Here is a 125,911-nt window from a genome sequence, read left to right as displayed (position 1 = left end):
TCTTAAACTTTTCAAACGTGGCGTTTGAATCTTTAAAAATTTGTTAACCCATCATAAACCCAGACCCTGTAATCCCCAAGATACATACTCCGTCAGTGCGTTTCGTCAAGAATTATGGATTTTGAACTTTGCATCATCGTGTCTTTTTATTTTTTTAATGTCATCAAGGGTCAGTTTTAAATCCTATAACTATTGAAAAAAAAAAACAGATATTTGCTTTAAAAATTCGAAACATTGTTCAAATATAACGAGAACCTGTCAACAAATTGAAACATAACTCCATCCTGGGGCCTTTGAAATTTTGAAGCCCTTTGGATCAGTAAAAATTATCAGAATCGCTGGTTTTTACTTTTATGTTAGGTCAAGTTTTTTTAAAACATCAAGCAGATGCGTTGAAAATTAACATTTGTTTCCCTATATAAGCTAGTACAAAGAAACTCCCTCTACTATTAGTGCTTTTTTTGCAAATAATTATTGCCCTTTTTTGGACTTATTTGAAAATCATTTTCTTGTTGAGCATTTTTTGTTTTACAGTAATTATCATCATAAATTCGTCAAAATTCGTGTTTAAAACTTGCAATTTTGTTTACGATATAAGTGGACACTGTAACATCAAGAAACATAACTCTAATCTCTGCTGTTTTGCAAAATGATGCCCTTTTTAGACTTAGAAAATCCATTTGGGGAAAATATTTCTATTATACAAAAAAAATCAGATGAGCGTCACACCCGCAAGCGGGCTTTGTTATTTTCTGCTGTGAAATTTATGTAAGCAGGGAAAAAAAACTTTTTCTATCAGGGTCGACAATAAGGGAGGGAAAAAACTGGGTTCCCGACTTAGGTTAAACACAGCATGAATTTTGCATCCCGTCATTTTTAGTCATCTGATTTTTGAAAAAAATATGATTATTTTCACACTTGAGCGGTTTCGGCGTCGGCGTTGCCCCGGTTTAAATTTTTTGTTTAGGTCAGTTTTCTCCTAAATTCAAAGCTATTGCTTTAAACTAATATTCCACCTCAAACACCCTGAAACAAGAAACATAAACCCATCTTGCCCCTTTTTTTTGCAAATTTTATCCCCTTTTGTAAAATAAAAAATTTTTTTTTTTTTCAATTTTTTAATTTTTATTTTTTTTCAACTTTTTTCCTAAACTATCAAACTATTGCTTTTTAAAATTTTGGGAAAACTTGTTCCCCCATCAAACGACCCCCGTACTCAAGAAAGTAATCCCTCTTCCAAGATTTTTTTTGCCCCTTTTTTGGATTAGAAATCTTTTCTTGGTTTAATTTTATGTTTGGGCACTTTTATCCTAAACTTCAAAGCTATTGCTTTTAAAATTTCAACACTTGTTCACCATCATAAATTTACCCTGTATAGCAAGAAAAATAACCCTCCTGCTTTTGCAAGTTAAAAGGCCCCTTTTGGACTTAGAAAAAAATTTAATTTCTTTGGGTTAAATTTTATTTTAGGGGCAACTTTTTTTTTAAAAATTCAAAACTATTTCTTGAAACTTGGGAACACGTTCACCTCAAAGCTGACCCGTACAGCAGCAAAAAACTCCATCCTGCTTTTTTTCAATAATTATTTCCCCTTTTGGACTTAGAAAATCATTTTCTTGGTTTTGGGTTTTTGTTTAAGTCATTTTTCATAAATATCAAAACTTTTGCTTTAAAATTCAACATTTTTCCCATCATAAGTGGGCACTGTACATCAAGAAACTAACTCCCTGCTTTTTTTTAAGAAAAAAGGCCCTTTTTAGACTTTAAAAAACTTGGGGAGGGCAATTTTCTATTTCCAAAAAAAAAATTGGTCGCACCCCAAGGCGGGTTTTTTGTTAAGCATTTTATATATATTGAAAAGTTAATGCTGGTGCGTTTTGATGTTAGAAGTTTTCTAGAGTCCGTGGGGACTACTTTAAAGGTTGCGATTTTTTAAAAAACCCTTGGCCATCACATCGTAGGTTTGGGGCCTGCTCCCCGGGAAAACGATGGTTCTCCAAGGTGCGGGCCCGTTCGAATAATAAAGACCATTTGAAAACAAACATTTTTTAAACATATCACAGTTTAAAAAATATGGTCATTTTGTATGTCAGTTTGCAAAAAGTATGATCCAACAGCATAGGTTATTTCGTTTACACGTATTTCATCATATAGTTTCTTTTTATCCGTGTCATAATTAATTGGTAAATTTATTGTTTTCAGAGTTTTTTTTAAAATAATATTGAAAGACAACAAATACAGTGGACTTTTAAAGGCTTGGAAAATTTCTACAAAACGTGGGATTTGAATCCGTAAAAACTTTTTTTTTTCTAACTCACATTCATCAACACCCCCAGCTCAGTCGGTAGCTAACTCCACAAATGATACATCATCGTCAGTGCAAGTTACGTCATCATGAGATTGGTGATGGAATTTTAATCTTTTGCATCATCGTCGTATTTTTTTTCTTATTTTTAAACCATAGGGCCCCTTTATGGTGGGACGAAAATTAATCCTATAGATCTCAATTGATTAAAAGATTGAGGAAGATAACAATATGTGGTGTTTTAAAAGATACAAAGACATTTTCAAAGGTATCGAGAATTCGTCAAAAAATTCACACAGTTTCCCAAATTCTTGGGAACTTTTTGAAACTTTTTAAAAAAGTTGAAGATCAGTGAGTAATTTTTACAGAATAGACTGGGTATTTGATTTATTTTTTAATTGTTGAAATTGTTTGAAAAAGAACAATGCAAGGGGATTATTAACTTTTTTTTCCAGAGGGAAACTAGTACAAGGAGAATTACCTCCCTTCGTTGACTAGTTAGTGACTTGTGTTGATATTGACAAATGCACATGTTCAGTGTAATATGTTTGTTAACATCAGGTGAAATTTGAAACAGCTCAGGTATCATTTATGAAGCCATTTTCTTCTACTGTAAAATCATTTAATTTCGTGGGCATGAAATTTCGTTGTTTTGGTCAAAACAGCAATTTTGTGGAGATATAAATTTGTGGATTTCAACTTTTAAACATAAAAAAATGGGAATTTTGCTTGTTCATTGGGATTAAATTTTGTGGATTGACTCAACCATGAAATCCACAAAAATTAGTCCCCCATAAATATTAATGATTTCACGGTATTTGTCATAGTGAAAAGAAACACCAGCTCATAAAACTTTTTATTTTAGATAGTCATGAAATATGATTTGTCACTTCAGCGCTAAAATTGTTTTAAGCGCATTGACATAATGAAACACTTGTCCCCTTTTTGCTCTGAAGTGATGCTATTTCTTTAATAGTTCCATAAAAAATCTGTTTTTGGTTTTGATCAATGAAACTTGGATGCTACGCAAATATATGTAAACAAGAAAATTCAAAGTTTAGTATAACAGTTAATAGCCTAGGTTTGTTTTTATATGTGATTGAAGGAACGCCTTGTTACACTGCATTTTGTTGAGAACTGTTTTATCAAGAAAATACATGAAAAAGTAATAAATGTCAGATACTTGAAGACAATGTGATATGCATGTTTGTGATAGACAAGTGCAGATATAGAAATCGTGCATTAAAGAAAAGCTTTTCACTTTTTCTGGTGCATTTCTGTGAATGATCTAACTGATTGTGGAAGGAAATAGTGAAGCAAATTTTAAAACCAAGGTTTTGTGCAATTTATGATTTCTGTGTCTGCACTTTATTCTTTTATCAAGATTTGCCAGGAATGGACTTTGTTCATTTTAATAACCACTTCATCAATTTCAAAACAGCAGGTGTGTCTTTGAAATAACAAAGCTTTTCACAGCTTCTTTTAAAAGAACCAATTGATGTGTTTATATCATTTCCCATTTTTACAATGTTCATGCACAAAAGTTTAATCTTAACTGGACGTCTTTTGAAAATGACTAGCCTAAGTTCACATTTTTATGCCCCCTTTCGAAGAAGCGTGAATATATTGTTACGCTAATTGCCTATCTGTCTGATTGGTAGGATGGTAGACCATTTTGTTTCTGATCAATAATTAGAGAATGCTTGGTCTTGCACTGGTCAAACTTTATAGGATGATTGTTGTGGTCAGTAGATGACCCGGTATTGTGTAGGGAGTCAGTTGCTAAAAAGGTCAAGATCATGGTAATTCCAGGGCTGGAAATGGGACAGGCCAACGTATGTGACATACATGTTTTACAAACAGCTCTTGTTAATTGGAACATCGGACACAAACTTTTGAAGACACACTTGCCTAAATTCGTATTAATTCTGTTGTTGTACTTAGAATTTCCTTTTTTATCACTTTGCCAAATGCACTTAATATCTTTTTTTATGTTTTTAATGTTTTGCTGCCAAAATCTCCGATTTCTTTTTATCAAGTAGTGAAATGTTGATTTACAAATATTTAATAATATACTGCCCCTGGATAGGCAGTGTTAAACAAGATATGTGTGGTGATATTGTTAACGGATTTCTCTTTTTGATAATTGATATCATATTATTAGTTTATTGTATTTTAATAATTTTATTTCTTTAACATGTCTACATTGTCTCCGTTTGAAATTTGATTTTAACAGGTTTGATTTCTGATAATTTTGAAAATTTCTATAGATCTTTGCTTATATAAATGTGTGTATAAAAATGTGAATTAACTCGTTCACAATTAAAGTTGTAAAATTTTATTTGGAAAAGGTGTTATTTGTATAAGTGGCATAAATTAGAATTTTTCTCGAATTTTTTAATTGAGTTGAAGTGTCTGAAACATCAGATGATGAAGAAAATGAATGTTTTTTTTTTAAAAAATCAAAGCCAGGTTTTACTTATGTCATTGTTTGTCATCGCCAAATATACATTTTATATCAAAATCCTTGAAAATCCCACCAAATTAAACTACTTGCAATAACAAAAAAAAAAATTAAAAATAAAAAAAAGAAATTGAAGATAAAAAAAATAATATCAGTAGTGTTTGTTAAATAATGCCAAGTTCAAAAACTGTACATATCACAAATGGATTTTTCGCCTCTTTCATTCCAGTATGTTTTCTTGTGTTTTAGTGTATGTTGAATTTACATCATTGTAAACAACCTGTGTCAGATGCCAAAAGGGACGTCATCCTGGTCATATGAAATAAACATTTGATGATATTTTGTGCCTTTGTGTATACAGAATCTGTTTCATATACACACTAAGATAATAGAAGAGCCACACTCTATTCACTGTGCAGAACATGTTCCAAGACCGTTGTTTTACAGCTGTCATTTGATTGTTGTTAGACAGGCACCTAAAAAAATCCAAGATCTCATTCCAAAACAATCCTATTACATAAAGCATATCAGACAATAGCAATGAAATAATTGAAAGATAAAAATATTCTTGCCACTCCTACGGCTATCTGGTATCCTTCAAAGACAAATCTTCCCTTCCTTCTTTGGGAAAAAATGCAAGTTCTGCCGACAAACAAAAAGCATGACATCCTAGTTGCTCTCCAGCTGATGTCAGCTATTCTGCGTACACTTTCAGCGTTTTTCAAAATGATCCTAATTATTGTAGAAGTATTAAATCTAACATTTTATTGACACGCATAATTAGAAGATAGATTATCCATAAAGTGTCTGTGACGTTGGATTACTAGGACCATAATCATCAATGTTAAGTCTGAATTTAGACTTTGAATGCTAATATTACTTTTTTTTTCCCTACATATATAAATCTTGTATAGATTTTAATGAAACTTTATACAAACATGGCAAATAATACTACAACAAAAAACTGAGCAAAGTTTCCGATATAGAGGTTTATTACAAAGAATTATGGTAATTTGAATTTTAGAGGTTTAAAGTCATGAGTAAAATCTTCGTACTTAACACTTTGATGAATACGGGCCTGTTTTGTCTTTTACACATGTCCTGCGCAGTAAATTGAGTTTGGCAAAGATGTGTAGTGATTTTATATCATGTCGGATGGTGTTTAAAATGCCTTATTTCAGGGACAGCATTTTAACAAATATTTTGTAAAAAGATATTCTTTTTATGTTTGACAAAGTTAACTTAAAAAAAATGAAGGGATTAACTTACATTTTAATAAAATCCTTTGGGATAAAGTTGTTCCCATTTGCTTTTTTTATTGTTTTTTTGTTGTAACAATGAACTGCCTTTGTAATGTGGAAAAAAAAACAATTTATTTGATATATTGCGTGACATGTAAGGTCAAGAGTTGAAAGTAACTTTTCTGTTCTATATAGATAGTATATTTTTACTTGAATCTCTTGATAAGTGTTTTTCCAGAAGGAAAAAAAACCTGCTCATTTTGAATGCCATCCTGAAGTGCAATAGAGTTAATTTTAGCTATAAATGAATAAAATAGAATAAAATTTGTCTGTTTGTATCTTTTAAATCACAATATTTTTATCCTAATATTTTTCCTTGATGATGTTTCAACATGGATGATTGTCTCTTTGTGTTTTAAACAGACTTTAGTACAATATCAGATTTTGAAGATGTTGCTGTTACCAGCAGTACAGTCCTTTCAATATTTTACAGGGAAAGAACCATCTGGGACCAGTTTTCAGTACTTATCTGTGCATTTAAACTGCTTTGAAGAGTCTTTATGAAGGCCAGGCCATAAATTTCTTTGATTTTCTTGTTGAATATGCAGTAAATCTGACTTGGTCTTTGTCTTGTTAAAACAATTGTTCGATGTTTAGAGAATGGGTGGTATGAAAAACAGGTTTTTGTATGTTTGATAAGGAAGTAGCAGACATTTGAACTCCTATGTGTATTTTTCCTCGAGCAAAAACCATGACTTTGGATATTCAACAGAATTTAATTGCTTTTGCCTTATATGTGAAATTTCATTGTAGAAAGTATACTTGATAGAGAGATTAAATGTCAGCTTACATTTTCGCATTGGTATTGTACTAAAGTCTTAAAAATTTGTGCTATTTTCTAAATGTGGATAGTAAATCATGAATTTTGATAATGTATCTAGGCATGGCGTAGATGTAGAGGGTTGGTCACGAATTATGTTTCTTTCTTCATAAAACTTTTGTTTCAGAATTTTCAAGTTTTTCATGAATTTCGTATGGAAATTTAGTTTTAAGAATCAAAACATAGTGGTAGTATTGTACTCTGCTTGAGCAAAAGCAAAAAAAGTTTACTGGTTAAATACTTGATAGAGCCATTTTATGCCTTAATTTTAACAATAGAACCATAAGTTTAGGAATTTTAGGCTTGAAAAGCATGATATAAGATTTTTTAAAATTATTATAGACATGAAGAAGAAACATAACTAAACAGTTCTATAGGATCTTGTTTTTTGGTAACTGATTGAAATGCAGCTTTTCTGTGAAAACACAACAGAACTTGCAAATGCCCAGCATGTTACATTTTTTTTTTTTACTTTAGGCCGTTGGACTGAATCCTGTTTTTAAACCTCAACTGTGTGAATACTGTTGACTTTTTTCAAACTTGTGTACCAGTCAGTTGGGTTATTTGTGTATTAAGTAATAATTTATTATTTAGGTATTGTAAGAAAGTAAGAGCACCCCTAAAATACGTCAAAATGATAAAATACATTTTTATTATCTGCTATTCTAAAAGACAGACTTATATGGCAGCATCTCACAGTTGAATGATTATATCAAAACTGTTTGGGATATATTATTTCGATTCTAAAACGACATCCACCAAAAAATTACATTCACAATCATTTACAGATGACTTGATTTAAAGGATTCTAATACAAGGTTTTATCGGACCTCACGTGGTTTTTCATTCTTAAAGTGCCTGCAACGATGTAGGGTCAGTTCATGGAAGAGCCGAAACACTGATGTACAGGCAATGATTTTACAGCATAATAATCTCCCTCTTTGAACCCTGGAATGAAGATTATGAAACTCTTATGATAGTTGCTATTTTTGTTACCAGAAAAAGGATTCTTTATTACTGCAGGTGACTATGTAGTGGAGCCACTGATCTCACAATGTATAAGTAATTGTGGCCATTTTATATTTTTTGTTCATCAGCATTCATTTCGTAAAAAAATCACAAGCTTTGGTATTTGGAATCATACGCTTTTGGTACTTGGGTTTATTTTAACCAGTCCATTTTCTACAGTGATGACTTAATACCAACTTTTCAGGTACAAATCTGAATGTGTATGACTTCCCTATCAAGTGAATTGTTCTATATTTGAAAAAAAAAAATTAAGTGTAAGCCCATTCTGCAGTTACCAGAAATTGAATAACAAGGAACCATCTATAATATTTAGAGGGTCAGCATTCACACAAGCTTGTATTTATTCATCTAGAAAAGTTGACAATTTGAAGCTGAGTTTTATTTTATTTCATAATTTTTACCTGTATTAAGTGTATTTTGCATAGATAAAACTTCACTCAGTGCAAACGTTATATGAGCCACGCCATGGAAAAACCAACATAGTGGCTTTGCGACCAGCATGGATCCAGACCAGCCTGCGCATTCGCGCAGTCTGGTCAGGTTCCATGCTGTTCGCTTTTATAGCCTACTGCAATTAATGAAACCTTTAGTGAACAGCATGGATCCTGACCAGACTGCGCGGATGCACAGGCTGGTCTGGAGCCATGCTGGTCACAAAGCCACTATGTTGGTTTTCTCATGGCACGGCTCATATTACGTCTGAATGCACATAAAACAAGGGAAGCAGAATTCTGTGCTTTAAAGGATAAATTCTGTATTCATTTTCTTTTTTAACATAATGTCATTTTTTTTTTCATTTTTTGAACTTAAATGTGATCTGCTGCAATATTTCGTTTCATTTTAAATTATCCTTTTATCATTTGTAACCAATGTGATTTTTTTTTCACCTTTCTAGACCAGAGAGTTACCTTCGCACCGAAGAGTTTTTGCTATTTTTAGATTTGGTGTAGATGTAGATTATATAATATTTGTGCAACCTCTTTTGTACCTTCTTAGTGAAGAGTCGTCAAGACATGTAAGTGCTATATTGATTTTATAACATGTCGGAGAATATTGAATACTTGTATGAGTTATTTTCTTTTCTTTTAATCATATTTTATGACATTTTGTAACTTACTGTTCTGCATTGAAAACTTTGTGTAAAATGCTGTTCAGCTGCTCTGTACTTGTTAAATTTCTCAGAGGAAAAGAATGTTAACTTTAAAAAAAATGATCCGATTGCTTTATATATTCTGTTTTCAGTGGCCTGTGGTCACTAGATGCTAACATTATGTCTTATAATTTGTGACACCCTGTATTACTGTGTCACTCTACTGAGCTAAGTGTATGTTTTACTTTTTGTGACGCCCTGTACATGTGTGTCACTTCATAGCTAACAGTATGTTTTAATTTTGTGATACCTTGTACATGGGGATCACAAATTTTACTGTAGTCTTGTAAATAAATGGAAACTTACTAACTCATAACAGATTCTACTGCATACGTTATGTGTTTGTTGTCATTTTGAAACCAGCCCCAGTGATACATAATCTAAAGTAGGAGCCTTATTTGATCGGAAAAAAAGGTGAAGAGTTTCATGGCTGATGTCACCAGTTGGAATCCTACCTTTCATGAGAATTGACAGAAATACTCAATTTAAATCAAGGCAAGTGAACGGGTTAAAAAAAAAATGCAGCATCTGATTGGATATTTCCTAAAAAAAATTGCAATCCTAGGCCTAGCAGTATCTTTGAAAACACGTTACACTTTCAGTAACGCGTTTGAAACGGCGCATATGATGAAGCTGGCTCACGGGAAGTCGTTTGTATCCAAGTAATTACCAGTGCTTAATTTCCAGAAGGCTTATTAACCCTTCGCCAAGAGTGGTGGGGGTTATAGAAATGTCTCCGTCTGTCCGTAACATTTTGTGTCCGCTCCGTATCTCCTAAACCCCTTGAAGGATTTTCTTGAAACTTGAAATATACTTAACAAAGTCGATGCTTCCACCCAATACCATCAACCCTTTCTCTATCCATAACGGCGGCGGGGGATATAGCTGTATTTCAGACTGCATTGTTTTATGTTAAAAACAGATAAAGCTGTCATCCCAAATAGATATTACGTATAATTACATAGAAAATCTCTACTTCCAATATTACATACAATTTTGTACAGTGACAACAAGAAAGGGAGATAATTATAATACACGTAGTATGTTAATCGGTAGCAAAATGCGATTTAACAAGAAATGAGCATATCTTCTGTTTATGTCGAAAAATGTGGCCGGAGGCATATTGAGCCCTCTAAAGTGATGTCCCGATGCAGGCATAAAAGCCTGAAATTTAAAGCACTATAAAAACTTGAATAATGCACTACACAAGATAGTGGTAACATGTACATGTATACACGGGAAAACCCCAAATGTATATTTACAACTTTTATCAAACTCTTGAGTAACCAAGCGTTACATATCAACAGGATATATACCTAGGGAAATGCCCCACGCTGTCCAAATACAAAAACGTACGATCTGTCAAAGTTTATATTTACACGTTTAACATAACAAATCCTTAAAATGGGTGGAATAAACTCCAAGAGAAAATTGCCATTTAAAAGGAGCAAAAAGGTTAGTGTTTATTTTAATCTAAGATATATTCGTATATTCTTAACCATCTCTATGTTAAATGTGGGAAAAGAAACTGGCAGATGAAGAAGCGACCATACTACTGCATTAACTTTGGAAATATCTAAACGTTATCAAAAATCAAAATTATGTATACACCTTTCAGAAAAAAGGATGCAAAGTCCGACAGGAGCAGACGATATATATGAACGAAGAACCTGTCTACGAGGAAATCGGTGGAGGACCAGGAGCCGATGTGAGTACTAAAATGTTTAATTTTGTTTGTATAAGCTAAATGCAGGAATGGAGGAAATGCTAAAATTCGGAGCAAAAGGGAAAATGAAAGTTTATATATATTCAATTCACGCTAATGAATTCATGAAATATGCAAAATTAAAGCACATAAAGAGATAAAGTATCTACATGTCAGTTATCGGCTGCTTAATGCGTGAATCATCAAAATAAATTGTTTGGTATTAATAACCAACCAATCACAGTATCGATGTATTTTAATAAACACTCAGTATTTTCCCTACCTTATTATTCATGAAAATATCCAGATCAACGAAGTGTATATTGTTTGATTTTATCTGACGAGGAGCAAAACATAATAATAACAACAACAACTTTATTTATAGAAGGTAGCACATGAAGATACAGATCAGTACAAAGTACAAATAATACATCTTAATTCTCAACAACCAAATACAATTTACACTATCATATTACATTAATATCACGTTCATTCTTGGACAAATACCCCTTAAGAAGATATTGCTTTTAAATATACATTTAGTGTACACATTCCACAATCAATTAGTGACATAATATATACATGCATAATTATATTATAATGGCATAGTCTTAATTCAGCTGATATAAACAAAGAGATTCTTAAAGCAGCATGCCTCCAGATTTGGCTAAAAAATAATCTTTCTTTCAAATTGAAGTTTTGGTCATTATGAACATTAGAATATGAACTTTTGTTTCTAAAATATTTTAAAAGTTCCAAATCAAGAAAAAACAATGACCGCGTCGGGAATCGAACCCCGGACCGCCGACATTTTCCTGTCGTCGTAACCAATAGCGCTATAGCTGAAGTAGTGAATAATGACTTCAAAATATAGATATTTATAATCGAGACAGTTTACCTGGAGTAAAAGCGTGACAAACTCTTTTCGATTTTCATCGTAAAAAGTAGTAAAAACAGCAAATTATCATGTGTTTCCGTAACATAAAGTTTGTCAGTAATTAAGTTTTAAAGCCTTCTTAAGAAATATAGCATTTATTTCAAGATACCTGAAAATATATTTTTTGTTGTTGTCGAACGATCTGGAGGCATGTCGCTTTAATTTAAGCAGTCAACTGTAAGATATACTTTTTATACTTATTTTTAAAAAATGTTAGAGAACATGTGGAGCGAATTTCAGCAGTAGATCTAACCACCCAAGTTCTTTTAGCATATCTTTAGTTCTTGTTTGGAACGTTTTATTCAAAATTATTCTTGCCGCTCTACCATGAATTTTCATTACTTTCTTTAAAGAACACATATTTCCTTCGCACGGTACAGTACAACAATAATCAAATATTGACATTATACATGCATTATAGAATAATAACAACTTTTTCATTTAATCTGTCAAATAGTACGATATACGTCTTAACAATGCTATTTTTGAGTTAAGTTTAGTACAAACTTTCAATTTGAACATTCCACGACAATAATTATGTTGTCTATATAAACACCTAATAATGTTTGCCTCACGGGGGTTCAGGCCAGTAGTTTTGACTTTTGACCGGCAAGCTATTCAATAAGTTTCTTATCACACGACTTTAGAAATAAACTTTCACATTTTTTTATCCAGTTTTGACTTACATTTTTGAACTACAGAGTTGTAAATAGCACAAGATAAGGGCTGGTGTTTTATGAGTTACACATAAAAACTCCGGGCGAGACGTATGTTCTCCGTGGTGATTTGATAAGAGACATTGTGACTATAATCATTCGTCTTCCACCTCTGATTCTTGCGGGGAAGTTGGCAGTTACTTGTGGGGAACAGGTTTATATTGGTACAAAATCTGGGAACACTGACGAGGTTAACTGCCCGCCATTACATAACTGAAATACCGTTGAAAAACGGCGTTAAACCCAAAACAAACAAACAAATACAGAACCAGTTTGGCCTGGAAATCGCATACATGGTCAGCTTTCAACGAGAATTTGCAAGAATTATCTCCCTTAATTATTGTCTGTGTTAAAGCAATTCCCTTCAAATTGGATTGCCTCCCTTACATTAGCTAAGTCAATAATTCTTTGAAATGGGTTTTGCATCGATCTAAAATTTTGCTTTAAGTAGTACACGGAAATTGAGCTCGCATGTTACTCCATAGAAAGCAACAAAACATGTAGCCAGTTTTTGATATAAATCATGTTGTTTTATAGATTCATATAGAAATATTATTCTTGTAAAGATATAAAACATTTCTGTAAGAACCATTATGTTAGCTTATGATATTGCGAAATTCGTGTTGTCATGTAACAGAAAATGAAAACATTTAAATAAATTTCTTTTCTTTTGAAACTTTGAAACCCGCTAAACATTGATATCCGAAAATTATTTCATAAACGAGCTTTCACACAAACACATGTATAATAGTTTTCCTCGAGAAAAACGAAACTTGTACGAAGATACATGTATTCCCATTTTGTCTGATTGTTCTTGTCCATATAACGGTACTTTCGTTCAACCTCCTTGCCTAGAACTTTACTTTTTAAAACATGATGCAATAAAGTAATAAACTAAGCAATACTGTATTTGACAGGCAATGGCAAAGAAAAAACCCTAGTAATTTAACAAACTTAAAAAAACATACATGTTACTAAAACACGCACACTCGTGTTTTATTAACTGCCCTTGATCCATGGTATTCCATAGAAATCAAAAAAGAAAGAATCTATTTAATTATGAATCAAGTTTCTGATTTTTCAGCATTGGTGTATGTGTATCATAGAGATCCGAACTCATTTTTTTTAAACAATTAGCTCTGATTCACCCTGTCTACTTATTTATAGTGTCTAAGTTACTTGTATAATCAATGATATACATAAATCAAATATGCCATTCAGATATGCGTTTGTACATACTACACAATTCAATCATGAAATCAAATTTATCGTGAAAACTCAAGTCTTTAGCTGTAAAGGTGGCTATTTTGCATGCTTTCGACGAACAAAACCATGACAAAAAATGTAGGTCGTACTAAAGAGACAATTCTACCGTGCAAACACATGGAAAGCATGCCGATTTTTTTTTCTCAAGCTTGGATTTCATTTCTAAAATAGACATAATATTGCGCGTCTGTTAATTTCACCCTTTCTTTGCACATCGTGGAAACCATGCTGCCGTGTCTTTTGTTTCAATAAATGTACACATTCTCCCCCCACCCCCCTCTCACCGCCTAACTTGCAAATTACACTATTTCATAAGAAAATTATTCTTTGAAGTAGTTTTTTTCCTGTTGTCGAATGTTTCCATATTCAAAAGATATTTAGAAATAATGTTATTTATGTCGATTCGTATTGTTCTCATAAACAGTTTGGTGAAAAATGAAAGCTCTGTTCTATTCTATTATTTTCATTTTTTTTTCTATTTCATTTTTTTTTTTTTTTTTTTTTTTTTTGAATTTTATTATTATACCAGATTTATATAGCGCCCTTTTCATGATCAATTTCACGTTCAAAGGCGCTTTACATAGTTCATGAACGTTATTATTTCAAAAGACTATATTGAGTCGTACGTCAGTTGATGGCATATGCAGTTTCGTAAATTAACACGGTTCAAGTTTCATCACAACTTTAAGAATTCCACAAGTTTTTTTATTTCTTGATACACTTTGAAGTTAAATGGAAGCAAGTAGCCTTTACCCTATTACACTTATAATTATATTACTGTATTGTTTATAAAGTCAAGAATACCTACATATGTGATAATAAATTGTCATGCTTTGGAAAATATGATTTATTTGCCTCTAAAGTAAAAGAAATTGAAAAGTTTAGTGTGTTTCACTATATGTTCAATGTAAGCGATGGTGATACTTTTAAAACAAAATTGGAAGCAAGAAGATGTTCAGTTAGAATAAATATTTTCACATTTAATTGAAGAGAAGAAATTGAAGTTTACTTTCATATCTGGTAAAATATTCACAAACCAAAAGACATATTTGAAATTAATCATTGAAAATAAATTCCCTATATAATCTATTGCTCAAAGTAATATCAACAGGAAAACCAATATTGATTATTGGATAATGTTCAAGGGGGACAACCTACTATGATAAGCCAGTCAAATATAATAAAAGCTGGGGATGCATTTAGGTAACTGATATCGCAGAGTCTTATTTTTCAGGACAGAGAGGTGTCAAACGAAAGTTATAACAACACAGTTTCATCATTAGATTCTGCTTTCTGCGAAAGAAAGTCCTCTCTCAGCAGAAGCAGCAGCACTGGTACAGTCGTGTACGACGAGCCGGGGTCATCCGAATGTAGTGGAACACACCCTAAATTTGTTAATAACACTTACTTAATGAACAATGATGCTGATTGTTATTATGACGATGATGTTGATGATGATGCACACACTTACATATCAGAAGTTTCTCTCAGGGAGACAAGTAGTGATGGCTCCTCAGTGAAGAAAGGTCTCGCATATAATCGATGTCCGTTGAAGAAACGTAACACGCCCATCTCGCTAGCGGAAGTCCCCTTTATGGTAGAGGCTTTCCAACCGCTGTTAGAAAACACGATCAATGTACTAGAGGTCATTCCGCATATGCCTTACATAGGTAATTATCATAAGAGCCGCACCATGAGAAAACCAACATAGTGCGTTTGCGACCAGCATGGATCCAGACCAGCCTACGCATCCGCGCAGTCTGGTCAGGATCCATGCTGTTTGCTTTCAAAGCCTATTGCAATTAGAGAAACAGTTGCGGATGCACAGTCTGGTCTGGATCCATGCTGGTTGCAAACGCACTATGTTGGTTTTCTCATGGTGCGGCTCAATTAAGGTCATATTAATTGTTGCTTTCTGAAGTTCAGTAATGTCTTAGCTACAGTGGCAAACATTTTTAAAGTAACTTTTTACGGCTTAATCTGTCTTCTTACTTTATCATTTTCGAAGTTAAGGCAATAAGTTTAAAGTATATTATACTCGTATGTACTGTTATTATAAACTGTTATTACACTTTGAACAGAAAACTACTTTTCTGAGACACTCTTTTCTTGTATTTCGGTAACTGATACTTCTGTATTCAGTATATAAATTTTCTTTCCAAAATAGTTTATGCTATTGATAACAGTGTTACGTTGAGTTCTAAAAATTATAATATGTTTTTGCTAAGTAGTATTAATTTTGTTTTCAAAAATGCTTTAAATGTCTGGTATTTTATTTTACAGATGCGCATGAATTTGTCAGTGTGGATGATCCGAAAAAGGCGGTTGAAATGTTAATAGCAAGAGTCAAGTCCTTGAATGAACCTGGCAAATGGCAGGCTTTTTTACACGCTCTAAATTTGGCAGGTATTCATTATTTTATAGTTTTGGGTTTTCGTTGTTTTGTTGTTTTTTTTTTGTAATTATTCAAAGAAGTTTATTATGTTATGAAATTCAACAGTTTCTTTGAGCCAATTTTAAAATTCGCCAATGGCAAGATTGATTTCCAAATGTTTAGCCGGGTCATGTTTCTTAATTTTTCACTTTGCATGTCTGTTTCATACATTTATGTGTCTGAACTGTTTCTGTCCTGTCTCTAAACCTGTTTGAATCTGTTGAACAGACTGTATTAAAGGTGGATCTTGAACAAAGGTTGTGACAGGAATAAACAAATTTGTTCGAAAGGACATACATGTATTTTAGCGTTTTATCTACAAAAAAACTATTATGGCTGTTGCATATATCATTCATATTAAATCGTAAGTGGCTAAAAAGTCTGTAAACTTAAGTTAATCGATTATTGCTGCTCATAATGGCAAGTAAACCAAAGCATTTGAGCCGCACCATAAAAAATCCAACATACTGCATTTGCGACAAGCATGGATCCAGACCAGCCTGCGCATCCATACTATACTGTTCGCTTTCAAACCCTATTGAAATAAGAGAAACAGTTAGCGAACAGTATGGATCCTGACCAGACTGCGCGGATGCGCAGGCTGGTCTGAATCCATGCTGGTCGCAAATGCACTATGTCGGTTTTCTCATGGTGCAGCTCATTTCGGAAATCAAAAGAGAGAATCCTTCCAATTATGGGTTGGATGATACATCTCCAATGAAATTCACACACAGTCAAAAAAAGATAGCCATATGGTTTCTTCTTATTTTAGAGTATGAATATATCGCCAGCTTACTCAGAGGAGAAACCGAGGAGGACCATACAGTCAATAGGAATCTGCTGAAGTTATTCACCCCACAAATAATGAATCGAATCGACCCAGACGAGTTCATTGATCATTTATTTGAAAAGGGTGTAATTAATGAATGGGACATGGAGGAAGTTAGATGTGAAAAGGACAGACGAGGAGCCACTGCAGCGTCATTCATGTTATTGCATAAAGTCCCAAGACGCGTGTCTAACTGGTTTGTGGTGTTTTTGGACGTGCTGGAAAAGTGTGGACTGGAGGATTTGACCCCGCAGTTCAATATACCAGAGGTCTCTCTTTGTACAACGGAGGTGAAGAAACCTTTATGTGGAGACGAAGATCTGCACTATCTCACTCCAATTCATGACAACAGTAGGTATATTATTGTTCAAACTATTGTATTACATGCATCTAGCGTGTTGAAACGTGTTCAACTGATTTATCAAGATCAATACATGGACATTTTCTGAATCTGTTTGAAAATTTCATTGACTGCCCGCAATGACAAAATGTGTGACGTGGGTGGTGTTCCGTATTACTCTCAGGCAAAAAAACAACATTTTTTAATGATCAATTTTTTACAGTAAAATAATACAAATATGGATTACTCTCTTTTTTGTTCGTCCAATATCCTTTGCAAAAAGGTACATATGTACGTTGAAAGTGTCAGGTTTTCGTCCGCAAAATGGATTTTCCATCTAAAAAGCGATATTCTTACTTTATTTTACGAATGCATCCAAAAGATATTGTCTCTTAAACCGAGTCATTATTTCAAATCGTACGCTGTTTTGAACTAAAGAGAAACAAATGACCAACGCCCGAAAAATACAACCGAATTATTTTTTTCAGTCGTACATAATATGCTTTATTTGCAGGAAGAAATTTCCCAAAATTACCGTCTCAAAGACCGCCACCGCCGCCACTCCCTATCCGCATTCCCCCTACATTTGTACGGGACCAGAGACCAGAGGCTCGTGCTAAGACTGAATTAGAACTGCTCAAAGAAAGAAAAGATTCGCTGCAGAGAAGAATAGAAGAAAAGAAGTTGATACGACAATACAAACTGGAAGTGGAAGCATTGCAGAGAGAGTTGGAAATGTTAAATTCTGGTACGTCATTAACTGATAAAGACTGTTGTTTATATCAAGTAAGGAATGTAGGCCACTGATGTTAAAAGAAATTTAGATTATTTACTGTGTATTCCCTATTTTACCCCCTTACCCTAATAAACGCCCCCACCATTAGCCCTGCTATATATATTTTTTTTTAATTAATCTTGGTCATAAGTGAGTACCAGCTCTATGAAAGTGCTACATTGTTAAAATCCTTTCACTGGAAGTTTGATTTATAGTCTATATTTACTAAAAAGATGTATAAAGACACAAAAAGAACATTTTGGGACCTCAGTAAACGCGTTTACACCCCTGCGAACAAAGTTCGGGGTGATATGTTGAAGTCATATTACTGTTGGCCCATTGTAAAATGTTTGTTGAGCGAACTACTTCCAAAGTTTTAAAGGGATTTCAATAACACGTGATCGTCATTAAGTGTAAATTTACGTGACATTTTTTTATTTCTGGGGAGGACAGAGGTAGCGGCACCCGTACCCGCTTTTTCGAATGTTTTCTTGATAACTCATCTGGTAGTTCCATAAAGATTAAAGTCGTTTCGGTTTTCAAGGGTAATAACCACACTTATTGATAGCTTTATTGTAATGAAAACACAACTTACTGGGAAAAGCTTGTCAAATAAATTAAATCTTCTCATAGTTATTCCTATTGCGTTTTTTTTTAACAGACCAAGAAGACAGTGATGTAGAAATCTCTGAAGACACATCATTAAAACAACTTGCAGTGGATATGTCCAACGGAAATTGTGTTTCGAATACTGGAACGCCACCAGAAGATAATGAAAGCCCAGAAGAGGGTAATGATAAAACAGACGTTCTGGAACAGCCTACTGACATTGACAGTGTGAATGTTGATACTCAGGAAGTACCAGATAATATGAATGAAAATAATGGACAAGAAGATCTTGAACAAAAAGATGCAGTGCAGCATATTTCCATGCTATTTACGGACATGAAACACGAACTGAAGCAGGATATTTTAGCAATGAGGGATCACGTAACGGATGCGGTATTAAAATCTGTGATAAACGTAATTTCTGGATCAGCTAAGATCGAAGATAATGCATATGTGACCATCGAAGTTGGAGAAACGATTCTTCCAAGTCCTGTACAGTTATACAATACCTCGCACAGACAGACACGCGGCGTACTTAGTCCGACCTCCCACAAAACTCAAAGACAATACTCTGTCGATTCAGCTTTCTTCAGTGATACATATATGTACTTTAAAAATCCAAAACAGTGTTACATCCCCTTATCGATGCAGTACGTATAAATTGCGACAGCCGAGTTACACATCATCAATTTAATTTTGTTGACAAAGTTATATCTCAACAGCTAAATATGATATATTTTGCTTGTAATATGTGTAAAAAAATAAAAACAATACAGTGTTACATTGGCATTATGGCGCGCATCTGTTAAAAATGTAAACAATGAAATTATTTGAAAGTATTTTGTGTACAATCAAAGAAGTAGACGAGTCGCTCACATCACAACATAAACATATTGAAAACTTTGATTGTATTCTTATATGTTGTGACATAAAATGTCAATTTGCCTGTAATCATGGCAAGCGTTTGATCCAGAACATGTCACCATTTTACGAGCGCATGTTTTTTACTATCGTCATGTGATTTACTTTTGACTATATTCCTGCATGGAGGTTGACATATATCTATAAATGTACATGTGTCGCGTCATTCTAGCTATTTTAAGGTTTAGGAGTATATCACCAAAACACAGAAATATTTTATAAACGAGCAACATCGTTACCAATATTTTACATGACCATTACATGTTCTGCCGTACTGTCCCATACTGAAAATATTCTGAAAAAGTTGTCCCCCTTTGAAAATGAATGCCATTTGTAAACATCCCCAGCTTTTATTATATTTGACTGGCTTATCGTAGTAGGTTGTCCCCCTTGAAAATTATCCGATAATCAATATTGGTTTCTCCGCTGATATAACTTTGTGCAATAGATTATATAGGAAATTTATTTTCAATGATTAATTTCAAATATGTGTTTTGGTTTGTGAATATTTTACCAGATATGACAGTATACATCAATTTCTGCTCTTCAATTTGATGTGAAAATATTTATTCTAACTTAACATCTTCTTGCTTCCAACTGCGTTTAAAAAGTATCACCATCACTAATAATGAACATATAGTGAAAATCACTATTTTTTCAATTTCTTTTACTTTAGAGGCAAATAAATTACATTTTCCAAAACATGACAATTTATTATCACATATGTAGGTATTAGTGACTTTATAAACAATACAATAGTATAATTAAAAGTGTAATAGGGTAAAGGCTTCTTGCTTCCATTTAACTTCAAAGTGTATCAGGAAATAAAAAACGTGTGGATTTCTTAAAGTTCTGATGTAGCTTAAACGATGTAACGATTTACGGAACTGCATATACCAACAACTGACGTACGATTCAATATAGTCTTTTGAAATAATAACGTTCATGATTGTCTCATAGTCAAATAATAGAAAAACATTAACAGAACAGAATAGAACTGACGTTTGATTTTTCACCAAACTGTTTACGAAAACAATACGAATCAACATAAATTACTGTTTTTCTGACTGAAAGCTAAAATCTTTGGAATATTGAATCATTCCACGACAGGAAAAAAAACTACGTCAAAGAATAGTTTTCTTATGAAATTATGTAATTTGCAAGTTAGGCGCTCCTTGAAAGCCGGTGAGTGGGGGAGAGACTGTGTACATTTATTTAACAAAGGACACAGCATGGTTTCCACGCTTTGCAAAGAAAGGGTGAAATTAACAGACGCGCAATATCATTTCTATTTTAGAAATGAAATCCAAGCTTGAAAACAAAACAACAACAACAAAATTATTTATAATAGCATGCTTTCTGTGAATTTGCACGGTAGGGTTATCTCTTTAGTAAGACCTGCATGTTTTGTCACGGTTTGTTCGTTGAAAGCATGCAAAATAGCCACCTTTACTGTTACAGCCGAAAACTTTAGTTTACACGGAAAAATTTGATTTCATGTTTGCATTGTATGGTATAGTATGTACACAAAACATAATTTATCTGAATTGCATATCCGATTTATGTATATCATTGATTATACAAAACTAAGTAACTTAGACACTTTAGATAAGTAGACAGGATGAATGAGAGCTAATTTAAAACAAAAAGTGAGTTCGGATCTCAATGATACACATACACCAATGCTGATAAGAAAAATCAGGTGTTTTCTAAGTTTGTTAAATTGCTCTTTTTCTTTTTTTTTTTTTTTTTGCCATTGCCTGTCAAATACAGTATTGTTTATGTATTACTTTATTTTATCATGTTTTAAAGAGACAACTTCTAGGCATGAAAGTTAAACAAAAGTACTGTTATATGGACATGAACATTCAAACAAAATCGGAATACATGTATCTTCACACAAGTTTCGTTTTTCTCGAGGAAAAACTATTATACATGTTTTTATGTGGGAAAGCTCGTTTATGAAATAATTCTCGGATTTCAATGTTTAGCGACATTCAAAGTTTCAAAAGAAAAGAAAACAAATTATTTAATGTTTTCATTTTTTGTTACATGACAACACAAATTTCGCAATATCATAAGCTAAGATAATGTTGTTGTTTTTTTTTTTGGCAGAAATGTTTTATAACTTTACAAGAATAATATTTCTATATAATATGAATCTATGAACAACATGATTTATAAAAACTGGCTACATGTTTTGTAGCTTTCTACGGAGTGACATGCGAACTTAATTTCCATGTATAACCCAAAGCAAAATTTTAGATCAATGCAAAATCCATGACAAAGAATTATTGACTGGGCTCATGAATAACACGACCTAAGCTAATGTAAGGGAGACAATCCAAAATGAAGGGAATTGCTTTAACACTGTCAATAACTAAGGGAGAGTGGAAATAAAAATAAACAGTCGTTGAAAACTGTGTTCCGCCTAGTTATGTGAAATTTCAACACTCGCACGCTATTACAAATGCATCAAAACAAACATGTGTAACAGTTCCTTGAAAATGGTAAGATTTTAAAAGCGCTTGACTGTCTGGAAGTGGGGCCTGTTTAAACAGTTCTTTTTTCGGAATTCAACGCTTATATCAGTATACTGACACTTGTTTTGTAGAGTAATATAAGTAATATACACGCTATCATTACAAAAACAACAAAACAAGTGTCAGTATACTAATATAAACATTGAATTCCGAAAAAAAGACTGCCTAAATGGGACCCACTTTCGGACAGTCAAACGCCTTCAAAAAGTCACCATTTTCAAAGAACTGTTACACATGTTAGTTTTGATTCATTTGCAATCGCATGCGAGTGTTGAAATTTCACATAATTAAGTGGAACACAGTTTTCAGCAATTGTTTATTTTTATTTATTTACAAATGGCATTCATTTTCAAAGGGGGACAACTTTTTCAGAATATTTTCAGTACGGGACAGTACGGCAGAACATGTAATGGTTAAGTAAAATATTGGTACTGGTGTTATTCGTTTATAAGATATTTCTGTGTTTTGGTGATATACTCCTAAACCTTAAGTAACAAAACCTCCAAAAACTCTACTCCACGAAAATGCTGTGACGTGTGGGTTCCTCAGGGGAGCATTCTTTCTCCTCTTTTATTTTTATGCTATGTAATTCATTTGTTTATTACCATATATCCTGAATATTATGCTGATGACAGCGCAATACATTTAGCTCATAAATATCCCAGTGTTATAGTCTTCTTTATCCTGGCTAGCCGGCAACAAGTCGTCCTTGCATCTTGGAAAAACCGAATAGTGTTCGAAAAGTATTGTGTATTGTGGTGACACGCCATTTCCACGAGGAATTTCACGTCGATGTTTATACAGCTGATTACCTCTATTCAATATCTACACAATGGTATATACATGTATCCATTCAGTAATCGTTTTACCGAGTTGTCGCTATTTGAGTTTGGACAGTCGTTGACCACTGTAGCAAAAATGGTTGGAAAACGAATAAAAAATACTGAAGAAATTCGGTCATATATAAAAGTTCGCAGTAAACTCGGTTGTTCTTTGAAAGTGCTTTTTGCCAAAATAACCCGTGTTTATTGGTCTAGTAAGGTGTCTTATGAGACGGTTCGCAGTTGGAAAAAGAAATCTGACTGTGGTGTAGAGTCTGTTGAAAATGCCCCAAAATCAGGTCGGCCAAAGACAGCAACGTGTGACCAAAATGTTTTAAAAATCACAGAAATTCTTCAAAATGATGCTCGATTTACTGTACGCGATATTGCACGCATTGTTGGCATTTCACTATCAACAGTTCATTTTATTTTAAAGAAAATCTTGAAAGAAAGATTTCTGCTAGGTGGGTACCCCATCTTTTGACTAACGATAAAAAAAGCTGCCAAAAAGATTACTAACAAGAGCTGTCTCCATAGGATGACACATGCCCCCGATGGCACTTTGAATGAATAGTTATGGCCGATGTTAGAGTTTAGGACCTTTGACCTACGGAGCTGGGTCTTGCGCGCGACACATCGTCTTACTGTGTCACACATTCATGCATAGTTAATTTAAAATCCATGCATGAATGACAAAGATATGGACCGGACATGCCCATCAATGCACTGTCATGAAAAATGATCTTTAACATCTAAGTGTGACCTTGACCTTTGAGCTACGGACCTGGGTCTTGCGTGTGACACGTCGTCTTACTGTGGTACACATTCATGCCAAGTTATTTGAAAATCCATCCATCGATGACAAAGATATGGACCGGACACGCCCATCAATGCACTATCCTTTAACATTTAAGTGTGACCTTGACCTTTGAGCCACGAACCTGGGTCTTGCGCAGGACACGTCGCCTTACTGTGGTACACATTCATGCCAAGTTATTTGAAAATCCATCCATCGATGACAAAGATATGGACCGGACACGCCCATCAATGCACTATCCTTTAACGTCTAAGTGTGACCTTGACCTTTGAGCTATGGACCTGGGTCTTGCGCACTGCACGTCGTCTTACTGTGGTACACATTCATGCCAAGTTATTTGAAAATCCATCCATCGATGACAAAGATATGGACCGGACACGCCCATCAATGCACTATCCTTTAACGTCTAAGTGTGACCTTGACCTTTGAGCTACGGACCTGGGTCTTGCGCACTGCACGTCGTCTTACTGTGGTACACATTCATGCCAAGTTATTTGAAAATCCATCCATCGATGACAAAGATATGGACCGGACACGAAAATTGCGGACAGACCGACAGACAGACAGACGGTTCAAAAACTATATGCCTCCCTTCGGGGGCATAAAAATGTTTCCCAGAATACGACAAAAAGGTTTTTGCAAATGTTGTTACAGGTGATAAGACCTGGGTGCATTATTTTGAACCTGTCAGAAAGGTTGGGAACAAAATAGGGGTCACCAAACATGGCCAAAGGCCAATAATTGCAAAACGCACTTTGAGTGCAAAGAAAGTTTTGTATGCCATATTCTTCTTCAGCGAAGGTATAGCAGTACAGATTCCAGTAAAAAAGGATAGAAGTGTGACTAGTAGGTACTATACCTCGACGTTATCTTGAAAAAAATTAAAGAAGTACTACAAGAAACGTCGCCCAGTGACAGGTTTCAAACATGTTCGACTGTTGCATGACAATGTTCCAGCGTACACCTCTAGTACAGTAACACAGTTTTTAAAGTCGGAGAGAGTTACTGTGCTACCACATCCACTTTATTCGCCAGATCTGGCGCCATGCGACTTCTTTCTGTTTTCAAAACTGAAAAACTTCCTTTCTGGTCGTAGATATCGATCGCGACCAGCTCTCGGTTCTGCTGTCCATCAGTACCTCCGTAGTATACCAAAATCAGCCTACCGTGACGCTTTCCGGAATAGGACCCATAGACTAAAATCATGCATTTCTCACCACGGGGAATAGTTTGCGGGTATGAAATGACAACATGCACGTCTCCATCAGTTTTCAAGGTTCTCAAACCGCAATACACAATACTTTTCGAACACTCCTCGTATTTTCGGATCAAACCGCAGATTAAACAAGTAAAAAAATAAAATTGTTTGTAAAGGACATATCATCGATTTCACACAGTTTGTAAAATGTCTAGATCTTAATATCTATTATACGGAATCCTGTTTCCGCCATCGACTTGTCGGCCCGCTAGACACACGACAAATTGAAATTCGGCATTTAAATTTCAACTTGCCGCGCCGTAAATCCACTGCGAAAAGTATAGAAAACTTGAAGCCTTGACCCCGATAACTGTCGTGCAAACTTCGACTTTCCGCAGCAGACCTTTCAGGGTAAAAGAGTAAAATTCTAAAATATGTTCAAAACTTTACACTAACGTTTGAAAAATTATATTTTGGTTGGTCCAGCAGATTAAAAAAAAATCACCGTTTATAGCGAACGTAATGCAGGTAACTAAAATGCCCGGGGAATTCGAATGAGTGTATGATTTAAAACAAAAAAAATCAAACATCTGCGATGTGTCTAAAATCAGACTGACCACCGTTAAGATTTCTTAAATCCTTCGCGAAATTCATGCGAAAGCCTTAGTATGCCAAGCACGAATTTCACGTGAAGCGCGCCTTTGGAAATGTATTTGTTTCACGTCTGCATTCATTAATTTACCAATGTTTTAGCTTGAAAATGATACAGGTTTTTATGTTCTAGATCAGCAGTATTATTTTCAACGACAAATCACAAAATGAGATATCATGATTAGAGTAAGATTGGCTAAACCGGACACCTTCCTAATACCGACACCTTTGCGATTTTCAGCCATTACTTAAAGACTCGCCACAGAATAACTGTATTTTTTTTTGTATTTCCATGATGGTAATTATACATGCTTTGCACGGAAAACTTGTGAAATACAAATATCTAGCTGCAAGCTGACAGTGATATATGTGTCAGGCCAACACAATGTGTTTAATGTCTGAATATTTTATTGAAGTAATGTGGCAGTATGCGCGTTATTTGATATATCAAGTTGAGTTTAGACCACACTTTATTTCTACAGTGAAATACAGTTATTTATCTAGGGTTTTAAATTTACACTGAAAAGAGATTGACTGAATAAATTGGCAGACGAAGTTGTGAAAATACATTAATTCATGGATGGCCTAAATTGTCCACCTGTCATCTTGTAGTATGGCTGTATTATACCAGTATTATAAGAATGATTTTCACGATGTTTATGTGGGAGGAAAAGGTAGGTCACTAGGTCGTGGTGGGTCTTGGGCCCTCCTTGAATTAACGTGTTTTCACAACCTCATCTGCAAACTTATTCAGTCATTCTCTTCTCAGTATAGTTTTATAAACATAGAATTATAACTATCTTACACTGTAGAAACAAAGTGTGGTATAAACTCACCTGAATACATTGAGTATTGTGCATACTACTACATTAATTTAAGAACATATTTAGACATTAAACACATTGTCTTGGCCTTATATATGTCACTGTCAATTTGTAACTAGATACTTGTTATTTCTCATTTTCTTCATGTAAAGCATGTATAATTACCATCATGGAAATACAAAAGAATACAGTTATTTTGTGGTGCGTCTTTAATTTCTGAGCTAATTCACCTCAAACAGGGATTGCTTTTTCATTCGATGCTTTTGTATTGTAACTGTCTGTCAAATAATTGCCGTTTTCTGAAATCTACAACTTGAACTATTTCAGTTTATCAAAATACCTTCAACTTAATTATTCTCGACACTTGAAAGGCCAGATAAATTATTTTAAAATTTTACCCTAATACAGAGTACAATTATGAAGGCTCAACTTTTAATAACAAACCAAATAGTATGTGTTCTTTTAATGATGCTCTGGTCTTTCCAGCTAAGGTTATATACTCCAGTGGTTACAAAATGCAGCTGGCTTTTATAGCGATTTGCATGAGTTAATTACAAATAATGTGATATGAAAGTGTACAAATTGTATATTACAAAAAAGTAAATTTCAATATTTTACACCCAACTGGTGTCTTTTCACCCAAAGCTGCATTAGTGTTTTACGCATATAAGCTGCGAGTAGAAGTTCAAATTGTGTGTGTTGCAAATATTGAGCGTAACGCTACTAAAAGTAAGAACTTTACATAAAACTCGCCATTTTGTTTCAGAAATACATGCGAAACTGGTAGAAGTAGAAATAATTTAATTCTAATTCATTAACAAATCATTAATATACATATCGACACACAATAAAACTTACATCTCTTACAAGATAGCAAAGCTATAAACAATAAACGCGAAAAAAGTTTGAAAGAATGACCTGATATACTTTTATAATACTAGATTATTAACAGTGCATTTGCGACAAGAATGGATCCAGACCAGCCTGGGCATCCTCGCAGTCTGGTCAGGATCCATTCTGTTCGCTTTCAACCCCTATTGCAATAAGAGAAACCGTTAAGGTGGTCTGGATCCATGCAGGTCGCAAATGCACTATGTTGGTTTTCTCATGGCGTGGCTCATTTATGAAATCTGTCTCTAATTAAACAAAAAAGGACAAACTTTTCATCAGTCAGAGAGATAAAATAGACTTATTATGGATTCCTTCTGAAAACAATCGTCTTGTCCATCTCAATGTCCCGAGAACATCGTGCATCACATACCAATGCCTAAAACGCATCGCTACGGGAAACCCATGGTATTAATAGCCAAATTCATTTGGATATTTCTGTCAATTAAATTCTAATTGCTATATATAAAGTTAATCAAATTGTGTCAAAGAGGACATCCAATTAAAGCATCTGATACATAATTGCACAGTTTCTTCATGTTCGCCTCTTCTTTCAAATAGAAATGTCCTCCGTCGAACATGGTGATAGAAAATGGTCCCGTGGATATATCTTTCCAAGCTGAAAAGAAACAAAACACTTATTACTTCTTTAAAAGGATGCAAATCACGTTGATAGAGGTACCGAGTAAATCAAGTTAACGTCAAGTTATTTACAGTGAGATCATGTTTTCTGAATGCAGGGTGTCTATTTACATCTACTCTTGTAATCTATATATGTACCTTAAGCCTTGCTTAACGTACGGTAAGGCTTATGACGTAGCTAGTGTTGTTATACGCTTTAATGCATCGCGTAGCGATTGTAATCGCTATGGGTTCAGTTCCGTATGCATAGTGTTATGTATAAAGTAATAAGCAGCTTAACTGTTTGTATCTATGATAGATTATTTGTCTGTAGAAATATACGTACATTACACAAGTTATATTTATATGCTCCATGTAGTATTGCAAGTTCAAATTATCATATGTGTAGTTTACCCTATTAACACTGCAATACTGTACACTAGTAGTATATACTTTGTATTTCAATGCAGACTTACTACATCCTTTTGCCCGTATCTGCAGGTTACGATTATTTATCATCTTAAAGGATATTATACGTGCGTGTTAAATACTGTAATGTAACTCGCATTTCATCAACTCAGTTCGTGCCGTTTCAAATTGATTAATGACAATGTATGCTTCATTAATAGTACATTAATGCCAGTTTAGAGCCAGTGCTAATGTTAGATTGCAATGCAGTTCTTTAGTTCATCCTCTTTGTTTAAGATATTAACGAACATACTTTGTTTCTCTTTGCAATAATCAATAACATTTATATGTATTTTTTATGTTTTTGTGTGTGAGTGTAACTATGTGTATGCTTGTGTATATATGTGTGTGTGTATGCGTGCGCGTGCGTGCGTACGTGTGCGTGTTCTCTGAATGTGTCACGTGGTATTTGTTAATACATCTGTTTGTAACAAGGTACTTCATGTATACGTTACAAGAAACAAACTTTGAATCTTGTTTATACCCCATCGATCTCGTTTATCTTATGGAGCATCAGCCGAGGTTCACGCTTACTGCTTTAAGTAAAATGTGCATTTATTTTGCATGTTTGTAGATCATCCTTACGGTATGTAAGAGGTGTATTTACTTTCTATGTCAGAAAGAGAAACATTGACATCTTAGGTCGAGGTTCTTTTATAAGAGCATTTACCTGGAGCTCACGCTTTCTGTACTTACTGAAGTAAGATGCACATTTACCATGTAAATCACGAGTATTCTCAAAAAGAGGAAGACTTTTCACATCAGATTACATTTTACTTTTGATTATTTACCTATATATATTCTGTCAAAAATACATGCCGTGAATATGAACAGGCAGAAAAAAAATCCGTATTGCACCTTTTGTATTGTATGTTGCCGAACTACTTTCATTTAATATGCATGACCTGACACAGTTCTATATATAGCGCACATAAAAACTTCACTCAGTTCTATTTTAACATCTAATATAATTACTAGTCCACGGTATTGAGTAGGAAGCCCCATAAGGGATCCAGATAGCTTACCGAAGGTCGGCAGCTACATCCAGATGCCATCCGAGATGCTCTAAGGGCACATGGGGTCTTAAGCCACCATTATGTTTATATCATATAAAAGACGTAAACTTACCTTGTAGATCGTGTTCGCTATCGTCCTTACCGTCAAATACATCAACAGTACAGCTGAATACACGTCTTTCTGGCGGCGATTTTGTGCTGCAATATAAATACACGTGTAACATGTATTTTCATGAAGTAAAATCTTAGTCTTACAAAACTATTTTTCTGCTATTCTAAAAGCTGTAAGATTTGTTTAAAACAGTTAAATGTTTACTAGCACATTTTGTAATTTTATTCGTTTAAAAAAATTGACAGTCGGTATTTACTTCAGATGTTTCTTTGAAACTATAGAACTATCACTGAGTGTGAGTTTTACCCCTAAAACACTTAATACAAGGAATGTTAACAGACGTCGTCTTGATAAGGTAATATTATTGCAATTTTGTAAAGATCCTTCCAGACCTCCAACGTCTGATACAGTCTCTGACCTCCTCACGTCGTCATAGTTGACGTCGTTATTATATAGAAAAAATGCGGTTAAATAAGACACGAATTATTGACCATCAACAGTGACTGCGAACTTGACCCTGGACCTACTTGCCTCTGTTGTGCGTGTCATGATTTCATCGTTGCTTTTTAAGGTAAACATCATCGGGTAGTTATTTTTAAAAAAAAAACATTCAACGATTTTGGATATAGGCCTCTTGAAAGGAATAACTGACGGACGGACGACAGATACTTACTATCGGTTTGGGAGAAAACCAACATAGTGCATCTGCGACCAGCATGAATCCGGACCAGCTTGCGCATCCACGCAGCCTGGTCAGTCGGATCCATGTTCGTTAACGGGTTTTCTAAATCCAATAGGCTTTGAAAGCGAACAGTCTGGATCTATGCTGGTCGCAAATGCACTATGTTGGTTTTCTCATGGTGCGGCTCAAATGTGTAAAATTTACCTTATCTGTGGAAGCAGTTCGTAGTCTGCTCTCAGAGGTGGTAAAAACAACGACATGAGCTCTCGATTTTCTATGATATCTGTAGGCGTACCTCCTGTAAAAATATTAGTGCACATTAACAGCTTCAAGTAGACAACATTTTTCAAAATGTATGACCCCGAACTGACAGAAATTTACAATGTAAAGATATCCCTACCAAACTCGTTTTCGGTAATAAATTCAAAACCGCTCGAGATTTTTGTGTACTCAATCGTTTGATTATAAAATATAAATTTACGATTTTCACATCGCTTCATATGAAAAAAGATTACGATGGCAAGAATTCATCAAAATAATGGGTTAAATATTTACATTGTTGGATATATGTATCAATGACATACTTAGAATACTATGAACTTTTCGTTTTACTTGTTTATACTAAATTAGTTTAAACGTACAGCAAGTGTAATCATAACATACAGTAAAACAAAATTTGTGTCTGACGCAAGGCTCTCGGAAAGGGCCGTCATTTATAATATAAAACCAATGTTGTTTATACAAAGATAAATATATTTTTCTTTCCACTCAAATTGTATGATGCATGTAAATATCACAAAATGTACAAAGTTATTATTTGAGCCACACCATGTGAAAACCAACATAGTGCAACAAAGTACCCAATTTGAACGTTTCGCCGAAAAGTATTAGTTATAACGGTACCAGTTATACCAAACTGAACGAAAGTAGAGCCAGTCTATGTATTTATCGAACAACCCTCGTATATATTTAAAAAAAAAACTAGAGGAAGGTACCTACCAAAGTGTTTGAGCAGTCCAATGAATTCCTCGTCAGTATAACCTTTCACATTAACTGTTGACTGTTTTCTTTTCTCAGACTAAAAATATAAAAACACGTCCTAAATGGACAAATACCTGTAAAAATCATAGTGCTAGAAACTTTTACACAGAAGAATGATCCTTATAAAATAGACGAGATTTTAGCAAGCATAAAAAAATCTTTGATGTTATTAAAATAGAATAAAAGTATCTGTTCTTCGTCAAACACTGAATGAAAAGGAGCAGTAGTACTGTTTTTCTTTCAAAGGTAAACTTTTTACGGAGGGACCAAATTATGTTACTCGCGCATCGCACTCGCATCGCACTAACCTATTCGTACAGAATTGCAAAATGAGCATATCAGTATACAGTTAGAAAGATTTTGCATTAACCACTTTTGTGCTAAACGTAATTAGAATATAAGGAGGAACATATAAATTCTCAATTAAGCATTTTAGTACGCATGCAGTCTAATACTTAAGACAGTTAAAAGTGACATTGGTCAAACTTACATGTGGTGCTGAAGCCCCAGACAGAAAAATGTGCACAGGCTCCATATTATACTTTGACTTGAGGTGACATGCCGCTTCATACGTCAGCAAGGCTCCTAAACTGTGTCCCCATAGGGCAAATGGTTTTCCCTTGCAAGATACGCTAATAGCAGCAGTGATGTCATCCAGTAAGTGTTCTACCATTTCATATACTGGTTCACTGAACCGTGCCTCCCTTCCGGCTAGACAAACTCCGTGAACTGTCAAAAATACCGTAACCATTAATTTCATCAAGTGATTTTTGTGTACATCGATTTCAACTTAGACAGGGTTACCTGTCACAAAAAAGTCTCATTTTTGTCAAAGGTAGGTAGCCACCAACCGTTGACTTCTATCATGACAGGTTACATAACACGTTTTATATTTAATTTACATATTAATCAATGAAAATAAATTTGTGAGATGATGATCAAAAGCGCTGAGCATGGAAACTCAGGTACTGTAGACAAATTGCAATTTAGATATTGCATCAGATAAAATAATCGTTTAGCACTTGATAAACAAGCAAATGACACGCATTATGTCTAAATTGTAATTCTTGTAAAATAAGGCGCCCTTGTCACTTCAGCAACTGCTTAGATCAACGAAGCAAATCGTACACAGCATTGTGTTTCTAAATTGTAATTTCTTGTAAAAACTAAGGCGGCCATTTTGTCACTTTCAGCTATACCTTGGCTTAGCCTACAACTTGGACCGTGTGGCAAATGATGCAAACTTGGGCGCTGACACCGCAAATATCCACTTGGCTTTGTAGATATAAGCGGTTGAAATTGTCTACTATTGTAACTAACATGGTAGGTCTTCAATATTTTTCATAGATACTGGATTAGGTTAATGTGATAAAGGCGGTACATTGTACCAATTTACTCTAACCTTCTATAGTCTCGGGTAGGAACTTTCCCCAGTTGGAGTAGAAATTAGCTCCCCCGCCAGCCCATGGAAAGCAATATAGTTTCACACTGGCGTCTGGGCGTGGATACCGGCAACTCAGGCATCTCGACTTGTCCGACATATTGCTGGAATCAAAGAAACAATAATCAGACAGTTTTCTTGTTGAAATCACGTGGTATCACTGTGATCAATAGGTCAAACAAATGAACACTAGATGCCATATTTTCACGATATGGTGTTTAGTGTGTAAGATACTTTAATTTTACATGTAAAACAACAAAATTTTCGTCTTATTTCATGTTTAGTTGCGAAAATATCAGATACATTGTATACTGATTTAATTTACTGAACTGTGTAATAAAAATATATTCCAATACGGAACTTCCTATTATTTTCATTAAAACGCGTTAATATTGACGCCATGTCTACATATTATTTGGTGCCATTTAGGCACAAAAAAGAGTGCTACGATATTTTTTCTTTATATAAAAGACATTCCTTAGAATCATATTCACATAACCAGAATTAATTATTTACCGCGCAGATAACTCACTAGACGTCTACCTAGTCTGAACTTATTCCGTGGGACGTGTTTTGATATCATCATGACGTCAATGGCGCTATACGTGCGCGTACATATTTCAACCACTGTTTACATGAAAGACAGATAAGAATAGAAATACTACATAGTAAAACCATGTTTTAATATATTTTAAGACTCGGTTATACGCTGCGTAGAATAACTCACTCGGGCTAAGCCCTCGTTAAATCATTCGCAGGCGTATAGCCTCTTCGTCGTGTCTAAATATAATAAAACATGGTTCTACTATTTCTTAAATGCATAACCGATATGATTAAAGGCTCCTCGAATACAATAAGAGCATTTTTCAAACTTAATTGCTATTCTGTTCCTCACTCGAATACTACTTTTATGTCCAAGAGTTGCTAACGTCAAAATTTGTTTTCACTATTATTTCATTACGTCATTTGTTTTTGTTCCCAATAAAACAACTTTAACAACCTTTTGTGTGATTTATTGATACAGTTTCTAATCTCCTTCGTACGGAATCCTGTTGGGGCCATTTATGATGTCGCCGTCGCGTTTGTGGGGTCGACACACGACAACGCGAAGTGACATAGCGACATTATGAAGTGACACCCGACAATCGCAAACGACGGCGACAATCCCAAACGACAATGTCAAACGACGCTCGACAACGCGAAGCGACATTTTCCAAATGTCGTATCGTATGTCGCGTGTCGTGGGTTTGGGTGAGGGTTTGAATTATTTGAAGTTAAAGCAAAACATGGATATTTTACGTACGGAAAAGTACGGAAATACAGTTTTTTATCTTACCTTTTCACCGGTAGACGGGCGACATGCGATACGACATTATGAAAATGTCGCTTCGTATTGTCGAGTGTCACTTCGCGTGTCGTGTATCGATTGGAATTGTCGCGCGTCGACCCTCACCCAAACCCGCGACACGCGACATACGATACGACATTTGGAAAATGTCGCTTCGCGTTGACGAGCGTCGTTTGTGATTACTGTAAAATCATTTAATCTCGTGGGCATGAAATTTCGTGGTTTTGGTCAAAACGGCAATTTCGTGGGGATATGAATTCGTGGATTTCAACTTTTGAACATAAAATGAATGCCAATTTTACTTGTTCGTTGGGATTAGATTCCGTGGATTGACTCAACCACGAAATCAACGAAAATTAGTCCCCCACGAAATTTAATGATTTCACAGTATCGCATGTCGTTTGATAGTCACTGTCGCGTTTGCAGGGTCGACACACGACAACGCGAAGTGACATCGCAACATTACGAAGTGACATAGCGACAATGCGATACGACGCTCGGCAACGCGATATATCGTGTTTTTGAAAGGCGGCATTTTAAAGTGGATTTCGCGACACTGTCGTTTGGGATTGTCGCCGTCGTTTGCGATTGTCGGGTGTCACTTCGTAATTTCGCTGTGTCACTTCGCGTTGTCGTGTGCCGACCCCACAAACGCGACGGCGACATTATAAATGGCCCAAACAGGATTCCGTACCTTCGGTCAATCAAATTTATTGTATAAGTCAGCATTATACTCAAATAACATTCTGTAGGTGAGTCCCTTTAAAAATGAAAGTATATATTACTATATTAATTTACGATAGCATAATATTACAGACACCTAATGAAAACGAAACTAGGTGCGTTCTTATTGTAATCATAGAAACCGCCCAGATTGGAATATATTTCGTATTCATACTTTAAACACCAAAACAAGCAAAAAATAAGAGGAAGAGTAAATGAAGTGCGGAAAGAAAGTTTACTTTAAAAGTTATTTATAGCTAGGATGTCATATAAGTCTAGTTTAGGCATGCTTGTTACATAAATTAGTTAAATCCCATGTAAATTTATAAAGATAACTATGATAATAGTATGTTAAAAAGAAATTCAAAAGAATTTTCCCTACCTTTCAGCGAAAATACGTTTTCGAGTTACCTAATGTCTTCCCGAAATGAAAGCGAAACCTGTTTCAATACACGTATAGTAATATACACATATATTAATATACATATATTACTTCATACGGCGCTTTTATTACATGACAGTATGCAAAAGTGAATAATTAATTACACTGGATGTCATATATGTTTATCAACATAATGAACACAATCATGTCATAAATCCTTTTTTCAAATATAAAGGTGGAATGTTGATATTGAATTTACTTCTTGTATACTCAACTTACAAACGGAAGAGCTTTCGAACCGGAACATTAACTGATAAGAGCTTTTATCTTAAAGCTGGTAATAACCTGCTTTTAAACCGACCGTCTATCAGGGGTGTAGTGTTGTTAAAAATTATATAAAGGCATACTTACAAAGAAAAACGCGTGTTAATGTAATTGATAATTTATGCATTATGATCCAAGATGTTTTTCGGCGAATGCCGTATTATGAACGAATTCGTGACCAGATAATTTATCAAAACGAACGATTTATGCAACACTCTGCCTGATTGGACGTGAGTGTCTATATGTTTCACTCTGCTGATTGTGCTACGCTGTGTGAAATGTAGACAAAGCATTTATGCTAAATGACGCTGTTCACAGTTTTAAAGCTAAGTTTCGCTCAGTATATTTAGCAAGAATATTGATATATCTAAAAATGATAAGTAAGTTTAATAAATATGATAAAAACCTGTTCAAATACCAACAGATATCAATTTACAGAAAGAGCTGAATACGGTCTGCGTATCACATGAATAAAGGTGTGATTAGAGTCTTCTATGTAGAGAAGTGCCTTCCAGACCGTGCTGTAATTATTTGTCGTAGAATAAACGAAACAAATTGCACATCTAGGAAACCTTTGTGAAAATTTTAAAGCCTTTAAAAGGTTAAAAAGGTTTCTTATTTTTAGTAATTTTGTTATTAAGTAAAATGTGTACATGCCCTTTTTATTTCTATATAGAAAATCTGACCGCTATCGATTAGTGGCCGGAGGAATATTCTTCGGTATGAGAACCATTTTGTTGGGTCGCACCGACATTATAGGTCATATGGCGACTTTCCAACTTTAATGGTGGAGGAAGACCCAATGTGCCTCTCCGTGCATTATTTCACCACGAGCGGTGTGTGTTTCGGGGAGGGGGGGGGGGGGGGGGGGCAAGTGATTTGAAGTCAGCGACCTTAACCACACACTCGGCCTCGGAGGTCACAGTTGTGGAGAATAACGAAGCATATCTTGCGGTTGTTCAGGACCCATATTCATCAACATTTCAAACTGAAGAATTTGACTTAGTATCCCTAGGTTAATATTTGTTGATTTTAATGAAATTTGTTTGAAGACATGACTTACTACGTCAAGCAAGGGCTTTCTTAACACTAATATATAGGGGTATCCTTCACAAGAATGTAAAGGCTAGAAAGACGACCTGTGAACGAATTACAGGTGAATGTTTGCGAAGGGTGAGCAAAATTTGATTGGTAAGACTTTTAAAGGTAAAATATGCATTATTTGCCCTGTATAAGATAAAAAGACATTATGACCCGCTGTACATATTGTGCATAGTGTTACTTTAAGAATGCTGAACTCAATTCAATACATGCTACACTGAGAATCGGCTGGGTTTAGAAAATTGTGTGCAGAACTTTATTTATTTATTAAAATTATTAAAATTTATTTTTTAAGTCTGTAGTGTATGCTTTGTACTTAATCTGTAACATAATAATACATTACCATGTATCGACGACGCAAGGTTTTCAGATTGCCTATTCCACTCCCCCATGTTTGTCTTTCTATCAAAATAACATTTTTTTTCCAGCTGGAAACTTTGGTATTTTAGCCCATCGTGACAAATGTCACCAGAACAATTGCGACAACCCTGTTTGTTAACGATTCTCAGCAAGTTCATATCTCAAGTATTACTCATTAAAACTAAATGAAAATTCATAGATGTTTTCCTTCATGATAATACAAGATGAATGACCTAGGCTCTATAACTCTTTTTCATTCATTTTGAGTGAAATTATGATCAATTTTGAACTAAGCCAATTTTTCTACAATCATCAGCAAGTTAGTATCTCAGTAACTACAAGTAGCAATTAAATACAATTTCGCATACATTTTCCCATACTATGTAATACCAACTGAATGACATAGGTCTCATAGCTCTTGCTTTCATTTGGATGAAATTATGCCACTTCTCCATATTTCATACAAATTAAATGTCAATCTTCTGTTTCTTTTGTCTTTCTTGAATATATATGTGAAGTGGAAGGAGGGATATAGAAAAGCTGTTCGTCATATACCTGTGAGTCGGTTATCCTGTCTGCCCACCTCACCTTACACCCCACTCACCCAAAGGATATCTAAATCTAGTTCCTTATGTTTCTTGATTATGTCTCTTAGTACCCCTCCCCCGCCCGCCCCCGCTCCCACCCCATATCCTCCCACATCCTTTACCCAATCACCTAAAAACCACACACATAAACATTTCTACAACCTGTGTAACTGTAGTATTTTCATTTTAGTCGCGATACCTACAGGTCATTGACATCGAATCACACAGCTTTCACCACAGTAGGTTCGAAACTCCATTTTGGCGGAATGTCAGTTTTTCTAATTCAAGTGCCCACCCATGTTCGAACATGATAATGTCCCAAGGGGTACACAGGCTTAAACAATGGTATCAAGAAGAACCATATGGCCTTAATAGTTAAAAGGTGTGTCTTAAACTTCATCCGAATAAATGGATAAATATATGAGCCGCACCATAAGAAAACCAACATAGTGCATTTTGCGACCAGCATGGATCCAGACCAGCCTGCGCACCCGTGCAGTCAGGATCCCAAGAGCATCTCAGACTTTTGCATTGACAGTAAATCGGGTCACCACTAGACCACGAGGTCACCTACAAATATCGGGGAAGGGGTATGTATTTTTTTTTCGACACTAAACACAAATTTCTATTTCTAGAAATGTTGCAAATGAATACAATATTTGATTTTCAGAGGATATTTAATGTTAAGCATGACCTTTCAGTTTTTGCATTTTGCCTCCAACAAAGTTACATACATTATATATAATTTACTAAATAGAGCAAAATGAACATTACACTCTTAACAAAAACTTTCATGTACTTCGCTGAAATTACTCCTCTTGCGGTATTCAGTATTATTGATATCAAAATGGTGACATACGGTTTTAAATTTTATTTCCGAATCTGAGAATGATAACAAAATTAATTGTAAAATATGATATAATATTCCAATGATAGTAGAAATAAAAATTGTAGATTTTACTTAAGGTCAAATCTTTATATAATATGTAGATTTTTTACAAAATCTTCAATGAAATTCCATCATAATACTCAGCAGGTTTGTATAGTAAAACTTAAATCAAATTCTATTGTCAAAATTGTTTATTGTTTATGCAGAAGAACTCCACTGAAGGAATTTCGCCTGTGCTGGTTTTCAAAAATTTGAACTGAGCCCGAAGTAAGGATGCACTTGACTTTAACACCCTGTCCTGCATTAATCGTAGCAAGCGCGTTCACTGAGCTACAACCGCCTGAACTGTCCCATTGTGTACTCAAGGCTACGATTTCATCATCTCGGACAATAGCATATACAATATAGTTATCAGGATGGGTACACATGTGAGCACTAAATTGGTATAGGCCTTTCACTGGTGCGGTAAACACGCCTGTTTTTGGATTATATCCGGTCCCTTCGTTAAGCGGGTTGACTTTGAATACAAGGACTTGATTTACACTTGGGCTTTTATCATCGGGGTTGTATGCGCTAAATGCTACCAGTGGAACCCGGACTCTCTCTGAAAATAGATACGATTTCTTTATGTAAGACTACGTTTTTGGGTAGTCAAAAGTATAAATAGAGTTTGCATTTTTGACCAAATATAAATCAGACAGATACTAAAACGTTTAATTAGACAGTGATGACCACGAGCCATCTGTTGTAACGAAATTCATAAACATTTAGTAGAACCGAATTTCCAACAAAAAGAAATAGATAAATTAGTGAACAATTATTTTTTAAATAAACAAGCTATTGTCCTTTCAAAACGATATACCTTCAAGTATAGCGAGTTCGGCGGTCTTGTTTTCCATTGTCACCGAGAAGTTTTCCATTTTTGCCGAGACGTTTTCTATTTTCGCCAAAATGGTATCAGGAAATCCTTCGGACCTTCGGTTCTGCTCTTCTTCGAGGCGTGAAACACTGTCTTGTGTTTTATATAATTGTTTCTCCATCTGTTCTAAACTGAATTCTATTCTCACCATTTTCTCTAACAACCGTTCTTCCAATGGAATTTTGGAGCATTCGCATTCCGAATTATAAGCCAAGGAATAGTGGATAGCCGTAACAGCTAACACAAACTGCGCAAAAGTAAATTGTGTAATTTCCATTCTTTTGACAGCGTGAAACTAGTTTGCTTACTGGTATGAATAAGTTAGCAAATATCTAGATTAAATATCACTGTAGTTCGTGACTACCTTTACTGTCAACCAATCGGTATTGTACCGGCAATCACATGAGAAACAACACCCCATACTGCAAAACCTCCACCAGAATACTCTTTCATTGTCCACTAAAATACTCTTCCTAAATTTACACTTTAGCTAAGACTATACCAGTTGAATTTATATGGACCTGCGTTATAAGATAAAGCGAGTACATCGTGTCATTTCATCATAAAGATCTAACTTAAATGCAAAACAATATACGCATGTACTCAACGCATAGGTCGAAAGCATAACAAAAATAGAAATAACAAAGGGCCCGACGAAAAAGGTCCGAGCCGCTCAGTGCCAGTACCATCCATGGAGTCCTCCGCCTATTCCCTTAGGCATAGCCTGGGATTCAGGAGTTGATTTTTTTTTTTTTTTTTTGCTTTTTCATAGCATAGACGCTGTTCATGTATCATTCTCAACCATCAGACTCAGAGGTTCGTCAAAATCCCAAGACGAACTTGGGAACTATGATAGACCTCTGGTATGTGAGAATGTTCGTATATATGAGCGTGTCGTTGTTGTGACTGGTCTAGTATCAATAATAGTGTCTACTTGCCAAACAGAAGCACACGAAAAAACAACAGACTGGAACCTAGGCTAAGTTATGCCAGGGACATATATAGATGTAATACATGATTCCTGGTTAGGCACAATCAAAGAGGAAAGCGTACTGTCCAAATGTAAATTGGCTGAACATCAAAAACACGCGTTGTGTCTTTCTTTTTTCGAATTGTCTTCTATATATATTCGATGCATATAAATCAATGGATTCGGCAGTGTCAAGTTTGTCTGATTTATCTATTTATTATTTCAAATTGAATTTTACTTGTGTATAGATAAATGCGGATTCAAATTAGATGCTTTTCATTTATGCCATGAAAGGAATTTCAACCACTGTGCCAGCCTTCTTAGATATTAACTTAAAGCTACTCACATGCCAGCCTAAGAGCATATAGTGTCCTCATGAATGACCAAACATTTTACCAACGTTGGCGTTCTATAACTATTCCAAAGTAGTTTCCACGAAAAAATATTTTGTGACTCAACTGTCCCTTATCTCAGTGTGAGTTACCAATTAAAGTTCAATAATATTTTTAATTTTATGTCAAAATAGATAGAACAGTTATCTAAATAGTTACGTATGGTCCTTTCACAAGTTCCAATACCAGAAGAAAGTTATATCTTACCACATAGCTAGGAAATTTTGTCATTTTCTTTCACTGAACTGAAGGCCAATCGCTAAGAACAATTTTTATATTGCAGTAGAATAGTCTCTTTTATTTTATGTTTATCGGTGGTTTATCGAAATATAACGGTGAATTATATCCTGATAAACTCACTGGCCACTCAGTGAAAATTATCAAATCTGATACCCGGATTAACGTCAAAAAGTTTACCGAGCGTACTGAAAGCCGGAAACAATATGACGATGACGTCGTTAAAATGACGTCATCTTTGCGATGCTTCCTGATAAAATTTCCCGCAAATTTCGACATTTTATTGAAATAAACACAACAAAAGTAGAGTTTTAGATATAAAATAAACAGAAAAATTGTTGGTATCGATGTAATATCACGGTAATTTCACTCGTGAACACCAAAAGTTGTTATTTTCACTCGTGGCTGCGCCACTCGTGAAAATATCACTTTTGGTGCCCACTCGGTGAAATTATAACGTGATATTACACCGAAATCAACAATTATCCTCTATACAATCTGCTGTTAGCAACCACCGGTGTTGCACCCTGTAGGCAATACAGGCCCGGGCCTACACTATTCCAGCAAAACTTGGGTGAGAGCTTGGGAGGTTGAGCAAATATACCTCCGAAAGGCGATAGAGACTCTGTATGTATACGTAGTAGAAGTCCTATTCTGGCCCATTAACTACGGGTTTGCGCGTAGGGAATTTAGTCCCTTTTCTATACGGCACATTTAAACCCGTTTAGTGTCTCTGTACGTATTTCATTGTCATTAATGGCGTTCCAGTCAGGTATTGTTTTTAAAAAGAAACTATTTTTATATACTTCAGTTTTGGCAAGTTCAACTTTATAGCACTGAGACTTATTTGTTTGGAATTTGGTCACAATATTGCTGGTTTTAAAATCGTCAAATGTTTTCACTTTGATTTGTCTTTTGGCTGGAATTTTTGGAAGGAACTCGTCAGCATTGATTGCTGGTACCATACCCCTAGCGATCTTGAATAGCATTATAAGTCGTTTTTCTTTCCTCTACATTGAAGAGGTGGTAAACCAAGTTCATTAAGCATTTCAGTTACACAACCATCGTGTCGAGATTTATAAACATTTTTAATAAACCTAGCTGCTTGTCGTTGAATTTTTTCAAGATTAGTAATTTCACTTTGTTTATAAGGGTCCCATACAATAGCCGCATATTCGAGCGTTGACCTAATTAATGCAATATATGCTAATCTTTTACTATCCCTAGGAGCATGCTTCAAGTTTCTTTTTAAGAACCCAAGGGTTGAGTTTGCTTTCTTAGAAATGTTTCTTATATGGGTACATCACTGTAAGTCATTTGACATAGTAATTCCTAGATACGGGTTTGTTTCAACCTCTTTCAGAATTGTATTGTCAAGTTGATAGAAAAATGAAGAGCGTGATTTTACACATTAGTATATAGCACTTTTTAGCATTAAAACGCATTCCCCAATCTTTTGCCCAGTTCTCTAGGTTGGATAGATCGTTCTGTAGGATTCGATGATCACTTTGGTTTCTTATTGGTCTATACAGTAAGCAATCGTCTGCAAATAAACATACTTGTGATTTTACTACACCTGGTAGGTCATTTGTGTGACAAGAACATTAAAGGTCTCAGCACAGTGCCCTGAGGAACACCTGATAAGACATCTACTTCTTTGGAATGTTCTCCTTCTACAAGTACCTTCATTTTTCTTTCCTTCAAGAATGATCCTAACCATTTATGAATGTTTTCAGTGATTCCATATGATTCAATTTTGTGTAAAAGTTTTTTTATGTGGGACTGTGTCGAACGCCTTTGGGAAGTCTAATATGGTTTTGTCCATTTGTATGCTACGATCGACGCTTTTCATTAGGTCCTGCATGGTGACTAAAAGTTGTGTTTCTGTGGAATACCCAGAACGAAAACCATGATTTAGATTTGTCAAGATGTTATTCCTTTCTAGATGACTCAGGATGAATTTACGAAGTATTTGCTTGAGTAATTTACACGGCACTGATGTTAAGCTTACCGGGTGGTAGTTTTCTGCTTGATGACGGTCACCTTTTTTGAAGAGTGCCGATATATTTGCATTTCGCCAATTCTGAGGTAATGCTCTGTATCCACTGATAATTGAAAAAATCCACTAAGAGCTGGTGCTAGTTCTTCTGCACATTTTTAGTACAATGTTTTTTATAATATCATCTAGCCCAATGGCTTTCTTTGGGTCAATTTTACTTAATAATTTTTGAACCCCTTTTTGTTCTATTTTCAACTGAGAGATGTCAGGGTATTTCTTATCTTTTCTTTGGGTGAGTGTATCATTTTCTGATTCTACAGTGAAAACTGATTTGAACTGATCTATCAATATGTCCGCTTTTGATTCTGAGTCTGTAAATAAATTCCCGGCTTGTCTTTTTAGTGGCGCTACTCCTACTTGTTTCTTCGACTTGATGTAAATCCAGAAAGGTTTAGAGTTTGTTTTTTTTCAAACCCATCTTTAATAACATTGTTAATATGGTTCCACTCTGCATGACGCATTTCTTTTTTCAGGTGTTTTGAGAATTGTCTGTATTTATCCCATTTGCCTGTTTTTTTTTTGCTTTAGTATAGTCTATATTTCCTTTTAAGTTGTTTCTTAATGTTTCTATCTAACCAAGGTACTGACTTTTTTGAACGTGACATTTTTGAGGGTACATTCTTACCTACTGGTGCAAATATTTTCGACTTAAATATATTCCAAATGTTTTCAATACTTGGTGCAGACTTCAACTATCCGATTATTTCACATGATATCTTACAACAGTGACTTTTAATATTTTCCCAGTTTGCTTTTCACCATGGCGTGATCTGAAATGCCAGGGGCGTTAACACTAGATTTCATGAGTGTTGGATTTGAAGTGAACACTAAGTCGAGTAGATTTTCATCACGAGTTGGTTCGTTGTGAATGTGAACTAGACCAAGATCACTGGATAAGTCTATAAGGTGTTGTTGCACATCTGCATGAGTCCTGGGCGTTTTTACACTTTTTAGTGTCAAGATGTCCCAATCAATATCTGGACAGTTAAAATCCACACACAGTACCAAATTCTTGGGGTTTTCAACATTTAAACGTTTGATTGATTCTTCTAACTTGTTTAGATCATTTAAATTCCGTTTGGGCATATAAAAAGAACCCACATACAAGTCTTTTCTACCACGTCTTTTCAAATCATTTTTGCTTTATAAGTGTGTATTGATCGTATTTATATAAAGATATAAAATAAATTAAATTTAGATATAAAAGAAAAAAATACGGCTTATTTTCGTAATTTTTTTTGTTTTCGCGAAAATAACCTTATTTTTGCACTTTAGGCCTACCCCATTTAACGTCCATTTTTGAAAGTAGATGTGGGGAGCATGTCTGAAACCCCTCTCAAAATCTTCTCATTTTTCTTATTTTTGGATATCACAGATAGGCCTAATGGATATTAGATTACACTTTCTTGTCATGGAAACGCATACACTTCATGTTTCCGTTATGTAAATTTGTAGAGATCCGAAGAGGAAAGGAGGCAGTAAACAGTTTTCTGAGCTTCTCGGCCTAGAGTCGCCTACCTAACTTTCAAAACCTCACACAAAAGTCTGTAACCACACACCTGAAATAAAGATATTGCAACATTAACATCACTGTATGTCTATCGTTACAAACCATCTGCAATACATCTCTAATATCTAGTTTTCTGTTTACAAGACCTGAATTTTGTGCTCTCCCGGTCGCGGAAACTGATGACGAAAAAAGCTAAATTTGCCAATTTTTCAATCGCTGCAGAAAATTCCCTGAAAATGATAGCCCCAATTGCTACACTGTTCCATACTCCAGTAACACTGTAAAATCTGAAAATAAGCTGAAATATATGGGCCATCCGTACCGTTTTTTCACTATTCCACTTTTTCTGAGGCCCCTGCTAAAATGACAACCCCACTTTAAGCCAGCTCAGAGGAAGCATGTATACGCTCCTGCAAGTCATTACGTCATACTATCAAGATCAAGGCTACTCAACTGATTTTCTTTAAATAAGTGAAACTCAATTCTAGCCGCTGAAACTTCAATTCTAGCAATTATTATTATTTACAAGTTCAAATATGCACTTCATTCCGTAAATTCCCTCTTATTTGTAAATTTCACCCCGGCCAATTCGACACTAACAGCTGAAAACTGTTTACTGCCTCCAAACAAAACGGTGTTTCGTAAGCGAAGTATTTGCTTGTATTTAATCATTTTTCTTAACATTTAAACTGTTCTTAAGCTAAAAAATGTTATTAATACATTTATATTAAGGATATATTCCCATAACAAAGATAATTACATACTGTCATTTCATTATTTTCTCGTACACAGATTGTATATGAATTGCCTGGGTTTTGGACACAGCCCTATTCGGACAAGGCTAATTTGTATTTATTATATAATAATAAACGTCGCTGTTCTGTTTGAAGAACTGTTCAAGCGGAAGAACTGGTCAAGTGAAGACAGTTTTCAAGGTTGTATCAACGACCATGAGTCGTATTTTCATATGGCACCAAACCTCTAGATCTCTATCTGAAGTCTGGAGAGCCAGTCACTGTGTGACTGTATCAGGTGTAATTCTTACTGGGATTAGGCTTTATGATCTGCCTGAATGTAGGACAAAATTCTCCCCTTAATCCCCTGGCCAAACACCCCTTCACAAATTTTATCCAGGACAGATAAAATCCTCCCCTATATCCCCTGGGCAAACTCCACAATTTATCCAGGACGGACAAAATTCTCCCCTACCTTATGGAAATATTATAGTTTGCCGCAAACACTTGCTGCGATCATGCCGCGAATATTAGGAGAATATGCAGCGAACACTTTTGATACAATTGGTATAATTGTTCGTGGGATGTTCATTTGGTGTTCACTTTTCAAATGCAAATTAGTTTTGCCGTGAATAAGTTGTAGCGAACTTACCACGAACAAGTAGCTGTGAACTTCCCATGAACAAGTTGCTGCGATCATCCCGCGAAATAGTTGCTGCGATCATCCCGCAAAATTAGTTGCTGCAAACATGCCGCGAACTAGCTGAAAACCATCACTACAGAAATTGTGTACAAAAAAGCATGAACAGAAAAAGTGCAAAAACAAATAAATTAATAGGAATCAGGGATATAAATTTATTAAATAAACTTGAGCACTGAGGTTTAACAAGTTCAAATTGTCAATGTCTGAACTTTTTCTTATCATTTTTGGCGCATTTTGACTTTTAATGACAAAATATGTTTGAATTTTAACTGTTATTTGTCATTTAAATAACAATGTCTGAGTGCATGTACTCATTTCATTCCAATGTTTTTCTTCACACTGCTTATAAGTTATATGTATCACTACAAATCTGTCATAGTTTACATGTTAATTATCAAACTTATGAAGCTTAGAAATTGTCAAAATAAGTTTTATATTTCTTTTTAGATAATCTGATTCAGCTCTGCAAAAGTTCAAGCATATCTATTTCATTTTCAAAATTCCTTATATTTATTGAGATATATGAGTAAAGATATTAAACATGAATTTTCTGACTTACCACAAAAAAGAATATATTCCTATCAACCTCTAAGAATCACGTATGAAAACTGTCTGTAATGCACACAGATTTCCTTCTAAACATGTCCAGAATATCTGGTTGTAATTAACTTATCAGACTCGTACTGCGACCTTACAGATAATGTTACAAATTAATTGATCTACAATTACCTGCTCTTATAAAAGATCTTCATTAACAGATTACCAAAAGATTATAATCTTCTAAGTTCTTCTCACTAACATGCCGCGATCATTGGTCTTCCTGCGAATATCCCGCAAACTAGTATCAAATCAATCGCGGCATGATCGCGGTAGCAGTGAATATCCCCGCGAATACTTCCTGCGAATAGGTATGTTCGCGGAATGTTTGCAGCTTTTTGACCAGTTCGTAAGGGCTCCATCCCCCAGCCAAACCTCGATCTTCCCTACAGAATTTATCGAGGACAGAGAAAATCCACCCCCTCCCTCTTCATTTATCAAATAAAGAAGGTTTAGCAGAAAATAAAACAGTGCGGTTTTATGATAACACTATCATTATTGATTTTTAAATGGAATGAAGTGAAAATAGGTTAAACTTTAAGAAAATAAAAGTGGGATGGGATTTTGTCCACATTTTAGGTCACCTGAGCATGAAGTGCTCAAGGTGAAGTATTGTGGCCGGTCATTGTCCGGCATCCCTCAATATTTGCCTTATGAACACTCTATAGGCCACAGTTGTGACCCAATCCTTATGAAACTTGGTCAGAATGTTTTTCTTGATGATCTCTAGGTCAGGTGTAAATCTGGGTCATCTGCATTCAAAAACTAGGTCACCCGGTCAAATCAAAGGAAAAGCTTGTGAACACTAGAGGCCACAGTTGTGACCCTATCTTCATGAAACTTGGTCTAAATGATGATCTTGATGATCTTTAGCCCAGGTACGAATCTGTATCACCTCGGTTCAAAAACTAGGTCACATGTTAAAATCAAAGAAAAACCTTGTGCATGCAATGAGGGTTGCATTTTTCATTTGATGTGCATGAAACTTGGTCAGAATGTTTGATTGCATGAAATCTCGAATGAATTTTTATCTGAGTTATGTGGGTTTAAAAACTGGGTCCTCAGGTCAAACCAAAGAATAAGCTTGTTTACACCCTAGGGTGCACTTCTATTATTTTATCTTCAGAAAACTTGGTCAGAATCTTTGTAAAATCATGAGGTCTTGGATTATTTCAAATCTCAAGTCACATGGGGTCAGAATGTAGGTCACTAGGTAAAATCAAACACTCTAGAGGCCACTTTTTTGCTCCAATCTTACCGAAACTTTGTCAGAATATTTGTTTTCATGAAATGAACAAGTTCGAATATGGGTGGTCAAATCAAAGGAAATGCTTGTTTACACTCAAGAGGCCATGTTTTTTGGTCCAATCTTAATGAAAATTGGTCAGAGTACTTGTCTCCATGAAATCACTAGATAAAACATGTTTACACTGTTATGGTTTGTTACTCAGGAGAGTGACTTAGGGCCATCTTGGCCCGCTTGTTTCAAATTGATTGGAGGGGTGTTGTTTTTGGAGATTTTCTCTGTATTCCAATTTGCCTTGATTTGATTTTTTTTATCGCAGAATGAGAAGTATGAGTTTATTCTATCAGTTTAAAGGTGATTTTCAACTTTTTATACCTTATTTTGATCTATACTAGCTTCCAAATATCCACTAAAATTATAGCATTCTATGTAAAGTATAATTATGTAATATTTTGGATATCAGTTATAACAAATGAAAACAAAAATTATACCAATTGCTTACATCCTCTCTATATATCACTACTAAAATGATCATACTGGCTGCCATATCACATTATTTTGATGAGACTTCAATAGGTGAGAGGAAAATATTTATTTAAATCTATAGATAGTTTATATGTAGTTTTTAACACAACCTATGATTTTAACTCGTCTCAAAATTGCTGGCAGTTAAGTCTTCTTCATGCAGCATGTACCATTGTTTTAGTATTGTACTTGGATTTATTGATTGGAAAAGGCATTATTATGAAATACATAGGTTGCTGAAGGAAAAATATATCAGTTCATCAACGGTCTTCAAGTTTCCACCATCTGTTACAAGTAATTTATAGTATATATATAATCATAAATTTCATAAGATAATTCCATTGAAGCAGATGTACTGTTTTTGATGTATATGCTATGAAACTGCATGTTTGTTTAGACAATTTCTTCCTTTTAGGTAGACAAGACCTTAAATGCACATAGGACTCTTCAAACTAAACAATGGGTGTTCTTGTAAAAATTTGTCAAAGGTTGTCAAGAAGTTTAGCTGCCTCAACTCCACAGTGCACATATAGAATGATTTCAAGTTTAAATGGAAGTGTTGACAGATATAATGGTGTGACTGTTTCAGTGAAGGACAACATTTCGCCAACAATGAATATTCAAGATTTTCAAAATTTGCTAAAAGGTATTTATATTGAAGTGTCTGAGGCCTAAAAAAAATTGTTTATTTCCGGTATCCCGACCTACTCTTAAATGTTTTTATAGCCTTGGAGAAATTTGTTTTCAGCTTTTTAGCTCACATGTCACAAAGTGACAAGGTGAGCTTTTGTGATCACGCAGCGCCAGTCGTGCATCCGTGCGTCCGTAAACTTTTGCTTGTGACCACTCTAGAGGTCACATTTTTCATGGGATCTTAATGAAAGTTGGTCAGAATGTTCATCTTGATGATATCTAGGTCAGGTTCGAAAGTGGGTTACGTGCGGTCCAAAACTAGGTCAGTAGATCTAAAAATAGAAAAAACTTGTGACCTCTCTAGAGGCCATACTTTTCAATGGATCTTCATGAAAGTTAGTCAGAATGTTCACCTTGATGATATCAAGGTGAAGTTCGAAACTGGGTCATGTGCCTTCAAAAACTAGGTCAGTAGGTCAAATAATAAAAAAAACTTGTGACCTCTCTAGAGGCCATATTTTTCATGGGATCTGTATGAAAGTTGGTCTGAATGTTTATCTTAATGATATCTAGGTCAAGTTCAAAACTGGATCAACTGCAGTCAAAAACTAGGTCAGTAGGTCTAAAAATAGAAAAACCTTGTGACCTCTGTAGAGGCCATACTTTTGAATGGAACTTCATGAAAATTGGTCAGAATGTTCAACTTGATGATATCTAGGTCAAATCCAAAATTGGGTCACATGCCGTCAATAACTAGGTCAGTAGGTCAGATAATAGAAAAACCTTGTGACTTCTTTAGAGGCCATACTTTTGAATGGATCTTCATGAAAATTGGTCAGAATGTTCATCTTGATGATATCTAGGTCAAGTTTGAAATTGGGTCATGTGCCGTCAATAACAAGGTCAGTAGGTCAAATAATAAAAAAAACTTGTAACCTCTCTAGAGGCCATATTTTTCATGGGATCTGTATGAAAGTTGGTCTGAATGTTCATCTTGATGATATCTAGATCAAGTTTGAAACTGGGTCAACTGTGGTCAAAAACAAGGCCAGTAGGTCTAAAAATAGAAAAACCTTTTGACCTCTCTAGAGGCCATATTTTTCAATGGATCTTCATGAAAATTGGTCTGAATGTTCACCTTGATGATATCTAGATAAAGTTTGAAACTGGGTCACGTGCAATCAAAAACTAGGTCAGTAGGTATAAAAATAGAAAAACCTTGTGACCTCTCTAGAGGCCATATTTTTTATGGGATCTGTATGAAAATTGGTGAGAATGTTCACCTTGATGATATCTAGGTCAGATTTAAAACTGGGTCACATGCCTTCAAAAACTAGGTCATTAGGTCAAATAATAGAAAAACCTTCTGACCTCTCTAGAGGTCATATTTTTCAGTGGATCTTCATGAAAATTGGTCAGAATTTTTATCTTGATGATATCTAGGTCAAGTTCAAAACTGGGTCACGTGAGCTCAAAAACTAGGTCACTATGTCAAATGATAGAAAAAACGACGTCATACTCAGTTCAAAACTGGGTCATGTGGGGTCAGGTGAGCCATTCAGGACCATCATGGTCCTCTTGTTTTGCTTTAAACATGGTCAGTGATGTTAGAAATCAACTTGCTGATGCTCTAAAGGCATAACCCACTTATTTGTATTTATTTATCAACACAAAAACGAAAAATATATAATTTCATAAAAGTTCCACTTAATAAAAAAATATATATATATAAAAAATAATTTACGGACCAACCCTAAATTTTTTTGAGCTCGTTACTGAAAACAAACATTTTTTTTGTTTAGCCTAATAGCAACACATTGTGAAGTCATTTATGGATAGATAGGTACTGTGTGGGGATTCTTTTTACGGTCAGACTTGGAGGATTTTACCAAGAAGTTGGTTATATTAAAGAAACATTCAATATATATTGATAAAAAATCTGAAGGCAAATGGATATATAAAACTATTTGGATGCAAATTATATTACTATATATGAGGGGTATTCAATAAATACCCGGAAAAGTGCTGTCATTTCTTCATATATGATCAAAAATCAGTGAAACTGTTACATAATGTAGATTAGGGAATTCTTAGTTGATATGTCAAAATCATATTTTCTCAGGACTATTAGTAAGTAAATGCTTGTTCTCATACCAACATCATGCGATGTCATCCATCCCAATTTCATGTCTTTTTTCTATTTTGCATATATGCTAAAGCATTACTCGCCATTTACCTATTTTTCAAGCTACATTTTCCTAGATCAGGTGAATATTAACGTGAAATGTAAGCATCAGGCTAGTAAAGTTAAATTAATGTGACCACTGATACTCTTGGTAGGCATATTTCCTTTGTCATCGCTTGGAAATCAGTGTTGAATGGGGACATGAGGTAACATCTTGTGTTTCGAATAAAAAAGATTGAGGAAAAAGACAAAAACTATGCTACAAAGATTTGAGAGTAAATGCCTTAAAGAAAACAACATTTTATAAACTTGTGGTACTGGAGGTTTAAAAGAGGTCAGGAGAGAATTGCCGACGAATCGGCGGTCCAAACATGAAAAGACAATAATGTCCGGTCACATTTTGAAAATTAAAGAGCTCCTTGATACGGATTGGTGTATTACAGTTCAATGTCCCATTTCATCAGCACGATAGTAATATTATATGAACAGTATCAATTTGTTCGTAAGAAGGTGTAGGAAAGTGTTTTCATTACAAGGATCATATAACCACTAATCACAAGTTGCACTGATTCATTGTGTGTGATATGACGGTCATAATTATGTTAGGCCGTTTTAGAGGTAGTGGCGTTGCCATAGATATGATAAATAAATAATGTGCATGTTCTTTTATCTGTTATTAAAATATTCACATTTAATATGTTCTTTTCAATGATACATTAAAATTTTAGCAAAATAGGACCAAAAATAAAGATATTAGAGCATATTGCCAGGTATTTTTAGCTCGTCTATTCATAGAATAGTAGAGCTATTGGACTCGTCTGTACGTCGGCGTCCCAATTTTGTTAAGGTTTTGTATGTAAGCTGGTATCTCAGTAACTACTTGTGGGAATGGATTGAAACTTCACACTTCTATTCACTGTGATAAACTGACTTACATTGCACAGGTTGCATAACTCTATTTTGCTTTTTAGCTCACCAGAGCCAAAGGCTCAGGGTGAGCTATTAGATGGGTCACCTTCCGGCGTCCGTCGTCCGTCCTTGAACTTTTTACTTTAAATGACATCTTCTCATAAACCGCTAGGCCAATTTCATCCAAACTTCACAGGAATGTTCCTTGGGTGAAGCTCTGCAAAAATTGTTCAAAGAATTGAATTCCATGCAGAACTCTGGTTGCCATGGCAACCGAAAGGAAAAACTTTAAAAATCTTCTTCTCAAAAACCAGAAGCCCTAGAGCTTAGATATTTGGTGTGAAGCATTGCCTAGTGGACTTCTACCAAGTTTATTCAAATCATAACCCCGGGGTCACTTGATTTTACATAGGAAAATCTTAAAAAATCTTCTTCTCAAAAACCAGAAGCCCTAGAGCTTAGATATTTGACATGTAACATTGCCTAATGGACCTCTACTAAAGTTGTTCAAATCATGACCCCAGGGTCAAAATTGACCCCGCCCCCGGGGTCACTTGATTTTACATAGGAAAATCATCAAAAATTTTCTAAAAATAAACCAGAAGGCTAGAGCTTAGATATTTGACATGTAGCATTGCCTAGTGGACCTCTACAAAATTTGTTCAAATCATGAACCCCGAGGTCAAAATTGACCCCGCCCCAGGGGTCACTTGATTTTACATAGGAAAATCTTCAAAAAATTTCTAAAAATAAACCAGAAGGCCTAGATCTTAGATATTTGACATGTAGCATTGCCTAGTAGACTTCTACAAAATTTGTTCAAATCATGACCCCCGGGGTCAAAATTGACCCTGCCCCATGGGGTTTCTTGATTGTACATAGAAAAATCTTCAAAATTTTCTAAAAATAAACCAGAAGGCCTAGAGCTTAGATATTTGACATGTAGCATTGCCTAGTGGACCTCTACAAAATTTGTTCAAATCATGAACCCCGGGGTCAAAATTGACCCCACCCCAGGGGTCACTTGATTTTAACATAGGAAAATCTTCAAAAATTTTCTAAAAATAAACCAGAAGGCCTAGAGCTTAGATATTTGACATGTAGCATTGCCAAGTGGACCTCTTCAACATTTGTTCAAATCATGAACCCCGGGGTCAAAATTGACCCCGCCCCAGGGGTCACTTGATTTTACATAGGAAAATCTTCAAAAATTTTCTAAAAATAAACCAGAAGGCCTAGATCTTAGATATTTGACATGCAGCATTTTCTAGTAGACTTCTACAAAATTTGTTCAAATCATGACCCCCAGGGTCAAATTGACCCCGCCCCATGGGGTTACTTGATTGTACATAGAAAAATCTTCAAAATTTTCTAAAAAAAAAACCAGAAGGCCTAGAGCTTAGATATTTGACATGAAGCATTGCCTAGGGGACGTCTACAAAATTTATTCAAATCTTGACCCCCAGGGTCAAATTGACCCAGCCCCAGGGGTTACTTGATTGTACATAGGGAAATCTTCATAAAATAAACCAGAAGGCCTAGGTCTTAGATATTTGATATGTAACATTGCCTAGTAGACTGCTACAAACTTTGTTCAAATCATGACCCTTGGGGGAAAAGTGGCCCCCCAGGGGTTACTTGATTGTACATAGGAAAATCTTCCAAAAAATTTCTAAAAATCATCAGTTTGACATTTGAAACATGTAGCTCATATTACTCTGGTGAGTGATCCAGGGTCATCATGACCCTCTTGTTTACAAAATTATGCCCCTTTTTCAACTTAGAAATTTTTGGTTAAGGTTTTGTATGTAAGCTGGTATCTCAGTACTTACTAATGGGAATGGATTGAAACTTCACATACCAGTACTTGTTCACTGTTATGATCTGACATGCACTAAGCAAGTCCCATAACTTTACTTAGTTTGTTTTTTTAATTATGCCCCCTTTTTCGACTTAGCAGTTTTTGGTTAAGTTTTTGTATGTTATCTGATATCTCAGTATCCACAAAGTGGAATGGATTGAAACTTCGCACACTCATTTACTGTCATGATCTTACATGCTCTGTGAAGGTCCCATAACTCTACTTTGCATTTTTACAAAATTATGCCCCTTTTTCGACTTAACAGTTTTTGGTTAAGTTTTTGTATGTAAGCTGGTATCTCAGTAACTACTTGTGGGAATGGATTGAAACTTCACACTTCTATTCACTGTGATGAACTGACTTACATTGCACAGGTTGCATAACTCTATTTTGCTTTTTTACAGAATTATGCCCCTTTTTCAACTTAGAAATTTTTGGTTAAGGTTTTGTATGTAAGCTGGTATCTCAGTACAGTACTACTTACTAATGGGAATGGATTGAAACTTCACATACTTGTTCACTGTTATGATCTGACATGCACTAAGCAAGTCCCATAACTTTACTTAGTTTGTTTTTTTAATTATGCCCCTTTTTTCGACTTAGCAGTTTTTGGTAAGTTTTTGTATGTTATCTGATATCTCAGTATCCACTAAGTGGAATGGATTGAAACTTCGCACACTCATTTACTGTCATGATCTTACATGCTCTGTGAAGGTCCCATAACTCTACTTTGCATTTTTACAAAATTATGCCCCTTTTTCGACTTAACAGATTTTGGTTAAGTTTTTGTATGTAAGCTGGTATCTCAGTATCCACTAATGAGAAAGGATTGAAACTTCACACACTTGTTCACTGTCATGATATGACATGCAGTGCAGAGGTTCAATAACTCTACTTTGCATTTTACAAAATTATGACCCTTTTTCAACATTTGTATTCATTCAATTGACAAGGCTGTTGAATAGTCGAGTGTTGCTGTCCTCCGACAACTCTTGTTCAACTTAGTGGTTTTTGGTTAAATTCTTATATGTAATCTGGTATCTCAGTGCCCACTAATGGGAATGGATTGACACTTCACACACTTGTCCACTGTCATGAGCTGATAAGCACTGTGCAGGATCCATAACTCTGTTTTGCATATTTACAAAATTATGCCCCGTTTTGACTTTTGTATTCATTCAATTGACAAGGCTGTTGAATAGTCGAGTGTTGCTGTCCTCCGACAGCTCTTGTTTGAATTCCCGTTAAATAAATAAGACATGCTAGTTTAATGAGGTGAACATTTATAGAAATAAATGACAATATTTATTTATAACCAATTAGGGTGTTCAGGACCCCAAGCAGATTTATTCATGATACAGTTTGCACACTGTTGTCTTTAAAAAGGAACTTAGTACCAGTTGAGAAAGGCTGATATTGCATTTGTTTTTAAAATTCTAAAGTTGCTTAATAGTAATACATAGTGCTATTGAATTTAAATTAAAAATGTAATTAACAACTTTGTTTAAGGAAAAATAAAGTTTTGTTTGATTTATACAAGTATTTTGATGAGTGACAGAAATGATTAAGTTATGCTCAAAGAATTATGACTTTTCTAGCAGTTCTGTTCAACAGAGAGACCCAATGTCAGAAGCAAAAAGTAAATGGGACACAGAAATACTCTGTATTTAGCCTGAGTATCATACTAAACAAATGGAGAGAGAACTGCCTTATGGTTACAGATGTCTGTATAGAATAGCTTATATTTATTTTTTGTCTATTCTAGAATCTATAGTCAAATGGAGATCAGAGGAGAGACCTGCAGTATGGTTTACAGATGCCTGTATAGAATAGCTTATATTTATTTTTTGTCTATTCTAGAATCTATAGTTAAATGGAGATCAGAGGAGAGAACTGCCATATAGTTACAGATGTCTGTATAGAATAGCTTATATTTATTTTTTGTCTATTCTAGAATCTATAGTCAAATGGAGATCAGAGGAGAGAACTGCCATATGGTTACAGATGTCTTTATAGAAAAGCTTATATTTATTTTTTGTCTATTCTAGAATCTAAAGTCAAATGGAGATCAGAGGAGAGAACTGCAATATGGTTACAGATGTCTGTATAGAATAGCTTATATTTATTTTTTGTCTATTCTAGAATCTATAGTCAAATGGAGATCAGAGGAGAGAACTGCAATATGGTTACAGATGCCTATAGATTACAGTAGATATATAGAAGCAGCTTCAGCAGAAGGATTTCAGTTCCACAATGCAGAAAATAGTCAATGTTTATTGAAACTGTGGCTGAGAGATGGCGTAGATGCCTCACCAAGGTTTGCAACACATCAACTTGGTGTTTGTGGTAAGGTTAGGTTTACATTCAAGTTTTTGCCTGTGTTATAATGATTTTTTTATTCGTTCTTTAACAGATATTTATTGAATACAGTGAACTATATTTTTGTGAATATCACAGTTTACATTACTGATGTATATGATAAAATGGTGTTGAATACTGTCTAACTGATGTATAGAATACATTGAAATCGTAAATAATTTACAGAACATCAAAATCATTTCTTAATATTCCCTGATGTTAATACAAAGGCAGAATGTTTTCACCTTCTGTTCTTGTTATTGAATTTATTTCAAAAGGAAATAAATGTAGCTAGTAAAATTTATTGCAGGTAAATATTTGTTTGATTGATAAGTGTTTGTTTCGTAAGTAGTGTCTTAAACAGTCGGGTACAGTTTGGTGATGCCCCTCATCTCTGTGGGTTAGAGTCTTGCACAGATGTGATTTGAGAAAGCCATCAATTTTAAGTTACTCTACCTAGGTGATTGTCCATATGGTGTCTGTCTCTGCAGAGTCTTTCTGTGTCTGAAATAATGCTCTGAGGTTAAACTTGGGAATTCCTCCAACAGAAATACTGGAAAAACTTGTATCAGTGTAAGTTAAAACTCAATGAAACAAACAAATAACCAATTAAACACAAATGGGAGAGAGATCATCTTCTCTGTCTCATTGCATCGGTTTTCTTCATAACCTCCTGGCAAGTTTGAGTTTACTGACTTTCCTGGAACTTTTTACACGCACGACTCTGAAAGAGCGGGGCATATTATGTGAACACCTGTGGCGGCGGGCGGTGTCCAAAGCATTTCAGCGCTCTAAGTCGAACAGTTTTCATCCGATCTTCACCAAACTTGCTGATAATGTTTGTGGGTGTAGTATCTCGGCCAAGTTTGATAACCAGCCAAATCGTCCCAGGCACTCATGGATTATGTCCCTTGAATTACTCAAAAAACAGCGAATTTAGCAAGTCAAACAGTTTTCATCTGATCTTCACCAAACTTGCTGACAATGTTTATGGGCATAATATCTCGGCCAAGTTCTGTAACTAGCCATATCTCTCCAGGCATTCTTGATTTATGGCCCTTTGTTTTTCGAGTAATTCAAGGGCCATAATTAGTTTAAATACAGATCTTTACCAAACTTGTTGATAATGTTTGTGGGCATTATATCTCGGCCAAGCTCTATAACCAGCCAAATCGCCCTAGGCAATTGGATTATGCCCCTTGAATAAGGCCAAGCTCCATGACGAGCGTATTTTATGACAGTCTGGTACTCTTGTTCATATTTTATATTGAGTAGTTTTAATACTCATTAGTTTGTAACATTTTAGTAAGAGAAATTTTCTTCTTTTTTCAGGAGTAGTTATAAAAGAAGATACACGAGAGGTTCTTGTGATGCAGGAAAGAAAAAGTCAAGTGAGTATTTCATTTGATCAGTTCAAAAAATTGATGTTTTCATCAGCATTCGATTTGTTTTTTTTTACAAATTATGTGAGCTGTATAATCAAGCTACCTAGCTTTACAACAACATAAGTGCTTTTGATATTAAATATTATAAATGTAACATTTTTAGAAAGTGACATGATCAATCATAGGTTTTTACCTACTTGCAAAAAGCGGGTTGATACCTACTTGCAGTAAGAGGGGTTGTTGCTCACATGAAATAGGGGTTTGTTACTTACTTGAAGTTAGAGGGTTGTTACCTACTTGAAGTGAGAGGGGTTGATACCTACTTGCAATAAGGGTGTTGTTACCTACTTGCAATAAGGGTGTTGTTACCTATTTGCAATAAGGGTGTTGTTACCTACTTGTAGTAAGAGGGGCTGTTGCCCACATGAAATAAGGGATTTGTTACCTACTTGAAGTTAGAGGGTTGTTACCTACTTGAAGTGAGAGGGGCTGTTGCTCACATGAAATAGGGGTTTGAAGTTAGAGAGTTGTTACCTACTTGTAGTAAGAGGGGCTGTTGCTCACATGAAATAAGGGATTTGTTACCTACTTGAAGTAAGAGTGGTTGTTACCTACTTAAAGTGAGAGGGGTTGATACCTACTTGCAATAAAGGTGTTGTTACCTATTTGCAATAAGAGGTTTGTTACCTACTTGTAGTAAGAGGGGCTGTTGCTCACATGAAATAAGGGATTTGTTACCTACTTGAAGTAAGAGTGGTTGTTACCTACTTGAAGTGAGATGTGTATCACCTACTTGCAATAAGGGTGTTGTTACCTACTTGCAATAAGAGGTTTGTTACCTACTTGAAGTAAGTACTTGCAATAAGAGGTGTATCACCTACTTGAAGTAAGGGGTTGTTACCTACTTGCAATAAGGGGTTTGTTACTCGCTTGAAGTAAGGGGTTTGTTATCTGTAACTTGACATGCAGATAGGGTTTGTAAAGTTTTGTTACCTTCATGCTATAAGGATTTTATACCTTCATGTTTGTAACATACATGTAAGTTTAAATAGGGTCCTCTCCTTGGTAACATTTAAGCAAGTATACCAAAATTGGCGGAATTTGACATATACGTTTGACACAATATTCATCTTTTAAATTTGTATTTTTTATTACAGCAGTCAGCTTCCTGGTTATTCCTGTTGTACAGTCCCTCCCCTTCAGCCATTGTACTTAGTACTGCTATGCTATTAAGATGTTAGCTATTAAGATGTTATTTTGATAAAATGATTGATGTCGTCATTTTATCAAAATTGTATGTCGTCATTTTATCAAAATTGTATACTTGCCAGAATTTAGGGCGAACTTGGGGGGTAATGGGTGTTGCACATTTCATTTCCTCTCATTAACAGACTCAGTCAAACCAGGCTTGCTGTTAGTTTGCTTGGTTGCATTCTATGCCTCCAAAGGATCTTCTGACAGATTTTGTACCAGGTGCGTGCGCCTGGTACGGCACAGTGTGGCTTTGGCTTTGATAGTTACTCGTCGTAAGGTATTAGAATTAAAATTGTTTTTTTTTGTTTCAGTTCAGTAAATTTTGGAAATTCCCTGGTGGACTTGCTGACCTTGGAGAAGATATAGGTGAGTTTAAATTCATTTCGAGATTATAAAAGTCTGGCCTCTGATTGGTTATTCTTGCCACAGTTTTTGAATAGACATTGGCAAGATTTCGTTTTGAGACTAGTCATTGAACTCAGTTGTAAAACTTTAGGACCTGAACAGTTGTCTTTTTGAAGATAAATGGGAGGTTGAAATATGCCTGTACAATTTTTATTTTCCCAGAGCAGAAAGTTGTTTTCATATTGAGCAACATTCTTTAAAGGGACACCTCTCAAACCATCTAGACAGTATTCAAACATACTTCACAGGTAGGTTCCTCCTGGCTCGATTTAATAATTTCAAGGTTATGTTCCTTAGGAAACCTTTTTACTAAATGCATTCAAATCATTTTCTATGTACAAATTACTGTCATAGGGTCGGGTCATGGTTATCTTGGCTTTAGTGGAAACTTCGAGAATCTTCTGGTGAGAAACTACTGTGTTAATTTCAAAATAATTTCGTAGAATCGTTCAACCCTCTATCATATTCCTTTAGATCATTTCCCTACTTATAAACGATCATGGCAGGGATGGGGCAGGGAAGTTTTTTTTACATGGCTTTAGTGAAAACTTTTTCTCAGAAATACTTTTAATACTTCCCCCACCTTCATGACGATGTGTAATGTTTTTGAGGCATGTCTCCAAAACAGTTTTCAAATTACTGCTTGTAAATTCTACGTCATTACAAGATCATTCTTAGATGTCAGAGGTCATATATCTTAAAGGGAATTCCTATAGTTTTTTTATGCGCATCTTTCTGCGCAGCCGACACTTTCTATGGAAAACTGAACTGAAGTCAACATTTGTTGAAACATGTTACAGACAATCTTAAATATGAGGAATTTTGAATGAAATAACATTTTTGATAAGTTATATCAGTAATAAAATGTTGATACTGGTTTATGTTGTATTGACAAGTATCATGACAGGTATCTTGCTATTTTTGTGGTTGTGTTTTCACATCGCATTTTAGTACAAAGACAGTGTTGTTCATATAATGTAAGATAATTGACTTAGTACTGATAAGACAATATCACCTTTCAGATTATTTAGTATTCAATTATAGAAAGAATTAAGAATTTTTAAAACTTTTTTTAAAACTTTTAGCAGACATACATGCAATCAATTTGGCCAGGTTCGCGCCATTTCCGTCCGAACAGGTGTTGTATTCTAGCGGTCTTAACATAAAATTTAGCCTGGTGACCCGTACATTTTTAGCCATTTTTATGCTCACAATACAATTATCTATACACAAAAAGAAATAGAAAAAATTCTATGAAAGAGTTTTTTTCAAAATTAAAAAAAAATATTCTTCACTATGGGTATTTTTCATTGAAAAAAGTTCACAAAAGTAAATATGAAACAATATTGTTTTTCATTTGTACCCATTATTGTAAGGATAAAGTATTACAAATATGACTATGATATCAAATAAGTATATAATAAAATCTGTAAAAAGAAAAAAAACCGTATTGTGCTGCCTGGATGTATATTTTGGTTGGTATTTATAAAAAAAGCAGAAAATTATGAAAATGTTGAAAAATCGCTGGCAGTTTCGGCAACAGTGAGTGTGTTCAAAACAATTTTTCATAAAAACAAGCCTGGTGACCTATTGTTTTTATTTGTTCATTGTTTTCAGCACATATTTTCCTATCATATATGTAAATTTAAAAAAATTCTATGAAAGGAAAAAAACTATAGGAATTCTCTTTAAAGGGAAAGGCAGTGTTTTTTACATAAGTTATGTTGGGTCTTTTACGTAATTCAAAGAAGTGAAAAAAATCAAAATCGGCTAAGAAATAAAAACAGTTAAACATTTCAAAATTGGATCAACTTGGATCCACTTTGTTTCTGTGGAAAGGTCTCAGCTTTTGGTCATATGTCAGACAGATTTGTTGCAGACAGTTTTTTGGAAGAAATATATACACATAAATATTTACCATCATAATATGACGAGAACCATGCTCGCTCCAGGTCACTTGATCCAAGCCAAAAGTCATTCTCAGAGGCCAAAGGTCAAATAGCTTCGTGTGCGCTCAATCACCGCGTCCAATCGTTACTTTGAAAAACCGGATCAATAACATATGATCTCGGATCAAATTGAGCGGTTTTGGTGATTTTGGGTAAGAAAATAAATATGGAAAACCATACATGAATAGCAGGTAAACCATACCATGGTACAGAAAAAGTATTATTTCGAGTATGTTCTCCAATAGTGCATACTTTGACCTTGGTCTAGTCAAGGAAATTGTCTGATGTTAGGGATTTCTGGAAGAGAACTGCTAAACTGTATGGTCTTTGGTTATAGGGAGAGAGATTTCAGCGAAACACAGTTGATTGGGCATACAGACTACTTTATGGACAAGCATGGCCCTGGTAAACACTCTTTTTTTGCGATTTCAGCAAAGGCTTTTGACAAGGTTACCCATCTCAAACTTCTTCACAATCGGCAATAATAAGACGATTCCCTACAAATTATCTAGACACACGTCATCGCTACAAAACTGTCAACCTTGATGGAGATTGCTCTACTGAAGTACTTGTCACTTCAGAGAATCCCCAAGGATGTGTCCTAGGTGCACAGTCTGCTTCGTTATTTATATCAACCTGGCAGCTTCCTTCTTCTGCCTGTAACTCTGATGCTCGATTCTTTGCCGGCGCTACTGAGGTCTCAAATCATTCTCTTTACAGCAAGACTTTGACAAGGTATATATCTAGGAAGAATAACGGGATAAGAAATTTACCCATTCTAAATGTCAACGAAATGAATGTTGTTTTCTTGGCCGAAGTCTTAGAATCGGGGCATTGCCCAGACCTTTCTTAAGACCTATATGTCAACAACAACAAATGCAAGCTCAGTCCCTGGGTTTACTAAACTTAGAGTAATCATCAACAATAAAGACTTACGCGGTCCATCGGATATGTATTGCGCTTCCTTCCTGGAAAGACTTTTAGGCGGATGCATTTGCATAAGAAAAGAAACAGTTGTAGAATTTTTAAATCATTCATTGAGATTATGTTAGACAACACTGAGTTAACGTTATTTGCAATGTAAAATGCGTTAGTCTCCCTTATATTAAACTTAGATAGTCGCCTGATTGGTATTAAATGGGTTATAACCAGTACAATTAAATTAATATCAGCACTCATAACAACATTTTTGTTATTCAGTTTGATGCTAAGTCAATGATTGATCAATCAGATGTCATTGAAAGAGAAGTTAAGTGGACGAATGAAAAACTATTCTCATAACACTAGAATGGAATGGTGATATGCATGCTTCATTTGTTGATGGCCCATTAATATCAGCACCGGAATATTATGAACCTCCTATTGACAGAGAGATAGGTTTCATTTTCATCATCATTGTACTAGGCAATACATCGCCGTGGTTAATAATAGTGATTAATCGTCTGTCTAGTATCTATGTTAATAGTGAAGAAAAAAAGGACTCGACGCGAAATTAGTCTGTCTGCTTCCTTGTCTGTATACGCAAAGGCTACTTTCGCGATGATATTTCTAAGGTGCAACTTAAAACAAGTCTACCTGCCTCTTTATTTATATACACATAAGCTAGTTTAGATTTGATATAACGAGGGCTCAACGCGAAAAGGGTCTATCTGCTTCTTTATGTATATATTTGCATTGATATATCGTGGCCTCATTTCGAAACTAATTTATCTGCTTCTTTATTTATATACACATAGACTGGTTTCGCGTTGAGCCGATTTAGTTTTTTTTACGTAGAATCTGTTTCTAATGTTAAGACTTTTTTCTAAATGGGGGTCCTCCGTGGCCGAGTGGTTAGGCCGCTGACTTTAAATCACTTGCCTCTTATGTGGGTTCGAGCCTCACTCGGGGCGTTGAATTCTTCATTTGAGGAAGCCATCCAGCTGGATTACGGAAGGTCGGTGGTTCTACCCAGGTGCCCGCTCTTGCTGAAATGATGCACGGAGGAGCACCTGGGGTCTTCCTCCACCATCAAAGCTGGAAACTCGCCATATGACCTATCATTGTGTCGGTGTGATGTTAAACCCAACAAAATATTTCAAAATGTATGCCTGCCATTGGTCAGTTATAAGGGTTTGCACAGATGCTGAAGTTTAGCTTCTTGACATTTTGCAGCCATTCTATGATGAAGAAGTACCTAATGAAAACTGTTGCGTAATTTCACCTTTTTCGAAATAAAGCAAATTGTCTCTACAGAACATACAGGGGAGGTATAGCTGGACAGGGTCATAGCGTCCGACTCTAAAGTCAGCGGTCACTAGCTTGAATGATGAACACTATCACAGCTTCTCTTACTTATAAAGAACACTGGTTAGAAGTCACGGAAACAGTCATCGAACGTAGTTAACAAGGCCTAAGCACTCTCTTTACATTCGATGTAAAATATGTAAGTTTAAACTAAACTATAAAATGCAAAAATGGTACGTCTGATTATTGGTTACGTCGTTTTGCTATACAAGACCACCAAAATGGTTTACTCTAACTTCTTTTGTTCAGTTGCTTAGCGTAGTACTTATGCCATCTCCTCGGTGTCATTAAACTGAATAAAATAACTGCCTCTCTAATCCTCGGTATCAGTTTCACCACGTCTCGCGCTATCGTAGACATGACCATAGGTAATAATGGTGATTAATTCCCGTATACTATCTATATTACATTGAAAATATTCGTAACATCAAAGAGGTGTCTGGGGAAAGTAACCGTTAGATTTTATTGCATCGGATCGGGACGTGAATAATTACCTGACTGTTAATTCGTATGTATTTGTCATGAACGGCAAAAGAGAGCTGAAAAGTTCCTTTGATCATCAAGGCTACTGAAGAATGTGAAATGGGCTCTTGGGCGGAGATGTTGAGTACTAGAGAAGTGGTACTATCTATAATCCTAGATTTGATGATATTTTTGCAAATACAAGGGTGGTCTTCTACTCCCATTAAGAGATTCATAAGTGATTTAAGACATGGTATGTGCTGGTAAATTTTCAATAACAGCGAAGATGTTCGGTTTGACCTGAAAAAAAATAATCGTCTGCTTTGTAGACTTACCTGTGCTGTTTGTTTCGACGTAAATGATTAAAATGATATATTTGTAATTATGACAGGTGTAAAATGTATCGCTCTGAACGAGGATACGCACACAAGTGTAATCTAAAATATGTTTTATTTATTATCTTATACAAATGTAGTAAGATTTATTTGGTATCTTTAGGTTAGTTTAAATTATTTTGCTTCATTATTTGCTACATCAGTCATTCTAAATATGATAGGCTTGTCTCTTCCTTGTTACTGCATTTTTGTTGCTAATTTATTTTTAATGCAGCACAGTTTGATTAATTGTTACAAATCACATAAACCTCTTGTCAGTAATTATATTTTTAATAGAGTGCCACTTACGCTGGTACTAGGGGCATGGGGGATTGCTTGTCATTTCCTCCTGATGAAATTATTTAGACCAATCGAAGACTGCTTTTATTTTACTTGATTGTATTCTGAACTTCATAATATAATTGAGCCGCGCCATGAGAAAATCAATATAGTGGCTTTGCGACCAGCATGGATCCAGACCAGCCTGCGCATCCGCGCAATCTGGTCAGGATCCATACTGTTCGCTAACGGTTTCTCTAATAACAGTAGGCTTTAAAAGCGAGCAGCATGGATCCTGACCAGACTGCGCGGATGCGCAGGCTGGTCTGGATCCATGCTGGTCGCAAACCCACTATGTTAGTTTTCTCATGGCGCGGCTCATATCTTCTTGAAAATTTTATTTGCATCAAAATGTACCTTTCTTCATAAGACGGATCGTGTATGGAATTTGTGTCTTTATCAGATGGAATATCAGGCCTACTTAGTAACCTATCTTTCATCCCATTGTCTTCTTAGCCTTTGGGTCCATTGAGGAAATACTGATACTATTTTTAGATCTTTAGATGCTTTAAACAAATCTATATCAGACATGAATATGCATAATATTGTCATGCCCTGTTGACGACGTTTGAGACGATGAATCCCCGTTCATATCTCTTTAAAGCATTGTTGTAATGTTGATATTACCGTGACAGCATGATCTTTGGAGTTTGTCAGCAACTTGTAACAAGTATTCGTTGTCACAAGTGTTAGGGGGCGTGAGCAGTGTTGCATTTTCCATTACTCAACAGACTCAATCAAACCGAGTCTGCAATTTTCACTGTTTGCCTTGTTCTCGATGCTTCCGAGGGATCTACTTTCCGGATTTTATTAGTTTCTCTTTTATATGCCGGTTTCAAACCAGGTCCAAATAATATTTGTTTAATGACATGTAAATTGGCTTAAACTAGCTTTTGTATAAAGTTTAAGCATAAATAAATTGTATTGTCCAACTTAAAGGGAAAAGGTGATATAAAATACTGTTATTTGTCTGGTATATTGACACATGAAATTTTATTACGTATAAGGACTGATTTATTTCTTTCTACAGTGTGGAAGATCAGAGGCATTTATCTGTATATTCTGATAAATTGAGAAATAATCGGACTGTTGACCCTATTTAATTGTCTGCGACCTAAACCTCTACTTGCCCTGATCGGAACACTTTAACTATGTATATGACACACTACTTTTTATTAAGGTAGATGTTAGTGGTATTATAAGGCGAAACAATTTTCATTTACAGTATAAGATATGCTTGCAGTTTATAGATTTGTTGTCGAAATTGGCGGCAAGTGTCAGATGAAGTAACTCAGGTTTCACTTAAAACGGCGTTGCAGAGTGTGGTTGGGTCATGTTATGACTGTACCTTCTGTTATTTTACGGCTGTGATGAGATTAAGATATTGTTTAAGAACAATTTTCATTCGTTTAGGAGGTAAATGTCCCTGTGGTCTGTCCATTTTTCTGCCTTTATAAAGCGATTTTCGAACTTCTTAACACAATTGTCTACGCGAGGTGCAGTAATAATGCCTTTCTCTGAACGGTGATTACCACCTTAAATAGGATGTCTACAGCTGACACATTTGCATTTAATCCGTTTGAAGTGCGGGACACGGAATTATATCAGCGTGACCTTCCTATATTAGCATTCCGACATAATGTAGATATAATTACATGCACCATCCAACAAATTATAGGGTCTGGGGAGTTCACAGAAGTTCAAACCTGGTCAAATAATGCGATGTCATGTACTAGTTCTTTCTTTAAGTACTAGAATGACTGTATTATATATGCCTAGAAACTCCCCATCATTCGATCTCGGTCTCTAAGAAAACATATGCAGTAAAGAAGTTTTAAAATATTTCAGAATTTATTTCAATGTGTGATAGAACGTAGTAGTAGTACGATGGAAGTCCTTTTTATTTCAAAATATAGGAAAGAAAATTGATAACTCGCAGAACGATGCCCTACTTAATTGTTTTATTCATTTTGTAAGTCGGAACCCGATCTTGGCTAGTTTCGAGAAACAAGCACCGTCAAAGCTTTTTGAACATGAGAGGAAAATTCCATTAAATGTCTTCATTCGTGGCGTATTTTTAAAAAAATATATAGCCATATTTTGTTATGCCCCATATAGGTTCAAATAATATTGTTTGACTGGACTAACACTGTTTGGTACTTATTAACGCAGACTGATATGGAGTGTTAGTATGAAACGCTGTTTGGCATATCATCGACTTTTTCCAGCTGATGGGTATTTTTCTCTTCTGAGTTTCTGAATACACTAACGTGGCACGCTGGAAGATTATTGAAATCTAGTTTGTCTCTTGTTTCAGTTTAACGTGTTTTGATATGGCAGTTTGTTAATCTTTATCTTTTATTTACAGGTGATGCTGCGGTTAGGGAAACATTCGAAGAAACTGGTATTAATTCTGGTATGTATTTTGGAGCTTTGTACCTCAGAAAAAAATGTGAAGAATTAGTCGATGAAAGGGAGTTTTAAAGGGATCTCTATAAAATTCATTTCGTTAAGGGCGTAATACATTTTGCAAATACATCTTGTTTTTATTTCTATCTTTGTGTGGAAACCGTGAGTATGTTCACTGATCACTTTTATTCAGATGCGGTCAGTAGGTGAAGTTAAATATTATCTTTACTTAACATACAAATGTATAGTACTTTACGTTTATGAATGAAATGTATTTTGGGATTGTTTCGGTTTCAAGGCACCCGTCGGCCTTCCATCTTTAATGAGGATAATCCCAATATGGAATGTAGATTTTATTTAGGAGCTGATTTGCGTCTACCGAGGTGAGGTTCCCGCCCATGACTGACATAATTTCCGGGGTCTTGCCTCCATAATAAAAGCTAGAAGGAGTCGTGCCATGACCTAAATTGTGTTGTTGCGACTTACAGTTCAATCAGAGAATCTCACAAAGTAAATAGTTGCACCCAGAACTTTTCTACCATGGGTATTAAACAAGCAAGTTCGGTATTTTGCGAATGAGTCCTGTATTTTGCAAATGAGTCCTGTATTTTGCGAATGAGTGCTGTAATACATTTTGCAAACGAAGATCCTTTTGATGCATAGACTACACCAAGCAAACTTCTACAAATTTGTTTGAGTCTGTTCATCAGGGGTGATTAAATATGCAGTACCCATCACGCCCCTTATCACTGGCTGAAGCCGGAAGTTGCTATACAGAAGCATGATCCTTAAGGCCCAGAAATTATAGCAAAACTTAATCCAAGTATGTCGGTATAAGGCCACCGACAGTTGTTATGAAGTTTATTCCAATCGGTAAGAAACAGAATAAACCACATTTCATAAATGATTCACTCTGATTCATAGCATATTTTTACTTAAAACTTACTTGAAGTGTCAGTGGGTTCATATATAAAAACTTTTAGTATACTTTATTTAGTGGCGTACAATAATTTCTGCTGAAACATAACCTCCTTTCTATACAGTAAACTCTAAACAATTTAAACAGTAATTTGAACATTATTGAAATAGGTTTAAGAAAATATGTTGATTATTGTAAATGTTTCCACTGGAGTTCAAAGCACCATTCATTGAATAGAATCTAATTTACTGAACGCCCTGTTGTGTTAACTGTAACCGAACAATATCGTTTAAAAAGTCGTAAATGCACTGGCGCAAACACTGTCGTCTAAATAGATTTATTTATGTGTACTTAGTTGCACATTTTGTTTCTTACCAATGACAACAAACATGCAGAAAAGAAATCAAATATACGTGTATGGGTGTCCAATCGCTGGGTGGTAAAAACATCTTTCATCACTCTTTATTTTGAAGGGTGAGTAACGGCCACCAAAGTTTTGGAACTGTTGTGTAAAAATGTCGTGCGACGTTACTTTCATTAGTTTAAAAGACTTGCAAAATATAAGGTTTCATAAGATTTTTGCCCTCGATCTGGTTTATTAATTAAAGCGATGATTTCCAAAAAGAATGATGAGTTTATCTCATTACGGCCAGTTTTACTCTTACTCTGCGTTTAAGAAGCAACAATTTATATTTAGACAGAATACCATTATCCAGTGTCCTCCATAGATAAAAGGCTAAATCTAGTTGTTGCACGATCAACTTACTGCGTTTGCATGTGCTAAATGCTTCTCATATGTAAGGCAATGATATGTGACACATACTTGATTTTCTGGTTCTTTTGGATGAAGTCCATTCCATGTATTGCTATAATAGATTTCCACCCAAGCTGGAGTTAGGAGGCGTTTCGGGTGATGCATATTTTGTTATCTCGTATGAACATACTCTATCCAAAGGTTCTAGCGTTATTGATATAAGGGGAGGATTATAAATATAGATACTGGTATTTCATGAAGCAATTTTTCTTTGCACTTTCTCTGCAAAATACTGTAAGTTAGGAAAACAGTAATTGACTTCGGTATCCCTGTCATTGCTGTAATGGTAAGTTCATTAAATAAACATAAGAATTATGCAGAGGAAAATTTTGTTCCACTATTACTTCCAGAGAGAATTGTCCCGTCCCTTATATACACATATATGATTTTACATATGATATTAAATACATTTTGTTAAAGTTTGTTAATAATTTGACTTTACCTTTTGTTATGTCGCTGCAAAACTTTTTTTTATAGTTTTATGTTTTAAACAGTTATCGAGATAGTAGTTGAAATACCAAAAAGCATGGCTTTTACGCAGTACTGTAATAAATACGGGTTTATTTTCTCATGCTCGAAATTCTGTCATTTCATTGTAAGCTTTATCACTTCTTCAGCTTCATTACGCTAATTAGTAACAATCTACAGTTCAAACGCTTAAATATACCTTAAAATGAGCAATATGCATTGAGAATTACTCTACCAAGCGTAATAGATGGCTCGGAACGGGAGCATGATTTAAATATGTGTTAGTAGGTCATAGTTTAATATGTCATTGATAATTAATAGTTCGGTCAGTTCAGACGTTGTACTGAAAATAGTCGTTGTTATTAAATTTGTTGTCTGCTTATAAGCGCGTTTGAAATTATTCCCCCATCAGAGAAACTGCTTGCTTAGTGTCTGTCCGTCCGTCAGCCCACACAAAGTCAATCTTGCGATATCATTAAAAGTGCAAGCTCTTTTGCTTGAAATTTGGGATCTGATTAATGTATAACCTCCATTTTAAAAGTGTTCCTTGCAGCTTTAAAGCGATGTTGAGAGGCTTTCCTTGAAAAAATCGATATGTCATAATGAGTAGGTTGGAGTCAATATGGAGAATTAGTGCCACCATTAAGTTTTGGCGGCAACTTCTCGTGTACATTTTATTTCTTGACTATATACATAAGTTAAATATAATGAAAAGATATATGTTTCATCTTCTAAACTTCCTGAGAGACAAAAACCGACAAAATATTTGTTCATACACTTTTTCAGCTTGGAAATCAAACCGAATCCCTAATACAGCGTGCTTGCAAATAGAAATATAGATGATGAATGCACAAAGACCCTGATAGACCCTTGAAGTCTACTGAAAGTAGACAAGAATTTCAGGATAAATGATTATACCAGATAAAAAATTGGAAAACAAAATCACGAGTACGTTAATTTATGACTATATTGGAAATGCTTTGTTCCTCCTAAAGAGGAAGTAATATTGATAACATTTGTCAGTGGTTTTAATGTTTCAATATTTAATTTCACTGCGTTCTTAAAATGTATATGAGTTTAAGACGATCCCGTTGCTTTTGAAAGTGGTATACCTTAACCAATTATTCTAACACATTGTTAATTACTTTGTTAGGAAACAAACCTTTGTAATAGATCATAGAAACGGTGTAAGAAGACAACCTCATTATGGTATTATTTTCATAGAAAAGCTCTCAATGAAGCTTTGAAATTGCAGGGAGCACTTATTAGGGGTGATACATTAATCAGATCTCAGACGTAGGTATACCTGTATAAACCTTTAACGAACAATATATATCAAAATTGAAAAGAGATAGACTGATAAAAGTTGACCTGTTGTCAATGCTTTCTTTATTGCTACCCTAACAAGAGCCTGGGAAACTTGTGGGTATGTTATAATTACACTATGTTAACCCTCACTCAAACAATACTAAGTACTTATTGATGCATTATAAGTAATTGTTTCTTTATCATATATCACTCGACGTGTAACGTTAGACCTTTGTGTCATTGAAAGCAAAAGCATGTCAAAGGCTAATATTAAGATGGTTGAAGATAATGTTCTAAGTCTTTTTTGAATAATTGCCTTTCAGATATATAATTTTTCTTGTTACTATCTACGCCACAATTCAAGGTCTTTCTTATGTATTTGATAGCTGCCTGATTAGTAAAGGAATTTTATCAGTACATGAAATTCACTTCAGAGAAAAGATAACGAGTAAAAGATTTATTTATTTTTTTGATTATAAAATGATATTCTTTAAACTCACAGACAGAAAGTTATTGAAGAATTTTATAGTTTCTGTTGTATTTGTTGAAGAAGAATTGTGTTTGCTGTTACTTAATGAACATAAAGCGACTATTTCAGACGATATTTGTGCAAGCAAAACGTTTGATTATGTCGATCTCCCAGAAGTAGGTCAAAAATTGACTGGTAGAGAAAAATAATTATATACTCAGAGCTTGTGGAGTCATTCACTAGTCTGTTTTAATTGGGTGACTCTCAAATATGTTTATGAATGAAATACTCCAAATTGCTACAATGAAAGCGTTAAGTTGGCAATGTCTTCTACACGTCTTAAAACATTCTGCCTAACAATTACATTTGAAAGGTTATGTTTTCACAAACCATGTGAACTCCACTTCGACTTTACCGAAATGTAACATTTGATTATTTTAACTCGTTGTTAAATGAATGGAACAACGGTTTGATTTGTCTTGAATCGGGTTTCATTTTGTATAATTGCTATTGCAACTATTGTGAACTCGGTGGGAAATTCGCAATGAATCAATGGTTCGCATTATTGCAATCCGTTATCAAGGCGGTAGATCAGAAATTAAGGGCGTATTTATAAATAGGACAAACCTCTCAAAGCTTTAATAGACAAAATATTTCGCGATGGTTCATTCATCTACCATACCATGTTTGTTTGTTTTCTGTTGAAGTTCTCTGTTGAAAATGTTTGCTTAGACATACCTATTAAGCTGATGAAGTTGTTATGTATATGAAAGTATTCTTTATGTTCGTATTACTCACTGGGTTTTGCATTATAACACACAAAGGCAAATATATTTTACTAGTTGTATATTTGTATAAAGACGCATTTTAGCGGGTAAAGGAAGCTGCATTATGTGACCCCAGTACAAGTAAAGTATATGCCATCTCCACAAATAAAATTCTATCTCCACTTTGAGTGCCATAGCAGTCCTCCACTGATTCACTTCTTGCCTTGGCACAAAACTATGTAAAAGTAGTGTTCTGTGTCCGCTCCGTAAACATACTACAAGCATCATGTCGACCCGCCCGCTAAGCTCAAATGGGAGAGTGCAGATCTACGGATCGTGGGGTCGTACGTTCGATCCCTGGGCGAGACGTATGTTCTCCGTGACGATTTGATAGAAAACATTGTCCCTGAAATAATTCGTCTAATGCCTCTGATTTATATGGGGAAGTTGGCAGTTACTTGTGGAGAACAGTTTTGTACAGGTACAGAATCCAGCAATACTGGTTAGGTTACCTGCCAGTCCTATAAGTCCTTTACCTCTCTAATGTATTGTGTGCCCTCATCAGAATCGATTGGAATGCAGTTCGCTATCCCCTTTACGTAATACGAGCGTCAAGACAGACCAAGACATCAACTGCATTTTGAGTAACCTCATCACAAACGGTGCGAAGTTATGTTATTTCCGCCCTATAACATACTATGGGTGTCCTCGATCTCTTCATTGTTTTTTATAATGAAGTAAAATCGTCGCGCGTGCATTATTTATATATAACATCATCCTTTTCAATGTTTATTATTCTGTTGTAGTATCAAATGCATTTATCATTTGCCATAGGTTTAAAATAAGCAAGAGTTATTTATCTGAATATATTGTTCTAGTTCATACATAATTGCTTTCTGGAAGTCATTTATTCAGGTGTGAACATGGCATGGTAATTGAAATAAATTGTCGTGGTAGGCTGTAGCATTTCCTACAGTGTCATCTTAACAAGACGGATATAAATTCATAGATAATATCATTAATAAAACACATATGTTTCATTCATAATTTTTCGTAACGTTCCTTTTCATGAGTTTTTGTGGCAAACAAGTGATAGTCTGTGGTTTAGAACAGTTGACAAATATTTTGGTCATTTGTTTGACATTGTCGGTTTTTGTTACATCCATTTAGCTTTATTCAGAAACAGACCTTTATCGTGGATGTTGTCCTGAAATTTTAAGTTTCTCATGTTACATACTAGAAGGGAACTAGCTGTTCTATAAAGAAGTCCGCAGTCTTCTGAAACTTCTTTCCGACATTGAAATTGTAACTATTTCCGGTTTCTGTCTTTTACGTATTCGGAAGGTTAGTCTGTGTTTCAGAGCATCATTGTAAAGCGAAGAATATCTATTTTCTTTTGAAAATGCACATGCCTTTAGCATTCAACCATTGATACGATAAGGTATTTTCAGATACTAAGCATGGTTAACATCAGATTCCCTTGTCGTTACCGTTTAGTCTTAAATCAGCAGCTAAGTTTAAAATATATTCAGGGTGTTGACGGAAGTATCGCTAGTCATTGAAATCAATCAGCAGTGTTTTACAATTCCTCATGATGGGTATGAATTTATTACACCCAACGACATATGTCATAATTGATTCATAGCTGAAGCTCATTAATTAATTATTGCTTCCTTAACCCCATTAACATAATATTTAAATATATTTAGAACGAAACATGGTCTTCAAAGGTTGCGATATGATAAAAGTGCACTTTTATGTATACGGGTTTAGCCCGACTATTTCAAGTATAAGATATTTCAAGAATAAGAAGAAATAATATACTCGCTTTGACGTTGCCGTGGCCTTAGTCGTTTCATTTAGGTTTAAATTTATGGCAGGCTTCTTAATTACACAATAGCTTCTTATCTTCGAAATTTACATGAAGATTGGCTTTGGTAAGCAACAGACATCTTTTGGTGTAGTCATGAGTCAAGTATCATTTGGATTAAATGTTGTAATAGTGCTGTTTAAAGTTTTATGACTAGCATCTCAACTTCACCCAGATGTCCGCACACACACACACTTCTACCACCCGCCCGACTCTCCTTCCAAATTATAATTATTTTATACACTTTCTCACACATAACATCATAATGATAATGTCTTGGTATACCTTTACAAATATGCATGCGCGTTGTCCTGAGCGCTCTTGTCTCATTTACTGGGATATTTTAACGCCTGTCACTGGTTCACCGGAACCTTAATGAAGTTCTTTTTACAAGTGTAAACATTTCATTTTATATGCAAGTATGACAAATTTATTTCCGACTCAGTTTGGGTTAACAAGCACACGTTATGGTTTAAACTGTGAAGAAATTTGGTGAGGACATTATATTATATTTGTAAATTCTATCCGTAGTTTGCTTATCTTTGATGGTCTGCAATTGCAGTTGCACTTAATGAACATTATTGCAGTTTATATGGCATAATGATAACTTTTATTGGGCTTCCTGACAGATTGTGATGATGGGCATGTCAGAATGTTGATGCATCCCAACCAATTACTGTCACGGTGTAAATTGAAATTAAGAACATAAGCATGGATTTATTTACCAATTTAGGACATAAAGTTTCACTTTATGGCTCAATAAAATCTTTGAAAAGTTTGTTAAGACATACATACATGCAAATTGGGTGGTGCATTTTATTACGTTTCATAAATGGACTCGATTTAATCGATCGTGCTAGTGTGTTCTATGCTTTCGAAGTATTTCTTAAAGATTGTATTACTTGTTTTGCAGAATTTGCGTCTGTGATAGCGTTTAGACAACAACACGAACACCCGAGCGCTTTCGGTCGATCTGACCTTTATGTTATATGTCGTCTACGACCTCTGACCTTTGACATTGTACCATGTGACCGAGAGGTTTTGAAATGCCAATGGATGCCGATAGATGCACTACGAGAACATGCTCAAATAACCTCTATTACACATAGACTGACATCCGTGATAATTCATGGACTTGACAATGGATTTAATTCCATAGATTATACTGCTGAACAAATGAAATCTGTATATAAAGGATTGCACTTCACCTTGTTTCACAGGAATATACAATAATGTTGAATAAAACTTGTATGTAGTTTCTTACATTTTATATTCTACAGTATTAAAAACTCGAACCACAATTCATACTAATGGAGAAATGAAGTGGTTCACTGTTTTAGATTCACTACTTGAATTTTTATACGCCCGTTTGAAAAACGGGACGTATTAAGGGAACGAACGCCCCTGGCGGGCGGGCGGCGTCCACAGACTTTTTCCGGAGAATATCTTCTTAAAGCATGGAGGGATTTTGATGGAACTTGGCACAATTGTCCACCTTCATGAGACAGAGTGTCCTGCACAAGAACCAGGTCCCTAGGTCTAAGGTCAAGGTCACAGAGGTCAAAGAATACAAGAATGAAAAACTTTGTCCGGAGCATTTATTCTTCATGCATGGAGGGATTTTGATATAACTTGGCACAAATGTTCACCACCACGAGACGGACGTCCCTTCTTTAGAATTACTTCCCTTTGTTGTTACTATAAATAGCTTATATTGCAACTTTTTCATTACTAGTCGTAGGGAAAAATTGAGACCACTTTTCTGTAGTACAACATGCATGTTACATCCAATATTGAGGTGTATTTTGACCTGTCTCTACCTGATAAGGATATTTGTGTGGAGTTACAATTTTTTTTTTAAACTTCCCTTAGTTGTTACTTTAAATAACTTATATTGTAACTTTTTTATAATTGACCGTAAGGAAAAGACCACTTTTCTGTGGTACAACATAGATGTTACTTTCAATTTTTAGGTGTATTTTAAGGTATCTCTATCTGGTAAGTAGTTTTTTTGTGGACTTAGAAAAAAACAAAAAAAAAATACAACAATTACTAAATAAACAACCACAAAATAAAAATTCCATTTGCAAATACAGGTGCTAGTGTAAAGAAATTTGCTGTGACGGGGGTATATTGTGACATTCTGGCACTCTTGTTTTCAAATAGTAAAGCTTTTGTAATTCCCCTTGTGTCGGCGTCCGCATCACAAAAGGTTAAAGTTATGCATGTAAGCAGGTTTCGCAGAGACGACCGTTCCAAATGCTTTCAAAATTCGCACATGCCTTCGGCATTATGAGATGACCTCGCAGAATAAGTTACATAACTGAAGCATTTATTAGCAAAAACTATGTCCCTTTTTTACTTAGAATTTCAGGTTCAAAGTTTGCATGTAAGTAGGTTTCTGAGAATCTACTAGGCCAAATGCTTTCCAACTTGTCACACATACCTTCGGCATTACGAGATGACCTCCCAGGGCAAGTAATATAACTCTAGCTTTTATTTTGTCAAAATTATGCCCTTTTTTAACAGAAGTTTTGCCTGTCTGCATGCTCCTCGTGAAATACTTGACACAATGTTTTCAGATTCTCCGCACTTTTTTGGCATAATAGAAAGACCTCGCATGACACGTTTCATAGCTCTGGTTTACATTTTAGCAAAGATAGTGCTCCTTTTCCAACTTAGAAATTTTTCCTAAAGCTTTTGTATGTAACCTTGTATTAGGTGGAAGAGCTTCAAATTGTCGAGCATGCTGTCATTAGACAGCTCTTGTTCGGGGTATATTTACAATTTCTAGTGAATTAATGACCAGTTTACTTTATCCGACCAGATCGGGACATCCTAGGTAGAGAAGAAAACTTTAAATGTACAATGTTCTGTTAAAAAAAAGGTTCCTCTTGCAACGATACTGGTTCTGATAACCAGTCAGATTTGACGGAATAGTAATATATTTCTTTTGATGTGAGTAGAAGTTGAAGAAACAGTGTCTGATAAAGTTACTATGATTCTGATGTTAAAAAGAATTTAATGAAATAGGTGAGTGGTATTTTGTTATGTCTTCTCTTGCATTTGGTTTTAGCATAAATGGTCAATAGATGGTATTTTGTTATGTCATCTCTTGCATTAAGTATTAGCATAAATGACAATTAGGTGGTATTTTGTTTAGTCATCTCTTGCATTTAGTATTAGCATAAATGAACGTCAGATGTTATTTTATGTCATCTGCCAGTATTAGGACTAATGGGCATTAAGTAGTTATTTTGTTATGTCATCTCAGGAATATAGTATTAGCATATATGGACATTAGGTGGTATTTTGTTATGTCATCTCAGGAATTAAGTATTTGAATAAGTTACAAATAATTAATGGACTTTGAATAGTGTTGTTTCTTGTTTCATTATATTTTACTTAACCTGTGTGGCGGGTCTAATAGAACGTCTGTCACGAGCTATAGTTCTTCACTCCCCTATGTAAACAAAAGCCACTGTGTTATTCTCCGGTAATTGAATGTCTCTAGCACAAAAATATCTAAAAGTTTTCAGTCTATTGTATAAAATTCAAAAAAGTTATCTTTAATAGATATGACGAAAATGAAATTAAATGACACTTGAAACCTCTGGGTTATCTGCGGTTCATCACAAGCGGGTACCGTTATAATTTCTAATTTATATACCATTGTAATATGCAAGTTTTAAATTCCTATAGTCAAATAGAAAAAAACCATATTCAAGGTTTTAATAGTCTGATAATAATCGGTTACACTGGTTTGAGTATGATTTAATATGTACATACCAAATTGAAATATGACATATGTCAATTTAGGAGCGTGCTGTACTCGAAAAATAGTTCCACTTTGGATGTCAATGAAATTGCTCATTTCAGGCGATTATCCTATTACAAGATATCATTGCTTTGAAATAAGAAAATTTGGAACTCGAACTATTGGTAATTAGATGAAATTAAGGTATCATAGGCACGCGAATCATATTAAATTGTCAAATTTTTGTCACAGGATGAGTATGTAAGTTTGTGCTGATCAATGTGATAACGGTCTAATGACTTTAGAAATACTTGGGTTTTGATGATTTGAAATTTGAAATTGGTTACAAAATCAGGCTGAAAATGTTAATTCATCCCCTAGATGTTCACTAACGCACACAATTTACGATGGTTTAGTGTTTCACGCGAAATTTCTTAACTAAATACGGATAAGATATTAAAGTGACAAATTCCTGAAATTGATACAGATATAGCGATGGTGATCATTTCAGAATATCTTCAGCTGCTAACTTCGTTAAACAAGTGTAATATGCGGGGGGAAATGCAAGATGTTTAAATATAAACCGCAGCACTATCTTGTTTAATTAAAAAAAGAAGGAAACATTCATTTGTGTTATATGTTGTATTATTCTAAAAAAGATTGAAATGAAAATATATATTTGACTTTGTTCTTTATTTATCAGCCTGCTCTACTTATTTACCAGCGGAATTTCGAATAGGTGATGGTTTTTATGCCCCCGGCATCTACTGATGCGGGAGGCATATAGTGATTGTCCCGTCCGTCCGTTCGTCCGTCCGTTCGTTCATCCGCCCGTACGAGGTTAACCAAATGGGACCGTTTCGTCTATCATTAATTCCCCTTACTAGAATGACTTTATACTAATGCAGATGTAACCTGTGACCATTCCTCATCTTCAAAAATCACCTGACCTCAATTTGACCTTGACCTTGACCTCATTTTGGACTTAGGTTGCTTTATATGTGCCATCTCTTGGTTAACCAAATGGGACCGTTTCGTCTAGCATCAATACCGCTTCCAAGAATTAATTGATACTAATGCAGATGTAACCTGTGATCATTCCTCATCTTCAAACATCACCTGACCTCAGTTTGACCTTGACCTTGACCTCGTTTTGGACTTAAGTTGCTTTGTATCGACAAGGACGCCACCGGGGGCATCAAGCGTTTATTGAACGCAGCTCCTTGTTTCTTACACAAATGCAAGTTGTTGCATCTTTAGAAGCCAAATGAAATTTCTCCAAATGTATGCGTACCTGGACAATGGTAAAATGAATTTGGGTCTTTTAAGGGTTAGTTACAACGAATTCATATAATTAGAACTGGTTTTTGACTTGTAGTCTTAAGATCTCTGTTATGAATTGTGTAAACTAAAGTCTATATTCATCTATCATAAATGGGTTTTCCGCATGACCCGTATTATTTTGTATGATTGTTTAAAAACAGATACATCCTCCTCATTTATTAGATCTCCTGTTTCTTATTAGTTACTTGACTAATACCTTCTTTTGTCCTAATTGGTTGTTTTTATCCACTTGAAAGACATACTGTGTCATTTATAGGCCTCGTATATCAGGTGTAAACAATTTGGTTTGATTGATGTTTACAATGAGTTCATTATTTTAATCGAATTAATAATCAATTACTTCTGGGTTAGATTTATGAATTAAGGCGACTTGATTCCTAAGACGTACCTGTTATCTTTTAATCAAGCACCGCTCTGTAGCATCGGGTAATGCTAGAAATCAGTTAAAATGTGCACTGTTTTGATAATGAAACAATTCCTGTGTAATTTGATGAGTTTTAATAGATTGTTGACCCTGATGGCTCGATATTTACCGCAGATAGTATACTGCTGACAGGATCTTCTTATCGAATATTTGATTTGAACAATCATAGATTTGATACAACATGCGAATTGAGTTAATAAGGTAAACTTTTTTACAGATAAATAGTAAGATTTGTGTTAAGGAGACGTTTTTGTTTTTTGTTTGTTTTTTTTTCAATAAATAATTAAATGCATTTACCTTATTTATGAGAAGAAAAGAAAGAACATTTTATTCACAATAAAAATCCCCTTTATGCGATTTTTTAAAAGACCTTACCCTTGCATGATCGTAAAAGTAAAAAACAAACAATTTACTCTTGCATGCTTGTAAAAGTGACCTTACCCTAGCATGATCGGTAGTGAAATGGCCTTGCCCTTGCATGATCGTAAGAGACGACAAATATCAAAATAAGTAGAAGAGGGCAAGATTCATAAAAGAACACAGTGGGATATAGCCTTGGAAGGTTGGTAGGTGAAACACTGGGGAGTTTAAACTGATTAGATGTTCAGAAATCGCATTCTTAAAGTATTTTAGAGGTTGGGCATAAACACTCGTAATGGCATTAGAACATTTCATGTGAGTATGTATATATGAAACAAAGAAAACTTAGCTAACAAAATGCACATGTACTCTGTGGCAACAAGTGAAACACCATTCTTGTTTTTCAATTTTCTTTTAAAACGTGTGTTGTCTTTGTACAAGAATAGATGTTTACGATCCTCGAATTCTTCAATAACATTTCTTCTAAAATCGTACAAATGGTAGTTTCATATGCGTTCATAAACGTATCAGACCGTTTCCTAAAACCTTGACCCGACTAATACTGTTTACCTGATACCATCTAGTATATCGTCCGTTTGACTCATGTAGTCCTGTTCTCTCAGACATGTGTTAGTTCATTGTTACTCATCCTTCCATTCAAGATCAACGATGTTAATTGTAATGGACAATTAACTGCGTTGATCAGGCTACCCGATATCATTATGATTTGTGACAATATAGCGATTACTGCATTCCATGTTTTGCCTTACACCTACTCACCTGCTTGATATGTTTTCTTTCTTTATTTTTTGTGAATGAGTCCGGAGGTATCAATGTCCGTCCTGCTTAGTTTTTAGCTATAATATGAATGAGTAATTGGTCCGAAGTTCTACTTAAAGCCTTAATTAGTTCTAATTAATTCTTCCGGTGAAATTCTTTCCATATTAATGTTACGTGAAAAGTACTTATGGAAATTGCTGACGTAGAAAAAAATTATTTTGCATATTTTTGATTAGTACAGTTTCCGGAGTATGTTTTCTTTAAGTATTCTTACTATGATTTTAAGAATGTTTTCAAATGAAGTTCTTGTCACGGACGATGTCTATCTCCCGTTTGCACGTTAAGTCGTCATATTTTAGGATAAAAATATACTCATGATAAAAACTTGAATATAACTACTGAAATAATTTAAATCAATGAAAACTTCGTTTGTTTCAGTGTGGGGTAGCACTTAGATTTGCCCTTGTCCTTACGTCTGTCCGTTCTGATTTGTCTCGTGCATACCTCAGAACAATTTGTCATAGAGCCATCGAACCTCTGTGTGAAGTTGTGCACATGGGATTTCACTCCATCCCAGTTTACTTTGTCTTGCAAGTTACATGTGAACGTGTAGCGAAAGAAAGATGGGGCACCATTGTCCTATGGACACTCATCCAGTTTACATTTAGAACTAGCGGCAGCAACAGTGCCTAACTTTGAAAATATATAAGAAAAACGTTACCATCACGTCAATGAATATTTGAAAAAAATCAAATGTTTGATGTATGAGTGCCCACAACTCGTAGTTTCTGATAATTTCGACATTATATTGGATAAATTGTACCATTAACGAGTAGCGGTTAATTGTAATTTTTCATATGACCTTTGCCCGCCAGTAATGAAATAATGCATGAAGGGGTACCTAGGGTCTTCCCCAACCATTTCAGCTGGAAAGTTGCTATATGACCTAGAACTGTGTCAGTGCGACGTTAAACCAAACAAAAATAAATGGCAAGACGTAGAAATAGTTTTCTTCACTATTCATATGCATAATTACTCCCTCTTCAAATGACATTGAAGTCGGTGGCTAAGGTTACTAAAACGTTCTGGAACACACGTTTAAATGTAGTCAATATGTTTCAATGCAGTGAAAATATAGAATAAACGTTTCCTTGCAGTGAAAAGTAATCGGTGAAAAAACGCGTTGTATTTCATTAATATTTCGCTAATAAGCATACAAAAACAAAGATCCCGAGCAGAAAACTACAAAACATCTATAAAATTGCAACAGATGTATAATGTATCTGTCCGAAATGTTATGTAGTTCACTTTTTATAAGCTCACCTAGTTCACATTTTAGTGCACTATGTATTGTCTTTAGAAATATATGAGATAGTGCCAAGCCTTTAGGAACAATACAGATGTTGTTTGCATATAGGTTGTACATTTAATTGGTCCTTGACCTTGATAGATCAGAGAAAAATCTGTTTTGTAGTTCATCCAAGAACTCAGCCTTTTGGAACGAGAAAAAAAGATGTTTTGTTTTATGTATATAATCAGATTTGTATAATTACAGGCTTAGTGCCTTACACAGTTCCACTGCAACATGTGGGAGTTTCTCGTAATGCTATGCTTACCCATACTGAAATACAATCGCTGTCGGTGGTTTTACTCTTGTAAGAAAAAGACGTTAAACCCGAAAACACACATACACACGCACGCACACCCACTCTTGTAAGAAAAAGACGTTAAACCCGAAAACACACACACACACACACACACACACATACACACACACTCTTGTAAGAAAAAACAAGAGAAACACCCAGGGACATTCTTTGCCAGGTCGCATCATGACCTACTCTACTTTTACTAGTTTGAGGGGGAAAAACACGATTAAGGAGAAAGATTGAGGGTAAATTCTGTTTTGTCGTGATTTTAGCTAAAAAAATCTACGATATGTTTTCGTTACGTGACGTTGGTTAATAATTATTAGGTTCATTTTTACTTGGAAGCTGTGTACTTGTTTACCATCATTAGGTGAGTAAGAATTTTAAAAAGGAGAACTATTTGCCTTTTGTTAGAATTATGGCTCTTTTTCTCTGTGAAAATTAGAATTTCTTTGTTACATTTTTTGTTTAGGTCCACTTTTTTCGGCACTGTAAGAGCTTTAGCTTTGTAACTCAGTACATTTGTTTATTATCATAGGTAAGTAGGCCATGGAGATGCATCTATTTTAGAATTGTTCAATATACTATGTAATATATTTAGGCAGCATTCTATTTTTTAGTTATGTTTTGTAGCCTAACGTAATGGTAGTTATCTGTTTCACAAAATAAAAAAAAATATCCAATAGAAGAAGCCACATTCCAAGAACGCAGCCAGCTCAGTCGAAACGTTCTGAGGCAATGTATTTGTGTGTGTGTGTGTTTTTTTTTTTATTTTGTTGGGTCCAACGTCGCATCGACACAATTATAGGTCGTATGGCGACTTTCCAGCTTTGATGGTGGAGGAAGACCCCAGGTGCCCCTCCTTTTATTATTTCATCACGAGCGGGCACCTTGGTAGAACCATCGGCTTTCCATAAGCCAGCTGGATGACTTCATCATGCCCCGAACGAGTCCCGAAACCACATCGATGAGGGGCAAGTGATTAGAAGCCAGAGACCTAAACCACTCAGCCACGGAGGCCCCCGATGTATATGTGAATTATATATCAGTTATATATACACAACCCGCCTGGAAACGCTCAGTAGCAAAAACGCCATTAAGGACCGGTTAAAACTGGTTCTGGGTGTGCCAAACGTCACTTGTTATCTCTGCCATATTTCTAGTTACATGACAGTGATCCTACGTTATCCCCGCCAGATGAATCCCTCACACTTATAAGAAGTACGATATGTAAACCACAGAAAGCTCGTGTAAAAAATGTTAAAAACAAACCTGAAGAATGTATATGCATGTACTCGATGATTTGGCAGGCATGTACTGAAATGACTTTGCAAAATGCAGAGAGCGCAAAACAGAAGCACCATTAAGGACCCGGCGAAGCAGGAAACAAGACAAATACCAACTCATTATTCACCAATTGTGTAGATATACCAATGTCTTAATATCCCGACAAGGGTCAATCAGAAATTTCAAACGGCAACCGTCAAAACTATGACATCTCTTGCCCCCTCTTCACTCCTCCTTGTACCAAATTTTGATCTCACAGCAGAGTTTCTTCGTATTTTGCTGTTATATTCGCAGTCTTACGCGTGCAGTTATTCCGTTGCATCTTTACATATGTAACCAATTTGGTTTCCATTTCTCGACCCGTGCACTTTGGAACCTCATGTTTCAATAGAATCCATATTTCTTCCAGAGGTTTGTGTTTTTTATCTGTTTTATTAGCAAATATTGAAGGGCTCTAACATCTGTTCTACCTAGTATCTCGCACTTGATGCATCGAACATAAGATAAACTTGGCTAACGTTACATAAATATAACAAAGGGTTTACTTTCTTGTAGTCACGGACTGAGATAGGTGAATCATTCCAAATTTTGAGACAGAATTCTGAAGGGTGGTCTGATTCGGTTCAAGAATTAGTGATACTATATAACACGTCTGTGTATTTTATTTTCTAAACAGCTATCCTTTAACTCTTTTATCCATTGTATAAATTAACTTACACTGATTTTCAGAATAGTTTGATTTTCTAATCATATACACATGAAAATCGATTGTCTTTTAAAAGGAATTTGTAACCATGGGACATTTGTTTTGTCGTATACTACATTCATATAAGTATCAAATGCAAAATACAAATACTATTACCCACTAAATCTCAGAACTTGATATGAAATTTTGATCTTGTAGGTTCCTTTTATTGAGATGTTCTTATAGAGTGCAACATGAATATTTGTTGTTTACTCAAAGCTTAGTTTTCTTTGATATCGGGGTTATTTCAACAATATTCGAAAGCGCTGCAACACTCGCGTATACTAAAAATACATGCGGTTTATGAGTGTGTTAATTCATTTGCTAAGAAACGACAGTAAACCAATCAAGTTAACATACATGTTTTGTAACTGTACTAAAAGTTATTTTATCCATATAAAAACAATTATCTTTGTGACTCAATTGCTAGTATAGCCACTTCTCAATCTCAGGGCCTGGATTCGAGTCCCGTCAGTACATAATGTTTGTCATTTCTTCATATTTGTTTTAATTTTGCATTTATATATTTGGAACGGAAGCTCAACGTTGCGGTTTTTACAGAAAAATTACTTAAATCTTACTTACGTTTGTGTATAATTATAATTCTGTTGTCATTTTTGACTTTAGATAGTTCTTTTGTTTAGCCAGATCCTTTGTGTTAAAGTTGTTTTATTTTTAGCCGACTGTTTGAATTGTTTTCAAATAATAGAGCTTCTTGTCGTCGGCGACCGTAGCACAAAATTTTTGCATATTAGCAAGTTTCTATAAAATTTGTCGGCCAAATGCCGTCAAACTGCACAATTTTCTTCGGCATCATGAGATGACCCGAGAGCGTAAGTTAACATGACAATTTTGGGCAAAGTTTTGCATTTAAGCAGGTTTCTCAAAGACGACTAGGCCAAATGCTTTGAAACTCCACATATGTCTTTTGAACATGAGACGTCCACACAAGGCAAGTTACATAATTCTTGCTTTTATTTTGTCAAATTTGTGTCCCTTTATGACATTGATTTTGTTTAGTTTTTCATGTAAGCATGTTTCTCAAAAACTCCTCACACACTTATCACATATATTTGGCATTATAAGGTGCTCTCACAGAGCAAGTTACATAACTTAATTAAGCTTTTATTTGATTAAAATTATGCTCATTTTTAACAGAAATTTTGTGCAAGTTTTGCATGTAAGCATGTTTTTCAGGAACTACTGGACAAAATGTTTTCAATTTTTCACACGTCCTTGCCATCATCAGATTACCTCACTTTGGCTTAAAATTTGACAAAATTGTATCCCTTTTCCAACTGGAAGAGTTTTGCTAAAGATTTGGTATGTGGCGCTAGAATTACGTATAAGGGTTTCAAATAGTCGAGCGCGCTGTCATTAGACAGCTCTTAGCCCCATGCGGTTCTGGGACGATCTGTGTATGAAAAGAATAGGAACCACTGCCTTACGCTTGCTTGATCGTAAGAGGCGACTAATAGGGTCTTAACACTTGGTTTTGCAGTAACTCTGTGATTCCAGCAGGTGTGCAAATTTTGATTCCATACCTTGTTTTTATTTCGATGTAAATGAGATGTGGAACCAAATTTGTAGTCCTGTTTGGCGCCATATAACCTGTACTATGTTGGTGCGCCGTAAAACCCAAATAAATAAATAAATAAATAAAATAGACAGCTCTTGTTACGTAACGTAGTGTTTAGCTTTCCCTTTGACCCATAGGATCACAGTTTCTGCGTATGTTCTCTACGTTTGTATTACGCTAGATTTTTGCCTTGTTAAGAACCTATAAATAAACGACAACTTATTGCAGCTGTCTGCGAGGTGTGAAACGATGTGCACCATGAATTCGAAATGAAGTGCACAATGTTATTTGTTAAAGCAAGCATTAAAACATGTTTTATATCGAAACTGTTTATATATTCTTTACGAAATTCGCTTTTTATAGCACAATAATTGTCCCGAAACAATTTCATGCCTTTATAACTACGAAACGTCCGTCTGCTACGAAATGTCCGCTAATGATTAATGTTGAGTGTATACAAAAGCAACATGTTCTTACACTATGCTTGGATTTTCCCAGCTACTGTCAAAGCTATTTATAAGTTACCACTCACATCTATAGCTTATTCATTTTTGCTGTGAGAAAAGCGTAATTCAATCAAAATAATACCAGGTAAAGACATGTTTTAGTTACAATTTCAATTTGCGATACGTTTCCGAATATCCATGTTTTGTGTCCGCGCTATGAGTGGTGGGGGATATATATATTTGGTCTTGTCCGTGCGTCCGTCCTAAAAAAGTTTGTGACGCGCCTAGCTGAAAAAGAATTTGATATAAATTGATGAAACCTTGCATGAGTCTTTATCATGATATGAACTTGCGCATCACCTAGTTTTTGTCTGGCTCCGCCCATTATTTCCCGAATTACGGCACCTGAAATAGTCAAAAATGCACATTTTCACCTTGTGACGCGCCTAGCGTAAAAAGGATTTTATATAAATTGATGAAAACTTGCATGAGTCTTTATCATGATATAAACCTGCGCACCTTCTTTTTCGTGTGTCTGCCACGTATTTCCAAAGTTATGACCCCTGAAGTAGTCAAAAATGCACTTTTTACCTAATGGCGTGCCTAGCTTAAAAAGTATTTGATGTAAATGCATGAAACCTTGCAAGAGTCTTTATAATGATGTGACCTTGCACAATTGCAATTTAGAGCTAATTACAAATTGACGGCCCTTGAATTAGCCAAAAAAGTTGTGTGTGTGTGTGGGTGGGGGGGGGGGGGGGGGGGGGGGTTGTGATGCTCATAGCTCAAAAAGTATATGGCCTTGAATAATAAATCCTTTATATAAAATGTTTGTTAAGGCTATACCCCCTTAAGACTACAAACATTTGAATTATTGCCCATTATTTGTGACAAATGTACCAGTGGGGGCACACCGTGTGGCCTTCAGACACATTCTAGTTATTTGATAATTCATTTTGATTCTTAGCTCTGTCGGGCTTAATGGAATTTACGGACAGTATGGAAACCCCGTCTGGCAGTTATCGCTTCTCACTGTCTGTGGAACTATTTGGATGCCGTGGTTTTCCTTTGATTCAGCTTGTAAACAGTCCTGTAGGTAAAATGATAAACATTGTCATGTTTACGATAGCTGCCTTGAGGGAGAAATAAGCTGAAAGAAAACATATGTAATTGGCCTGTTCTTGAAACAAAATACTACAGATCGGTAATTTAGTCTAAACATTAAATTGTATTGTTCTGTAATAAGCCAGTTGAATTTTAAAGGAAAAGAAGTTTTGTTTTTTGCTAAACAGATTTACTATTTGGCAGAAGATTTCCAAGTCCATAATAGTCGTGAGAGGTGTGAAGCAGTGTGAAGAGATAGATAAGTGAAGTAGTGCGTAGAATTAGATAAGTGAAGCAGTGTGAAGAGATAGGTAAGTGAAGCAGTGTGAATAGATAGGTAAGTGAAGTAGTGTGAAGAGATAGGTAAGTGAAGCAGTGTGAAGAGATAGGTAAGTGAAGTAGTGTGAAGAGATAGGTAAATGAGGTAGTGGGAAGAGATATGATATGTAAGTGAAGCAGTGTGAAGAGATATGTAAGTGAAGCAGTGTGAAGAGATATGATATGTAAGTGAAGCATTGTGAAGAGATATGTATGTGAAGTAGTGTGAAGAGATATGTAAGTGAAGTAGTGTGAAGAGATATGATATGTAAGTGAAGCAGTGTGAAGAGATATGTAAGCGAAGCAGTGTGAAGAGATATGATATGTAAGTGAAGCAGTGTGAAGAGATATGATATGTAAGTGAAGCAGTGTGAATAGATATGTAAGTGAAGCAGTGTGAAGAGATATGATTTGTAAGTGGAGCAGTGTGAAGAGATATGTAAGTGAAGCAGTGTGAAGAGATATGATATGTAAGTGAAGCAGTGTGAAGAGATGTAAGTGAAGTAGTGTGAAGAGATATGTAAGTGAAGTAGTGTGAAGAGATATGCAAGTGAAGTAGTGTGAAGAGATATGCAAGTGAAGCAGTTTGAAGAGATAGGTAAGTGAAACAGTGTTAAGAGATAGGTAAGTGAAGTAGTGTGAAGTGATATGTAAGTGAAGCAGTGTGAAGAGATAGGTAAGTGAAGCAGTGTGAAGAGATATGTAAGTGAAACAGTGTGAAGAGATATGTAAGTGAAGCAGTGTGAAGAGGTAGGTAAGTGAAGGAGTGTGAAGAGATAGGTAAGTGAAGCAGTGTGAAGAGATATGTAAGTGAAGCAGTGTGAAGAGATATGTGAGAGCAGTGTGAAGTGATATGTAAGTGAAGCAGTGTGAAGAGATATGTAAGTGAAGCAGTGTGAAGAGATAGGTAAGAGCCTCTAGCAATCAAATATAAATTTTATAAATTTTATTCTAAATGAAGGACGCTTTTCTGTCAAGAAAAATATATAGATGATTTTAGGTGCTGTCCTTCCATCGATTATTGAGAACGGTCAGTCAAATTGTGTATTTTTGATTGGTGGACTCTTCCCTTTGAAGGCAGGTGTTTATAAACAGCAAAATATGAACTATAACCTTAACAACCACTAAACTAGTCGCAAAATTTAGATTTTATGCTGACACCACCTGTCGGATTTTTCTGTCAGACTTAATAAGAGTCCTCGCTATGTACGTTAGGCACTTTTCCTGAATGAGTTGGGTGAATGATACATCTGAATGTCAAACTTACAGAGCACTCGGTAACAAGGCACGCGCCCTAGTTGTTTTGACGTATTGCTGATATGTATGGTATATCAAAGAGTAACGTGTTATAAGAATGCGATAATTGACTATTCAGTGAAATTCGAATAGTAAGACCATGCTTGTGAGAGACAAATACCACTTGTATATGTGTATAAAGTTCATAAGGCTGGAAGTTCTGTTTTAACAGCCGCTTATTTGCATGTAAATGCAGTTTGGGTTTACAAAATATAGATGTAATATGCCGGTTAGGATATAGCCGCGTATTTGCCTATAAATGTTATTTCGATTTACTAAGTAGATGTACTACTAGCCAACCTGTAGCCGCTGATTTACATGTAGATGCAATACTGAATTAACTAAATATATCATTCAGCCGCTAATCAACATGTAGATGCAATACTGGATTTACCAAAAAGACATGATACTAGCCAGCCTATAGCCGCTAATTAATATGTAGATGCGATACTGGATTTACTAAATAGATATAATACTAGCCAGTCTATAACCGCTAATTTACATGTAGGTGACCAGCCTGTAGTCCCTAATTTACATGTAGGTACAACACTGGATTACTAAATAGATGTAAAACCAGCCAGCCAGTAGCTGTAGATGCAATACTGGATTTACGAAATGAATATAATACTAGCCAGCCTATAGCCGCTATTAATGTTGATGTAATACTGGATTTACAAAATAGATGTAATAGCTGCCTATTCACTTACCGATGTAGTAGTAATTTTGAATGAAGATAAAATACTGATCTTATAGTCGCTCATATGCATGTGGATGACGCCGCTTATATGCATATAGCTATAATACTGGTTTTAGCAGAGATGTATTTTCCGACTTGTGAATCCTGAACCTCTTCAATTTAATTGATATGTTCATCATAATCGTAGCAATTTACCAGCATTATCTTGATGTAGTTGGAACGTAAAAATAAAGCCGATTTTGGCAGACGATACTGAGTTGATCTAGCGCAGGCGGATAAAAGTATACAAAAAGATACAAGACACATCAAAAGTTTAATGTCTATAAAATAAAGGGCATAAAATCTACAATAAGTTTCCATCAGAAAGAACATTAATGAGAAATTTATAGGTCTGCCTTGTGTTAAAACAATGTCGTAAAATGTGCACGAGATACGGCATGCGCCGATCGTTAGGTGGTAATCTGGAAAATTTATTCCATTTCAGAAAGTTGATGAAATTCAGAACCCGTTCTTTTCGCAGAGGGTCTATATGTGAATTAAAGGAGTCGAGAGAAGAAAATAACTACATTCTACATTGTTAAATACCTACGAATTTTCTGTCTGAAAAGGAGCCTGTATAGGAGAGATCGCCGTGACGTCACGCGTTAACATCTGTTTATCTGGTGGTTGGCAAAACAAATGATTTTATCACCGTTTGCGTATTGAATCAGAATTTTTAATTTTTAATAACTTTTTTGCTCATTTATGGATTTTCAAAATTCAAAAAGATTTGGAATACTAACAATCTTCATATTTTTGTATCCAAATATCTTTTTTCAATGAATAACCGTTTTAAATGACATATAATTTTAAAAGCGGCGTAGTGATTTTCACAACCTTTAGAAAAACAGTGTAAGTTAAGCGTTCATAATTAATCCATTTTATTTCGAAATAACAATTAAAAGTAATCAATAAATTGCTTGTTTTATAACCTTTCCATTGATCAAAAAATTATTTATGTAATTTGTGTTTTAAGAAAGTTTAGACCGTTAGAAAAACATCACTGTTTACAAAAAACATGGACGGTCGGCTTCTGCCCACCCGATCACTGTCTTATCAGTTCTAAAAATAGAATTTGTATACAAACACGATCTCTCCAATGAATACAAAACCCTGTATTCGGAAAAATATTCAATGTTGGAACTACTTTTTTTATTGCAACGTTCCATGCGTCTATAACGCCGCCGTTTCTCAGCTTTATTTGTCTTAAAGTATGTATAGTCCATTTTGGCTGACACAACAGTAGATATAGGTATATTTATATAGTAAAAGCATCTTGATCTGAAATTATACATTCGGCATTCGTGGAGTTGGCCAGACCGGATCACACTCTGCACAAGGTACTGTTAAAATAATCTTAATGTATTTTTCAACAGGGTATGTTTTCATATGTTGTAGCGTAATACCACAAACATTATCAATTTAAGAGTAACATCAGATTGTTCGAGAATTTCGTTTCCTGGGCGGAAAACTCAATATGGGAGATCAATTTTTCCATCTGCCCTCGTCCATAGTGCGACAGGAAATAAGAAAAAGTGTCCTATGCGATACAAGTCAGAAATTGTCTGGAAATCGTCATTGGTCCTAGCCAGACCATAACGTTACAAAGTCAGTCTAAAAGTAGTTTCAAACAGGAGAGTGCCATAATCGACATTGTACTCGGCTCTGGCACAAGAGCAAGAAAATAACATTAAAGCTGTTCATGTCAAAACCCCTTTGTTAAATCCACCTTAGGCCTAAAAAATGCTTTGTTTCCGGTAACATGCTAAAACAGTTAGGGTAGGTAGGTCAGAAAAAATCTTTTTGGGATTTTTTTTATTAAGGGAGACTTTTCGGAAATTATTTTTGTGTCAAAAAATGAATACAAATAAGGGGGTTATGCCTTTAGAGCATCAGTAAGTTGATTTCTAACATCACTGGCCATGTTTAAAGCATAAAAATGCAGTTTTGCAACTTTTTTGTTAAAAAGTTGAAAAAATATTCTCCAAGGCCATAAAAACATTTAGGGTCGGGCCAAAAATTTAGGGTAGGTCGGGATACCGGAAACAAACATTTTTTACGCCTTAAATTATACATATGGTAGGTTTTTGTAGACGTTTGACATGTACATGATATGAACTATACAATGTAATGATATTTAAATGGCCTTGATACCGATGTTATTACGTTGACTCTAGCACGAAATAGGTAGTTTATGTTACATGGCCTTTGAAAGTATGTCATGTAAACAAACTTATTTTGGAAATAAAAAATAACACGTGACCCTGATAAAACATTAAAAATTGATCAAAACAATGCCTGACTAGCCATGTTACAAAATACGTAAAAGCTGTACTATACTGTGAACAAACGGCGTGTTTTTGTTCAGTTTTACCCATACGGCGTCGAAAAATGAGGTTCAGCAATTTGGACAAAAGTGTGGAATGCCTGATTACATACTTTTGATGCGCAGTAACATGTAAGCTTTCTATTAATTGCCGATTTACGACATATTACAGCATTTTACGACACTCAACAGGCAGGAAATGCTCACTTCGGCGCTGTTGTTTCAGGGAGAAAAATAAAATTTCAAATACCTCGGCTCAGCAAAAAAATCAAAGATGTTCGTGACGAAATTAAAGCCTTTTGTAGCCACTTGTGAGGTCACCAAAGTGTAAAATAATAAAATGGCCATATTCATATTGAAGAAATTAATAACATGTTCTATGAATTCAGCTTACACAGCAAAATTACGTTTGTTTTATGATTATGATTAAGTTTGACGACTGAGAATGTCGCGTATTCTGTAAATGCTTTCTTGTATACATAATCACAGCTTTGATTTGTCTGCCATTTGTCTGCTTGTATATTTTCAAAGGAAACGTTCCTGTCGAAAGCTTTCCTAGTTTACGGCCCATAAATAGAATATATATCTTAGAAAAAAATATTCATGTATCACTTTCTTTTTCAAACTTCCATCGAATTTAGTCGGTACTGGTCCTTGTGTCGGGTTATCTCAAAACAATAATTTTCTGCGATGTAAGTGACAGCAAAGGCTCAGTAATACAGAAATAACATGTATAAAAAGACTTCTGGTTCCCGTTGCCAAAGGAGTTTGTTTGTTTCTTTTCCTTGACAGCTTCTTAAATCGTGATATTACTGTTATCTTACGTTTTTGAGCGAATTGATTGAATCCTCGAAATACGATGCGATCAGACTTACGACCACTGGAATGACATTTTTCAAAGATCTTGCCCTGAAACACGATTTGAACCGATTGTTTTGACTAGACTACATTTACAACGTGTTAATTTGTCAAAATATAAGTCTAATGATCTCAAAAACAAACTTCAAGAATGAAAATGTTATGACGGCGACCCATCAAAACAGGAAAAGGCGCGTGCCTTCACGTGGCGGTGTCAGCGACCTTTTGTCAGGTTTGTTTAACAATGCTTCATCAGCGAAATGCCTACGTCGAAAAACTGTACCGATGTGTTTTGTATTTGTAAACCTGTTTGCTTGTTGATACATACTGGTGCATCTTCAGTTTTATGTTTTCCTTGTTTGTTTGTCTGTTTGATTGCTGGTCTAAAGTCGCACAAACACAAGTGAGATCGTATGGCGAATCAACATAGTCGGTGACAGAGAAATACTTCATGAACCCACACACATTTTTCAGCCTGGATATAACCACCGAAATTCCGCAAGTCAGTTGGATTGCTACCTCACATGAAGACACGAACATGGCTCGAACCCACAGTGGTGAAGGACGAGTGAACCGAAGTCATCGACTTTACCACTCGACGACAAAGTCCCCCGTATTTCATTTTTATCATCAATTAAAAAACGCAGACAAGGTTATATGCTAAAACGCCTCAATAAAATAAAACAAAATACTATCAGAAAATACCATTGTAGAGGACTGTAAGAATAGTGTAGGTCTAATTTTAACCGGTTCATTGAGTTCAGCTCGTTTCTGTTGAATAAAATGCAACTGCGCACATACAGGCACTGTTAAATGAACCATTAAAGTAATAATTAAAATGAGGCTATTTGATTTTTTGCTCGGATCTTTTACATATTTGTAATATTATGTTGTTTTTTTTTTCATTTTCTTTGTCAAATGCCGATAACACCCACGAAGGTTTTGTAGGTCATTTTTTGTCTCGTCATCAAAGGTCGTGGTCAAATGTCCAGCAGTTACCCGGCAATTTTCACACTTTCGCAAATAGTCCAGTGAATAGTATGCACCACATTTAACCACAGCGTTTGAATTTGTCAAAGTTTCTTTAACTTGTTATTAAAAACAGTACAGTCATCATTAAAAGTCGTTGATGTATTTTTCAAGAGTAAAAATCTGTCTAGGACAACCGCTGTTAAATTTATTGACCAATACATCATTAGTCCGAAAGTGTAGGGGGCGTTACATAATTTCTAGCTTTAGATTCGAATTCAGATCATTAGTCTCGAATTCGGATCAAAGTGACCGTGATGAATTTAACAATGCGAAATAAATCACTGCGCGCTCATTTTAATCTAATGAATACTTTCTCGTCTGCGACCAAGTGGTTTGAAGTGTGATTCTCTGCAGGTGCAACGTCAACATGTCCGAAAAACTGACCATCAATGACCCTTGGAGGCTGGGCTTTCATACATTACTATATGATCAAGTGACCACCAACGACTCGGGATACATTTTTCACTGTATTCAATATTCCTTGATGTAAGAGATAATTAGATTTTAATTCTATGGTCACATATTTCTAAATATTTACAGAATGACTTGCCCGACGTTACATTCGCCCACTATAGGAGTAATGAGACCGGACTTTAGGGCCAGAAATATGAATATCCTCAATGCAAACAATTTGATCACCCGTGTGGTCAAACATCTACGATAAGAATTATCGCAGAAAAAAAAATGTTTACATTGTATTTTGAATTGAAAAAAGTGAACGAGATTGGACCACATAACAGAAGAAAAAAACAAACAAAAAAAAAAAACAAACGAACAAAAAAAAAAACAAAAAAAACACCAACACGCTTTATATAATTTCATCGCTATAAGGTCTTGCACCGCAGGTTGTAATTGATATTAAAAAGGACGAGACTTTCAGAGAATGAATTTAACTAAGAAATGGTATAGATATAAGAACAATTGTATTACATTTGTCAACGATTTACATTGACGTTTAGATGAGATACAAGTTGTAAATTTGTTATTTCCTCCCTATTAGATTGGATCCTGTCCAATCCTTACTTACTGTATATTATATTCATGCTATGAAAATAATACAAAATAAAATATGTTTGAAACGAGTAAATGAATTCCGAAGCTACACGCAGTTTTGAAACTTATTGGTCCATGTTTTTAAAATATATATAGAAATCAGAAGATTTTTTAAAGTTAATCTCAAATAGTAGTACACGAAAAATGAAAAATGTCATGTAATGTTGAATAAATATAATTTACCATCTTTAATATATACTGGTGCTCTATTTTTCATATTTCCTTTTCTTATTCATATTTATCACAAGTAACAACCAAGCTATATATAAAAAACGCGCCAATATATATTTTAACGCAGTCTGTGTGATGACAAACGTGTTTTCTTGGCCAGACAGTATTGTAAAATAGCAGATAGCCTAAAACTTTCGTCCGTCTTTTATCATCGACCTCGGCCAATCCTTCGGCCACAATAGACGAATTCGAGTATTGCCTACTCTTTGTAGACTGGTGGCATGCCAGGCGAAAATCAGTCAAGTATCGCCTGGGGACAAAACATTGTCAAGCATTCAGACTGCGCAGCAATGTCTGCGTAATGCTATAGTAATGGACTGAGCAAAGGGGTCTCATATCTTCAGAGATGTACTTTTTTTCTAAAAATTACTTACAAAGAAATGAAAAAAAGACAGAAGTTTGGCAAAATAACCCATAGATAGAAAGTTCACTTTACGGAAGACTATTCATATTCCATTTATAAATGAAAAAAAGGAATTGTGACATTTTAAATTTTTACCCTTTACATATACCTGATATTTCAGTTCTATGTTGATAATTTATTTGGATATTTGTATATCCTTTTGATTGTTCACATGTACTGAACACAACAGCTAAACAGTCCTTATCTTATAAGTACTGGAAATACTTTTTGAAAATTTAGCTTGCGCTCAGAGCAATGTGTTATTGATACCATTTCAAAATTCCAGCAAAATCCTACTATGCCATCGACTTCAGCCCAGTCACAAAAATTATATAGAGTTTACCAGCTTGCAAAAACGTTTTGAGGGAATAAAATGACAACAGCAACAAAAATAACGTCCATGTCGTGCTCAATCGAGAAAGAACATTTAATCTTTGTGCGATATTGTCAGCATTTTCTTGTAAACATCTCTATATTCTCACTATTTTTCTTAAAACTACAATAATAATAATTATTGTTATACCACATTTATATTGTGCCATTTTCATGATAAACAGATTCAAAGGCGCTTTACATAGTACATATTTTTATGTGTATTTTTGAGACTTTTTAAAAATACATTCGCAGTTTGATATTTTTGAACTGTTGATATGTTTTTAGCAAGTTAATCAAAATGTATTCCTAAATTTCAAAAAAAAAAACAAAAAAAATAAGGCAATATTTTTGAAATATTTACAAAATAGAAAATGGCGGGTTAGCGTTTAGTTCAATATATGTATAGTTGCACAGATTTACCATATATATAAGATGATACTAAATATTAAAAGAACAATGAAATTTTATCTATTTGTACATATAATGTATACAGTTATGTGTAGCTGGTTAACAGATATCAACTTTGACTTCTAACTCGATTTCAGTCCATAGATTGATAGCTTATGGTAAAGACGGACACGAAAACTTTGTCCTATGTTTACATTTTCTGTGATAAAAGGTGTTAAAACGTGTACATATTTATGCATTTGCAATTGTACCGTCATAACCAAACCGCGGCGAAAGTTAGCAAGAAAACATTAAAAATGACTATAAAAGGATATATTTTAATCGTTTGTATAACGTGTACCTCGATGGGGATATACGGAGATACAGCATCGTCCGTCTGTACGATGGAAATGTACGGGAATGATACTGCTGCATACTGGGCTTGCAAGATTCAGTTTGCTCATCAAGCTAATTGGTTCCCTTCACCTATTGCTGGACTGTTTAGTTATGAGGTATGTGTATACCTTTCTTGTATTGTTTGTAACTTTATTGAGATTTCTACAATTTAACATATACTGCGTTTTTAGTTAATTCTTAACTTTGTTTTTATCGTGTCTTGAATAACATGACGATTGTGATCTCAGTTTCCGTTCTAAATTATGTCTCCATTCTTGATCATTTCCATTTTCTGTGATTTATAGATCTGGAACGGCTATGACGGATTCTGGCAGAATGGGGCGGTGTTAGAGTCTTTTACAAATTTTGTTGCTTACACAAATAAAACCCACACACGATATTCTAGCGTAATTAAAGGCGGCGAGCGCGAGCTATATAGCTTACTTGAAGCATATGGGCCGTACCCATCTTTTGACGACATGAGTTGGTACGGTCTGTCGTATGCACGGATTCATGAAGTCCTAGGGTACGATCTTTTTCTCCAAGATGCCAAAGATATATATGACTGGATATGGAAGACAGGCTGGGACCAGAATGGCACATGTGGCGGAGGTTTATGGTTCGATAACAAGTTTGCTTCTAAGCAAACCATCACAAATGCACAGATGCTTCAGTTGTCAGGGAGACTTTATAGACTGACTAATGATAAAAAATATTTAGATAAAATGAACCTGCTGTACATGTACATAATGAATAATAGTCTTATTAGTGAATCGACGTATCTCGTCTCTGATGGCGCGTTGAGCAATTGCACACCCGATGCCTTTTATGGACGAAGCTATAACAGCGGCGTCATGGCGGGAGCTTTGGTTGAAATGTACAGATGTACTAAAGATACACTTCACCTTGACCTTGCGTTCAAAGTTGCGAATGCCTTAATAGAATATTCGAGCAATGCGGATGGTATCCTTGTAGAATATTGCGAACCAAATTGTGATGACGACGCGTTAATGTTTAAAGGATTGTTCACAAGAAATGTAAGACTTTTAATCGATGAACTGGAGGACAACACGAGGCGGGAGTATCTTCAAAGTTGGTTAAATCTCCAACTGGAATCAAATTTAATGAACAGTATTTGTGATATGGTTCCAATTACAAAATGTAATATATCTTACCAAGACGGACCACCTTACTATAATAAATCAGGCCCAGTGTTCTCACCAGATTGGCGCGGACCTTTTTCATACGGAGCGCCTATGCAGCAGACGTCAGTGTTGGACCTTTTCGTTTCGGCAATAAAACCTGAAACGGTTTGTCGCGGAAAGTTTTGCAGTTATGATCCTTATTATCCGCCACCACAAGCTCTGACTTGCGGAAGTCATCCATGTCCAACAGGACAAGACTGTTGCGAATATAGTCCATATAGTTCATATACATGTTGTGAAACGACCCAGCACTGCAATAAATCGACTGGTATCTGTGATGATGGAAGTTTCGCAATACATTTAATATCTTTACCCTGAATTTATAAAAAGAGATTTTGAATAAAAGTTAAAAATTTCAAAATCAGAAACCAAAAATCAAGAAAACGTTTTTAATAATTTTATTAATAGCAGTATATTTTATTTGAAATCTTGATTACTATAGCCAATCGAACAGTACAGAGTACATAAGTTGATAAGTTGATAATATCAGAAACTCGATGAATGCCAATTAACACTAATTAGCGCAAATTAAGTCGGGTCTTTAATGCATAGATATTACGTATTATTTCTTCTGACAAAGCACAAATATTATCAACGGCTTCCCAGGCTATATTGAAAGCGGTGCTAGTACAGTTCTAAGCAAAGTTTGTTACACTTAAGACATTTTAAAGGTGTTTTTTTTTCTCGAAATTCATAAAAAGCTTTTTACTATTCAAGCTATACTTACTATTTTACTAGTGTTATAACTTAATAAGGATCTTCACAAAAAGTGTTTCAGAGGAATTCGAGAAGACTGTACCAAGCAACAAGTTTTGCATACCAAACCCTTATTGACGTAAAATATCGTTGACGTTCAAATGCGTTTGAACATCGGCCTTTGTGCAGCCAAACGAACGTCTAGTACTAAACGCCTGTTAGATTCTGATCTGTATCCTCGAAATGTTTGTTATGTGGCATTAATTCCCGTCAGAACACGAATTATATCAACGTGTTCGACTTGACAGAAATATTTGCAGGAAGAAATTGGTTTACATACCTTTTGATCCTAGCACATGAGATAGAATTGCAAATCATTTCAGCTCTTGTTTGAGCTTTGTGACGGGTACCAGTTATAGCCAGTTTTATGACGGGTAACAGTTATAGCCAGTTTCGTGACGGGTACCAGTTATAGCCAGTTTTGTGACGGGTACCAGTAATAGCCAGTCAAAGACGAATGGTGATAACTTGAAATGTTTCTTCAGAAATTTATCAATTATTGATATAAATGTCTATAGATATCATATTCACAAATACCTTTGCCTTCATACAGCAAGAAATACTCAGATTTTCAGATGCACAAACCTTGCCATGATACCGTACAATGCAGTAAACTGAAAAAGCATGGCATCACCCCATAGTTTAGCATGATGCTTTTTTACCTATTTTTGGAATACACATAAAACAACGAACTAGTTGCATTCAATGTTTTGTTGTTGTTGTTGTTTTCAAAGTTGAACTCTTGACTTGCCCGTGTTGTAACACTCAATGTTGGAAATATACTTATTTTAATATATGGTTATTTAACGTTCTAACACGACCAGCAAATAACCTACATACATGTAGAGCAAAATCTATCTCGGGTTATTCTGCAATACATACCACTCGCGTGCAATGACGTCATCCGATCCAGGTGCGTAGCGCGGTCGTAAAAAGTAGTTACCATTTTTTTCTAACACTGTCGATACTAGTATGTCGTGTTAGAATCGAAATGATAAGTTACTAAGTGTGATTTATCATAGAATAACCCGAGTTTTTCGTTCTTATGCGAAACAATATATCACTCAGGCCTACGGCCTTCGTGATATATTCTTACGCATAAGAGTTATTCTACGATAAACCACGTTTGGGAACTTATTATTTCTTAATTATTCCGTACAGCTTTTTGGGATGCAAAATTAACATAATCGACGAACCTTTGTTTTAATTGATTCGTACTTAATACTATCATTATTATGGTTTGTAAAAATGTAAAAAGTACACTTTGACCGATATATGAAGATAAAAACACGATCTTATAGTTTTCTATAAAGGCAGGCCAGCTGTTCTGCAAACGTAGTTTTTTTTTGTGTGTGAAAACTCTTTTATCAACAATGCTGTAGGCTGTATTTTATGAAAGTCAAAAGGTTCTCGTGCTAGCATAGGTACAGCTGTATCATGGAATCTTTCCAGAATTTCTGAACAGAATTTTCTTTGTCAGTAAACATAAATAATCAAGGAGAGTTTACTAGAAACTTGTCCGTGATTTTTTTTGCCAGGAGATGACATGCTGATATGAGTTTTAGCACATTTTGTAATCATTTCCCTTCAATTGTTCAGTGTCCTGGAGTTTGTGGGGCCCATAGTAGTGTGATGTGTGGAAAACCTAAGCTTTTAGGACGCTAAAACACATAATGCTTTACACCATGTTTGGAACATTATTGCTCCACGGCCAAGATTCACATTATAATCCGACCTAGACTGGCTCCCGTCCCTATGTTTGTTGTGTCATATAAGTGGAAAATTCCAGCAGGCTGTTTGTATATCTACGTTTTTATAGCCACGCTAAAGCTGGTCTGACCAGATGAGTGCACTACCTATTAATGACCTAACCCATGTTTTAACTGGTTCCAACTGACAATTCGATTAATAGATTAATATGATCTCGATTGTTAGAGTCCCATTTTCCGTATCAAATTAATTCGTATCCAAAGGCAATTGAATATAATACCCGCCGAAAAAATATGGTTCCAAATGGTATAAAGTGCGCTCGCGCATCTGGTAGACAGCTTCCTTTACATCAGGAGAACTTAGGAAAGAGGATCTAAACAGAGCGCGATGCCCTGTCTAATCCATCTGGTCGCAACCTCAATTTGTCAACGGATTTTTCAGCTCTGAGACGTCATCAAAATATATCATTTTAATAAATTCGGGTATTACGAGCAAGCGCATTTTGGGATTGAGACCATTATGTGTTATCAGGTTTTACAATTCATTTAAATTGGTTAAAATTTAATGCAAAATTAAACTCCATTACCCATTGAACAGTGTGAAATATCTTACGATGGAAAAATCTCCAAAACGTTTACCAGAGTAAAATGGTTTTGTACTGCAAAAAAACACCTAAGTATTGAGTTCATATTTATTAATGTAACGAGACATTTTCTAGAGTATAACATTTATGCTTGTATAAGGTTACATCTTCTGCAATGATGCAATAAATTTAATCATCTTGAAATACCCAAAAATACCAAAAGAAAAAAACTATGAAATATACTTTATATTAAGGTGATCTTCAACAAGTTATACCGGCGCTCGTTTCTTAATTTTAGCATATTTATTGCTTGCTTTCTTTAGATTTTATTTTAATAGTATTAAACTTGCTAAAATTAGACAAAAAACAGCAAATAGAACGAAATTTGCAGCAAAAGTAGTATCATTCATTCTGTTTCTGTTGTGTATTAGAAAAAACAGTTTGGTAGCACTCAAAACCATTGTCTTAAAGACTGCGATGCGTTGTTTTCATGGACCTCCGTCGTAGTTTCACCATACCTGGCAATTTCGGCTTTGTTATGTACTTCTTTTTCTGATATGGAATTATATGTTTGTGGATTCTAGACGGAAATATCACATTATAATGATTGTGTTTGTCCTGTATTAAATACGGTTGGAAAGACTGTGTCAAGGATTTCGCCGAACAATCAATAGAATTGGAAATGATCTGCAAGATCGACATTTGATTAGTGTCGAGCCTAATATTGTTCTAAAACATGTAGGTGAGAACAAAGAATCGGGGTGAAGGAATAATCACATTAACACGTAATTATAAAATCTTCTTTCCTTAAATGATGAGATATTAGGAATAATATTAAAGCAGCATTAATTCATGATTTTTCTGGAATTTGCTCAGAAGGTCACTTCATATTTTACTTGTTTATATATACAGTTGAAATTCGATATCTCAAACTGGCAATCTCGAATATATATTTGAGCCGCGCCATGAGAAAACAAACATAGTGGGTTTGCGACCAGCATGGATCCAGACCAGTCTGCGCATCCGCGCAGTCTGGTCAGGATCCATGCTGTTCGCTTTTAAAGCCTATTGCAATTGGAGAAACTGTTAGTGAACAGCATGGATCCTGACCAGACTGCGCGGATGCGCAGGCTGGTCTGGATCCATGCTGGTCGCAAACCCACTATGTTGGTTTTCTCAGGGCACGGCTCATATATTTTCAAGTCCCGTCCCGAAAAGACGCATAAAATATCATTTTAAGTCGAAATTCGGGTATCTCGAGGCAGGACGCTCGATCCTTTGGTATTCGAGATACCGAGTTTCATGCTATTCGCAAATCTACCTCGGCTTTTACAAGCCTCTATGTTAATTGGTCATAAGCATGATTAATGCAAAATTTAACAACTCCATTACCCGCATGGAACCATGTGGTGAAATATCTACGATGGGAAGGAAATCTCAAGAACGTAATTATCACACGAATAGAAAATGGTCTTTTTAACTTTGCAAAAAGAAACACCCGTGAGTACTTGCAGTATCACTGATTTAAGGTTACATTGTAAAGAAGACCCTGTTGTTCTCAGAGTATACATTTGAGTGTATGTGAATAAAGTACATGCTTCTGCTAAAATGATGCAATAAATTTATGAAATATCTTTAAAAATACCCAAAAAAGGTTACCAAAAGAAGAAGAAAGCTAAAAAAGAAGAACTTTAAATTGGAAAGGCCCTGATCTTCGTAAGGCATAGTTATACCGGGGCTCGTTATCTTAATTTTCAGAATAATTTATTGCTCTGTATTTATTTAGATTTTATTTTCTCATTTGTATTAATTACTATTAATATTTAAACCATAAAAAACAGAAAATAGACTTTAAATTGCAGTCAGTGTAGTATCATGTCAAACCTGCTTTCTGGTTGTGTATTACGAAAAACAGCTTTTGGCTAGACACTCGAAAAACTGCATTAATGTCTCTAAGATAGACTAAAAGCTATGTCTGTCTGTTTATCATAGACCTCCGTCGAACTTTCGACCAGAGCAGGCAAATTTCGCTAAAAGCTTTCGTGTATTGTCTTCTATTTCCCAGTGATAGTGCGGACAATTAAATATGTAAATTGGTGGATTTCTAGACGGAAATTAATCAGGCATTGCATGAATGTGGTGTATGTCTGATTAAATACGGTCTGGGGACAAGACTGTGTCAAGGATTGCGGCTGCGCAGCAACGGAATATGATTGAAATGGACTGAACAAGATCCTGACATTTGGAGTTACGTCTCAGTTCCTTAATATTACCAGTAATTTCTAAACAGAATAGAAGAAGAACGAAAAGAAGGGAGATTGGAAGAAAATCACCTATTACACGAGGTAATGATAAAAAACCGTTCATTTCCATTTAAATGATGAATGATATAAGGAATAAATATTTAAAGCAGCATTCCTCCAGATTTGGCTAAAAAATAATCTTCTTTCAAATTGAAGTTTTGGTCATATTATGAACATTAGAATATGAATTTTTGTTTCTAAAATATTTTTAAAATTCCAAATCAAGAAAAAAAGATGACCGCGTCGGGAATCGAACCCCGGACCGCCGCGGCAATAAGAATATTTTCCCGTCGTCGTAACCAATAGCGCTGTAGCTGAAGTAGTGAATAATGACTTCTAAATATAGATATTTATAATCGAGACAGTTTACCTGGAGTAAAAGCGTGACAAACGCTTTTAGATTTTCATCATAAAAAGTAGTAAAAACAGCAAATTTTCATGTGTTTCCGTAACATAAAGTTTGTCAGTAATTAAGTTCTAAAGTCTTCTTAAGAAATATAGCATTTATTTCAAGATATCTAAAAAAAAATTTTTTTTTGTTGTTGAACGATCTGGAGGCATGCCGCTTTAAATTTCTTTATGCTTAGTTGGTTTCACTTTCAGTTCTATTTATTTGTAATTTTGCTTCATATGTCTATGATGTGTTTTTAAAAGGTATGATTGATAACTAATAAAAACATGTTAACAATGTGTAAGTGTTGTTTAAAACTGGATTATCAATTTGAATTTTCAGCTTTATGGTTTATTTGATCTATATGTATAGCGATTGGTAATAGGTAAATTGATAACAACTTTGATAAGTTATTGACCCGGATTCAGGACATATATTGATAGTATATCGTACAGACGGACACGAAAACTTTGCCCTATGTTTGCAAATTGTTAAATACTATTTATCTTGATCATATACGTTGAAGTTTAGATTTTTTACGGACTTGATCCAAGTTAACAAGTTAACATAATAAAAGTTTTATTTCCTTGAAAATGAATCTAAGAGGATATATTTTAGTTGTATGTATAACGCGTACCTTGGTGGTGATATACGGAGATACAGGATCGTCCGTCTGTACGATGGAAATGTACGGGAATGATACTGCTGCATACTGGGCTTGCAAGATTCAGTTTGCTCATCAAGCTAATTGGTTCCCTTCACCTATTGCTGGACTGTTTAGTTATGAGGTATGTGAATACCTTTCTTGTATTGTTCGAAATTTTATTGGTATTTTATGCGTGTTTAGATAAGTTGTATCTTCGTTCGCAATTGTGTTTTGAATAACATATGACCTCAGTTTCCGTTCTAAATTATGTCTCCATTCTTGATTTTGTTTTCATTTTCTGTGATTTTTAGATCTGGAACGGCTATGACGGATTCTGGCAGAATGGGGCGGTGTTGGAGTCTTTTACAAATTTTGTTGCTTACACAAATAAAACACACACACGATATTCTAGCGTAATTAAAGGCGGCGAGCGCGAGCTATATAGCTTACTTGAAGCATATGGGCCGTACCCATCTTTTGACGACATGAGTTGGTACGGTCTGTCGTACACACGGATCCACGAAGTGCTAGGGTACGACCTGTTTCTCCAAGATGCCAAAGATATATATGATTGGGTATGGAAGACAGGCTGGGACAAGAGTGGCTCATGCGGCGGAGGTTTATGGTTCGATAACACTTTTGTTTCTAAGCAAACCATCACGAATGCACAGATGCTTCAGTTGTCAGGGAGACTTTATAGACTGACTAATGATAAAAAATATTTAGATAAAATGAATCTGCTCTACATGTACATAATGAATAATAGTCTTATTAGTGAATCGACGTATCTCGTTGCTGATGGCGCGTTTAGCAATTGCACACCTGATGCTTTCTATGGACGTAGCTATAACAGCGGCGTCATGACGGGAGCTTTGGTTGAGATGTACAGATGTACTAAAAATACACTTCACCTTGACCTTGCGTTCAAAGTCGCGAATGCCTTAATAGAAAATGCAAGCGATGCAGACGGGATCCTTGTAGAATTTTGTGAACCGCATTGTGATGACGACGCGTTAATGTTCAAGGGATTGTTCACAAGAAATGTAAGATTTCTAATTGACGAACTTAAGGACAACACGAGGCGGGAATATCTTCAAAGTTGGTTAAATCTCCAACTGGAATCAAATTTAATGAACAATATTTGTGATATGGATCCAGTAACAAAATGCAATGTATCGTACAAAGACGGACCACCGTATTATAATAAATCAGGCCCAGTGTTTTCTCCAGACTGGCGTGGACCTTTTTCATACGGAGCACCTATGCAGCAGACGTCAGTGTTAGACCTTTTCGTTTCGGCAATAAAACCCGGAACGGTTTGTAGCGGAAAGTTTTGTAATTACGATCCTTACTATCCACCACCCCAATCTCTAACCTGTGGAAGCCAGCCATGCCCAGAAGGAGAAGACTGTTGCGAGTATAGCCCATACAGTTCATACACATGTTGTGAAACGACTCAGCACTGTAATAAATCCACCGGTATATGTGACGGTGGTAGTTTGCCAGGTGTAATATATTTACCATGAACTAAAAATACTCGGATTAGTTAAAACTCGAAATATTTAAATCAGATACAGAACATAAAAAAAAAAACAAGAAAAAATAATTAGTCATTGTTTATATGAAGCAGTCATTATTCATTTTGATTTTCGATCTACAGTAGTCAGGCGATTATGTAGATATGTCCTGTTTAATCCGGCATGAATTGATACTAACTGGAAGTACCTGATAACGACAAATGTCGTATGAACCAAATGTCGTTGCGAGCAAGTTCATATGTTATCGTCTCTGGAAAATATCCAACACTCAATTTGAATGATTTGTCCTATCGTTTACTTTCAAACTGTTGTAACATATCGAAATCTCGGTAAGCACAAAGCCTGGAAATCGTCACATTTATCAAATTAATCAGCATAACAGTCGGACGAGCAGTGTGCTATTCAGAACGGTACTTAGTAACAATGAATATGCAATGGGCATCTTAAATATATAAACCCTTGATCTATTGTATTTAACATTACTAAAATATATATATTAAGACTGCATATAGAGCTGCATTCATAATTAATTGCACTGCAATAACAGCTGATTGTTAAAAAGGCCAGTTTTGAATGTAGGTATTACACATTTAAACTGTGTTTATCTATGTTTGCTTATAGTGTGTATAATTTTAAACCTAATGCATAATACTGTTAATACACATGAACTTGTTAATTTTATGTATACATAAACTATATGAAGTAATTGTTCGTATTTTTAAGTATGAAATTTGGATCTAATATACCTTTTACATGTCTTTCAATGACAATTGTAGATGCAAATTGGAATATCAGCCAGTGACAAAATCATTTTGTCATATGTCATAATCATGAACTAAAGGAAAAATAAAATCAAACAAATGACTTTTCATAGCACTTTTTCTGTAAGTACCGTATTGTTAGAAAAACACGGGAAATTAACATTCTATAAATGGTTTATAAGATGGTATTTTCAGACTTGTAAAAAATCGGAAATTCATATCCGGTGTGCAAGAAAAACTTTTAATGTACTGTCCCAATTATTTTTAAAGTTATCTTTGAAATCAAAATTGGTTTTGTTTATTATTCTGTTCATATTATTTACTACTTTATTCATGTTATTAGAATCGTAAAAGGAAGTGTTTTCAGGAATCCGACAAAACTATTTAACAGGTTTTTTTTTTTCATACCAAACGCTAATTGACCTAAACTACCGCTGACGTTAACGTACAACTGAACATCAGCCTTTGCGCAGCCAAACGAACATTTAGCACTAAACGCCTGTTTGATTCAGATCATTTTCTTTAAACTCTTGGAGTTCTATGGCATTAATTCCAGCAACTACACGACTTCTAATGACTTTGATCAACGGTTTCGCTTGACGGGAATATTTGTACTAAGGAAGAATATTGTTTGCATACGTTTTGGTAACAGAACATGAGTTAGAGTTGTCAATCGACTGAAAGATAACTGTAGAGCTATGTTTACGTCAAACACTAACCTTTATAGATTGCTCTTGCATCATTATTAAAACAATAATATCTTAACTGTAAAAGCCTCTTTTGTAAAGAGCTCAACTTACGAAATTTCTTTCTGAAATACAGTTGGTAAAGAATTTCCCTAACAAATTCCATTCTTGCCTACCTAGCGGGGAAAGTACACATTTGTCCGAGCACGCGCCGGGGACAGATATTCCTGTCATTTCCTAGGGAAAAACCTTGTCTAAAATAGCGTGCACTAGGGTGACGTCACATAGTACTGGCACTATTGTGACTTCAAAAAACTATATATATAATATCTGTAAATATCCAAATCCATTTGTCTCCACGATCTATTTTAAACGTGATAGGCAAGAAAAATGATCCAACATGTCTGCCTGTGTAAGACAGCTGTTTTCCCAACCCTCGGGACAGCTTTGATAAAAAACCTCGCTAACGCTCGGTTTTCCATTCCACACTGACTCTCGGGTAGGGAAAACCCCGTGACGTCTTACACAGGCAGGCATATGAGATCCTAATATTCTTGCCTTCCTAGCGGGGAAAGTATACATTTGTCTAAGCACGCGCCAGGAATAGATATTCCTGTCTTTCCCTAGGGAAAAACCTTGAAAACCTTGTCTAAAATAGCATGAACTTAGGTGACGTCACATAGTACTGGCACTATTATGACGTCATAAATTATAAAAAATAATGCAAGGAAATACCCAAATCTGTTTGTCACCACGATCTATTTTGAGCGTGATAGGCAAGAAAAATGATCTTACATGTCTGCCTGTGTAAGACAGCTGTTTTCCCAACCTTCGGGACAGTTTGGATAAAAAAAAAACTCGCTAACGCTCGGGTTTTCATTCCACACTGTCCATCGGGTTGGGAAAAACCGGTCTTACACAGACAAACATTTAAGATTCTTATAATCTCATCGGATGCGGAAAAGTATTGAACTGTGGGACTAGATCTACTTGTTTTAATTATAACGTCTAATATGACGTCAGAAATGATTTGATAATAAAAGGATCTTGATTTGCAATGCTGCGTTCGGCTCATGTGTGATCCCCTTTCTAAATTCCAATTCATTTAATTCTGTCCATTGTTTTTTGAACTTGTAACATGTGTAAATATTGAGTTATGCTCAACCCGGAACTAGAGGGCGTGGACCGTAGCATGCATTTCAACTACCGTCCATGAACAGGCTCAATCAAAACGAGCATGCAACATTTTCGTTTTTGTCATGTTGAGCGACCTATGGAGTTTCACCTTTTTCTATTTTGCAAGGCCGGATCATACAAGGCGCTAGCGCCTTGTGGGATTCAGGTCTGGCAAATCAACTCGAGCCGAATACAACATTGCAGATCAACGTCCTGTTTAAATACTTCTGTTATGCCCTGTCCTTAACTGTTTATACAATAAATGATATTCATGACCATTATGGTAGTATTTGTTTGTTTGTTTGTTTGTTTGTTTTGGGTTTAAAACTGTTTTTCAGCAGTATTTTAGTTATGTAACGGCGAGCAGCTAGCCTAATCAGTGTTCCTGGATTCTGTACCAGTACAAACCTGTTCTCCGCAAGTAACTGCCAACTTCCCCACATGAATCAGAGGTGGAAGGACAAATGATTTCAGACACAATGTCTTATCAGATTGTCACGGAGAACATACGCCCCGCCCGGGGATCGACCTCCCGATCCGTATATCTGCGCTCTCCCTATTGAGCTAAGCGGGCGGGTCTTTATGGAAGTAAAGTCATCATATCACCAAATATAGTATTTACCTGTCAAACTGCTGTACACCCCCTACCCTAAAGCCGCGCGCACCGGCACCCTTAAAGTAAGGATCATATGAAGCACCGTCAAAATTGCGACATTGTAGCATTGAGTGTTACATGTCAGTTTTTATCGGTAAGGGACAAATTAACAGTAGTTTGTACAATACAGATATATTTTTGAGCGAGTACTCACCTAATGGATAAGCCTTTGTTTGAATTAATTCGGACGTATTTGCGTTCATAACTACGGTTTTTAAAGAAGGGTATAAAAAGTATACTAGTACTTTGACTGATTTATGAAGATGAAAACATGTTCTTACAGTTTTCCACAAAGGCATTTCAGCTGTTCAGCAAACGTATTTTTGTGATTATTGTTGTAAGTTGTATTTTATGAAAGTCAAAAGGTTCTCCTGCTAGTATAGGTACAGCTGTATCATGGAATCTTTCCAGAATATCTGAACAGAATTTTCTTTGTCAGTAAACATACATAATCAAAGAGAAATTGGTTGTAAAGTTTACCCAGGATTTGTCCGTGAACTTGTTTTTTAAGGACAGGAGTTGTTTTACTATCTGAATTCTGTTATTTTAGGAAGATTGATTTGATTAAAATAGATCTAGTACTTAGACGCTGCTAAACTATTTCCTATGGTTTAGGAATCTTTTTAGGTTAGCCAGTAGAAATTCGGTGATTTCATGAACAAGTAAGTTTCATTTAGAACTTTCGGGATAGTTGATCATAAAAACGTATTTGGCTGAAAATGTTATCCTCCGCACCCACAGGCGCGGAATATCTGTGATGGCCTTTTTCTGAGCGCAGTGTATGTCGTAAATGACGATTTTTTTTCCCTTTCGATTTGCAAAATTTCAATTTTTTATTTTTAATGTCTGAGCTGGCCGATAATAATGGTATCAGACGAGAAAAATAAGTTTCACTAGAAAAAAAGAAGCAGGAAAGAAATCAAAGAGCAGAAAAGAAAGAAATTTGTGTCGGACATCACTTTGAAAATTCCTTTCATTTTCAGTTTGATGAGTGGGCCAGAAAGAAGGTTACCTTTCTCGTGTGTAATAACTTTATTTTTATTTTATTTTAAATATTGATTTAATATATTGTAGGCATTGTTATTTGCCACATTTATTTCGCATGATGGGGGTATAGGCCTGTTATTCCAACCGAAATTCCGGATACTGCTTTGTAAAGATAACCTATGCTAATTTTTAACCCTTTTTATTGTGTTACTTTTATTGGTACTGTATAGAAGTAAGTTTTATACAACTACTTCTGTATAAATATTTGTTAATGATTGTTGTATGTTGTGTATCGTGTTGTTACTATGTCGTTGTTTCTATGTATTAAGTTTGTAACTCACTCTGCAACTCCTTGAAGGTATAAGGCTCTGTACTCTAAATGTAGGCATGACTGTGCCCATTCCTCTTTCGGTAATCAACACCAAACTTATTACACAGTACGTACGTCTGGAACAAACATCAGTGAGTTATATTTTTAGTTTAATACTTTATTTTTTTAAGTCATGTATTTATGTGTTTAATGTTTGATATGCATAATTATAGTCAAACCTTTTACAAATATCACCTTACAATAAGGCAGAAAAAAACTGGCCTTTCAACCAAGGTGACCTGCATTTTAAAGTATCATTGCTCTGTTATCTCAATGTAGGTTTCTTACAGGCATCAGGACAGCGGTCTTTCTTGAGAGGTGGCTGATTGCACAACATTGACTGTCCTTCCAAAATACCAGTTGATCAGTATATGACTAAAGGTGTTTATAGTAGTGAACGAACTGTTTAGTCAATAGTGCTGCGTATTCAGAAGCTGTTCTCTAAGGAGGAGGTGAAAACAACAACAACAACAATACCCTCTATGTAAATACACCAACGTAGTTGTCAACATACAACACTTGGGTTATAGTTTTCTTGTTCTTTTTAAACTGTGAGTTTCACGTCTGACATGTCATAGCACACTTTTTTCACTCGAGATATTCGTAAAAGCCAGTTTTGTTAAAATTTCAAGTGTATGTAATTTTGACATTTTGGTAGAAAATGAGAATGAATATTGTACGTGTTGAAGTAAAACCAATTTCTGGGTAAATATGAGTATTATGTCATGTCATTTTAATTTTGATTACTTAATGTGACAGGAAAAATAATCCCTTAGAGGATACATTGGCCCTTACTTTTCTAGCTATTTTGTGTCAGTTTTAAGTGAAGTACGGGTGTGTACTCTAAAATGGGTCTAGAAATGTGCGACAACTATGTGAATATTATCCATTCCATAATGTGGTTAAACCACAAAAAAACACAAAGGTAGCTTAGGCTATGTGAAGCTAAATCAAGGCATGTGTTCAAAACACAGTGCAACCACGTGAATTCCCGATCATGAAATTCTGTAACACAGTTCCTTCCTGACTGATTGAGGATCACAAGTGCGCGCACATGCCCATTTGAACTTGTTTACATGATTCTTATAATTATACAAATGATGCCATTCTCTGAGGCATATACGTGACAATATATGTGCATATATCTCGTCCAGAAAATTATTCTCAAGGCCAACATAAATATACGAATCGCTCTCATTCTACAGTTGTTTTTTTTTTTAAAGTGCAACAAGATTGTTTTCTAGGAGTGATGTCGTCACAACGAAACAAATAAATGGGTTAAATGAATTAGTTCTAGAATAGGGATTCAATACAAAATACATTTATATTCGGATAATAAAAATATAAGTAATGTTATTATGGCATTAAGGACGGTCAGTACAAACTTAAACTAGAAGTTGTAAGTATTCAATTATTTGCATTTCTTCTTTGCTCGTCAAACTAAGGACTTATAACGAACTGTCGGTTTTTCGTCCTTGGTTTGATGAACTCCATGTTGTAAATGTATCACAATATTCGTTATATTGAAACTACTGAAATACCAACGGTGTTTGATTCTAGTTCCCATTTACATCAAATGGTTGATATGGCAACCCGTTTTCCTCACTAATTTTGCAGCTGAAAACGGCATTTTGTATTGTCTTTGCATTCTTTAGTCGTATTAATTGATTATGTTGGCCAAATATAGACTTCGTAGACACAGTGTAACGTCATGGCACGATGTGGCGTTCAAATCAGTCAATTATCCACATACAGTCAGACCCTGAGGGGCACTTGCAGTTGCAGTAGTTTCCTATTTCGTAATAAAATTGCGTCACGGAGACAAAAGATGGATTCAAGATCTTGATCATTTCAATATCTACGATGTCCCATCACCTTGTAATGTGGAACGGTGTCCAGTTGAGCTGATGCTTTACAAATAAAGTCAGTTGATATAAACAAACAATGCTCTGAAGATATGAAACATCAAAATTTCAAATGAAATAATGAAAGTAGACAGATTGTTAAAAAATCGCATTTCTTATATGACCTTTGATAATAATTCAAACACCTTCTTTTGTTTCAATGGTTTAGATGTTAAAGAATATAGGCATACATATCTTTTGTCTCACATTTACAAGTTGGTTTATCCTACCAAGAGCGTAAAGTTAAATAAGGATTTTTAACCGACCCCAATACCATAACAAAATTCAAAAATTTAGTACAAAAAAGGTGATATTAAATACTTTCATATTGTATCAGTTTTGTAGAAATAACCACATTTTAGCATTTAGTTTTTGATCGTTGTGAAGTTATTGCTCTTAGAAAATAGCTTTGATATGTAAATTTATTCTGTAATATTACAGGTGTATATTAATAAGTTTACACAGCTGTATATATAGCTCTATCAACATATGGAATCTGTTACATTATATAACAGTTTATATTCCAGTTCGAATAAATTACGCAATTCTTGTAATCTTAAACAATTAAAGAATTTGTCCTGATATAGACACAAAAAACGAGATTTTGTTTACAACGAGACTTTGCGATACTTTGCCTGAAACGTTCTTCCATTGGCGACATGGTATTCCTTAGTTTGACGAGCAACGAAGAAATACAAATAATTGAATACAACTTCTAGTTTAAGTTTCACTGATACCAATATATTTTTTATCTTTTTTTGTTAGGAAAAACGTAAAACTCAGTGAGTCATTCTCGACTTCATTTCATGAAAACTATGAGGTGGAAGGTGTGGTCATAACACCAGTATACTCGAACCCACAACCTCCGTCTTTTTATGGAGAATATAAGCTCAAAATAGAACTGCTGGGTTCTGCATATTATTAAGCATTTTCTGTACTGTGTTAATAGATATTGTCATTCTGTTGTTACATTCAGGCATGAAAAATTTCTAAGCTCAATATTTCGTTCCATTTTATTGTGATATGCAAAATTTACTATAGTTTATTACTCAGAGACCTTTACGATCTTTTGAATGACAAACCATTCTTCATAACTAAGATTGAAGGTCACTATATATATATGTATATGATGTCGATAGAAAGTCTGTCTTGCATTTGTTTGTTATTTTCTATGAGATGAACTCAGATTTTCCGACTTCTAGACAGTCAACAGAAACTTTTCTTTTACTGTACCAGCTAAAAAACCCTTCGTCATTGTAAAATATCGAAAACTACCTGGCATTTTTCTACTAGAATGACATTTTTGATTATCAGCTATTTTAACTTAGAAAGGTTCGTTGCTGTATCAATTTCTAGGTTTAACAACTATGTTTAGATTTTTCTGATAAACTAAGATGAGAGATTGATTATACATGCATTTCTAATTTTGCAGTTTGTAGCTTTTTAATGTAAATTTTCCATTGATATTTTACAGACACGCAAACGCTTTACAATTACCTGCATTTCCAGCTAAGTTTCAACAAAGTTTATTTATTCTAACAGAGCGAATTTCATCATGATTTATTTAAACTTGCACGTGAATGCCCTTTCCGAGTGTTGATGAATAGCACATGGAGGACTCTGTTCCTTTCGAAAATATCTCTTACAAATAATATCTTGGTTGGTTTGGAGCTCAGCTTCATTTTAGTTCTGCGCAATATGCTTTGGGATGAAACAGACATGCATAGGTCTAAATTTAACAACCGTTAAATCTATGCTGTTTTGGTCTATGGAGTCTGTTTCTATACAGTTATTTGAAAGTTTGCCTCGGCAAACTTGAAACACTTGCATGTAGGAGAAATGCTTCTTACTTCTTATGTTGGTGTCATTTGGTTATTAACTGATTACGGTGTTGGCAACTCAGTTTAAATAGTATGTATCGTTTTAAAAGGACACGAGGTAATATGGGCGTCTGACCTTTTTCTCATTTGGTAAGATGTACAGTCCTACAGACTAAAAATCATTGACGTTTCCGCTTCTTTCGTGTTTTGGCGTACTTTCTGACACCCCTCTGTGATTACAAGGATACAATAGTCCTTTACCGGAGTAGGGCGGAAAGGGCGGAGAAGCTGCGACATTGATTTTCAGACTCTGAATACTTTGATTTTGTTTACTTTATTTGGAGAAATAAGTACAGTAACGTAACTACGTACTCTCATTATGCGATTCTTGCATTCACCAGCATGAACGGAAAGCTAGGTGCTCGTATGCCGAAACGCCGTATTAATATACGCATAATTGCAGTGTCATCACGGATGCAGTCCAACGTGACATACTCAATATACATTTTAGTTTCGAAATATTTATTTGTATTATAACAAAATCTTTTTATTTATTTATATTTTTATGCCCCCGAAGGGAGGCATATAGTTTTTGAACCATCTGTCGGTCTGTCGGTCTGTCCGCAATTTTCGTGTCCGGTCCATATCTTTGTCATCGATGGATGGATTTTCAAAAAACTTGGCATGAATGTGTACCACAGTAAGATGACGTGCAGTGCGCAAGACCCAGGTCCGTAGCTCAAAGGTCAAGGTCACACTTAGACGTTAAAGGATAGTGCATTGATGGGCGTGTCCGATCCATATCTTTGTCATCGATGGATGGATTTTCAAATAACTTGGCATGAATGTGTATCACAGTAAGACGACGTGCAGTGCGCAAGACCCAGGTCCGTAGCTCAAAGGTCAAGGTCACACTTAGACGTTAAAGGATAGTGCATTGATGGGCCTGTCCGGTCTATATCTTTGTCATCGATGGATGGATTTTCAAATAACTTGGCATGAATGTGTACCACAGTAAGACGACGTGCAGTGCGCAAGACCCAGGTCCGTAGCTCAAAGGTCAAGGTCACACTTAGACGTTAAAGGATAGTGCATTGATGGACGTGTCCGGTCCATATCTTTGTCATCGATGGATGCATTTTCAAATAACTTGGCATAAATGTGTACCACAGTAAGACGACGTGTCGTGCGCAGGACCCAGGTTCGTAGCTCAAAGGTCAAGGTCACACTTAGATAATAAAGGAAAGTGCATTGATGGGCGTGTCCGGTCCATATCTTTGTCATCGATGGATGGATTTTCAAATAACTTGGCATGAATGTGTACCACAGAAGGACGACGTGACACACGCAAGACCCAGGTCCGTAGCTCAAAGTTCAAGGTCACACTTAGACGTAAAAGATCATTTTTCATGATATTGCATTGATAGGCATGTCCAGTCCATATCTTTGTCATTCATGTATGGATTTTAAAATAACTATGCATGAATGTGTTACACAGTAAGACGATGTGTCGCGCGCAAGACCCGGCTCCGTAGGTCAAAGGTCCTAAGCTGTAACATCGGCCATAACTATTCATTCAAAGTGCCATCGGGGGCATGTGTCATCCTACGGAGACAGCTCTTGTTTTTTGATAGTTTTCAAATGATTCATTACATGTATAACGATTTTTTTGTACTTTTATTTTGTTGTAACGAAATTATATTTGTTTTTGTTACGAAATCTGTTTTCCATAATACTATTTCATTATAACAAATGAAATGCAAAATAAAACAACTCACTGCAGATTTAATGTTTTTCTATTATCAACACAAAGATTTTCAAAACAGAAAATAATGAAAATATATTCCGTACGAGTTACATTTTTCTGACTTGACAAAGATATATATGTACAACGCGGACAGGAAAATTCCAGACAGAATGCAAGTGATCTAATTTGGAGACATCTCTATCTTTCTCTATAGGGAATATGTATATCACATCCGCAAGTAGCAGACGATAAATAAGAGGCTTTCTTTCATTGTCCACTACTTACCAGCAGAGTAATTGGAAAACCGTAGTTTATTACGAAATGACCATTAATCAAACTAATGATTGGCATTTCTATGCCCAGACTATGCAAATGACTGTATGAGTCAGATTTGCTTTATGAAATGTGACAAAATGCCTTGTTGTTGGTGTTGGTCAGCGTTTTAGTCATTTGCTATGCGTCATACTTGTTTCCAGAGCAACACAAAACGTAGTACCCGGTAAAATGACTCGAGTTTACTGTTGTTAACAAACTTCGTAAGGTTTTCGGTTATGATAATTACATTAAAAGAGGTTCTGAAACACATTTCATATTACGTGTCCAATCCTTTTACGGTTGAGCGCTATTAATTCCTCTTTGATTGTGATAGAGCATGCGGGTGACTCTTCGACTGATAAGCAGTTTTTTAAAATCTTATCGGGTTTGACTTGTTTTGATATATGTCCTCTTGCCCTATTTCGTTGGACCCTTTAGGCTGTTTCTGTTAGGGTTTAACCAGGCAGGGATAACTTTTAATTACTCTGTCCTATGATTTTGATTTTGAAGGTTTAAGCTCCCAAACTGACCCAGTGTTTTCCTATATTTGTTCGCTTTGTCCTCATGTGTTTCTTTGTATGTCCGTGTGCTGTTGGGTGTGCTTTGGGAAAGGTGTTTTTGGCAACATGGCTGTACCTGTTTGATATTCATCCTTGTTTTTTTTTACTAAACGGCTGGTCAGTACTGGTCAGTTTGCATTTCTGTAACGGGAAACTGAACCTGTTATAGGACACGTTTACAAGTTATTACAGTTTGAGGTTGTACATATATTTTTTTTATGTTATAAGACGGTCCCTATGATCAGCTCTTCTCTCGAAAAAATCTTCTTGACCGTTTTCAAATCCACATTCTACATGTAACGTTTTATCACATCTCAAATTCTGTAAAACAAGGTATGCTGCATTAAATTTTGTCGACTTCTTCGGTTCTTCCAAACGGCGACTTCAGACAGTACAGTCCTGCGAGACGACAGCTGTGATATATCTGTTGGTTAATATATTTTATTTAAAGTACTAGTAAGTTACGGTCAGGGTTTTTTTAACAATAAATGATTTTATTAGAATGACGTCCGTATCATTATCGTCACGAGTTTTTTTAAAAAACTTTTTTTTTCCGTTTCGTTCAGTTTCACGGCTTTGATTATTCACAGGGAATGGCCCTTCCGTGTAAGTTGAAGCCAATAAAATGAAATGTCGTGTTAAACAGCGTATACAAAACACTAAAATCTGATAAGAAACCACCTACGATTTGTAAACTTTGTTGAATAATTGCTTTGAGGAATTGTTTAAAAACGTGATTTTCGTGAAAGTTTAGCCAAGATGACTATGTATCCATGATGATTTGCCTATCAATCACCATTGATCGATCTATCGGGCCTTTAAACGAACGGTGAACTGTTTAAAGCGCTGATTGATGGTATGTTTTGAGGAATTATATTACTCGTCTACTCTGCTTGATGACACAGAGTGCAAAAAACAACAACAAACAAGAAATCTTAAGTAATGAAACAGCTTTTGGCATTTGCATGACAAAGTGCAAAATTAAAAAAGAACAAGAACTCTAAATTAATGAAACGGCTTTTGGCAGTTGCAGTTAAGTTTACTATTATAATTGTGTGCCTTTCTTTATTCCTGAAAAAAGAAGTTTTTTCAAATGTGGTTTGCTTGCTCTGTTAAACATGTGCTTAAGACCACCTATGAAACCTTTCAGTACTTTCACTCTCCGAATCTTTATCTTTATATGCAAGTTTGTCTTGTATGTCCTTGAACCATTCGATCACATAAATCTTTTATAAAATCATCTTGGAGGACATTTATTTCTCAGCCAGCCAGTCCACATCGAGCCATCATTGGACCGATATTTTTATCGGAACGATATATGGCCTATCGTTTTACCTATCGGTTTTAAGTCAGTCTGATATATTGTCGGCTACATTTCCCTCCTATGTCGGGCAGGTATCACTTTAATCGTTTAGGTCATTGGTCTGACATGTTTTATATCATAATAATATTTTTTTCCTTTAACGGTTTTTACCAATTAATATCATATACTCCGTCTAATATTCGGGTCAATGGAATTGACCAAAATGTATTGACCACAATGTTTTCACCGAGATCTTAGGACGAAGGTTGAATTGGCATACCGAGCTGCGAGCAGGTTACATTTTTCGCTCCCATCCCGAACGCAACCCCATTTATATATTTTAGTGACTTTTAAATGCTTTAAAGTTGTAATTGTAATGAGCTTTCATATTCTTTATTTTTAATAATAATATTTCTTAAAAAATATTTGACAAAGTCCCGGATAGTTGCGATTTTGCATGCGTAAATGAATACAAAAAGGAAGCGATATGTTGATTATTAGCAACATTTTAAATATATTCCGGTGAAAAAAAATGGTTATTCACGATATCGTAACGTTGTAGCAGGGTTATGTCGAAATATTTTAAATTACTGCATTTTTGACGACATCTGGCCAATACTGTATCTCTGTTGGTTTTTATGTGTTTAAAACGTGCAAAAATACTTAAAATAGTTATGAATCGACTAAAACCATTGTTCAGCATGTCTAATTTATACACATAACACTTATCATTACAAAAAAAAATGCTGAAGTTCATATTGTTTATATCGGGCAGACATCAGACCGCTGTACGACCTGTTTGCCGGCATTCCAACCACTTCCCGATATGTATCCGATATTGGTATGCTCACTGGGTTGGTTCTGCCAGATGAAAGAAGCTCATGAAAAATACACCCTATACTCTAGATTGATAGATTTGGAATAAAAGCAATTAAACGTATATGATTAAAGTGGTGCATTTGCTAAGTCTTCATGCTAGTGACGATTATTCCATTGACGATTCGGATTACCTTTCGCCAGATCCAAGTGTAAAACAGAACACTGTTCTGTATATGCTGGTTGCATATATGTCAGAACATCAGCAACCTGGTTCTTTCTTCCTATTTTTTTCTAAGTGTATAATATAGCGTTCAATTTCATTCCTTCACAACATTTCCAGCGAACACGTCTAACATCAAGATTTCTACACACCGGAGGATTCGAACCCATATCCGTGAGGGGCAAGTGATTCGAAGTCAGCGACCTTAACCACTCAGCCACGAAAGTCCCGTCTACTGAAGGAGTCGCCAAGGCGACTTATAAAGACATGCTTGGTTTTAATCTATGCTTTCAACGTATCTTTTTATAGATTTTATTAAATACACATTATTTACGAGAAATCGTTACGGTTTGCATGAGACAAAGTATTATATTCGTGGTCTATCAGAAGGACACGTACAATACCAAGACAAGCAAACAATGTATATGAGTCTTGGTCCAGGCTTAAATACGTATACCTTCTTACGTATCATTGCTCTTTTGCTAGTCCATCACGTGTTGGTTTGTACTTTAGTCCCCATACGAAGTTATAGTTTGAAATTAATTTATATATCTGTTTTAACAAACGTGTGTCATAGATTTAGTGGGCGTATGATAAACTGTTAATTACTTTCAATGATTTTCACTTATATATTCAATTGTTTACAAGTAATAACTTAGACAACACCAGAATCACACAATTATTCAACAGTAAAATGCCTACAATAGCCTTTAAAAAATTTGCCACTAACGTTGATATAAACCATTCGAGACATTTTTATTTTGATACAAGTATAGGCCTGCACAAAAATGCGTTCTCATTCCTATGGCATAACCATATGTCGACTGCAACTCTCAAGTAGAAGCACTATTGTCTCCACTGCTTTTACACCAATGCAGGCTATGCTTTCGTAGCTATAAAGATGCTAGATGGACTTTGATCCTCAACTCGAGAACCGCTTTTGCTATTACTTAATTACATGCTATGAATATATATCATTTCTCTTTTCCTGATCAATTTACATACTTTTTGTACACATGTTTTAAGTGCAGTGCTACTTGAACTTTTCCATCAAACTAAATGTAATTTCTTTCATATTTCGATTTAATATCCTATGTATGTCAAATCAAATGGTGGATTAGTTCTAATTTCATTCATTTCTTACAATAGTATTCATCGCACGCGTCACCGTACAGTATTTATACATTTTCGTATCAAATATACATATCATTACATACCAAAATTGAAATGTAGGCTGATTTTAGGTTAATTCGCTTCGGTTTGGTGCCAAAAAGTAATGGCGTATAGATCAAACATCTCACTCATGGAGACGCTTTAATGGCATACAAAAGCGCGCACGTGGCCCTAATTTATGGAAATCTGTGTCGTTGTCGTCTCGTTATGCTAGCTAACGGTTAATTTCGCCTGCAGTTTATTAGGTACGATGCTTTTATGCCCTCATTTTGATCAAATGTCCCCACATAGGTATATTATTTATTTGATGTTATTCTTCCCAGCTAATCTGTATTCATTTAAAACTTATGATTAGTTTTACAAAACGTATAATCCCTTAAAAGTAAAATTGCAATATTCGGCGCTGCCTTCTTAAGAGTCTAAAAGTCAAATGGCGCGTTTACTTTTTTGTATTAATCGCATTAAACAATTCGGTTTTCTTTTATCTGAATGAATTTGCATAATTTCAATTGAAGCCGTAATAAGACTTTATAATCTATAAATTGCCCTTGACTTTCTTGATTCATTCATAAAAGTTTCGGGACTTTGGTACGAATTGTAGCAATAAATGTTGCAAACAATACTACCGTGTCTATTTCGTCTTTACTTTTTTCAAAGTTGTGTGTTGTTCATTGAATTCATTGATAAAATGATTTAAAAGGCAGTATGTTTTACAATTTGTTTCAAAATAATTAAAGTCAATGGCAAAGAAAATTTTGTGTTTTACATAAAAAAGGGGAGAGCAGCACAAAAATTTAGCCTAATAATTTACGCTGATAAAGCCATTAAAATCGGAAAAGGTCGGGGCTGTGACATTTACAGGCGCCGGTATATTTCAATGATCAATGACGGATAAAAATGATATTTTAACACCTTAGCAGATTTCTGTTGAACGTTTCCTGTTTTCTGTAAAATATATTACAAAATTGACCGTCCTTGGAGATGCCTGATAAAATAAATGTTTGTATACCGGTATGGAAGTTGGCGTTTATTTGACTCTTCCTATTTTCTGCAGTGGTTTCTTTCCGGTACGTTTTCCGATTTCAAACAAGCTAATAATAGTACAAAATTTATAGTAAAAAAATCAAATATTTGGATAAACGTAGTCTGGACTCCAAATTTGCTTACTATCAGACGTCGTGTAACAGTAAATAACGCACTCTTTCGTAAATGAGTCACTACCTTTATTAGCATAATTGTGGCTCATGAATATATATATGTTAATGCCAAACAAATACCTTTTGGCACATTACACCTGTCACTATATCGCCTGTTATTTGGTTAAAAGGTATGTTCTTACACCCTTCAAAGAGTAAAACTGAAATCAACAAAATAACAGAGGAAATTAGTCCGCTTCGGTTAAACATATACATAAGATCAATTTTTCAATCCGTAGATCTGCACTCTCCGTAGCAGGCTAAGTGAGTACAGATGAAGAGAGTTGAGACGCTGATCCATTTTATTGAAAAAAGTACAGGAAATCTCCATCGCTAAGAAACAAAGGAACAACGATCAATTAGTGTGCTCCCTAAAGAAGAATGAAAAACCTTCATCCCATAGATACTTAGTGCAAAGAAGTAAAGCTACCATCCGAACTCCTTACACTTTGTCATACGAGAACTTACTGTTTTAGTTCCCATTGACTAATATATGATTAGATTAAGTCTATTTATACCCATGACGTTGTAACTGTGGTCATCTCGAGAGTAAAATAAATAATTTACGAGATAACCTTGTTAACGTTCTTGTCGCATGATGTGTTTACAAGGTCTGTCCACTTAACACCTGTGAAATACAAGCCTTAATTTCAGGTAGATGACAAGTCCTTGCATCAGTATCAGATTTAGTCACAATAAAATTTCCCCAAATTCATTGTTGTGTCGTGAACTGATTACACATTATTGATTAAAAGTAGCTTTTACATTTGCTATTAAAGAGAAATTTAAAAAATATATTTCTGGCATCCTCAAGTCAAATCAAGTCCTTATTAATAAAATAAAGCAATAGTATAAAAGCCAGAGTACGCATCTCGGCAAATCCATGTATCTTATCTTATCGACATCCCGGAACGCGCACCACCGTGCGTAACGTCATTGTATTGCAATAAACCTGTTTGTGTTTACCGACATTTTCATTTTTTTCCAATACTTATTTTAGGCTGATATATTTATAGCTGGATTGAAAAAAAAACCAGTAAAACAAGCTAATGTTCTGTTAATGATGAAGATTTTATGTCATAGCCTATATCCTATAAATAATTTGTTATGTGGGGGGGGGGGGGGGGGGGCTGCCTTCCTGGAACGTGGCTCTTTTCAGCCCGCACATTCTTCTGCGCAATAGTTTCTAAAAAGACATCTAGTTTGTCATGATAATTACGTATAGCACATGAACTTGCACGTTCTTTATAAGTGATATAACTAAAAGATATGAGTGTTTATGTTTAAATGATAATGTGTTTTTTAATTATTTTTTGCTGATTTGGCAGGAGGTAGTGATCATTTAAAATCCTGCTTTGTTCCTTCTTTTATCATTATACTGTTGACAATATTAAATACCAGTCCACCCGTTTAATTAGAATGCATCCGAATATTGAATTTTTCATTTTGAATATCTATAATGATATACCTTTGATAATAAAGCAAAAATGTTGAAAGTATGCCAAGTTTTGTATTTTAATGAACACCGGATCAATGGGTGATTAATGTTTTCCTAATGATATTTATGTGAAGACAGATGCTATTTTGATTTATTTTACAAAAGCTATGAAATTTAGACTTTCGTTGAAAAGAAATTCGTAAACTGACTAAAATTGATACCACAATATTAATAGTCTTATAACAAGCACCTGCTTTGTTTAAAACCTCTACAATATTTTCATACGCACTTATGTAACCTTGTTATAGTAGTTTTACAAGTGGACATCAAATTAAATAAGAGAATCTTATGTTTTACTGTTTCAATGAATAATTTTGCGCAGAGATTTATTTCTGAACAAATAAGAAATATTTCAAAACACAGTAAAGAGTTTAACCAGTCCAGAAAGGCCTTCGTTTGACGTTATCTAAGAGTAGACTCTGACATAAGACGGAAAATTACCCGTTGAATATCGAGTGCATGTGCACATGGAAAGTCATGGTAAAATATTAAAAAGGTAATATCGCAACAAACCATCATTATGTGAAAAGTTTCCAGCCAATTTTAGCAACATTTATCAGTTTTATTTTTTTAATCAATTTCATGGCATCAGCACTGTTTATTTGACGTACATACAGCCGATCCTAGTGAAAAAAATTCCTTTCAGTTTCATGAACCAACCCTACCGCATTGCATTTAACAAACAATTGGCATTTCATCTACTGCACATGTTGATTGAATCTCTAAATGGCTGTATTACATAACAAACCTTGCACTGAACAATACCAGATATAACTTCAAAATCACTTATATTACAGCTATTCATTTAACGCCACTCATTAAAATAGGCTTGATAGTAAAATGAGAAGATATAATTTAAATACATATCATATACCAAAAATTTCTAGATTCAGATCTCTTATTAATTGGTTAATTAAAGTTTTAAAAACCTACCATTGTGACTACATAGAAAACATACACGATAAACTGATTTAGTTTTCAATATATTCAAACAGGTTTGAACATAAATCTAAAGTTATTTAAACTACACCCGAAAAAAACTGCATCGTCAGAATAAAAATGATGAGCTTCTATTGAACTTTAAATAGATTCTCAAATGTTATTAAATGGGTATAATTGGTACAAATTGCCTGATTGGAGTGTGGTAATGTTTGTGTCTGGATGAAGTGACATGTTTGAATGACCATCCCTTTAAGATAAATAACACGCACCTTGACTATGCTTTGTTTCTGCAGTTGGTTCTTATATGTGTCTTGTCTGTTACCCACGACTCTACGGTGTTACTTCCAGATATGGGATAATTTGGTAAATCATCCAAATATATACCAGTGATACTGTACTACATGGACTGCAAGGCCTTTGCTTTTGGCCCACAAGGCCTCTACTTTTGGACTACACGGCCTCTGCTCCTGGATAGGACCTCTGTACTCTTGGACCACATGGACCTTGTAATGCAGTACAAATCGAATAAATACAGTCAAAATACATTGCAGCAACATTACATCCCGTATACATTCGTTCCAAATGCGATTGTCTTTTGTATGATTTCTTTATTATATAAGATAATAATAAAATAAAATGCTTGTAATGTTAATGATGTTTAATAGTAAAGACCTGTCTAACTCTAAATGTTAAATACCCGAAACCGCTCTGAACCGCTGCGTTATTATAGGGCGGCGGTTGGGGGTGGGGGTGTGGCAGTTTCAGTATATTTCGCAGTAAATTGGTTCGATACAGCTTCCTTGTACAACTGAATTGCACAACTGCACATAATATAATTCTTGTAGTAGCATTCTAAACATTCGATGTAGGAACAAAAAATAATCAACTGATTCACTTAAAATATACCAATCCATATCATTTTCCTTAATATCAACTAAAGCCATGGAAACAGTTGTTTTTGTAATGCTTAATTTTCCTTCCACTGTATATTTACAATTTACTTGTAATTTCCCCCTCTGTATATTTACAATTCACTGTTTATTATGTAAAAAAACGTTTTTAAACTCTATAAAAGTATATACCAATTATTTTTATTTCGTTATTAATAAATCTAATTGAATATAATTGTAAAACTAATTTTAAAATTGTTCTTTTTAACTTTAAGTACCAAGGTTAATTCTAAAAACCTTGTCGAGTATGGTCATATACATGATTATGTCCAGTCCCTGAAACATTTATTCTAAATGTGGCAGCACTTATAAACTGTAAGAGATTCATACAAGACACTGGACGACACGCTGTTATACGTTATAGGTATGAAAAAGACACTAACTTTGTATTATTACATAGGTAAAGTCTTAACAGTTTTGTCATTTAGATATTTTATTTTTGAAAAGGCACTCAATGACTACATGTAAATTGTTCAAATTATCTGAATATCTGTATTTCTACTACTACCTTGCTATCTTCAATATAACGGACAAAGGAATTGTTAAAATAACAAAAAGAACATTCGTTGGCAATAATTGAAGTTCGGACATTCGCCAAAATGTTATGGTACAATATAATATAGTTATACCAAAATCTAAATAAAACAAACGTGATATACAAAGGTTGGTTGTCTGTATTACAGCATTTTACAGTATTTTAGGCTTAAACAATTCGGGTACCAGTGAGGATTATGATATTAAAGATAGCGTAAATAATTTGGCTAAAACTGAATTAATTTTTTAATCTTTTATTAATCAAATAGTTATGTGCTGCGCCTTGGATACTTGACATGTCTTTCGAAACAAAGTATTTTCGCACTTTATAGCAGTATAGTTATATTAAAACGGAATAGAAATCTTACTTTAAAAAGGAATGGACATAAATAACATGTTATGTGTTGGAAGGAGTAGATTATCACAGTTTGGTAAAACAAATTTACCAGACAGCGGATCCCGCACCCCTGAGAAAACAACCTTGGACGAAATGAATAACCAAGGTCATCTGAGCGAGAAAGAT

General features: G+C 35.1%; 6 protein-coding genes across 12 annotated transcripts; 4 read left to right on the top strand and 2 right to left on the bottom strand.

The window, feature by feature from the left end:
- Window positions 1–10,388: 10,388 nt before the first annotated feature.
- On the top strand, window positions 10,389–19,753 carry LOC123557629 (uncharacterized). The gene is made up of 7 exons (XM_053543975.1): window positions 10,389–10,524; window positions 10,688–10,777; window positions 14,928–15,363; window positions 15,977–16,099; window positions 16,900–17,307; window positions 17,811–18,044; window positions 18,733–19,753. The coding sequence occupies exons 1-7, from the start codon at window positions 10,474–10,476 to the stop codon at window positions 19,338–19,340; spliced, it is 1,950 nt and encodes a 649-aa protein (XP_053399950.1). The 5' UTR covers window positions 10,389–10,473; the 3' UTR covers window positions 19,341–19,753.
- Window positions 19,754–27,239: 7,486 nt separating this feature from the next.
- LOC123557628 (S-acyl fatty acid synthase thioesterase, medium chain-like) lies at window positions 27,240–35,677 on the bottom strand. Of its 3 annotated transcripts, XM_053543973.1 has the most exons (8): window positions 35,589–35,677; window positions 35,178–35,235; window positions 32,686–32,828; window positions 31,774–32,012; window positions 31,242–31,320; window positions 30,447–30,540; window positions 29,561–29,646; window positions 27,240–27,962 (listed from the first exon to the last, which is right to left on the bottom strand). In XM_053543973.1, exons 3-8 carry the CDS (start codon window positions 32,822–32,824, stop codon window positions 27,829–27,831), a joined length of 771 nt encoding a protein of 256 aa, XP_053399948.1. In that variant the 5' UTR covers window positions 32,825–32,828; window positions 35,178–35,235; window positions 35,589–35,677; the 3' UTR covers window positions 27,240–27,828. The 3 variants fall into 3 exon arrangements, with proteins under 3 accessions (XP_053399948.1, XP_053399949.1, XP_045205154.2); XM_053543974.1 differs by lacking the exon at window positions 35,178–35,235 and having other exon boundaries at window positions 35,589–35,612; XM_045349219.2 differs by lacking the exon at window positions 35,589–35,677 and having other exon boundaries at window positions 35,178–35,472.
- Window positions 35,678–38,609: 2,932 nt separating this feature from the next.
- LOC123559133 (EMILIN-2-like) lies at window positions 38,610–39,762 on the bottom strand. Its single transcript, XM_045350952.2, has 2 exons — window positions 39,301–39,762; window positions 38,610–39,042 (listed from the first exon to the last, which is right to left on the bottom strand). Exons 1-2 carry the CDS (start codon window positions 39,632–39,634, stop codon window positions 38,630–38,632), a joined length of 747 nt encoding a protein of 248 aa, XP_045206887.2. The 5' UTR covers window positions 39,635–39,762; the 3' UTR covers window positions 38,610–38,629.
- Window positions 39,763–44,485: 4,723 nt separating this feature from the next.
- LOC123557626 (nucleoside diphosphate-linked moiety X motif 6-like) lies at window positions 44,486–110,998 on the top strand. Of its 5 annotated transcripts, XR_006687680.2 has the most exons (8): window positions 45,130–45,166; window positions 48,746–48,976; window positions 56,061–56,264; window positions 57,609–57,667; window positions 59,227–59,281; window positions 61,702–62,004; window positions 67,099–67,146; window positions 74,668–74,755. XR_006687680.2 is itself a non-coding variant. In XM_045349217.2 (7 exons), exons 2-7 carry the CDS (start codon window positions 48,790–48,792, stop codon window positions 74,985–74,987), a joined length of 873 nt encoding a protein of 290 aa, XP_045205152.2. In that variant the 5' UTR covers window positions 44,486–45,166; window positions 48,746–48,789; the 3' UTR covers window positions 74,988–75,014. The 5 variants fall into 5 exon arrangements, 4 of the variants coding, with proteins under 4 accessions (XP_045205152.2, XP_053399947.1, XP_045205153.2 ...); XM_045349217.2 differs by lacking the exon at window positions 61,702–62,004 and having other exon boundaries at window positions 44,486–45,166; window positions 74,668–75,014; XM_053543972.1 differs by lacking the exons at window positions 61,702–62,004; window positions 74,668–74,755 and adding an exon at window positions 110,698–110,998.
- Window positions 96,266–99,449, top strand: LOC128557145 (uncharacterized). Its single transcript, XM_053543970.1, has 2 exons — window positions 96,266–96,756; window positions 96,946–99,449. The coding sequence occupies exons 1-2, from the start codon at window positions 96,499–96,501 to the stop codon at window positions 98,161–98,163; spliced, it is 1,476 nt and encodes a 491-aa protein (XP_053399945.1). The 5' UTR covers window positions 96,266–96,498; the 3' UTR covers window positions 98,164–99,449.
- Window positions 104,019–108,639, top strand: LOC123557625 (uncharacterized). The gene is made up of 2 exons (XM_045349216.2): window positions 104,019–104,376; window positions 104,546–108,639. Exons 1-2 carry the CDS (start codon window positions 104,182–104,184, stop codon window positions 105,758–105,760), a joined length of 1,410 nt encoding a protein of 469 aa, XP_045205151.2. The 5' UTR covers window positions 104,019–104,181; the 3' UTR covers window positions 105,761–108,639.
- Window positions 110,999–125,911: the final 14,913 nt, after the last annotated feature.

Source organism: Mercenaria mercenaria, chromosome 5 (genome assembly GCF_021730395.1).
Source record: "Mercenaria mercenaria strain notata chromosome 5, MADL_Memer_1, whole genome shotgun sequence".
NCBI classification, from domain to species: domain Eukaryota; kingdom Metazoa; phylum Mollusca; class Bivalvia; order Venerida; family Veneridae; genus Mercenaria; species Mercenaria mercenaria.
Note: the sequence above shows the minus strand (reverse complement) of the source record. Positions and strands in the feature narration are given on the sequence as shown.

Coding starts and splice junctions, on each gene's coding strand:
- LOC123557629 (XM_053543975.1), top strand. CDS start 10,474: ATGGGTGGAATAAACTCCAAGAGAAAATTGCCATTTAAAAGGAGCAAA. Junction 16,100..16,899: donor ACACGCTCTAAATTTGGCAG/GTATTCATTATT, acceptor TTCTTATTTTAG/AGTATGAATATATCGCCAGC. Junction 17,308..17,810: donor CACTCCAATTCATGACAACA/GTAGGTATATTA, acceptor CTTTATTTGCAG/GAAGAAATTTCCCAAAATTA.
- LOC123557628 (XM_053543973.1), bottom strand. CDS start 32,824: ATGTCGGACAAGTCGAGATGCCTGAGTTGCCGGTATCCACGCCCAGAC. Junction 30,541..31,241: donor TGGACTGCTCAAACACTTTG/GTAGGTACCTTC, acceptor ATATTTTTACAG/GAGGTACGCCTACAGATATC. Junction 29,647..30,446: donor GAACTGCTTCCACAGATAAG/GTAAATTTTACA, acceptor TTTATATTGCAG/CACAAAATCGCCGCCAGAAA.
- LOC123559133 (XM_045350952.2), bottom strand. CDS start 39,634: ATGGAAATTACACAATTTACTTTTGCGCAGTTTGTGTTAGCTGTTACG. Junction 39,043..39,300: donor CGAACTCGCTATACTTGAAG/GTATATCGTTTT, acceptor ATCTATTTTCAG/AGAGAGTCCGGGTTCCACTG.
- LOC123557626 (XM_045349217.2), top strand. CDS start 48,790: ATGGGTGTTCTTGTAAAAATTTGTCAAAGGTTGTCAAGAAGTTTAGCT. Junction 56,265..57,608: donor ACATCAACTTGGTGTTTGTG/GTAAGGTTAGGT, acceptor TTCTTTTTTCAG/GAGTAGTTATAAAAGAAGAT. Junction 57,668..59,226: donor TGCAGGAAAGAAAAAGTCAA/GTGAGTATTTCA, acceptor TTTTTGTTTCAG/TTCAGTAAATTTTGGAAATT.
- LOC128557145 (XM_053543970.1), top strand. CDS start 96,499: ATGCATTTGCAATTGTACCGTCATAACCAAACCGCGGCGAAAGTTAGC. Junction 96,757..96,945: donor CTGGACTGTTTAGTTATGAG/GTATGTGTATAC, acceptor TGTGATTTATAG/ATCTGGAACGGCTATGACGG.
- LOC123557625 (XM_045349216.2), top strand. CDS start 104,182: ATGAATCTAAGAGGATATATTTTAGTTGTATGTATAACGCGTACCTTG. Junction 104,377..104,545: donor CTGGACTGTTTAGTTATGAG/GTATGTGAATAC, acceptor TGTGATTTTTAG/ATCTGGAACGGCTATGACGG.